General features: G+C 38.5%; 2 protein-coding genes and 1 long non-coding RNA gene across 4 annotated transcripts; 1 reads left to right on the top strand and 2 right to left on the bottom strand.

Moving 5' to 3' along the window:
- Positions 1–12,567: 12,567 nt before the first annotated feature.
- CPB1 (carboxypeptidase B1) lies at positions 12,568–33,378 on the bottom strand. Its single transcript, XM_074834552.1, has 11 exons — positions 33,308–33,378; positions 33,126–33,201; positions 31,348–31,472; positions 28,854–28,953; positions 27,296–27,397; positions 25,839–25,940; positions 23,444–23,554; positions 23,255–23,345; positions 22,340–22,542; positions 13,957–14,041; positions 12,568–12,755 (listed from the first exon to the last, which is right to left on the bottom strand). Exons 1-11 carry the CDS (start codon positions 33,376–33,378, stop codon positions 12,568–12,570), a joined length of 1,254 nt encoding a protein of 417 aa, XP_074690653.1.
- On the top strand, positions 32,930–41,306 carry LOC141927372 (uncharacterized). The gene is made up of 3 exons (XR_012624374.1): positions 32,930–33,235; positions 36,800–36,882; positions 41,209–41,306. It is a non-coding gene; the product is annotated as an uncharacterized LOC141927372 (long non-coding RNA).
- A 14,672-nt stretch (positions 41,307–55,978) lies between these two features.
- On the bottom strand, positions 55,979–85,697 carry AGTR1 (angiotensin II receptor type 1). 2 transcript variants are annotated; one of them, XM_074833869.1, is made up of 4 exons: positions 85,502–85,697; positions 80,647–80,764; positions 66,204–66,355; positions 55,979–64,725 (listed from the first exon to the last, which is right to left on the bottom strand). In XM_074833869.1, exon 4 carries the CDS (start codon positions 64,671–64,673, stop codon positions 63,594–63,596), a length of 1,080 nt encoding a protein of 359 aa, XP_074689970.1. In that variant the 5' UTR covers positions 64,674–64,725; positions 66,204–66,355; positions 80,647–80,764; positions 85,502–85,697; the 3' UTR covers positions 55,979–63,593. The 2 variants fall into 2 exon arrangements, with proteins under 2 accessions (XP_074689970.1, XP_074689969.1); XM_074833868.1 differs by lacking the exon at positions 66,204–66,355 and having other exon boundaries at positions 85,502–85,694.
- Positions 85,698–130,485: the final 44,788 nt, after the last annotated feature.

Here is a 130,485-nt window from a genome sequence, read left to right as displayed (position 1 = left end):
TCCCTGTTACCAGTGTACCCCTGCAGGCTGATTTCAACGTGGTCTTTATATTAGTCAGGTTACTTGCTACCCTGTGCAGCAGCAAAGCTCCTGCTCAGGTTGGTGCCAGTGCAGCCACCAGTGGTGGTGATGGAATGGTTCTTTCTACACAGATGATTCTGAAAGACAAAATGATTAAAGTATTTAAGCTAATATCCAGCACCTCATTATCCATATCTTGTCAGATTAGGCTTCTTGTGAAGGTAAAAGTGGGTGAAGAACTCTACTGTAAAAATTGATGTGGTCCGTACGAAGGCTTTATCTAGAGTCACAGACAGTACTAGTCCAAGCAGTCCTCTGGGACTGAACATCTTATAAACTGTTGTCTGAGTTTCTGAAGCACAAGCGGTACCTTGTGTTACAGCATATAAATGAAGAAGAGTTAGAGTGGGCATTTTTCTTTGCAGCCTCTGGGACTTCTGCTCCTAGCTGAGTGTATTTGGTACTTTCAGGTAAGTATAGGGCCTTATACGACTACAGGTGAAGTACCAAAAAATTGCTGAAGACTGCAGGGAGAAGCGTCCTGGGCTTCAAAACGTCTTGGTGTGTTTGGGAAGTAATGGCATAATTTATTAATTGTCTGCTTTCATATGTCTCCTGCCTGTTCCTACCGAAATAAGCTTTTGCACAAGGGATTGGATATACTCAGAGCTGCGCCGTAGTAATGCACACAACTCCTCTGCTCTCCCTTTTGGGATAACTAGATGGTGTAAGTGTTTCTCCTGGCTTGGGGGAGGAGGCCTCCCTGCCCTTGTCTAGCTAAGACCAGTGTAGAGCCCCAGCTTGTGACTGGCAGGTGTTGTCTCCATTACTGCTTCATCTCTTTCTGTCCCATGTAGGCAGAGGAAGGCTAGTCAGAGTTGGCTGTGTTGTATCCCAGGATTTCGGTAATGGTGCAAACTGAAAAACAGGCCTTGCTCATTTCTCAAAAGTGTGCTCTCTCCAGGCTGGATGAGAAGCTGGAAGAGTAAAGAAAAGGGAGGTTTTTTTGCGTGACCATCCACTTAATTTTTAAGAATGAATTTATGATTTGTATGCAGAATTAAAAGGCTGCTAGCATAAAGCTCCTTTGAGGCTCATTTTCAGACCTTAAACTGATTGAACTATGGAAATTAAGAGGGCTTACTACTTTCTTCCACCTGCAGACAGCCGTCAGCACTGCAGAAGGAGACACCATAGAAGTTTAGGTTAAGCAAGTTGGTCATGATCTTGTCTATTCCAGAGCCTTGCACAGCCCTCAAGGGATATGTACACATGAAGTTAGGACTGTGCACTTCAGGCATCAGTTTCCCAGTATAGTGTCCCGTTATAGACGTGACTAGTCATGATCAATTCTAGAAAACAGAATTTGAGAGAAAAATAGATCACTAAAGTCTTTCATTATCACCTGTGTATATAATTTACTCTAAGCTTGGCCCAGAGAGGTCTTCTGCAGGTCCTACTTTCTTAATGCTTCACAGTTACATTTTATTTTCTATAGCACATGGTGGATCAGGATTGAGGAGTCTTCTGTGTTCCATTCTGGGCACATGATCTAGGTCTGGAGAATCCATAAAAATATAGTAGTTGTATGTCAAGACCATGTAACTTCATCCAATGTCTGCACCACAAAGGTAGAAAGGGTATATTGTGTCCCTGGCAGTTGACAACAGGGTTACATGAAGGAAAAAGTTCACTGACCTTCAGAAACTGCTTTCTGAAAGCAGGAGAAATCCATTCTTGTGTCAGGGTTCCACAGTTTATGAAGACTGCCTTCCTGTCTCTCTGCTTCCCAACCTGCTTTCAAAGACAAAGATGTACTTTATTTACTTCAGTGAGGTAATATTCTCCAAGATTATTTTAGCTTCAACTTGAAAGTTATTTGAGTGTCTATTAAGGTTCCTTACAGGAAAAAAAACCCCACAAACATAAATAGGTAGCCAAACTCTTTGCAACACTTACTACTTGATATGTTTAGATCTGACACAAATAATCTTTCCCTTTAGCAGACCCATGAAATTTGAGTTTTAAACAGTTCAGGAGCAGCACAAGTAAAATGCCAGATGGCTCCCTCTAGTGACTGCAAAATTAGCATGCTTTCATATTCTGACAGCGAAGGGGATTGCTGAAAGCTGTTTTGTGCAGCATTGTTGCATGTTGTACTGTCTCAAGATTTTTCTTTGGTTTCTGTTGTAAAAATGGACAATTTTCATCTGTAGACCATTTTTCAGAGTGAGAAGAATTTGTGGGTTTGTAGCCCATTGCTGTTTCTCTGTTTAGCAACAGCTTAGTTGTCTTTTATACTGAATGTTGTGATATGCTGTGTCTGGGGTGACTTCTTTCCCTACCCCCAGCAACCTCTTCGGATTTTGTCAGAAGCACACCTGTGATACTGAAGGAGGGCTTGGCTCTTAGATGCCCAATCCATGCTTCACAACCTCCCATTAATTATATTTTGTGTAACTTTGCCAGCAAATCCCCTGTGCCAAAAATCTGTTTTTCAATCTCTAACAGGTTATGAAATAAAGTTCTGTATTACACACAAAGTAAATGTATGCAGCTTGACAAGACAGTAGGCAGGGTCTGAAATGTCTAATTTTCTGTGGAGTTACAGTAGTCCTTTGGGCACTTTGCAGACTTGAATATCTATTGCTTCAGAGTATCTCTGTGGGAAAGTGCCCTTTTTTTATCTTACAGATTTTTGATCTGGGGCATAAGGGGGCTTATGCTGTGTGTGAGACAAGCCTGTGGTGGATGAGGAGTTGAGCCTCTCAGTCTCCTCAATGCTAGCACTGACTAGACTGTGCTAATGTATTTCATGACACAGTGACATGGGGGTGTAAGGAAGACACACAAGTGCGCTTCTCACTCATGGTTTGGGAAGATGAGCAGTACTTGCAGGATATACATTAGATCTTTTAAACCATTTTTACAAAGTAATAATATCTTAAGAAGAAAGTAGGGATCTAGTGGGATGAATCCTGTCCATGCAGGACTGCTGTTATTTGCTTCATATTAATACCTTCCATCTGTGCTTAAGTCTTCCACTAGTCTGATGGTACTGCTGTACCATTTTACAGCTAAGGAACAGTTGAGTGAAGACTATGTTTAAAACTTCCCTTTTTCATTTCCTTCCGAGGAGCACCTTCGCCTGAATTCCAGAGGGTGCTTCTCAATGGGAACAGGACTGCATGGAATGGCTTTTCGTGTGAATCCCTCAGCAGAATGGAGGGTCTTGGTTGTCCATTGCACCTTTGTGCTGTGGCTAAATTTGGCAGAAGCAGTAATCTAAGAGTGCATGACCTGAATGAAATGTAGATTTATTTCTCTTTTCACATTTGAAGGCCAAATATGAGTTACTACTGGTGTAGGATTTTATTGCTTTGAAGGTGCTACAGCAGACATTTGCTTTTGAAAACCCTTTCTTGACTGTTCAGTAAGAGCAGCAGTTCTGGTCGAATGTTCCTCCCAGGAGCTTTCTCTTTGTTCTCCAGTGCTCATCTCTGACTACGTAAAACCTGCTGTATTTTGTTCTGTTACCGCCAACAAAGTCTAGACAAAGCCAGTTGCTTCTGCCCTGACAGGAAAATCTACCACTCTTCCAGAAGCTGTATGAGGGGCTGAGCCAGGGTTTCAGACACCAAGTTGCATAGAGAGAAACTGAAATACCTTCCATCAAAAAATAGTGTGAATTAAGCATTATTCAGTTAATGACTGGGAAAATATCCTTCTTGAGTGCCTTGAGGATGAGTATGTTTTTGAAAATAAGACTGTATCTTAAGTAATGTTGTTGGCTTTAATTTTATTTAATTAGAACTACCTCTGATTTCCTCTTCAAGGTGGGCTATTTATTGATTCCTCTGGGACTGCTGTTTTTCAATTAGGACAGTATTGAATCACAATTTGTGCTATTTCAGCTATAATAAAAAGACATTTTTTCTCAGAACACATTTTGAAAACAAATGGGAAATAAAATTTGCTATTTTGATCTTTTCTCAGTTACAGGCAACATAAATATCAGCATAGATTAGCCTAAATGACTCAGCTTGTAATTAAGTTTCTGGACAATGAGGCTTTTCCCTTCTGTACCAGTCTGTCCCTGCAAGCCACAAGTTGAAAGGAGATTCTGATTTTCTAGTTAGAATAGGTAAGAATATATTAAGTATTAATAATACAGACATATTTAGATGTCTAGCTTACGTGCAGTTTGAATTGCTTCAAACTGAACTTGTTTTGGTTTTCTAACTTTATTACTTTAAATTAGTGGTCTTATTTTACACTTTGTGTTTTTAAATATTTTTATGGGGAATTTTTCTGACTTCAAAATGTTGCTACTCTGTTCAGCTTAATTTAAGTTGGTGCTTTTTGTTGTGTGTTTGGGTTTCTGTAATACCAGTTTTGCAACATCTCAAATTACTTTTTGTGAAAACAACCCCCGTGTCGGCTTGTCACACTGCCACAAGATGTCATGAGAAGCCGTGTCTCGCTTCAAGACGAGTGTGCTCTGTGAGTCCCCGCGATCGGCCAAGTCGAGTAGTTGTTCTGGAACGATGTGTTCTGAAAGCATCCCATTTCACCGTCCAGCTAGTGCAGGGTCTCAATTTCGTGAAGAAACTCTTTCATATTAGGATTTTGCTTGAAACAGAAGTGACTAATGACTGATTGAACTATCTTCAAATGTATCCTGAAGCAGCAGAGGTCAAAGCGCCTTAAGGCTGCTGAGATGTAGCATGCCTCCTGACACTAAGCACTGTGGAACTGAAAGGTTCTGTGTGTAGTAACCACGATTGCGCATGCTGGCAAAGGACTGGTTTGTAGTTTGGTTTTTGTAGCGTTTTTTTTTCCCTTCTGAATTTACTCTAGTAAGAGGAGAAATGTGTTTCCAGGAACTGGAAAGGACTTTTCCCCATTAAATCCAGGAATGTCCCAAAGTCTCTGCACTGTTGCTTCTGCTTTTAAATTCCCAGATGAATTTATTCTTTGAAATCTACATATTAGCTTGAAAAAGCCTTCAGGCAGCAATCTTGCAATGTTCCACCCTGCACAACTGTAAGGAGAAGGTATTTGGTGTTGTCTAAGCTCACCAGAGGGAAACTTGGCAGAGATCTGAGTTACTCAGATCTCACAAACACACCTTGACTCACGGTGGACTTTTTGATGAATTGTTTCATGGAGTGCAGTTCTATCAGGAGCTTAGTTTTATCTCCTGTTGAGTTCAGTGAGATCTGTGTGCATATCACTGAAGTACTGAATGTGCTTTAATGAACTTTATCTAACTTATTTCTCCATAAATTAAACATGTAACGTGCTAACATGGCATGAATTCTTAAAAGGTCATGTGGGAGCAGTATTGACTCCTGAGTTGTATCTCAAAGTGAGTCAGGAAAGCTGAGCAAAGCAGTGTCACAAAAAGTAACCACAGCTTTTTGGTAGGAGAGATTCCAAATCCCTCGTGGTAAGTGTCCAAAATCAGTTGCAGGACAGTATTTTTCTCAGAATCCAAGGCCATGAGGGCCAACAAATATTACTTGGTGTACAGAATTTGACAGAGAAAGACTTTGCTTCAGCAGAGCGCAGAAAGCTGGCAGGATGTGAAAAGTGAGGGAAGATTCCAGCTGATTTGTGCTAATCCAGTAATTCGGATGCTAGACACAAAATGGTCACCAAGGCAAAGTTAATAAAACATTGAAAGAGGCCCAGCAGCCTGAATAAATACATGGTGTTCATCAACAGTCCCCAGATACGATGTTGATTCTGTGTTTGATCATGTATTTTCCCCTAAAGATACTTAATTGAACTAAGACTGGTGTGAGACTGAGTTTGTTATGATTGATTCATTCCCTATTAGAAAACAAAATCACTTTGATGTATGTGAACAAGCAGTGCTCTTTCTTGTGTTCTGAATTGTCTTCCCAGTTGAGCCAAGTACTTCACAGGCTGGAGTACTCCATGAGCAGTGCACGCCTCAGCAGGCACAACACAGTTGTCGTCAATACAGAGATGAATAGAACTGATAACTAAATAATTTTAATCTCTTTCTAGGAAAGAATGAGCCAGGGCTCCATTTTCAGACAAATCTGAAGGTAATTAACTGTTCCCAGACCCAGAGCTGTCCTGAGAGGAGAGAAAACATATCATACAAAGCTGTATGCTTGAAGTACCAAAGCTTTAAGGTGCTCAGGCTTGTGATGGACTCTCAGCCTGTGGAGTTTGACGAGCAGCACAGGAGAGAGCATATTTTCACTGGATATTTGCAGAAGGATGTGTCTATCCCACCTGTTGAAGGACAATCAGTGTTCTATCTGGTAAAGGCTTTAGAGCACACAGACAGCTGTACTGTGACTGCCTTCTGTGTAGAGGGTTAGGGTGCTTTTCCCTGCATGTGTGGCACTATAATGAAGTTCATGATTTTCCTTTCTTAATGGTAATGGCCGGTGCCTACTCTGTTCAGGAAGAGAGTTTCATTACAACTGTTAAGTCCAGGAGAATTTAGTATGTTCTATGGGTGTATGGATACAAACACACAGAGTTTAGTCTGGGTTGAAGTTGATGTAAGGGTACTGGAATCTGTATTTCAGTTTTTGATATTTTAGGTTTTAATAAATTTGAAGTGAATAGTTTAGTGCACATAAAAAATGCAGAATTGCCTCTCAGTCATTACTTTTTCACTGTTAGCCAGAAGTTTATGCTGGGCTATGCAATTTAACCTTTTAGAAGGTTAGGCTAGGTTAAGAATCTTTAAAAATAGTTCATTATTTCTAAACATTTTTTATTGCTGAATATGTTGTTGCCACAACTGCTGTCAGTGACAGTATAACTTAAAGTAGAGACGTGAGGGACTGAAACTGCAAAGTGGTGACAAAAGCTAGAAATAAAGCACCATTTTCTATTCAGCCTTCCTTTTAAATGGAGGAAAGGTATTCCGCATTTATAAGGATTATATTGTTGCTTTTCAGATGTGATTCAAAGATACGTATCGAAAGAGGGATAGTATAAAACATCGTTGTGTCATTAGGAATTCTACTTCCACTGGAATAGGAAATGTTCTATTTATGATCCTTAAAGAAAGCCTTCAGGTCATGAACAGTGTTTCCACTTGTGGAGAAAAATGTAAGAATAGTTTTCTGAAAGTCTCTCTAAAATGAACGTTCCCTTTTGAACCCTTTATTCATACAATTTCTGAGCACATTTTAAAAAAATCATTGAAGAATTACTTGAAGCTATGTGAAAAATAACAAAAAACCCTCAGTGAAATGCCAATGTTTTTTGCAGTATTCACAGTTTAGATGTTGAGTGAAGTAACTGTTGATTTCAATAAGCCTGAACTCATTAGTTGAATACACCACAAGGAGGACCTGCTTTTCCTTTCATTTACTCCAGGGTGGATGAAGAGTGAATTCACAGAGCTTGGGGGCATTACTGTGCATAGACCTAGGAAGAGAATGGGTGAGCGGAGTATCTGCTGTCATATGCGAGGGATTTTTTTTAAGAGAAAAGGATCTCAGTTTTTGGATTTGAATGTACTATAAACCTGGACATTAGAATATTTCTGCTAAGTGTGTTGAACGCTTGAACTTCTAAAACTTTACATATGTGAGGTTATTATCTTTATACACACACATCCTATGAACACAGACATGAAAGTATCAGTGAAGAGCAGCCTTTTTGTATCTATTACTGTCTTTGCAGTTTCATAATCTGAGAATGTTGTACCTTTGCAATGGCAGGAAAGGGACCATGCTGATGAGTGATGATGATAGAACGTACATGTCAACAACAATGTCAATGCTGCATCACAGCGTATTTGTCTTTTGAGTTCTGTTTGTCAGTTTTAAAATTTACTAGCACCTCTTGATTTTTGTAGCAGGTTGATTAGATCATGGACTAACTCTGGTAGGAAGAGAGATGCTCTGAGCTGTATTGCTTCTGGACACGAACTGGTTGATCATTGTGCTGCTGAGCTGTACTCTGTGGCCTTGCTCTCTCGTGTCAGCAGCAGCACAGGGATCCACAGGGATGACAGCCATTACTCCTGAACTGTTTTCCTTTTTTCTTCATTACAGTCTTTACACTGGTTCTTATGGCCTAATGTATCAATGTATTAAAGAGAAACATGAATATTTGATTTTTCCCCATGAAGCCAGGAAATTGGGAGTTGATTTTATATTAAAGCAGTGTGATTCATACTTTCCTTGAAGAACTCCAGAATTAAGCACCTTAGGTCTCCTGTTAAATGCAGAAAGAAAACACTTCAGTGTTTGCCAAGAAACTGGTGTGCTTTGTTTAAAAATATTTGAAGAAAAAGTTTTAGATGTTTTGAAATATTCCCCTATTTCTTGGCTAAGCTGTATATATCAATTTATTGATAGCAAATTCCCTGTTTTCTGTGGTTTCAAAGGTCACTGCAAGTAGCCTAGCATCCTTCCTGTAAAGGGCAAGGATGCAATCCCCTCCTCGAAAGCAGCATTCGGCTGTTTCCTCTCCTCTTGTGGTAAAAGACTGCATGCAGCTGGAATGCAGCTGTTCTGAGTGCGGTGGGGAGCACAGAGGCAACCTGCTTCAATACACAGCCCACATCTGTCCTTGGAAAAATTCAAAGTGACAGGAAGCATGCGGAGGCCATATGTCAGCAAAGCAAGGTTCAAAACAGGCTGCACTGTAAGCATAGGTTTAATTTCTAGCACAGTTTTTGAGGCAGTTGAGTCTGGATCATTAAGAACAAAAGTTTCCTTCTCTGAATTACCACTATGTGTCAGCAGCTGCTTGAGAACTTTGAGCAAACTTGGAAATATCTTCCACAGAAGCACGTGTTTAACTCTCACACAACTGTCGGGACTTACTGTACTTCATTCATTTTTGTGTGTGAGTTACCTACTTTATGTGTTAAAAGAGTCAGGAATTTGTAAGTGCTGCCTTTGTCGGGCCTTTGCAGCTGTGATCTGTACTGAAGGGACATTTCCTCTGTGAGTTGTCTGGTATCTCCAGTATCACTCCTGTGAGACCTGGCACATGGACAGTACATTGTCTTTAAAACATTTCATCAGTTCTTAACCCCTTTTGAGTTTTGGAGAACTGAGATGAATTGACTGAATGTATTTAGCTAAACAATCGCTTAATATGGGAAAGATGGCAGCTTTTTGATATGATTCTTAATGGAGAAAACAGAATGCTCCTTTTCTATTTATCTAATTAAAAGAGCAGTATAAATCAAATAGGAAAAGCTGAAATTGTTTGTCTCAGTCCTTGGTTGACCTGCATCAGGCAGAGATTAATTTCACAGGATCACAGAGCAGCTGAGGTTGGATGGGACCACTCAAGACCATCCAGTTCAACCCGCTACTCAAAGCCAGGTCTCCTAAAGCAGGTTGCCCAGGGCTGTATCCAGCCAAGTTTTGAACCTCTCCAGGGATGGAGACTCCACAACATCTCTGAGCAACCTGTTCCAGTGTTTGGGCACCCGCACAGTAAAATAGTCTTTTCTTGTGTTCACGTGGAGTTTCATGTGCTTTAATTTGTGCTCATTACCTCTTGTCCTGTCTCTGGCCCTACTGAGAAAAGCCTGGCTCTGTCTTCTTTACACCCGCACAGCAGATATTTATACATGTAGGTAAGATCCCCCTGAGCCTTCGCTTCTCCAGGGTGAACAAGTCCCAGCTCTCTCAGACTCTCCTTGTATGACAGATGCTCCAGGCCCTCAATCATCTTTATGGCCCTTTCATTGAACTCACTCCAGTGTGTCCCTCTCTCTGGTACGGGGAAGCCCAGCACTGGGACCCAGCACTCCCGATTTGGCCTCCCCAGGGCTGAGTGGAGGGGAAGGAGCACCTGCCTGGACCCAGCAGCACTGCTCTGCCTAATGCAGCCCAGGACACCGCTGCCTTCCTTGCTGTGAGTGTGCATTGCCGCTATTTCTTTGATAGAGTCTTTCATTCTTGATAAAATTCCCAGGTATGTCAGGGCTGCAGAGTAACTCACCTGTTTTTTTCATGGCTTTTTTTTTTCATGAAAATTATTATGGTTAAAAATATATGCTGCAAAACTGCAGCGTAGGCTTATAGTGTTCACAGTAAAGACTCAGCTTAAACTGTGCAATTAAAGGAAAATCAAACCCACAGATTGTTTGTGAGGTGGATTTTATTTATATTTTAACTTGGGTAAAATATTTACTGTTCCTTTATGGATTTATTTGGCTTTAGAAAGCAAGAAAAAGATTCAGTTTGGACAACACTGGAAATTTTTCTTTAGAATTGTTGAAAAAGCTTACCTTTTACAAATGTACCTCCATCATCCAAATATGCTTTTATTTCTTTTCCTGTGTCTCTCCTGGTTCTCTAACTACTTCATAACTGAGGAATTGATTACCAACAATGGCAATGGTGTCTTTGAAAATATGTTATCAATCAGTTTTGCATGTGGATTTTCTATGTTTTTTGGAAGCGATGCTGAAATTTGAAGCATTGTGACTTGTTGCTGAACCTTTTCTTCATTTCTGTGTTTTCTTTCAGTGTCTCTGCCCTAACAGTTTATCTGCTAGCAGAATGTCCTTTCCTGCTTAAATTTCTCCCGTGTAGTCTTTATTTTATGTTCCAAGCGCATGAATGATATATCACATTTAATTGCTCTTCTCCTCTGCATCTATGTAATTTGACCAGAGGTGCTAGTGAGTGCCTTCTGTGGAGCAGGCACAGAAAAGCTGCGTATCACTGCCTTGTTGTGATTTGACTTTATGAATGTCAGAGCTACCAAATGTGTGCCGTATCCTGCCTTGGAGTCACAGTTTTAAGTTAACTGGGGTAACCCTAACACTGTTGGAGCTGCTGGGTGCTGTGACCTACCCCCCAACTGTATTTGTACCTATGTTTGGTTGCCTGCAGTGTACAAAGAATAATGAATGGTGCTGGGTGTCAACAATTCACCTTGCAGTAAGGCCTGTGATATCTTCCCAAATAATATAGTTATAGTCAGGACAGTCCCTGGGTGGTTGTTAATACTTAGTTAAAATTAGCCAAAATATTTTATATTCTGATTAATTTATTTTCCTGCCCTCTGTGACATGTTTGGCTCTGGCCGGTATGTTCTGCTTGCATCCTGTGCTATTTTTAGTAGTGTTGATTATCCTTCACCCCACTTCTGTTGCAAAACAGAATGACATGTCTTTTTACTGGTACGTGCTACTTTCACACATGGGTTCAGTTTCACCAGTGATCAAAACCAGATGGATCAGTCGTGTGTGAGGACTAGTTTAATCTGAGTGCTGCTGGGCTAATTGGAGTGGGCTAGTGGATGTGTTTCTTTCTTTTTCTTATACATGTAAATGAAAGTGTCATTTTAAATTGAACCTTGTCTTTCTGTTTTCCTCCACAGAGGAGGCAAAAAAGGAGAACACGTAGTTTTTGACAGGTCTGAATTTGGTGATTATCTTGGGAGAACCATTTGCTCTGTAAAGATGCATTTCATGGGCTGTTTTGACCTGCCAGAAATAGTGCTAATTCCAGGAGCATCAATGGACAGCGGAAGTCTCTGTTCAGAGCTTCCAGCAATGGCAGGGAGATCCGCCACGTTCTGTGTTGACATAAGGTTTTTCCCCATCTTTCTGCAGAGTGTGTCCCATATTAGTCAAGCTCTAAACAGTATTAATAAATGCCAAACACATTTTCTGCAGCTGCACAAGAAAGCTGCAGAGAGTGGCTATTTATCACTCCCACTCACTCTGACCCAATCAGACCCACATTACCTGTACAGAAAATTGATCAGGAGGGGATAATTCTTTACAGCTTCTCATAAAAAAAACCAGTTAATCATTTATCACCAGGCTTAGTCTTTATGGCTGTTTGCAAATCTTCTACTCATGACAGTAGGAACATGTGGGACACCAGGAAGTACCAGGACTCAGAATATTTTGAGAGATGCTACTGTAGTGAGTGTGAGAGCCTTAAATGCAGGGTAGTTTATAGCATGATTTGTATCAAGTCTTGGTCTTTAAAACTAATAGCAATTATAAGCTTCAGCACCGAGTTCAGATCGGATTAGCAGTGACCTCAGATCCAAAGTAGTTTTCAATGATGGGGCAGATCCAGGGTGGGTTTTGAGAAAATTCACAAGAGCATATCACAGCTCACATAATTTTAAAAGTATGTGATGTGAACTTTTCCTTGCTACTGTTGCCATTAGGGCAATGAATGGTTGGATGAAAGTGCATTTATGTGAATCATCTACCTGTTTTCATTCTGTTTAGTATTCAGGTTGTATAAGTTCTAATGCTCTGCCCGTCTGCTATTTGTAAAGATAATTTTAATCATTAAGGCATCCTTTACTTTAAATTGATTAAGCTTCTTGTGCTCTTTCTTTTTAGACCCTCCTAACTATATCAGTTGCCTTAATAAAATATATAATTTCTCCTGACAAACTTGTAGTTCTATTGACCTATGATGGACTAAGGATATGACTAAGAACATTAAGTAAAGAGAAATAAAAACCTATTGTTAGGAAAGAATAAAAAGGAAGACATCTTTGAATAAAGCCTTCTTTAATAGTTTTTAGAACTCCATTCTAATACAAGTGCTCAAGGACATAATTGGCAATATATTTAACAGCAAGTAAAGTCTCTTCACAGGTTGGCTTTATCTGAGATTCAGGGAGAATAAAACCATATCTACCAGTGTCTCGGAGCTCAAAAGTGAAAGAGTACTTGATGCCTTGATCGTAAGCCCAGTCGTCAGAGCCCCCTGCAGCAGGATCTGTTGATAAAGAAATAAGATAAAGCTTAACTGGAAAAGTGTGGCTACGCATTGAAATGTGATATAGTTTGGATTCAAGTCACGTAGCCAGAAATGCAGTAAAGACAGATAAAAAGGAATATTCAGTGAATTGACTGATTCCTGCTCATGAAAAAGCTTCTGTGATTTTAGGCCATTTGTGAGCTTCATTCCAGCTGATGTATGCAAGCAAATGTAAACAAGCTAAACTGCTCCCTCCTTGTCAAAATTGTGGGGAGACCATGGGAGGAATGTCTAAGGAACAGGAGAATGGCATGCTTGCATGGGGTTGTTTAGAAAGATTTGGTATCAGAAGCAAACACCCTCTCACTGGGTAGCTTTTTGACAGTCAGTCAGATCTGAAAGAACCACAGATCTGGAATATCAGCTCCATCTTTTTCTTCTGGACAAATGGTAGCCTCCCTTTCCAGCACTTTGACACAATGAAGGAAGCCTCCAGAATTGCTAAGCATCTCCAAAACATTTTTAAAAGCAAAATCTCCATAAATATGCTAAAAATTGGGAGAAGCTATTTTTAAAGGTTTTCTAAATTGTTTAAGGAACAAGAAATAGGGAAAAGAGATTAGTTTCCATATCTAAGTAAATTAAGAGATCTTAAATATAAGAGACATTAGTGTTCTGGAAATCTACATTTGGCAACCTCAGCTCAGCTTTTGACACTGCAAAGGCCATATCCTGACAGCTGAGTTCCCAAGAAGGTTGGAAGAATGGAATTGTAATTAGTACGTTTCTCAGACTGTAATGCAAAGTGAAAGAAATAATTATCTGTTTTGCTAGAGTGATTGAAGCCATTCTTTAGGATTCACATCATCTTTTCACTTTCACTTGGAGATACTTGCAATGCAGAAAATCTCAGGTTGAGATTTTTTATGCTTAAATCTAAGTGGTGTATGATTTAGGAATTCATGCTATGCACATGAATTCTTAAAAACTTTATCACATCACTTTACCTTCCAGGGGGTCAACACACTCCCTGAGATCCTTAAGGAATATAACATCCCATATTTTAGAAATTACAGATTTCATATATACCTCTGAGTATATGCATGTGAGGAAAAAAGGGGACTACTTAGAAAGAGGAACAAGAATCACTAGAAAACTGCATCTGGTAGTCTTAGTAGCACTTAATATAGATGGCTAGTATATTTAGGCCAGTACTTACAGATCGCTGTAGCTCCTGGGCCATATGTATATTTGGTATTATACAAACTGGCCAGCTCTTTGGATGCAGCACGAGCAATAGAATTCTGTAGGAAAAGAAGAGTGATAAATGCAGATTTTCTGAGTGAATCTAAGCAAATACATTGTTGAATAAACTGAAAAGCCATGCTTGAGAAGTTTTTATTTGAAAACTGTTGTTTACCTCTCAGAATGACTAGATGTCAGTAGCTGACAAGGCACAGCTTGTCCTGTTGTTGTGAAAAGAGCTTATCCGTAAAGAACTCATTCTCCTAGCTTTAATGGAGTAGAGTCCATTATTGCTCTACTGTGTACTGCTCCACTGATGTACAGCCTGCTGTATAGTCCAGTATAGTTTGGATGGGTAAGGGGACAATAGGTAACAGGATTTTCTATACTTAGAAGAAACTTCTACAAGATTAAAACTAAATAAGGAATCTTATTTAGATATAAGAGAATCATAGAGAATAGTAATAACTTGGTACAGTAAATTGCAAACATCAATGGCCTTTCTTTTCCTTCTACTCATGCAGCTATAAATTTAGAGTAGAGTCATCTTAGTGCAGTTGAACACAGATACAAGTGGAAGCAGACTAAGGTCTTATAAATATTAACAGCCAGAAAAGGCATAAATTACCCTGGAACCATATGTAGTCTCATTAATTTCAATTCATTTCCTGTGCACGGAGGGACTCATTCAACTCCCACTGATTTCAGTGAGGGTTGGATCAGGCCCATCAATAGTAATATGAAGCTTTGTATGTTTGCATTAAGGAAAATTACAGACTTTTCTTTGGAACGTGTGGCTTTTCCAGTTCTTCATTATACAGCATGTTGGTAATAAAACATGAAAACTATTACTAACAGATGATAAATGTGAATGATTTTTGAGAGCAGATGTTCAGTGTAAGAATAAGCAATGGGTTGCCATATCTTTATAGCTTGCAGCTGAATGGCTTACTATTCCAGGAATTTCCTCAAGCCCCTTTCTCTGTAGGTTATACTCTGGCTTACTTCCCAGTGGAGGATATATTGTAAAATATTCTCTGTTCATCCTTGTGCTTCAAGTGTTCCTGTGAATTACTTGAAAAGGCGTGTTGGACTATGTGTTTAGAAAATCTTAGTTAAGTGAGAGAGCTTTCTCAGCTTCTACAAAACAGCATCAAAATATGTTTGCATTAGCACTGGCAGCCTCCTTTATTGCAGAATTGCAAGTGTTTCCCCATTCCCAAATGTTGGATTTTGAACATTCTAGAATTATGGGAGTTTGCTGTAGGAATTTGTGGTCATTTATCATGTTAAGAATATTTAAACAAGGCTAAACAAAGAGTATTTGAAGCTTGTCCTTCCACCTGTGGGCCATACCTGAATATGGGGGGTTTGGTTTCTGGCTTCTCTATTGTCGAAACACAAGCAATTGTAGGAAGAATGTTGTTGCTTTGCGTTTCACAGTCTTGGATTCAGAGCAATTGGAGTAGCTGAGCTCTCTCCAGTGTTGGGGTTTTTTTTGTTTGGTTGGATTTTTTTAATCCCTTAACAAGCTGTTTTTTCTAAAATCCATAATAATTTTTAACACCTGTTGAGGGAATTTTAGAGGTTGGAGACTAATATCTGCTAGTGATACCATGTTTTCTTCAGTCATCTTTTTTTATAATATATACATTTAATCAGCAGCTGAGACTGAGTCAAATCTTCTCCCAATAGTGAATGAATTTTTAAATGTAAACTGATTCTTTCTCTTTTCAAATATATGCAAAGTGGAAATTAAATTTGGAAAGATGGTCTGGTACTATGGATGGACCTGTTGGTTACTAGTATCTGCCCTCTCTTTAGTAAACTGCATGGTAAGGACAATAGAACAGCAGAGCTGCTCTTTGGGAAGAATAGGACATTCCTTTCACTCAGCTGCCGAATGATGGCTTTAAATCATACCAGAACAGATACCAGAAAAAGTATGTCAGGAAATCTTTTTACCTGAGGGATTTTTTATTATTGGCCAGGAAGCTGTAAAAACAGAGATTTGTAGAAAGAGCAGTTGAGACTTCCAGCTGTTAAGAGCCTGGAATCCAAATAAATAATTTCCTCAAGCTCTCCAGTTTGGAGATCAAGGTGGTATTTTAAATGACCCTCTCTAAGTGAAAAAGATGACTGAGCATTTATGACTTCATCATGAAATGAAACTTTATCAGTAGTTTTGATATCTGATTTTTTTCCTTTAAGTGACTCTCTACCATTTGCTTTCCTAATAGATTTGTAGTCCAAAACCTGAAGGTAAGAAAATAAATTTCAACTTTACAGGAACTAAAGTCACCTCTTAATAATTATAATATAACATAAACCAGCAGGAATAATAAATATTAAGTATAAATACAAAATATTTATAGTTATTATAAATACTCACCAAAATGTGAGTATAAATACAAAACATGAGAAAAATTTTTTTCTTTTTTTTCCTAAATAGGACAATTACTCAAAACGATCCATAAAAGGAAATAACATGGAGATTTATGCAGAGGTATATAAATAATGCCCAACATTTTCCAAAAGAGAAGGTGATATTTAGCTTCTGAAAAGTGATTTGGAATTGCAAACCTGTATGCTATTTGGAGTACAGCTGCAAGGAGAAACATTGATATCTTTTTGACCTTTGGGGATACTCTGCTGTTGAGTGATCTTCTAGATCTCATACAACTGGCTTAACTGAATTGTTGTGGTTTGTTTGGAGTTTGTTTGTTTGTTTGTGGTTTTTTTTTTACTGTAAGAATCCCTCTCTTGCAAGGAAAATTTTGCTGAGAGTTATAGTAGCAGAGAAACAACTGGCGCCCTGAAGTCCTGGAAATAACTGCAAATTAATACCTTCTAACTGGGAGCAGAAATGGCTTTTCAGCTTCTGACTTGCAGCTGACCTCGCAGAGCTGGTCATTTCAGCAGAAGGTAGTATTCCCTGTGCTGATGACCCACCTGTGTTTACACAGCAATTACTAACATTTTGCTTGATCTTGTGTACAGAGTGCATGGGCCAGTGAGACAGCAGAGTTGTGTTCTTAGTTGTCATTACCTTACATAATTCACAACCTTTAAACCTAGTTTTTCACTTATTAGCTTTTAAGGAAAGATATGTTATTGGCCTCTCTCCCTCACCACATCTGGAGTTTTGAACTAAAGATAAATGATCAGTCTAAGCACCTTCTGTGTGTTAATAGGTAATTTTTCTGGGAGCATCTCCCTCATTTTACTCTCATGTCATCAGGCTAGATTTGCCAGCAAATTGCGGCTGTTTAGAAACACTTCAGGGACGCTGATTATGCAGCTGCTGAATGTGGACAACTCCCTTTGCCCTCACAGTCTGACAGTGATCTGGAGAAGCCTTTTCACTGATTGACTGGACCTCTTGCTCTCTTCCCTCACTGGGCTGCAAACTGATTTGCCCGAGGCTGAAAACTGTATTTTCACTTCACCTCGTTCTCATGTGCTGTTTAAGCAACCCTCAACTTCCTTTGTAATGAAAGTCTGAAAATGTGGTATTTGCAAAGTTAGCTTTAGCCAAGTGTAGCTAAACTTCTGAGGCTTCCTATTTTGCCAATAAAAACAGACTCCCCTCAAAACAGTCCTGACTGACGTGTAATTTAGTTTACTATTCTGTTGTTCCTCATAGTTAAACATGTCCCCCAAGAGTACAGGGAATCCGGCCAAGTGGAGGACTTTAGTATGATGCTGCTTTTTTCTTTGCAAGCCTGTTTCTCTGTGACAGTCTCACAGAGTGTTTAAAAAATCAGTCCCAGGTGAGAGGGTTTCCAGTGTGACTGAGTTAAGGTGAATGTGCCCTACACCTGTTGGAGACTCTTGTCTTGCAGCCAGATTTCATACATGAGCTTCATCTGGAAGATGCTGCTACTAAAACCATCCTTTTCACAGTTGTGAGACTGTCAGTACAGAGCAGTTCTGTTGTGGGACATCTGTTGTGGCAAACTCGGTGGGGGAGCTGTGAAGCCAATTCCAAGTATTGCTCTTCTGCCCACTTTCCTGTTCATTGTGCTTCCCAGTTGACTTTAACAATATTTTCTTGTAACAAGTAGTACAATCACAGGAGTTTGCAACAGCAGAGATACAACAACAGCATAGGTTGCAACTCCTCATTGGTATGTCTGAGTCTGTTAGATGATAGGACCTCTGCTGTTCAAAAATTCTTACGGGTCTTCATATATCTTAAATGCATTTAGAAAATCAGGAGTGAGAAGACTGTTTCCAGGCATCACGTTAAATAATCAAACTGATGTTCACAAAGTCATGCAGTATATTTGAAATTCACTCTTCTTGCAGGCTGCACAGACTCTGGTCATATCTCCACTTTCTACTATACCCTATTTTAAGCACTCAAGAGGAAATGAATTGCTAGACCAACCCAATATGGAAGGTGAATTTTGGTGAGCTGAAACACTAACCAACGTGGCCAGTATGCATTCAAGTAATACAAACTGAAATCCTGTGCTTAGAAAATTATCTTGGGTTGTAAATTAGTATAATATTCTGCAGCCTGCCAAACTGTAATAATACACATATATTAATCTGACAATGAGTATGAGCTGGCTGCAGACATGTATTTGGCGCTGAGTTTGTTGTTTAACTGAGAGATGGAATTGAACCTGGAAAGGAAAGAAGGGCACAATGCACATTCTTCTGCTCTATCAAATCATAGTTCAGAGCCAATTCAAATACAAACAAGAACTGATAAAGCTAGACTTGTCTGCTGAAAATGAGGAAAGCGTAGGGTGACTTAATAGGAAGCTAAGGCCAAAATATGAACTGATTAAAAAATATGGGCTGAACTGTTTATGAAAAGTGTGATTAAATACAGAGCTCTTCATTGCAAGAGGACAAAAATGTGAATAGTAAAATAAAGATGAAAAGAATCTTTTTGGGGTGTGGAGACGTACTGGTCTTGCCAAGCATGTTTTTTAATTGTGAAAAGCTAATGCTTCTGTTCTCTGTAGGAGATGCATTCAAGTGTGTATTCTGTGTGCAGGGTAACACTCCAGGGTATAGTAAAGAATGAGTCAAGAGGATTATGAAGCAGGCAAAATGTGATTACCCAAAAGGAGCGCATATTTCTTTCAGGGTGTCATCACAAGACCATTGTGTAACTTCTGAGAAATTCCTGACCTAGATTTTCCTGTCTTGGGTGTTTTTATTTTTGTTGTTCAAGTATTGTTTGGATAACAGTGAAAGTTCTGTGCAACACCCCAGGAGGTAGAGGTGGGGGGACAAAACAACAATCCTGAATAAAGAGAGAAAAGTTTTGGGGAAATCCTTGTGAGCTTGAGATCCTCAAAGATCCTCTTGCATCTAAGGAGAAGACTGGGAAGTTGTGGGAAGGAAGGGACATACGTGACTTCCATCATGTTTTACACCCCAGGGCCAGGGGTGGCTGAGGGATAGTTCTAATACCCAGCTCAGAGTAAGTTACAGTAACTTTGAGGTTGTTCTGATTTGCTATAGCAATGCGGTGGAGCATGAAGGATGTCTGGGAATCTCAGAGTGCCCTGTTCTACCTGAGAAACCAAAACCAGAACACTTTTATGCCTTCTGGTAATTTCTCGAAGATGTAAACAGAAAAAGATTTTTGAGCCCCGAGGACATGCTGTTCAGTACGCTTGCAGGAGAGGAAGGTACAAGCATTCTCTAGATCTTTCTCTTCTGCAGACTAAGTGTCTTCAATCTCAAATTACTCAATTTTGGTGCCCTTTTATATCTCAGACACTAGAATGCAGCATAAGCCCCATGGTATTATGCTACCTTTAATTACGTACAGTGGAACAAAATGTTGTTAATGATAAGCAGACATGTGAGGTTTTGTTTAAGCACATGTCCAGTTGCTCACTGAACGAGATAAGAAAGTGCAACTATATTTCCTTTAATTTATTAGATCTGTCAGAGTAAAAATAACATCTAAGATAAGATAATGGCACTATAAATTTTGCTTCTTCATTTGCAAAATGATTTATGATCCTTTTATTTGCCCAAACAATTTCTATTAAAAGTTGAGATTCTCATTCTTCAGCATTTCTCTAAATTCTAAATCTAGACAGAACTTTTAGACATGAAACACAATTGGCATACAAAATAATACCTCTTTTTGTAGCTGTCTCATTTCAAGCAAGTACAATTGTTGATTGAAAATCTTAAATTTTCTTTAGTCACAGCTTAAATGAATGTGTTTTAGTTATTTGAAGTAACCTGAAAAGCTGCACTTTCGAACCTGACCCAGAGCCTGTTGAAGTCAGTCTTTCTATTTAATTCACTGATATTGGAGTGAATTAGGCCCTTTCTGTTTAATTATCCCGACTGCAGGCAATGTTGATTGGGTGATACTCTGATCTCATTCTCCAAAAGAAGGATTTTTGGCAAGAAGTCTTCCCTTGTTAAAATCAGATACTGCACAAGTTGAACACCTCTGGGATCCTGCTGTCTTTTTGTTGGGATCACCAATAGAGGAAATATTTTCCCTTAATTAAGACGTTAAAAACACTCATAAGGTCACCTTGTCATGGTGGTGAGATTTGTGATTGCTTTGTAGTGGAAAATAATGGAACTCCCTCTGGGATCAGTGTGCCCGATTTAAAATATAGGATAAAGTGATGTTGGAAAGACTAACTTACAAAATGAAATCAAATGGCTGAAGAGACATATATAGCCTGCATTCCTGAGCTATTTATTTTTTATGCTTAATGGTAATAGCGGAATTGTCCTCTGTGGCAGGAAAGGAGAGTTTTTAGTGATAAAAATTGTAGGGGTGATTCATTAAATTTTATTGTGTATTCGAATAAAACATTGCTAATATAAAATTTGAATTTAATGAATTGGAGAACCTAGAAAAGCACAGAGGTTCTTTCTTATTGTTAAGGATTGTTCTAATAATGAGCTGTCAATGTAAACTTTTTACATTTAATGCTGTGAGAAACATCTTGTACTTTTAGTTATGTTTCATCACATTTGCTCTTGATTCAAAAAATTGGGCAGAATGTCGTGCAAACTTTTAACACGTGGGAACTTTGTGATCTTGACAACAAAGCAGCTTCAAGGGGTTTATGTTGTTTTAGTACTTTAGACTAAACTGCAGTGTGTGAAATGTGAAGCTTTTGTAAAAACTTAAGACAATAAATTACTACAGTTCCCTTGAATAATTACAATTAAAAATTTCTGGAATATAAATTAAGAAAACAAAATCTTCGTCTTAATTTCATCCTCACTTTTAAGCTGTAAAAAATGTAGCAAGAAACCACACTGTTGGCCCCAGTTTGTATTTGTGTCTCAGAATCATGACATCTGTTTGGGAGCATTCATAAATCTGTCAAACGTGCGCAGCAGAGCAACACACAGTGTTGTTGCCTTGGACTTTTGGCAGCATCCAGGAAAGAGGGGTAATCAAGATTTGTTTGTTTTGTTTTGCTATGTTGTTTTCCCTGCCAACAGCTTCTAATTGCTAATATGCCAGAGAACTGAAGTAATTTTATTATTCATGATTGTTGATTTTTGGCCTTATAAAATGTTTGCAACTTCTATACACATTTAATAGTTTTAACCCCTCTCTCTGTTTTTAAGTATAAAATATATATATATACTCCAGACTGATGTTATCTTACTTAAATGGCACTAGGGTGTGACCTTTCTCTAGGATGAATAGAAGAGACATTGTCCTTTAAAACACCACATTCATCCTGTCTTCCAAATAAAAGGTGTGTTTGAATCCAGGCCTGTTTAGAAAGGCCTCAGCACTGAAACTTTTTACCAGTTTTGTATCTAACTGGTTTTAATTATACTTCTGACAAAAACTGCCTCGCTGTCCTGAACCTGTATCAATGTGAGTTTCACCATTTTACTTCAGTGAGAACTAAGGTTCAGTAGGAAGTGGTGGACAGAGATCCTTGTCTGCTGTTGATGATACCAGTTCAGTCATTTCTTAGTTATTACAATCTACCAAGCTGTTAGCTTGACTTACAGGGCATAATGTTTCTATGTAATGTGTTAAAGCTACATACACAGCAACCTCTTGAGTCGGGAAGAAGCAGTGCTGCACAGCACAGTGGATTTCTGTATACCATGACTGGAAGACAAACCTGACCTTGTGACAAATTCATTGTGTATGTGGAAATTAAATAAGGCTCTTAAGTTTACCCTGTGCTTGAACTATCTTGATGCCATCATGGTTTCCCTTGTTCTTGCTATGAAAGACTGAAGTATTTTCAAAAACTGGCAGTACAGATTCTTTCCAGATGTTAAAGAAACTGCTTGAAGTTAAATGGACCTAAATAGCAAGTGATGATTTTTACTTATTCTTTTCATTATGTTAAAATGACAAAGAGACTTACCAGTTCCTCGTAATTCAGGGGTAATTTGTAAGTATATGAGTAAGGAAACAGTAGCAGCTGGGAATAGGAGTGAACCGTCAAGTATGCCTTGACTGTAGAAAGATGTTCACGAATAAAATCAGCCAAAGCCTTGGTCTCCCTTTCAGACTCAGGTGCAGAGCCACAGTAAGTAGGATCACAGGGTTTTTTTGAGGCCCCAATAGCTGTGAAGAAAGGTGAATTTAATGAAAAAAGTTGGTAGTTAGGAGAGTTATGTTACACAACTTTTGTAGATAAGCCTTGGAAATCCTACTGACACACATGCCATATCAGAGGACAGAATATTTCGTTGCATAGTTAAGACACTGGGCAACATGACATAGCATTAAATAAATGTGCCCTGTACAGTGTGCATAGTGGAAGAACAGGAGTATTGATGTAAATCCCTATATTATGTAGTGATTTCAGATATTGGTTTGCTTCAGTACTTAACAGTCCTCTCCTTGCATATCTCCCCCATTTCTAGGATGCTTCCAGGAAACAGCCAAGTGAAAACCACTCAAAAGAGACCTCTCTCCACTGAGTGAAACCAACCAAAAGAAAACTCATTCTGTTTCTGTTCTGAACTCACAGAATTTTGTGTATATATATGTATGGGTCTGTGTACACATGCGTGTAAGTGTATATATATTCACGTGTGCATGTGTATATATACATTCACAGAAGTAGCCATACTGATGACGTTAGAAACCAAAGTCTGGTTTTTGCCCAAAACTGCTCCAAAAATTGAACACAAGCTACTCCACAATGCTGCACCAATGGTCTTCACTCAAGCTTGAGCTGGACCAACCATCAGGTAGGAAAAATCCATAATTAAGTATCTTGGCTACTGCACCTCTGTATGATCGCTTGCAGCTGTTGTTAGGAGACACTTACTGCACCAGCCAGCATTAAAATTCCTGTTGGGATCTGTACCAATACAACTGCTACCAGCATTTTTAGAGCGTGTCTTTCTCCACATGCGGTCCTGAAATAGAATGGTGAAGCATAGATCAAAACTAAGGGAAAGTTCTAACAGTGGGCTTTTCCAGCAATACTCTTCTTGAGAAGGAAGAATGTACTTACATTTGTCCAAGTGTAAACATAACCATCAATATTAAGAACAGGCAAAACATAAAAGTCCAATCTGTTGAGAAGTGTGGTCATGACACTATCTTTTCCATAGGTCTCAACAGCCTAGTTGGACAAAAAGAGAAAAAGCTGATGATGCCTTCATAGATTTGTATCTCCTGTGTGTATTTAAAGGCCTGGGTCTGGATCAGGAATTAATGAATGTTATGGGCAAAGTCATCCACGTCACTCCACCATGTGAGATGGCAGCTCTGTGGTATTACATATACTTAGAGGATTTACACTGACTCAAATGACGCTGCTGTTAGAAAGCCATCGCATTCTGGTACATATATTATATGGTAAGCAACATTGATTTTGAACAGGATAATAAATCACTGGAAAGAGATTTCCATCTATTAGCTTCTTGTTTACAGGTAGAGAAAAGTTCCTGTCCATATATTCTCCCTACATCCTGTCATCTTAAAGGTTTGGGTTTAATTTATGTGAGGAGAAAAAATCATTGTTCCCATTTTTTATATCTGTTGTGCAGAGAAATTTCATTGATAACCAAAATTGTAGAGAATGTTTCCAAAGAACATCCTTACACATTTCCTGCCATAATGCTGTGGGTGCACATATTCATAGCAAGGCAGATCTTTCCCTGCACTTTTCCAGACTCACATTGAATAATAATCATAAGAACTCCTGCCATAAACCTGTATATCCTGATTGTTCATGGCCTGGCACTTTGTATGCCTGTTCACAGATTTATATCTGTGTCGAGGGAGCATGTTTTATGGAAGTATGTTGCACCCATGTTTCCTTTACTCTACACAGACATAAAGGACAACACAGGGAGCAATGCAAGGGAGAAGGGCACCTTTTGTCCTGTAATTAGCAAGTGGGAAGGTTGGATGTAGAATCTAGAAAAGCTGTTTCAGATCACTGGAACATACTTTTTCCTGTTTTGGTTTTTTTGTGCTTGTCTGGGGGTTTTTTGGAGATACATGTAACAATCTACTTTGCTCATGGTTTTTCTAGTTTTCTTTTATGTCTAGAAGCCATCCCATGTGAACTGCTGATGATGCTCAGAGGACTGTGCTTTTAAAGCACTTCTGCCTATCCACACTTGGATCCACTGAGCAGAGCCACTGCTGGTGTCAGGTATACCCATGAATTAAGTGACCAGACAGTGAAAATGACAGCTGTAGTGACGTGAATTGCTAAGAGAAAAATGGTAGCACATACTGTCTGCAGCCTTATTAGGAGATAATGAAATCACATTCCCATTGACTCCGCTGAGATGTCACATTCAATTTCCACTGCTCCCTACACAAAACCGCATGGCTGTCTGATAAGACTGAGATTATACTTGCCACCAATGCCTCCGCCAGCATGGCTCACTCACGTACTTTGGCTTTCCTTTACTTGGGTTTTAAATCCCAGCTGCTCCTTCTGGGTTTGCTTGTTTTTAATCACCAAGAAGGAATTCTTACAAAATTTGAGATTCAGTCAGTGAGTTATTCTGCTAAGCTGACTGATCTCCCTCCAGCTGAGGGGGAATATACCTCTTTTCCATAGAGAAGACTGTGCAGCATTTGATAACTCCCACCTGCTTTCTCTTGGTGGTGAGGAGAAGGAAAAGACAAAGGAGATAAAATTCTTTAATTCAAGGCCTAAAGTATCCCAGCCTGCAGTGAAGCTAATTTCACCTATGCAGGTGAAATTCTATTCTTTCCTGAATATAGTTTCATGTTTTAGAAACCATTCTGTATAACTTAAAGTGGCAGCTCAAAGGGGTGTATATGCTTTTCCCTCTTCCTGAATGGAGTTTAGAGAGCTTCATCTATCGTCTTCCTCCTCTCTCAGGTACATTTCCTCAGTGCACTCTCTGCTTAGCTGAGGGTAGGTTTCCACCTCTCTGTTGCCTTACTGAGTAAAACTGGTTGCAGAGAATACAGCACCTGATGGTGTAGGAAGTTCTGATGTGCACTCAGATGCCTTTTGATGTGCGCTTGAATTGTCTTATTCCCTACTCCTTATGACTATGTAAAGAAAATGACTATGCTTATAGTGTTACTAGACCTGTTTGCTTGTCTCTCACCTTACTCTTACTACAGGTGCAAAAAGGAATTTATAGACTGTGTAAGTAACTCTTGTAGTTGTCAGTACCTCTTATACATGCTTTTAGGTAGTCTTAAGCTGCTGAAAGATTACAGGCCCAACCATTAAGATCTGCTTTAAGTAGTTACACCCTAACGATCTGAGGTGAGAGAAGAGATGTGCGGACAGGTATTTGGAGGTAAAAAGACAATCTGCAGTGGCCTCAGCTCTTGCTGCTCATTTAAGATTTTCTTAAACATAGTTGCATTTTGTAAAATATTTTTTTGTCATTAAGCTTACTGACTTCTTTCACAAACCACTGGCAGAAAGCCGGGGAAATCCACTCTCTTGCATGGAAACCACAATCCATAAAGATGGCCTTCTTATTTGGACCACTTTTTCCCATCTAGGAAAACAAAACAAGAAAAAACCTAAGTCTTGAACAAAATAATTTGTATGCAGAACAAGTCAGTCAGCTTGCTGACCTAAAAAATCAAACTTTATACAAATATAGCATCCCTTAATTAAATGGAAATCTGTGGAGTGCTCTCAGCTGTAGCTGACCATGATATTCAAGCTAAAACAATAGACTCTTAATAATTTCATTTTTATTAATGTAGATAAGCTTCCCCCCCAATTATTTGGTTGTTCTGCACTGTTGATTTATTTCCTGTAGTGTCTCTAAGAGTTGATCTTGTTTGCTTGAATGATATGTTGTTGTAAATGCTTATGCAATTTTGGGCAAGTAATCTTTATCCTTTCACCTTTATTCAAGTCATTGTATCTTATTTATTCATAAGAGTTACACCAAAAAATTTGTCATGGTTTAACCCCAGCTGGCAACTAAACACCACACAGCTGCTCACTCACTCTGACCCCAGCAGGATGGGGGGAAGAGGGTTGGAAGGGTAAAAGTAAGAAAACTCATGGGTTGAAATTAAAATGATTTAATAATTGAAATAAAACATAATAATAAAATAATAATTTTTAAAATTGTAATGGAAAGGAAAATAACAGAGAGAAATAAAGCCCAAGAAAGACAAGGGATGCAAATGAAAATGATTGCCCAGCCTGTCCCTGAGCAGCAGCCCTCTGGCCCACCTTCCCCCTAGTTCATTGCTGAGCATGATGCCACATGGTCTGGGATATCCCTGGGGTCAGTTGGGGTCAGCTGTCCTGGCTGTGCCCCCTCCCAGCTTCTTGTGCACCCCCAGCCTCCTCCCTGGTGGGGTGGGGTGAGGAGCAGAAAAGGCCTTGACTCTGTGTAAGCCCTGCTCAGCAATAACTAAAATATCCCTGAATTATCAACACAGTTTCCAGCACAAATCCAAAACACATCCCCATACTACCTACTATGAAGAAAATTAACTCTACCCCAGCCAAAACCAGAAAAAAATCATATATGATGAAGATACAAACAAATTTGTTGCCTATTTCTAGAGAGACTGACATTTATAAATCCTTTTAGAGTAAATGGGTTTACAAACAACAGATGGAGAGACCATAAAGGTAGATAATCATTCAGATAGCTCTCAGGAGTGTGGTTGAATTTATATGTCTGAACTTCTAATAATTCGTTATGCCCCTTTTTAAAAAAATAAAACCTTAAAAGTTGTAAAAATCATAGTAGTAGTGAACAAAATATATTAGATTTTCTGCAAAATGTATGTTACTATCTTAGCATCATTGGTGTTTTAATAGACAACATAATCTTGTGGAGGTTAACAGAGAAGTCTGGCACAAAGAAAGCAAAGCACTTACTTTGAGAAGGTACATTGGCCGTCCTTCGTATGTTTTCCCGATTACACTGCGAGAGACAAGGTCTGGGTTCTGAGCAGCAATATTAGCAGTCCAAGCAGCTATCTGTTTGAAAGGAGGTTAAATTTACTGATGTCTTTGTTCCTCAGGTCCAGACTAATTAATTCACAGACTTAAAGCCAGAAAGTCCTTCTGAGCATTTAACTTGACCTAATATTTAATACAGTTTGTAGATTTCCAAGAATTATTTCCTACTTGTACTAGAGCTATATGCCTGAATTAAGATTTTCTAGTATGAATTTATCTAAACCTGTCATTAGATTATGGCTGGTGGATTACAAAACCCTTTGAATGCTGACCCTAAATAGTTATGACCTTGTTACCCCTTAAATTCTCTTAACAAAAGAAAACTGGTTTTCTTGTTCAGCTAAGTAGATTGAATGCCTTGAATTTTCTACTTGCTGTAATGTTTTTCAGTTTCATGGCTCTTTTATTCATCATCATTCTTGAATTACCGATGGAAGTGTGGAACAGGGATTTGTAGGAACAGTCCACCAACGCCAGATACAAAAGAAAGAATATCTCCTTCATTCTATTTATTATTTAAGGGAAGTAACAACAGCCTTTATTATCTTAATATTGGAGGAGATTCCATTTGTTACAGGTGCCTTCAGAAGCTCACAAAAAAGTTGTCACATCCACATAAAAAAGCATTTCATGCCCAAAGAGCTATCTATGAAATAAGAAAAAGTCAGGAAACAGCAGAGAGATCTAGATAAACTGGCAAGGAAATACTAGAAATAATAGTTGACATTATGGATGTTGGTGGTTTTTTTGCATGCCAATAACCTTTGCAGAGGGAGAGGAGCTTTTGTTCATATTTTTAATAGCCTTGTAAAAGGAAACCTTTTTTTTTCAGGAGAATTCTGGTGGAAGAAAATTTATTAGTTGTGTATATGTTCTATAGATACTACCTGGAGAGGAAATAATTTTCTTGTTTGAAACTGTAACAGGTACTTAGTGGGCAATGATTGGCACAAAAAGGAAGGAAAACATGAAAGGGAGATTGTCATACTTTTAAGTATAAGAACTGTGATGCAATGGATGATAAGGAGCCACTGCAAAGACATGAAGAGTGATGTGGTCAAGACTACATGTCAGGAAAAATGACTGTGAAAAAAGGAGGGAGGAGGGGAGAGTTTATGGTGGAAGATGAAGAGCTAGAACTGGAGCAGGGAATCAAGTTTTTAGCAGAGGAGATGGGAGAAGGAGTGAAAAGGAAAGAGCAAATTAGTAGTGAAGCACGTCAGCCTGGTCATTGGACTTCTGCCAGAGCGTCTTTGCAGCACTGGGAGCAGTAGAGGAAATAGGTGTAGGGGGATGGGTTATACAGTTTAACTCAGTAATGAGCAATAAAGGAGAAGAGGAAGGAGACTTTGAAGAAGGAGTTTATCATATTAATGGATGGAACAGAGCAGGAAAAGAGGAGAAGGCTGGAAGCCCTTTTGACTATGGAGACTAAGGTACTGAGCTGATAAAGTGGTAAACTTCTAGACTTTACCGTTTCCCAGTTGTTGTACTTTTCATAGCTGTGTGTGGCAATACGAGCTTTGCTGTCAAACTGGGCGTCCAGTGCAGCCTGCAGGTTGTCAATCAGGACTCTGCAATAAGGCACCGTGAAAAGCGTAAAGAGAAACATACAATTTGCTAGCAGAAAAGTAAGCATCAGGTAGACATTTCAGGGTCTTCCTGAAATTAAGGCCACATGGATTGTGAAGTGAAATGTGGGGGGGTTGATTTATGCATTTGAAAATAAGATATATTAGGTTCAAGTTTCAACCTACTTCTTGCTTCAACCTTGCCACCAGAATGATCAGGGAGCAATAGGTTTCTCCTAATTAGCACCTACCTGCTTATTCCCACACTAACAAACCTCCAGGGTGGCAACAGTTTGGTTTAGGAAGAATGGCAATGCTGAGACAGAGCGTGTGTAGAAAATGAGTTCTGGGCTGACCTCATGTTGCCAGATTGCCTCTGCCTCAATAGGAAAAGGGCCCTGTCTTGAACTTATGGCACTGGAGGAGAGTTAGACTGCAGCAACCCAGAGATGTTTGCCTGATGAAATTCTCTGTCAAACCAAGCTTCCAAAGCTTAGGTGTGGTTTGACATCCCTACTGCAGGTGACATTATCCATCCTCCAAGCTACTTTACTGCATGTTAGGTGGGCTATTAAAGTAGAACACATAATGACAAGAAATCCCCAGCATCCTGTCTGAATTGGTTGGATCTCTCCTGTTCATCTTTCCCTGGGTCTGACACAAAGGCACAGCTCATCATCAAGCATACTCTTAAGGACCTTTTGCTTATATTTTAACTTTGGCTATCCAAAAATGAGTCCTGTTGTTTTTCAAGTGCTTGTCTTAACATTCTTACAAATCTTACTCGTCCAGGATATGTCCTTGATAATTTGTGATTGGGATAGAAGAGCAGAAGGCCAGTTTGTGAGGCACCACCAGCCTTCAGAACAAACAGTGCAAATAACTACATTGACATGATGTCATGGCACTGCAGCTGCACTTCAAAAGAATTGTAACAGCTTGGATTGTCACAAGGACGCTCTGCTCAAGTTTTTCAGGGACGCCTTCCAGACATTATGGCCTTTGTTGCAATCAAAAGATTTGTGCATGGACCTGAGGGAGTTCATGAGTATTATAGGAAAAACTAACACATGTAGAGTAACTCCTCCTTTGCCAAAGAGGAAATTCCACTGGAAATGGATTCCCGTGCTGTGGCATTATTGAAAACAATTTATTCTAGAGTGTTTTTATATTCTGTTCCCCCAGTGGCAACCAAATCAGACATGGTTAACATGAGGCCAGGAAGTTTAGGAATGCATTATCCTTGGATTTAGCAGATCATAAAAGTTATGTTTCATGAGAACTGTGTGGTGTCCAGTGAAGGAGTTTGGTCTGGTGGAAACAACAGTGGGGCTGAGAGACAAAAACTCTCCACTCAGCCAAATGAAGTCATGAGAATTTGATCAATACTGACTTTCAGTGTCTGAGTACATGATGTTGACAGAATATTCATTACACATCAAAGAAGCCTGATAATCAAACTGGGCTGAGCCAATTTGCAGTGCTCAGGTGGAGCTAAAGGAGAAACAAAGACAGACAACTCCACTCCAGACCAAAGTCAACTTCTCATCCTCAGTTAAGGCTTGCATAGTGACTGGCACATATGAAGTATAAGCAGGTGCCTGATCCTGCTCTTTTCTCCTTACTCTCCCATTAGTACTACTCACTACAACGCTTCTGTTCTCAGGGGTGTGTAATGTGGCAGTGTGGTTTATTCCTTCCACTTATGCTGCAGTTGTATTCAGTCATGGAAACTCAGGGCCTTTTTAATTCTGGGTAATATGCTTACAAAATACTTAAGCCCATTAAGAGGTCTCTCTTTAGAGAAATCCTTGCCATGGATCTGCTGTGTGACTTGAGTAAGACCAAGGCTGTCTTGGAAATCTGTTCTCCCCATTGCCTTGGTCCTTCACCTGGCAACTGTCTTCTCTTTGTCACCAGCTGGGTCTCTTTGCCCCTCTAGCTATTGTTCTGCAGTTTAGAGAACTCAGTGGGGAGCCCCTCCTGGTGGCCCTTGGGGCACACCATTTTCTGGCTTCAGTTCCCTGATACTATCATGCAAACCCCTCTGGTGTACCTTCTGTTTTTAACTAGATCTTTGCTGTGTTTTGCCTTTAGTGGGAAATCTTTATTGTCCCCTCCATACTCCAGCCTTGTGTACTGCAGTGAGCTTTCACCTCAGGGAAATTTCTGGTAGTAATCTTTGCTTCCTGTTTCTTACCTCTATGAACATTTCACCTCACCCCTTTAACGCAGAGCAGCTACAGTCCATTTGAACTGCAAAGAAAGTAGAGGCATCCACAGGAGGGATGGAGTTTGTGACAGGAAGATCAGTTGACCAATATGAAAAGATCAAACACATTTTCCCCAGTATTTAATCTCCTTCTGTTCAAAATACAGTAGTGAGAACAAGCTTACCTATACTCCACTCCACTTTCTTTCAAAAGATCTTCAACCTCAAAAGACTTGTCAGCTTCAACTCGAAAATCCACTTGCATTTTTGGCCTTACCAGTGTGGCAGAGTCTGGCTGCCAAAAGTCAACCTGAAAGAAGGCCAAATGAATACATAAAAAAAATACATACATACATATGGCTGTGATTTTTAGGTGGGTGTATGTGTGATGGTGATGTTGACTGTGATTAATATACTGAATTTCATTCCTATCTTATTACACTGACCTGACCTTGCTTGGCAGAAGTATCAACCTAAATTTTAACTGGAAATTGATTAAGAAGATTTTGTTAGGCCCTGCAGTTTATGTGGCAGAATTCTGGAGATGGCAGTGACAGTTTCACAAAGGCCAAGTATTCTACAGCATCTGAGTGCATACAGACTTGTGAATATAACTGTCTTTACAACTTCTTTCATTTTTTGTACAGGTTTCGTTAGAGGTTTTTGCCTATAAGCGTTACACAGAAAATGGACTCAGTAGCAGAGGGACACTACATGAATAGTTTACATAAATCAGCTGGGAAAGACTGTTGGCTCTATGAGTGCTTTTGAGACTCAGTTCACTGAAGTTGATACAAGGAACCTGTGCCTTCAAAAGATGTTTAGTTCAGGGTGGACAAATGACAGTGCTATTACTATTTCACAAATTTTTGCTGAAGTCAGCTTCCAGACCTCTGGATTTAGCGACCTGTTAAAGGCCAATGAAAGCAAAGCTGGTTTGCCAACCTGATGCCTTTTCAGACTTTCATCTCTTGAATGTAAAGGAAATTGAGACTGATGGGCATATTCATGAACTATGTGTCTTCAAGAGAGATGACTATTCCAGGATATACTACATCATCAGTCCTGACTGATTGCTTTGTATAACATTGGTAATTCAGGGATCTTTTTTTTTGCTGAAAAGAAAAAAAAAAAAAGCAAACAATCCCTTTATACTACACACTTAAAAGCAAGCATGGTATATTAATTTTCTTAATATTGGCAGCACCTTTCCAATAGTATATTCTTCTACAGAATACTGTTCCAGCATGCCATACTAGCCTATTGATGATAGTTCTCCACATCTGTACTTTGTTAAAAATACCATCCTTTCATCCTACAGATAATGGTGTCTTTTTCATGAACAGCTATTTTACAACATCAAAGCTGAAGGGAAATATTGAAAACACATTTGCTGTCTTTATTGTTTCTCCTCATGTCATTGTGTCATCATATATCTACATCAAGGTCAGTAAGAAATATGCAGCTTGGTTGGAAAGGAAGCTTTAAAGGAAAGTCAGAGAAGAAAAGATGACATGAGAGACTAGAGGCCAAAGAAAAGTTCAATTTGGTGGGAGTATGGATTTTTAGATTATTTATGTGAGCAAAATGTTTTGCCTATAATGGTAAAAGTTATGGTAGTTGGGATTTTTGTGTTTTATCTAATACATTCTTGAAAGCACCCAACACTGAATACAGCATTTCAGATTAACTTATTCTATTAATAAATTCTGATGGACACTTTGATATTCAGCCTGGGTTTATCAGACTTTCTTGGAAGGTATTGGAATGTATTTGTATAAGCTCTAGCTTCATCACCTTGTCCTGTTCCTTCTGAAGAAACACTCCAGCTGACTTGAATGGAATCAAGATTAGGTCTTTAATTCAGTAGCATGATTTTTTTTTTTAAAGATATATGTTAGTTGAACAAAAGGAGAAATATTCCTTTCAAATGCAAATATATCCCCTTCCCCAAGTTCTTTACCTGCATGTTGCTGGCAAGGAAGCTGATGATTTCCACCTGCTCATCATTCTGTGGAATCACACGAAATACCTTCTGCCTGAAAGGGGAGAAAAGGATTGGATTTGAAACAGGTAAGTCAATTGAAAGGCTTTTGCTCATGCAGAAGAAATTGTGCAAATATAAAACTCAGTGTTGGTTCTTACCCATCAAAGGCAAGATCCTGCAGGTGAGCAGAAACAGCTGCAGCACCTATGAGAACCAAGAGAGCCCACATTTTTTTTAAAGAAAAAAACCAGGTCTTCAGTTCTGTGCTGCTTTTATAACCTGTTTTGTCCTGCTTTTTATCAATTAATTATACATCAGAACAACCCACTGATCAACTGATAGATTATTCCCTTGGCCTTGTTTTATTTGCATACTATTTATAATGTGTGTTCTACTCCACACCTGTGAAAACAGCTGAAAGTCTCAAGGGGGGCTGCCTAAAGAATCTTGCTACTTGAGCTGGATAAACTCTTGATATGAAAAATAGAATTTAATTTATGTTCTTTTCTTTATGTGAATTTTGATTAATTTTTTTCCCAATCATTTGGTTGCTGGATTACAAACTTTATAATACTTTACTGTTACTTATGTAATGGTAGATGTCTATCGGATGTTGTGCAGTGTGACTGGTCTTAATCACACAGCATTGTCCCTCTTCCTGAAGAATAGGGGGCTGACTCTGACAAAGGAAGAGGAAACACAGTTAGGATGTACCAATTACCTTTTTTTTTTCCCAACAGAGAAGAAAAGTACTGAACTTGTTCTTTGCTCAGTCATTTCACTGAAACTTGTGAGTAAATCAGGTGTCTGCAGAACTGAGAGTGTGGAAATTTCTAGTCACAGTAGAGTGTTACATATACTCCACATGATCCATTCATTGATTCTTGCATGATTTAATCATATAAGGATCAGAGGTAAATATCTTTTAAGTTAAGCACTACTGTGGGCATTACATGTAGGCCAAGAAGATCAAATGAAATGTAGTCATACAAAAGCATTTTTAGTTTTACCTTTCATGATGTGCCTAAACTATCTGAGAAACAATAGTGTGTTTGCGTCACTGCACTTGCATCTGTTTAGTTTTCATTAACGAGTACTTGGCATTCAATGTAACGTTAATTGTCTATTGATGCTCTGTCCTGAGGTGACCACTGTTTTTGACAGAGAGCCTCTAAATGAATCAGTGTATAAACACATAAAGAAGGGAATTTATGATCTCAGTTCTGTCTTCTGTTATGCCTAAGTGACCAGACAAATTAAAGGGGTTCAGACACAGATAATCTTGAAGATATTCTTTGACTCCATGCCTGGTATTTTGTAGATATCTACATATATGTGTATCATATAATATGTGAAAATTTATTAGAAAATTAATATATATTAATCTCAGATTAAAATACATAGTTACAGTTTCAAAGTGCAGAAATTTGAATTGCCAATGACCATTTTAAGAATGAATGTGGCATCAGACTCTTCACCTAATTTTTTATGAGGTTTTCTGGAGTCAACTCAGTAAAGCTACAGCAGCCTTATATAAAGAATACCTAGAAATATATTTTAAAATCAGTGTACTGAAGATGCAGCAGTTTATGCTTAACAATATTACCCATGATGAATATGTTCCTAAAAGGACACTCCAAAACTGCACTGAGATTATTCATCCAAAACTGTCTTTGCCAAATCATAGGGTTTTTTGAACTCTCTTTACAATTAATAACCTAACTTGTAGCACTGCAGGCTCTTGCCCAGCAATAATCTTACTTAGAGTCATGTCTCCTAAGAAGGATGACAGCAGGAGTTCTTCTGACTGAGTGCCAAAACAATACTGCAAAGTCTTCAAAAGTTTTAATTTTACGATGATGAGATCCATGGTATCAGATAAAATGGTGTGATCCCATGAACGTTGCTAAGACAATAATGTGGAGATGATCAAGCCCAGATCTTGCAATGAATAAATGATCACAAGAAGTAATCAAACAAATTGCAGATGTCATCATTCTCTGTTGAGCACTGAGAAGCATCTTGGAAATAGAAGACTGACAGATTTCAATGCCTGAGTTTACTTTTAAGAAATTCTTTACTTTTTCATGCAGTTGGAGATGATGGGAGGTTTTTTGTAGTATGATTTTTTTTTCCTCCAAACAATAACCGATGCAGCATTACTGCCATCAACTACTGAGCTGGCAAGTATTACTGAATACTGTAATTTCTAATGTCTGTCTTTGCTGTTTCCATCCCAGACTAGGTCAGAAAAAAACAATGACCTGGAATCTTACTTAAGTGATTTATTTTGCATCTCAGGATTGATGTCTGTTTGTCAGATTAGTTCATAACATAGCTCTAAACATTGCCTTGTTTTTCTAACTGAATAATATAAATGTTTAATATTTGTATGATAAAGGGGCAGCATAAGGATAAATAAAATAGCAAATTAAATTTGGTTAAGCCATCTGTTCTTTTTAGCATCTGATTACAAGCCAACAGCACATCAGTTGGCCATGGCTGAGTAAACCTTGGCCTTTCCTACTTAACACTGAGTGCAGAGGCTAGTATTACCTATATCTTTGGAAAGATTCAGAAGGAAGATTTAATTTTTTTAATCAAGAAGGTAACAAAACCAGCTGAATCCCCCAAGGAGAGTGTGTAGTAATTTCCTTCAGGACATGTATTTTGCCTTAAGATTAGCACAGCTGAAAAAAAACCTGTCAGCTATTGCAATTATGTTGCAGTTGTTTGCTTTTTTGATGGTTAAAAATAAAGCCTTCTGTGATGATGTCACTCACAAATAGTATTCTCTCTGTTTAGTGACATGAGCTGTAAGAAGTTTTGATGCTAATAATTGGCTATATTTCAGCTGAAATTCATTTTTGTAGTAATTTCTTATTTCAGTTTTAGGAATAGAAATACTCTGGTACTCCACTTTGTAAAGCTTATGAAGGCTAACTGCAGACTGATAAAAGGAAAAAATACACACCAGTTTTAGCATTTCAGAAGCATCCTTTATCCTATGGAGCCTTTCATCCCATTTGCTATCAAACCAAGTCCAAAAGTCTGAGGACAAATACTGTCTCTTTTTCTAGGAGTTTCAGTAGATACAGATTTTCTGCATCAGATAGTTTGTTGAGCTATATTTAAAAAAGTCTACTAGCCTTTCATTACAAAATATTGTCAGTTCTTATAATCTTTGATTAACAAATTTATATGTTTAATATTGTTTGATATTTATTGTGTTCCAAAAGATCAGTGAAAAACTCCTCAATGCTCAAATCTTAACGCTGCTTAGCAAAATCCTAACATGTACCACAGACCAGCCACATGTGTTTGAATTATGGGGACCCTCTTATCATCATTTATTTTTTAAGGTAATATGTGCTAACCTTAGTTTTGAAAAGTAATACTGTTGAATATATTCTGAAGACCTTTGAGAGTACTTTGAAGAGATCAGGATCAGCAGAATTGGCTATCCAGCATGTGCTCCAAGCTTTCTTGGTACTTTCTCTGTATTTATATATTAATAATATTGCAACTTTTAATTCATCAAAGGTTTTTTCAACTTTAGTGCTCTGGGACATGGTCATATCCTTCTGTTTTGGTAGCTATGTGTAGGTATCTTCTTTTTATTTATTTATTTAATTTTTTCACATTTGCAGATGCTACTTAACATGTTACCAGGAACTGGATAAGGAGAGAAAAGAATGGGAGTGATGATATCTAGGGTATGGAGCAAAAAAAGGTATTTCTCACAACTTTGGGATGTGTTTCTACTTCTGCTATTGACTCATTAGGTGAGAAATAAGTCCATGGGACCTGATGAGATGCATCCACGGGTCCTGAGGGAACTGGCATTGAAGTGGCTAAGCCGCTATCCATCATATTTGAGAAGTCGTGGCAGCCTGGTGAAGTTACTGCTGACTAGAAAAGGGGAAATATAGCCCGCATTTTTAAAAAGGGAAAAATAGAGGACCCAAGGAAGTACAGGCCAGTAAGTTTCACCTCTGTGCCCGGCAAGATCATGGAGCGGATCCTCCTAGGGCACATGGAAAATAGGGAGGTGACTGGTGACAGCCAACATGGCTTCACTGAGGGCAAATTGTGACTGACAAGTCTGGTGGCCTTCTACAATGGGGTTACTGCATTGGTGGATAAGAGAAGAGCAACTGATGTCATCTACCTGGACTTGTGAAAGCATCTGACACTGTCCCACACAACATCCTTGTCCCTAAATTGGAGAGACATGGATTTGATGGGTGAACCACTCGGTGGATAAGGAATTGGCTGGACAGTCACACTCAAAGAGTTGTGGTCAATGACTCAATGTCCAAGTGCAGAGCAGTGACGAATGACATTTCTCAGGGGTTGGTGTTGGGACTGGTGCTGTTTAACATGCTTGGGAACATGGACAGTGGGATCGAGTGCACCCTCAGCAAGTTCGACAACGACACCAAGCTGTGTGGTGCAGTCGACACGCTGGAGGGAAGGGATGGGCCATCCAGAGGGACCTGGACAGGCTGGAGAGGTGGGACGTGCAAACCTCATGAAGTTCAACAAGGCCAAGTGCAAGGTCCTGCACATGGGTCGGGGCAATCCCAAGCACAAATCTAGGCTGGGTGATGAGTGGATTGAGAGCAGCCCTGGGGGGAAGGACTTGGCGGTGTTGGTGGGTGGAAAACTGGCTATGAGCCAGCAATGTGCGCTCACAGCCCAGAAGGCCAACCGTGTCCTGGGCTGCATCAAGAGAAGTGTGGCAGGTCGAGGGAGGGGATTGTCCCCTTCTACTCCACTCTTGAGAGAACCCCCCTGCAGTGCTGTGTCCAGGTCTGGGGCCCCCAACATCAGAAGGACATAGACCTGCTCGAGCGGGTCCAGTGGAGGCCATGAAGATGATCAGGGGGCTGGAGCATCTCTCTTATGAGGACAGGCTGAGAGAGTTGGGGTTGTTCAGCCTGGAGAAGAGAAAGCTCCAGGGAGACCTTATAGCGGCCTTCCAGTACTTAAAGGAAAAACAGGAAAGCTGGGGAGGGACTCTTGATCACAGAGAGTAGGGATAGGACAAAGTTTAATGGTTTTAAACTGCAAGAGGGTGGATTTAGATTAGATGTAAGGAAGGAATTCTTCACTATGGGGGTGGTGAGACACTGGAACAGGTTGCCCAGAGAAGCTGTGGCTGCCCCCTCCCTGGCAGTGTTCAAGGCCAGGTTGGACGGGGCTTTGAGCAACCTGGTCTAGTGGAAGGTGTCTCTGCCCATGGCAGGGGGGTTGGAACTAGATGATCTTTAAGATCCCTTCCAACCCAAACCATTCCATGATTCTGTGAAACAGCAAAACCTGTAACTGTTCTTTTGTAGGGTTGGTGGATTCTTGCCAAGGTATCTCCTGTGAAATAGGTATCATACTTTTACCATTTACCTCTAGTAGTTGGTATTAAGACTGAATGTATTGCAGCTTCATTATATGATCAATGCACAGATTGGTTAGTATTTAGAAAGTATTTTATATCCCTAAGTAGAAGTTGTTGTATATACCATATAAATTCTGATTCTTATTTGCTTGAAAAAAGTGTGAAATATAGTAAAATAGAAGCAGTGAATAAAGGTATTGGCAGTGCCAGAATTTCCAGAAACCAAGCACTGAGAATCTGTTTAGTGTGAAACAGAAAAAAGATAGGAAGCAATGAGAAGGACTGACCTCACACGCATTACAGACATCTTCTTCTTAATTTGTTTGTCCTTGGGATGGGCTTTCTGTCACGTACAAGAGTGTGGCGGGTTCTCATACTCAGGCCTATACCCTGGCATCTGTAAGGCTGGCAGAGTCATGGCAGGACTCAGCAACAGCTCAAAGATACAAAAAAGCGTAAGTTTCTTCCCTGTACAATTTTTAAGGCACTGAGATCAGCATGTGGTATGTAGTGAGAGATCACGCCTACAGTGAAAAGTTCATAATCTAAAAAAGTAGACCAGTAACTAGACACTCAGTGCTCTTAATAGAAAACAGTTGAAACTTTCAACTCTCATCTTCTTGCAGCATCTGATAGGTGTAGGACTTTCTCTTCTGGTGTAAATCAGCACAGCATTTACACCTATATAATGTTTCCAGCAATGCCAGAACCAGATGCTGCTGAGGCGGTGCTAGAATTATTCTGGAACAAGATACAGGAGTATCTGGCCACTGTTGAGGCCCCTCCAGGATATCTAATAGGGGTTGTTAGCACATTGTCTTTCTCAGTATTCCCCTAGTTCCCATTCTGGACTCTGCAGGGGCTGAAGGTAAACTGGGCTGTCAGTGTGCAATCATCCACCTCCAGTTTTAACAGAAGGATTTTAGACAGACAGGTGAATTTTCATTTCATCCAGCTAAATATGATCCAGATAGTGATGCTATATTGGAGTTAACACAGCACAGCAGGATCACCATGAGTGGGAGTAAAGACAGATGGTAGATAACAGGAGAGTCCAGGATGCATTAAAAAAAAAACAGCAAGAAAGGTTCAAGGAAGAAAGTGGACTAAGCAGCTTGATTCTACACTTAGGCCTAAATGAAATGTCTTTTTACAGATTGCTGGGTAATTTACTGTTCTGTTTTGCTTTTTGTATGTGTTGGCCTTCATGGATGATGTAAATCATGAACATTATTCTCCTGTATAGCTTGTTTTTCATCTGTAGACTTGATAAAGTTTGAAGCTTAGTGCTTGGATAGTTACCTTCAACTCTGAATGATTTTGAAAGCTGATGCCCTTTGCTCAGAGGCAGGTTGTACCAACTGCTGTTATACCTGGGCAAAGGTCAGGGATTTCTACCATTTCAGAAAAGCAACACCATTTAGAAATGAATAAACTTTCTCAGTTCACATTTATTGAAGTAATCCAAATTCACAAGCTGCAGAAGAAAGTAGAACTCCAATATGATCAAGTAGAACTTCAGCTAATTCTCTGGCTTCCTCCCCAAGAAAACATATATATTAAAACATCATTAAAATTAGTTACTTTCTTACTTTCTACCAAAATTTGAAGTTAGATTTCATGTGTCATATTGTAAAAAGAAAAAAACAACCAAAAATCATGTAAAAACCAACAAACCAAAAAGTCCAAATAGATTAATTGGATATCCTGCACATCAATGTATTCATAGACTCATGGTTCTTAGCTGATCAGAAGTATTCCTAAAACTTTTCCTGAAGCTATTAATTGGACTAATAATCTGTACTTGGACAGCATTATTAAAACACACTAATTGCAAAGACCATAGTGAGAGCTCACTCATTATAAGAGTATGGGGTAGCAAATTAAGCTGAATGAATTAATCTTGGCACTCTTTGTTCCTCTGTGAACATGTAAGTAAACCAAGTTCAAACTGAGTGGAGAATCTGTCTGATTTAAGTGAGTGTATTAGCTATTAGTGAGACATCACAGGTCAAAAATAGCAAGAAATCAAATTCATGAGGTGTGTAGAACCAGGTCCGACTGAGGTATGGATTTTTGCCTAGGTGAAAAGTTCCTTTTAGTCAACGACTACAGAGAAAACTGGACTCCTCAAGAAATTAATAATTTGCTATTTTTCAGTAAGCAGTAGGCTTCATGGAACAAATTAAAACATACAGAGTGCAAACAATTTCCTAATGTAGCCATAGTCTAATCTCACTTTCATGAATTTATCTGGAAATTAATTCAGTTGGACACATCTCTGTTAAACTTGTATGAAAAGGACGTTGACGCAAAAAAGAAGCAAACTGTAGAACATAAAATGCCACCATTCTTGGGAAGTATTTTCTTCTGGAAACATGGAAATGTTTAGGCATTAGAGATAAGATAGCTGCTTTAAATTCAGTGTCCAAATTCTGCTGTATTACACCCATGTAAGTCTGGATCTTTAAATTCAACCATTTTGCTTTTTTGCTTGTTAGAGCATGATCGAAACAAGACTATTTTTACCAACTTGATTGCAAAACTAGTTTGTAGTACAGGTATTTCAAAGACTGGGACCACACAGGTCCAGTTTTAGACAGAGGCTTTTTGCTACTAATTTATCTCTGCTTCTTACTTACATTTCTCTTCACTTCTCAGCTTCCAACCCTGAAATCAGATCTGCTGGGAAGGGGTGAAAGAGGAGTAGAGAGAGAGAACCCATGCTTTGATCCACTGCCTCCTGAAACATCACAGCTACCTGAAGTCCTTACATTTTCTGTGAATTATTTAAAACATTTTCTCAAAAAAGATATATTTTGATGTGGAAATGTTTCTGTAGTGCGTCATGGAAATGGTAGAAAAGGTAATCCAAGGCCCTATGTTGTATTCTGCAGCCAGTATGTCACACCTGTGATGTTGTGTCACTTAGGACTCCAGCCATGCAGTGCAGCAGCTCAGCTTGTGGTTTGCTGCAAATGTCATCAGAAGATAGAAAAAAAATTAAAATATATTAAAATATGGAATATAAAATCTATTTTACATATATAGATACTATTTTTTTCTATAAAAATCCATAATACTCCTACCTTGAGATGTTTCACAGTGAAAGGTGAAGGTCCTTCCCTGCTGTGGTTAGTTGGTTTTTACTACTATGCGGCAGAGTGCTTGTAGAAAGGTTGGGGAATTTTTCCTCTTCTTTTGCTGCCTAAGATTTTCCTGCCTAAGCAAAGCTGCCTCTTGGTTTGTTCATTATATTGCTCACATTTGACTTTGCTTTCTCAGTGGAAGGCTTCCAACAGAATACATGAAGTTTAGGATTTTGCTTGTTTCTAATTCATACATAGTCTTTAATTAAATATTTTGCTTTTTTTATGCTGCCTTTGTCCCACCCTATTTTCTGAATTAGGTAAATTGCTGGAACTTCTCACGTGTTTGAAGAAACTGGTAATTTTTATTCACTCCAGGAAAGTAAGAACAGCTCCTGATGTTCAATACCTCCCTCTCACTGAATAACAAACTTCTGGAGCTTGAACTGCGAGGTTTTGTCAGGGCTAAATAACAGAAATTAAATCCAGTAAGGTTATCCCAATACCCCTGAGGTGCAGAAACTTTCCTCTTTCCCTGTGGCCATTTTAAGGTTTTTAGATTGATGCTTCAGCATGTGCTAATGGAAATCCCTGTTCTTCATGAGTGATCCATGTGGAGCAAGGCAATGGGGTGTACATTATATGAGAGGCAGACTATTCTTACATTTAGTAAGCATGAAAAGTATCCTTGAAAGGTTTATGCAATCCCAGAATAAATCTTCCAAATTATGCTAAATGTAGAGGTATTTAAGATTAAAGGGGAGGTAATTTTTTTTTATTACTTGCTTTACTGGTAGTTAACATTTGATTTAAACTTGAAAGTGCCGAGTTGAATTTATTAGAGAGATTCATCATACTTTTAGTAAATAACACATGAAAATAATTTATTAATGGAACATATAATATTTGTATTTTAATTTTAAAAGTTATTTTACTTACTTATGTTTAACATTTATAGTTCCTGTGATATATAGGCAAGGGCTGTTATATACTCAGTGGCAGTGTAATTTGTAGGCGAGGGGTTTGACTAACAGCACTGCTGAAAGAATACCTAGGCCCAATGGAAAAAAATCTGCTTCTCCTTATCCTACTGCTGTTCTCTGATTTTCATTCTGAATGAAAAATCTGATAAGGATTCATCGGTCCTGCAGTGCAGAACTCCATGATATTTTGTAGAGTAGTGGATTTATGGACTTTCTACGACTTTTTACAAGTGGAAAGCCCTCAGATGTCTTCAAGGTGAGTTGCTGTTCATACTTTTATCCTGGTAGTGTTTACAGGGGTCTGATGGGATGGTGACATTTCCAAACCCATGTAAATCCTCTGCACTAATAAATGGAGCATGGAGCAGTGTTGCCTGGTATTTCAGGCTCCTGAGCTCTTGAGGCCATGTGGCACAGGCAAAGCAATGCAGATTTGTTAGCTTAAGTCCTAATGCAAGCTTGCTGCAGGTTTTTCTGCAGATTCAGGGTAACTGTTTACATGGCTGCTGAAACAGATATATTAAAGGTTGCTGTAATAAGCTCTACATTTCCATTGTATGGTCTGGCAGAACTGAGACAATTACTCTGATTTAGAGCTTTCCTATCAGTAAAATGAGGATATCTGAGCTGAAAAAAATGCTTTTGTGAAACCCAACATTTTATGTAAGATTTGGCATCAAGGTATCAGCAGGTTCATGAAAAGCAATGGTTCAAATTGGGTGGCAAAGCAGTTCAGTCAACATGCTGAACAGAAAAGTTAGAAACAGTCTTTAAAAACTGGAGCTGCTGAGTTCCACCTGGATTTTCTTTATCCCCTGACTGATTGGATGTAAAACAGATAAGAAATTTTGAAGGCATGATAAGAAGTGGGAAGCCAGGTTGAGAATAAGAGGTGATAGAGAGACTGGATTAGAAAAGTCTCATCCTGTCTCCATTGCACAATCAGCTGACTTTCAATTCACTAGTGGATGCAGTTCTGTCTAAAGAAATGCGGTTGTCATTAGTAAAGGTTTTATATTTGCGTGCTCAGATACCCTGCAAGGTGTGTGTGCTCACGTTTACTTACTGTATGACTAAGTATTATTTAAATAAATACTCCCTTAAGCTCCCAGAATAGAGTAAAAGCAGGAAAAAAATGTAATTTACAGACCTCCAGGATGTTCAATGTACAGAAAAATTTGGTCTTATATCTATTTCCCTTGATATTGCAGATTAATGAATGCATCAAAATCAGCAGTTGCGTAATGCAGTTTGTCAGGGGAACAGGATCTTTGTGCTTCAAAACCGGGTTTGCTTCTTGCTTTCTCAGGCATCACACTGTGTTATCCTGTTGACAAACATATAAAGTGCCACCTTAGGTCTGTTTAGCCTGGTGGTCCCACTACTCCTGTTGAAAAACTGTTTCTAATCATCACTCTTCTGATGGTTGGAAACTGCCTTTTAATTTATAACTTTAATTTGTTCATGATATGCTGATACTCAATTATTCATGTACCAGCAGTATCCCTTAGCTTTAGAAGAGCTTCATTTTCCTTTCTGTGATGTATTTATGAGGAATAGTCCTATCTCATCTCAGAATTTATTTTGCTAGACTAAACAAACCAAAGCATTTGCTGGATTAAACCAACTGTTTTTGGAAGAGAAGCGTGCACTCCATGCCTCACTGTCTTCCTGTTTCATCATGGCTTCGATGATCTAGATGAGGGGATCGAGTGCACCCTCAGTAAGTTTGCAGATGACACCAAGTTGGTGGGAGTGTTGATCTGCTCGAGGGTAGGGAGGCTCTGCAGAGAGACCTGGACAGGCTGGAGCGATGGGCTGAGGCCAACTGCATGAGTTTCAATAAGGCCAAATGCCGGGTGCTGCACTTGGGCCACAACAACCCCCAGCAGCGCTACGGGCTTGGGGAGGAGTGGCTGGAGAGCTGCCAGTGAGAGAGGGACCTGGGGGTGTTGATTGACAGCTGGCTGAACAGGAGCCAGCAGTGTGCCCAGGTGGCCAAGAAAGCCAATGGCATCCTGGCCTGTATCAGAAATAGTGTGGCCAGCAGGGACAGGGAAGTGATCTTACCCCTGTACTCGGCACTGGTGAGGCCGCACCTCGATTACTGTGTCCAGTTTTGGGCCCTTCACTACAAAAAGGACATTGAATGACTCGAGCGTGTCCAGAGAAGGGCAATGGAGCTGGTGAAGGGTCGGGAGCACATGTCGTATGAGGAGCGGCTGAGGGAACTGGGGTTGTTCAGTCTGGAGAAGAGGAGGCTGAGGGGAGACCTCATCGCCCTCTACAACTACCTGAAAGGAGGTTGCAGAGAGCTGGGGATGAGCCTCTTTAACCAAGTAATAAGCGATAGGACAAGAGGTAATGGCCTCAAGTTGTGCCAGGGAAAGTTTAGACTGGATATTAGGAAGCATTTCTTTACAGAACGGGTTGTTAGGCGTTGGAATGGGCTGCCCAGGGAGATGGTGGAGTCCCCATCCCTGGAGGTGTTTAAGAGTTGGGTTGACATAGAGCTTAGGGATATGGCGTAGTTGAGAACTGTCAGTGTTAGGTTAACGGTTGGACTAGATGATCTTCAAGGTCCTTTCCAACCTAGATGATTCTGTGATTCTGTCTTGCTCTGTGTTTCAGTCTCAACTTTCCTTCTAACTGTGGCTAACCAAACTAGCATTTCAAAGCAGGAACCACTAGATACTTTGCTTAATACTATCAGTGCTTTCCTAACTTCTGACAGCACTTCATGTCACACATTGTAGCATTGCAATGGCTTTCCCATGATGGCATTGCATCAGAAGCATATGATCAGCTTGGTTTTGACCACAACTGAAACAAGTATGTTTCTGCAGAGCAGCAGCATCTTGATCAGCTGGTAGAGAACATGCAGGGCTGAGTGTTTTAGTCAATCTTGTACTTTAATCTTTTCTCTAGTTAACTGACACTTTGCATAGCTCATGACTTCAAAATGCCACTGATCACTTTATAACTTCCATTTTAAAATCACATGGACACACAAAGGAAATTTCCCATAAATGTTGGGTTTAGGCTTGAGAATTTAAATGCAAAAACATCAAAACATTCAAAATTATCAGTACCAAGTGAGATCAGTGAGCCTGCAGTACCTCCTTTATCAAATACCTATTTACAGGCATGTATGTATTTCTTTTTGAATGTGAAAAATATATGGTACTTGTGGGCTTGTTTGTTTGTGGGTCTGGTTATTTTTTTTTCAGATTTACATTCTCAGCCTCAAAGTTCATGAAACAAAAGTAACTAGTTTGACTTACTGGAAATAATTCAGGATCAAGTTAAGAGTTTTATGCAGAACAAAAGATGAGAGAATGCTCTTTTCATCAGCTTTCTCCTTCATTACATTCTAAGATGTGATCCAAAATAGTTAAAACTATGACCTTTCAACTGTTGTATTTCACTAATTTCTGATGGCATTAGTGGTGGGTGGGTGGGAAGTGGATCACTTTGCTACAAGGAAGATTTGTCACATTTTACAGGATGCTACTTGGAAGAAAAAACATTTCTTTTAAACCATTTCTAGCACTTATTCTTTGAAGCTCATTCTTGTCCCTTCAGAACTGCTAAAGAAGGGAAATAATCTGCTTGCCCATTCTTCTCACACACCTAGTGGGTAAGCAAATCCTCGTTTAGTCATTGCACTCCAGATGCACAGGAATGTGTGGTGGAGCTGTTCACTTAAATGGCTGATTTACTGGTGCTTCTTCTCTGGGACCAAAGAACCACAGAAAATACTGGGAAGACAGATTGGAAGTCAGAGGCATCCCAGACCTACTAACAGCGGCACAATGAAAATTGGAGACCTTGAATGACAATAAAACAACTGTGTTGGTAGAAACTCAACTGATGGAGCTCTCATGTGGAACATACTGTGTCTACAACGTTACAGGTCATTTCCTTTGCCTTTCTCTATAAACATGTTTTCCAAGTTGGTCCAGCTGCTTCAAGCACAGTCTATTGAAAGCATATTAATATGACAGATAACTAGCAGCTGTTGTTGGAAAAATGACAAAGCGAAGGGTAGATGTTGCTTTGGCGGATGAACTTGTGCTTTCAGGCAAAACGTCTTCCTTGATATTTTGCTTCTCTATGAGTTTTTCAGTGCAAAGGCTGGGCCAGTGACAGTAAGAGGTCACATTCTTTCCAGCTATAGCTCTAGTAAATGTAGCCATGCCTTATAAGAAACAGATATGCTGATGGACTCATTGTTCAAGGCACTGAATGACAGAGAAAAGGTGTTCTTAATCTCTCTGCAATTGCTCTCTCTGTTAAAGAAAATACTGTCGTCTGTTAACCCTGCCTCTTATTTATTCCTGTCCATAGAAGTATTTCTGTATTGAAGATTTGGTGATTAGTGTATGTAGCAATACACATGCTCCTGATGAAAGTCTGTGTTCTAGAGGTGACCTAATCCATTTAACACGTCCTACCTCCTATCTCTTCAATTCAGACTTTGTTTTAAAATTGATTTTTTTCCCCCAAATACAGTTTGGTTAAAACATGAGAAAACAACACTTTTCATGACTAAAAGAAATACCATTTTCCTTTCTAACTGTGGGGTTTTTTTGTTTCTTGACTAACACACTGCATGTTTGGCCTGAGAAGGAGAGAAAAACACCACAATCCATTTAACTGGCAACATTACATTCTTATTTTGTATTTAAATCTATCAAGACACATACTGCTTTAAGTTTATTGCTGTTATGATCCTACAGGTTTCACACAATTCACATTGCCTGTAGCTGTCAAATACCATACAGCTGCCTTAATAAGAGCATAAACATACACGTACTATGATCTACTTTACTGCTTCAAAGTTTAAAATGCACTCTGAGAGATTTTCACGGGATTTTAAAAACCAGTTATTGAGAGTAGTAATTATAAAAGTAGTAATTTTTTCACTGATGCTGTTTTTCTATAATTGAGAGTTAGACGGTGAGAGCATTATGTTTCTTTATAATTTTTTCCCCCACAGTGTAATCTACAAGGATTTTTGATTTATACAATTTTACTTTTATAATTCATTCTGCCCTGAGGAACTGCAGTCAGGCAGAAGACTAGGAGACTGAAGGAATGTAGACAAACTATGGAACCCTATATAAGCAACCTGACAAGCACAAAGCATTAAAATAATAAATAAAAATCTGCATTTCAAATAGACTTGCATCAGGAGTTCTTAAACTTGGGTTAGGCCACATGGTTAGAGAATGATTGCCTTGTGTAGTCTTTTCTGCTGACCTTCATTCCTTTCATAATTTTCTAGCATTACAGCAGCAATTACTTACATGGAAAAAGGGTTTAATGTATGTTATACTTCTTTTAATGCAGTTTAGCATCTGGAAACTCAGATGGAAGAGTCTGCTTCCTAGGGACTACATTTCAAGAAGTGCTGACTTAGGCCACAATCCCATGCAGTCACAAGGATGCAACTGTATAGAGGTCTTGGCAGATCATTACAGGGGGCTATAAAATGTTACAAGTTTATTTTTTTAAGTTGCATTAATACTATTTCAGGTACTTATTTGCTTTTGTTTCCAGTTGTTCCAAATTGCACATTAATAAAATAGCTGTTTAAGGTTTATGCACTTTTCGGAAAAATGTAATCATGTTGTTATGAAGTAGTCCAGTGCTGAGAAAAAAGAAAATTCATTTGTTTAAAAAGAAAAATTGAAGTTCTCTAAATAACAGAAGTGAAACCTTTTATTTACTTTTTTTGACTCAGGTCTTCTGAAGTCTTGTTTCAATATCATTCAGAACTAAATTCTTTCAGGTTGTTGTTTTTAACTCTTGTATGGATCCTAAAAAGAGTAATTTCAGATTTGTTTGTCAGCTAGACGAAGTTTTTAAGGCTGGAGGAGAGAAGGGGAGTTGTATTTTACATGTAGGGTCAAATAACTCATAGATTTTGTAAACTAAGAACATTCATAATTGCAAATCTGCAAGGTTTGAAGAATTTTATACTTTTTGCAGGTCTCCAGCATCAGTGTTTCCAAGGTTTCACAAGCTCTGCAGGGAAAATGATGAACCTTGTAAAGTATGTGTGTTCACAATACAAACGGTTCGTCATAAATATAAGTCACTGTGACTCATGCCTCTTTCAGAATGTACAGGTAACAGCATAAAGCAGAGTCTCTCCTGCCATCTTTGAACTGTATATCCTGCTATCATGTAAGCTGTTTGGTGGGAGAGACTGCAAGTTCTGAAAGAGTCAAAGGTAGTTCAAGATTATTGATCTTAATGATTTCCTGTGAAACAGCACCTATTAGAGAAATACCATCCTGAGGGACAAGAAGCCAAAAAACATCTCAAATTGTGCTGAAGCTCTGCCAAGGAGTTTTCAAATTGTTCCAAGCTTATCACAGGCTGTATTTGTCTGCTATAAATTAATGTTGTCAGTATCATGAACTGTGACCTTAGCACAAGGCCAGCACTGTTTCTAATGAACGGCAGTGAGTTTGCCTGCTGTTATGAACTGCAGCAAGAATTGAGAAATTTGAAGCTTATGTCTAATAAGTTAATTATTCCATCAGTTTGCCCTCTGCCTCAGACGTAGCCCCTAAACCAATAGAAAGTTTCTCACAAATTGGCTAGTCCATTGCTTTGACCCAAAGCTGGATAACTGTCATTCCTGATAGCTGTCCAAACTACCTGTTCTTAAATTTTCCAGTGCTACAGATGCCAAAATTTCCCCTCACAGGTGTTGCCAAAAGACATGATAACATTTTGAAAAAAGCTGTTTATAAATGGATAAAATTGGTTGAACTTTGAAACATGGAAACCAAGTCTGGTCTCTAGTCTAACAAGCCAAGAAGAAAGGGCAAATGAGTATAGCCACAAGTTCAGGGCTATAAATACCCCATCTGACCTGCCTGCTAAGGTGTTTTGTCACTAGCCCAAACCACACTGTGCTGCACATTTCTTCCCTGCCTGTTTTTTTAATGCTCGTCAGGTGGACTGTCTAGGTTTCAGAGAAACCTTTGGTTTATCTTAAATCACCTTAAATCTCTGACTAAATTCAGACTTGCCCCCAGGTGAGACTAGGTCTTAAAAAGCAGCTAGACACTGAAACATGACGGAAATTATTTTGACAATCCCAACTGAAGCAATCCCTCGTTATGAATACTGAAGTGTGATTTATGTAGGATGCAACACTAGTTTTAGGTAAGCTTGTGTGGAAAACTTTTATATCCTAGTCTCTGCTACAGCCAGCTCTCAGCCCCAGAGACCACTACCAGATTAATTTCAAATCCCTCAGCTTTTTTCTTTCAGAATTGGCCTGGTGAGGGGCACCAGGGTCAGACACAGCCAGGCAGGGTGTGGAGCCAGGAACAAGGCAAGGACAGGCTAGGCTGGGGCAGGACTGGAGATCAGTGTCCTTCAGTGTCACTGGGGCTGGGAGAGACAGCCCCAGGCTGGGCTGAAATGGCATCCTGGGCTACAGATAGGGTGGAGAGGTCTCAGGTGGTGCTCATCAGGGTCCTTAAGGCCTTTAAGTGCCCTTGGGGCCCTGAGGTTGCTCTCCTGAGAGCCAGGCTACAGCCTGGTGGGTGTCCTGAGCCAGACCCCTGTTGGGAGCTGTGGGGAAGTGAAGTGCCCAGGCTGCCTTGCTCCTCTGTGGTGGGGCGCCCCTGTTTGGGCTGGGGTCTCTGTGAGCCCTGTGCTGGATGGAAAACAAACTCTTTGTGTTGGGGAGAGCAAGAGACTTGTGTAATTGTCTTCCCCTTCAGCTGTGGGCTTGTGCCAGGCTGCAGGGCTAATGCCACAGCCTCACCCTCCGCTCTGCCCAACAGTGAGAGGACAGCGCTGCTTTCTGGGGTAAGCTGATGGTTTGGTAGGCGTTGACATGACAGAATTACAAAGAGTTCCTTGCCCTTTGTGCTAGCTGATAAATGAAGTGAACAGACAGTCTTGTTTCATGTTTTTTTGGTCAGTGTACTGATAAAAGGCAAACGTGCTATCTGTGAGCTGTGTCCGATGTAGGGAACATGAGCTCTGCCAGCAGTCAAGTTACACTGTGGTCGGGTTCATCCGTGCATCTGCAAGAATTTGTGGCGAGGATTATGCTTGTTGGGTCAGGAAAGAAAGTATGTGGCCAAATCCTGATCTCAATTGCACGTGTGCAGCTCCCAAGGCAGTAGGGCTGCATCCTGGCTCAGCACATGGCCTAATGAGGTCTTGCATGATTGCAAATACTGTGGATGGCACACTGGAGAGCGAGCAAACAACTGTTCCTTGTTTTGCTGTGCTCTCTGCACTGCAGCATCTGTTTTGCTTCATCATTTTTTAAAAGAAAACCACAAATATTTTTCACTAGGGAGCTGATAAATAACAGTGCTTACATTTTTTAAAAGTTTTAGGGGGATAAAAGTGATTCTTCTGGTGTATAAATTCCTTATGTTTGGATTTGAGCATTAATTCACAGATTGTCTCTTATTATTTTGTTCCCAGCTCAGGAAATCCTGTGGGGTATTCTCCCTCAGGAAATCACATGGGCTAATGTCTTAGCTTGATTTATTTTTATTTGTATATCTAACTTTGCACAAAATTGTCTTTCACAGCAGCATTTTTTTATGGAGATTTGTATTTCTTGGAAAATTCAGCAAACTGGGGAGTATTTAACAACTTGTCAACAAAACTTTAAAAAATTTATTGTGACTTTGTGGATGCACTTGATACTGGTTTGATGGGTGTGATGTAGTAAACTAAGCAGCTATTTTAAAGGGCTATGGTCAAAAGATTATGTTTTTCCAGTCTTAAAACAGCTGCCTGAGAGGAAATGTATTCTAGTAAGTGGCATACTACATGTATAAACAGAAGCAAGGTTAGCCTGAGCCTAGTCTTAGTACTTCTCGAATACTTTGTATTTCTGTAGTACTTTCTGTCCTTGCTTCTAAATGAGTGTTTCATGTGGTAGATGACAATTCTTTTAGAGAAGTAGTTTTAGGCCTTCTGTCTTTCCTATTCTTGAGATGACAGAAAAGGTTAAAAAATTATTATCTATCAAAAGGGATATTTAAACTGTGGTGTGGTCTATGTAAAGAGAAATCTTCAAAGGTTCAAGTTATGACTTCAAAGTGATGACTGTGTAGGTCCTGAGGTAAGCTCAGATACTTCTGTAGTAAGAAATTATTTTTTAAAATATATATATAGTTTTCTAATGGCTCGAATACATGCTGTCTTGTTTCTGAGTTTATGTCAGCTTACTGTATTGTTGTCTATCCAGCATCATGAATATACAAATGACTTTACAGAGCAAATGGATGTGCTTGTCTTGTCTGTGTAATATTTCATTTCAAGATTAGACATAACAAGGAGGTCAACAACAAAGGGCAAACAGGGTACACATGTGAACTGGAAGAGGACAGAGCAATTGCAGAGCTCTGCTCTGGTGCAGCTCTCTCCCCTGCTCTCACTTGGAAGAGCAGATCAGGAAAACCCTGCTTCTTCTAGAAAACGGTGGCATAAGCACAGGAAGGTGATCACCTCTTCTTCTGGACAGAGAAAGTGGCCTGCAGAACTTATCTGTTTGACAGATGTATCTGGTTGGTTGGTTGGGATGGGAACTGCTGCATTTTTACCCTGCTTTATGTTTACTTGCTGATGGTGGGCTCTGAAGGGGTGTTTGAAGTAAGCTGTCTAAAGTTTTGAGCAATTTTCTGAAATGATAGTGTTAGCATTAGACCTTTCAAAGTTTACTGAAATAATGTGATTCTAATAATATCAGAGAATAACATGACACAGGGCCTTGTTTAGCGAACAACAGAAAAGGGTTATACCTAAATAAGGAGAAGAGTAGATTAATTGGAAGAGGCATGTGAAGTCGAGAACAAAAACAGACCATGAGATCTGTTCTTGTTCTAAAAACAATTGGAATAAATACACCCTCTCCACACACACACACACCCCCCACCCCGAAAAGAAACAAACAAAACCCAACAGATTTCCTCCCCCCTCCATTTCACTGATGATTTCTCAGTATTGCTTTTCTGCATTAAGCAGTTAAGGCAGTATTGCAATCTAGTTGCTGCAGGGATATCTTCTGATTTTTGAATAGGTCGGTGACTGGAAAAGGATGTGATCCCTGTGATGAGGGTCTGAAGCATGGTCCCTGCTATGAAAGATTGTGAAAGTTCTCTGTTCTGTGCAAGCCTTGTTGTATAACCTTTAAAACGAAAAAACTTTTTACATTCCATGACTGAGTAGAAATAATTTTTAGCTACTACGAGAAAGGTGTATCTTTGTTTATATCATGGTACAAATGTTGTTGACGTGCCTGAGAGGCTTTCTGTAGACTCGACTTCATTACAATACTGATTTTTCTTTTTATAAAATTTATTTTTCTGTCAATATTTGAGTGAATTTATTAAAATTGTTTCACAACTCTTTTCCTCCAATAATTCCTTCACTATAATTGGATTGTATATTTTCCATTGTTGTGCAGTATAATGTAAATACTAGGTACTGAAGTGCATATTATTACTTTAAAAACTCAGATTGGGTGACAAGAATTAATGACAATTATAAATTATTACATAAGTCTCCTACAGTGGGAGCTCCAGTGAAATGCTGGTATTGGATAGTTAGCTGGCACTAATCTGTGTGTTCAGTTTTGGATAGTCCAAAGAAGATTTGATGTTTCCTTTCCTGAAATAAATGAAACCAGCTATGGAACTGTCAGAAAATAACAGTAGTTCTTCAGGACTAATCATTACCAGCCTTTGTCATGGGGTTGTAATTGTTTCATGAATTCTGCTTCAATCAGGGAAAAATATGCTTAAGTGCCTATAAAAGTTTTTATGCTGCTATGATTTCCTCCTGCCTCATCTTCCTCCTCCCAATTTATGGCTTTATTCCACTGTCTCTGTTACTAAGCAACACTGTACATGGTTTTAATGCAAATGGCTTCAAACTCTCTGATAGTGAGGCAGAATAACATCAGGTTAATTTCCTGATTAATATATACTACAAAGAAGTGCTGTGCACTACGGAAACCAAAGAAGATGGCTAGGAAGCTGCCTCATAGCATAAAGAAATAAAGTTGGGGTGGTTTTTTTATTTTCTAGATTGTCTTGTCTGTATTTAAAACAACCTTTCCAAGCAGAGGGATCAAATGCTTCATTCTGTCATTTTGACTTGATCTTCTCTGTGTTGAGCCGCCCAGCTGATTGCACAGTGTATGTGCCATGATGATGCAAGTAGTTTTCTTATGGTTGCATGCTATATTTTCATCTCTATACAAGAGGAGATAAAATGATTGTTCAGATGCTATTTTTGCTCCATTTCTAAGATTAATGGTAGCATGTGAGACTTTTCAGAACTGAGTGATGTCTTTTCATTCAAGCCAATAGTAAAATCCAGCTGACATCCGTGTGAACAAGATTCAACCAGTGTTCGTGCTTGATTGTTCTTTTGCATGCCACAGTATCACTCCCCATATTCTTAAAGCTCTTCAATACTGTGCACTGCAGGTGACTGCGTATTTTTCTCTTTTTTCCCGTAATCTTAAAAATTCAAAGTCTCATTTAACAGGCTAGCAATTATAATCTTGCCCATACAGCAATACACGGAAATAAAACAAATTTCAGTGCTGCACTAGAAATCTGAGGGTCTTAGACTGCAGTTTGCTCACAGGAACAACTGCGACAGGTTTATGGCCAGTGTTTGCAGAACTGCTTTGGCTTTACTTCTCTAATCAGTGGCAAAGCTTGCTGTTACAAGGTGGAATTTGAAAGTCGAAACGTAGAATATCAAAGGGTCTAAATTATACTTAAATGCATGTTTGCAACTTTGATTCCTGTAGCGCCTGAAGATTTATACCTTTCAAACAGCCAGAAGTAATATTTAGCCTCCAGTCAACTTCTGCATTTTAGATAGTCTCTTAGTTTGAAATCTACCCATTTTCAATGTAATGCAAGTAATAGTGTCTAACACAGCTCGAGGAACCACATCTGCATTGACCTGTCTCCAAACACTTCTTGTTCTGTGTATTTTTTAATTTTTTCCCTGTTTGAAAAAAAATATCTCCTGTTACTTAGAAGCCCTCTGAAGGAGAAATACTGAAATGACTGCCAGCAAAATCCTGTCAAATGCACAGTCAGCAGAATGAATAGTAGACCAGAAATCTAGTTTAAATTTAAAAATAATATTAAAATTATGATTCAAAACTTGTGCATAAAAATGTTTGTTTTCAAATTTCTTAGAGACCTCCTGAGAGAATTGCACTGTGCTTTTGCACATTTTGCACGAATTTAAAGCATATAGAGAAATTCTTAGATTCCTTTTGTTTTCTGTGAAAACACACATGTAAAAACACAGTTAGAGAGCACATCCTTAGTACTGCCCATGTGTTTTTCTCCACTGTTATAGTGAACTTAACAGCTATGCATGAAATACTCTCTGTGGGTTAGAAGAACATACAGTAGATAAAACAAAAGTTAAATGTAGACATGGTTAATTTAATACAAGGCTTTGACAAATAAAAACATGCCATAGTGTATTTTAGTGCGTATTTGTAGCACGCTGGAGTGCAGCAGTGGCACATATATATAATATGGGCTGGATGGCAGTCAGTATTATATATTATCAGTAAATGCAATATTGTAGGCATTGCAGGTATTTCATTGTAGGTGAAACTTAGGAATGTCCCTATCCACAGTATTTTTTTGGGGATGTCGTTGCCTCCATGGCTGTATCAGGCTAGAGGAGTAAACTTTATTTGCAGTAAGTAAAACTGGATTCTGTTAATGTTTGCTGAGCACACTAATAGTCTGTGCAAGTTTGAATGTTGGAGGCAATGATCTGCCTGTAGCTGGAAGTTATAGAGCTTTGCAGTGTCAATCAGCTGCTGCTGTGACATAGGCAGATCATCAATCAAATGATATTGCAGGAGAGATAAATGCATGTTCTGTCACGGAATAACCTTGTCAAAATATTTGAATTAACTTGGCAGAAAATTTAGCCTTTAAACAGCTCCAAGATAAGCAGTGAAGTGTAAGGAAAATTTTATCTTGCATATAAAGTTTGCAGTTGTCTTTTGGGCTGGAGGCAAGAGGTCAAAATTGGAATATGCCTTTAGGGTTTTTTTAAATGTACTGTATACTTTTCTAGTATCTTGCCAGTATTGTGATTCAATTACACATTTAAATCCAATGTGTACTTGTGGGTCACGGTTATGACTGTTAATATTTCAGCACTGATCTGTCAAGCTCTCGAAACATATTTGATATGCACATTAGCAGCAAGTCTCACAAGAAAACTGAAGTTAGATGCTTAAAGAGATCATAGGAAAAATAATTGTAGGAGCATATCCTTTGGTAGAATATTATCTAGACTTGAGCAGTAAGTACAATGTATTTTTCCAATAAACATTTGAAGTTTTCTTTAATTAACAGGATATTGAATCACAAACCTTGTTGATTAAAACAAAATTATGTGCAACTTCAGAATTTCTGGGATATGAGCTGTACAGATAATGTACATTTTCATTTAGAATCCAGTGTTCTCGTCAGACTCTGTTTTGTTCTGCTACCTGTATTGGGAGTTAAAGCTAAAAACGCAGTTACTTGTACATTTGTTGAGAAACAAAACTTGGAAGAAACAATCTAACCATATGGTGTGAAGACTAAGTTAAACCAACACTTACTTAAATTTATTTTGGATTGTTTTTCAGTATTTCAAAATATAATCAGTCTGATGTAGATGTTTCTGGGAAAAAGGCTTCCTTTTTCTGCACAGTTATGTTAGACAGAAACCTGTCTAAAATGTGATACATTTTTCTGAAGGAGCAGTGCATATCTACTGTCTACTCTCATGTAAAAATTGTAGATGACGGTATATAGCTATCACAGATAAGCAGAGAAATTCAAGAATACCAGAAATATAATTTTGCTGGATTTAACATGTATACACTGCACTGTATAGTACAGTCTAGTATATAATGTAAAGTATGCCTTTCTGGATGTTTCTTTACAAATCTAGCTAGAGTAATCATAGCACAAAACCCAGGTTCAACGTAACAATTCTCTAGTAGGTGAAATTGCATCTCATGTACATTTATTTATGACCTGTCTTTGAAAGGTATCCTGCAAATCATACACATTCCCTTACTTTACAGGTGCCCCACAGAAAGAGGGCTTTGGGTCTGGAAAATTGTATCATGCTTGGAGGATTTTTTACAGTGCAAAACTGAATCCTTATAAAAGCTTAAAAAAGCTACTTAAACGAATAGAAACTTGTGAAACCAAACTTATTTTAGATCTTTTACTCTTTCATAGCTGTTCAGCAAAATTAAATATACATAGCACTACAATAATATATACTATATTTTTGTGAAACTGTTTTATTTTGGTTTGGTTTCTGGCTTGGGTTTTCTTGAGTGTATTTGTATATTGTGTGATAAACAAAGCATGAGGAGGAGTTCAGGCTGGGTAGGCAAAGCTCATGTAAGTCTATATGCAGTACACTCTCTTCCCTTCCTGTGCATATAATTATCTGATGGGTTTCTAATGCATAATTTAACTTTTTTTTTTTCTGAAAGACAATAGTGGCAAATCAGCTGCTAATATGTTATACACATCTATTGACTAAAATATTTCTGGTTATTCATTCAATTTCATAAAAATGGCTGAGTTTACATTTGCTTGAGAATATTAGTTGGAGATGCTTGAAAGTCTTTGTGTGTGTGTACGTGTGGGGTTGTTCCTCACTCATAAGATAAAACCTTTCAGTATTTTCTATGCTTTTTTGCTCATTTTCAATGAGAGAGAAGCTTTTTGGCTTCCTTTGGTTTTAAAAAAAAAAATCAGATTTTTTTTTTTTTAACAGCAGGGTGAAATTTCTTCAGAGTTTTGTATTTGTTCAGCAACAGTCTGTGCTTTCCACCCTATTTTAACAATATTTTACTCTCTGATTAGGCTGTAAAGCTCCAAGGGATTGTATATGTCTCTGTGCATGTATTTCTCCTCCTGCACCAGGAGATAAGCTGTAAGAATTTCATAGGACCAACCTTTAACTGTTTTTTACTTTTTTCCAGTGTGACACTATAAAACAGAGTATGAAGTGGGGTTTACTAGGGATATGCAAGATTAAATTCAATTTTATTTTGATACAAGTTCAAAATGAAAATGTATGATCCATTCTTCTGTTCTTTGGAGAAAAAAAAAGCAGCAATCCCTCTTATGTTGGAATCTGATCCTGTTTCCACTGAAGCCACCTTACAATGTAGCACTGTTTAGAAACACTAAAGCTTATTCTAAATAAGTGGATATATTTACATTGAATACTCAGCTACAGACAGCCTGAATCTGGCTTTTCAGGGCCATTATTCATAATGTAGTGTGATCCTGTATTTGACACAATATTCTGGGTAAATCTGTCCCTGTAATTTAATTTAGCTTCTAATATGTTAAGCCTAAATTCTGCTTTAAAAATCTAACCTGTATATAGGAAAATTAGCAATTTGTTAAGTATTCACTCCAAAGAAATTTTATTAGCTTAGCTGGTTCTGGGAAACATAAGTGAATTACTGAACTGCTGCTCTATGTGTGATTTTTGGAACTACCTGGCTAGCCGGGTATGCACTATGAATTGCAGACACAGCCTGTTCATCTCAAGAGTTTAGGGGGATCTGGATTAGATTTTGGATTAAAAGGAATGAGGAATGATGGTATAAAATATGACAGCATTAAATAGAAGTATTTTGGTAAGGATGATATTGCCTAAGATATAAAGCTATAGATATACTGATAATAGTGTTGTACTTACAATACTACAGAAACATATCTATTTGCTTTAGGTGGATTAATACAGCAACGGAGATGGCTTTCACAAAAACATCTATTGACAACATGTATGTTTTTAGTAATACTTCAGACAATAAAAGTTCTTATATAATAGTGAACTTCTACAGTATTGAACTATCTCTATTGAAATAGAAAACATTAACATCCACCAATTCACAAATTATGACTGCACAAAAATATTTAAAACAAAGTATCTAGTTCTTGTTACTTAATTTACCAAATACTTTTAAAGCTGCAGGTCTTGGCACTAGTCCACCAAGAAGATTGCACAATGCTGTTCTCCAGTGTGATCTGTACCTATTTCTTGCGTGTCTAGCCACATCTGCTGAACTCACCAGTGACAATGAGCTTGACAGCTCTGCCACTGACATTGAGGATTTGTTAGTTCAGCCTTGGTAGTGAGGTCACTGTTGAGATGGACTCGATGATTGATAGAACAGCCTCATCACTTTGTGCACAAGCTGGTAGGATGATGGTCTGGCCAAGCCTGTAATGTGATGTAGAAGAGTAGAGCTGGAGACGCTGACCTTGTGAGCGGGGTAAGAATGGTTTGATATGTTCCAAACCGAGCAGGACGTTATTAAGAAACTTAAAAAGAGCCTCTCAAAACTTCCTGGAAGATTCTACTACTTTACTGAAAGATTTATTCTTAGGTTCTTAATTTTTTTAATCTGTTGCAAAAATAAAGTTAGTATTTACATTTAACACTAAATATTTCCAAAATTAGCAAGTCCCTGTTTTAGGCTTTCTTCTGCCTGTCCCCTCCCAAGTATTTGTTTCTCCTTTCCATGGCAAACTTCTCCGTGGGAATAGCTGCACTTTGGTATACTTAAAAAGGAGGTCAATAAGATAAATCATTGCTGAAGCTATGCAAGCAAAACTCAGCCAAACCCGGGAATTTTCCTACATCCTCTGCTGCTGTCACAGTTTGCAGTAGATGATGAAAACCATCACCTAAATAGTAATTCTTGTAAAGTAAAGGACTTTTGCCTCATACTTACTCTGCAGCCTCTTGATTAACAATGTAAACATGAGGAAATTGTTAAGCTGAGAAGCTGAATCAATCCTTGCTGTATCTGTAAAGGTTTTGTTGGAATTTGGGCTAACCAGTGCAGATTATATAGTATGGTTTAGGATAGGCATATAATGAGCAAGCAAGTAGAGAGTAGAGCATGAGTCATAAAGTACTATTGCACAATAAATAAAAATAAATATTATGCATGTGTGTGTCAAACATAATTTGATTTAGTAATTATTCTGCCAGCAGAAAGAAACTATTCATTCAAACAAGTCAACGGAATATAATTGTGACAGAAGAGGAGTTGATGTCTGTATTTAGGGCTATATGCTGCCCCCCCTCACACCAGGAGAGCGCAGGGACAGTTTGTCAAGTATTTTACTTCAGTCATCCTGAGAATGAAAAGCACTCTGGATACTCCTTCTAAAAATAACAAGCACTCTGGATACTCCTTCTGAAAATAACATCATACTACTCCATCTTAATTAACTTCATGTTGTTTAAAATAGTGGTAGTTTGTTCTTGAACATATATAGCTAGTTCTTATTTTGATATTAAATTAAGAGGGCTCAACCCAAAGTTCCCCAAAGATGACAAAGTCATAGAGTCAAATCTTACTCCCTCCTCTTCTGTTGGCAAGGAGTAGGTTCTTGTACCAAAGGACAGTCTGGCCATCTCCTCCCTGCCCCTCAGTACGGACCATACAGCTGGAGGTCCACAACAAAGGCCAGATCCTGCGCTCTGTCACACTGCTGCTCTGCGTGTCCCATGCACAGCTCTCCCAGCACAGCATTTCTAGCAAACAGGTGGGCAGGGAAGCATAAGGCTTAGCAACATGCTTCACAGCACCCGCATCGGTTGCAGCTAGATGCATGGTGGAAGTGGTGTGGGTGTGCTGAGGGAAACGGGGACTCTTTGGTTAGCTGTCAGTCTGGGGCTCTGGGGATGCCTGAAACTGCAGGATGTGGCTCTACACAGTAACTCTGCTCCAAAAGCACTCTGCTGCTGCCCAGTTAGAGGTGCTGGAGAGTTTTATCTCTGGATACTTTTCAGTATCTTGATTTGCCCTTTTTTGTTGTTGTTAAGGAAACACTAAACTAGGATCCACTATATTTGGAAGCTGATGACCATTCTTCTACCCCTTAGCAGAACAAAAATTTCCCAGCATTATTTAACAGCAGCTTTGCCCTCCACTTTCTTTGCCTGTCAATTCAAGGTCAGTCTTGCCTTCAAAGCACACCAGCTGCAATCCCTTCCTACCTTTCCTGCAGCAACCCAGCCGAATGTGCATGCTCGTGCTTTTTCCCATGACGCAGGTAGGCACAGGTGGCACCAGCAGCCTAGAATACAGAGTCTCTTAAAAACGCAGGATCTGGCATGAAATGATCCAAATCACTAACCAATGGCTTCTCTTCTGTTTTCTGGTGTAATACAGTAATTTTTATTGTTCAAAGTCACTACTAATTCTGCTTCTTTTTCTTCTTGGTGATAAATGAGTCTTTTCAGCTAAATAGTTATAAATTGTGCAAATATGCTTTGATTTTTATTTTTATACATATATATATATATATATTTCTTCTTTGGGATGGCTCTTGTAGTAATGCAATCAATGTTTTGCAAATGAGACACCTATTGTGGTTGTTGGGGACACTGGATTTCGGTGACCAATGGGATCAGCAGGTGATGAGGAATTGCTTGCTTAGCCCCTGTCAAGGAAGTTAACTGCCTCCCAGATAGACAAGTTTGTATTTAATTTCTACAGGAGTTTTGCCACAGGTAAGGATCTCCAGATCCATCAGGAGGCAGGGAAATACTGCTGTCTCTTCCTATAACAACTTCTGAAATGAAAAACAAATTTGTGGCTGCATCCAGCAGGTGGCAAGCACAGCACACTGAATTATGTCTGAGACAGAGCTGCTTCTGCCAGGGGAAGCTCCCAATGCTGCTCAGCATGTGCACATGTGTACATGAACAAAATATCATACAGCAAAATGGCAAGCTCTGTCAGTCATTTGTCAATTTACTGAGTGCTGAGGCAGTGGTACTGTTCTGGATGCTATTTAAAATGCATGTGATTATTGCCATATTCATTTTTAATGAATGGCTGTCTTGCATGTAAGGATAGATATAAGCTAAATATAAAGCATTCTATATAATAATTTAACTGTGTCTTTAAATGACACATTCAGGTTTCAAATTTTGAGATACTAGCTTGCAATTAAATGAACTTAAACCTTTAAAGAAAGAGCATTTTTTTTTTTTTAACATACAACTTTAGAAGTTTTAGTGACTCCTGACAGTGCCTTGTGACACATATAAGTAGAGATTGTTCCCATTTTTGCAGCTGGAAGAACAAGGGCAAAACTGAAGAAACTTGCCTTAAAATAAGTAAATAAGAGCAGGAAGAGGCACAAGACTTCCAGACCTGGTTGTAGTCCCGTTTTTTCTTAAAAGGTATTGAACTACATAAATAACTTCTTTTTTTGTTGTGATTTGAAGTAATTTCCTAAAGTAAAAAAATAGTTTAAAATATTGGTGTATATGCAAGAGACTGATAATCAGAAAATATGGATAATCCAACCACTTTCTACCTGAGACAAAGCTGCATTAGATGTATAATTTTGAAGATTATAAATATTGCAAATTCTCAAGGGTCACTGTAATTGTCTACACAATATATGTACAGTTTTGGAATTTTCTTAAGTTTTGTTATGCTGAAAAGTATTTATGAACTCATTTATCTTTGAAGATAGTAAATGAGTGTGAATCAAGAATACATATTTTCTGGAGTTCATTATTTCAGGTAAAAAGGACATCTGAGGATATCATTAGTTGAAACTTCCTACAGTGCTTATTGCCTTTCCCCCCTCACTTGTATGAAGAGTTTGAGCCAGACTTTTGTTCTGATTTATGCTAATATAAATTTGATCCATACACATAAAATGGTTCTACAGGGAGCAAATACTCTAGGCTTAGTTTTGTATAGATGGAGAGAAATTTCATAAAAACCAAGACTAAAGTTTGGTCCTGGATGTTCTGTGATGTAACTGAAAACATTATTAGTTAAACTGTAATATAAGCATTGTCACATTTTTGCTTATCAGAATGTGAATTTATTAAATGTCCAAGAATTTGAAAAATTGAGTAGATCTGATTAGTTGGTAAATTCTCTCATTGAGTGGTTATTATACAAAAATAGTTTGAAGCATTCTCATCATCTCTGTCCAAGGACTCACATTTTCAAACACAGAATTTTAGTCTCACAGAGTATGGAGTCAACCCCCTCAAAAAGTAATGTTCTTACAAGTCAGTGTGGCTATCATGAGGAAAGGTTGAGTGAACCCCATTTTTGTGTGTGTATATGTATAGTTAATTTTTTTTAAACTACTATAAAAATACCCACTGGGATATAAATGTACATTTATGAAGCAATGTTTGAAATTTATGAGTAGGAATATAAATCTAAAAATATATTTATTCTATATTTAATAAATAAATCTGCATTTTATTGCATATATTATTATGAAAAAATTGCCATTTCAAAAATGAAAAATAGTAGCATAAATCAGAATGGGACCAATTTAAAGGACCTTAAATTTCCATTTAAGTTTAAAATTGGGCCTCTATATATAGCATATATTTGAAAATATATTATAAATATGGTGATATGACATTTATGTCATTAAAAAAACCCCAACAAAACAAGCAGTGTAGTTCCATCAGCTCCTTGAACAAAATTTGGAATAGCTCATGTATGTGCAAAACAGGTCCTTCATAATTCATGTAATTTATACAAGCTTTTCCTTTAAAAAGACCTCTGAACTTTGGAGTTTTCTCTACCCTTCCTTTGTAGTTCTGAGTAAATGGCAGGATGCTGACAGAAACTCTGACATGCCTGTCCATCATTTATGTTCCTTTCAGTAAAGAAAAACAAAATGAAAACCAAGCAGTCCTCTTGACAATGCAAAATAAAAGGCCACAGCTAAATCTTTACAGTATGATTTCTCTGAGGTGATCTAATGTTTCTGTAATGAGCAGTAAGCTGTGATGTTCAGGACTGCAGATGAATTTTGTCATTCTTGCTGCTTCGTTCACAAGGTTGTTCAAAAAAAGTATATTGCAAAATGCATCACTCAGTGTCGAAAGACCCAGCAGTCTTTTTAGTGTGCAAGCGTATATTTTCTGATGGCCGATATGAGAGGGAGCTCATTTTTGTTGTTAGGCTTGGATGTGCACTGACATTTGGTGGAATGTATTTTATTAGCTGAAGGAAGTATTTTTTAAAGTTTTTTCCAAAAAAAACATAAAAAAAGGGATTCAAACAGTTGTTAAAGTAAGCGATGCAAATGGTGAAGGGCATAGCCGTATCCACAATATCAGTGATTTTGCAGTCTGTTATTACATGTAATTGAATTAATACATCCAGAAAAGTGAACACCTGATGAGGAATCCAGGAAAAGAAGAAGAAAAATACTATTGCCACAATCATCTTAAAAATATCATCGTTTCTAGTCTTATTTTTTTGAATTTGATATGCCTTCTTCAGGGTCTTCCAAATTAAGGTGTAGCTTGTTAATATAATCAGAAAAGGAATTAAAAAGCCCAGCAGATTTTTGGATAAACCTAACCCAACCCGGAGCGTTGTGTTGTTGTTGTCATACCGAAAACCACACACTGTCATGTTCAAGTTCTCAGCAAAGAATATATTACGGTGAATGATAACAGGCAAACTGGCCACACCAGCGAGAAGCCAGATGACAATGCAAGTTATCCTGGCAACAAACATGGTACGTCGAATTCGGGACTTCACTGGATGTACTATGGCCAAGTACCGGTCAATACTGAGGCATGTGAGGAGGAACACACTGGCGTACAGGTTGAAACTTATCCCAGCTGATGCTAACTTACATAGACAGTTGCCAAAAGGCCACTGGTACTCCATGGCTGTGTAGGCTGCCCAGAGTGGCAGAGTTATTAAAAAACACAAGTCAGCCAGTGCCAGGTTTAGAAGAAAGATGCTGGCCACTGTTTTTAATTTCATGTAGCAGTAAATGACAATAACAACCAGGCTGTTCCCAAAAATGCCTATGATAAAGATGATGCTGTAAACAGTTGGAACCATAATGTAGATGTAACTGTGCCTTCCTGAAACGGGACAGTCGACATGGATTCTTTTAACTGTTTCTTCAGTAGAGTAATTTGGAATCATCTTGATCTCTTCAGCTGTAACCTAGTTTCAGGAGAAAAGATGAAGTTCACACCTAGGAGGAGAAAAGAGGAAGAAAATGTTATTCAAGACAGGGATTTAATTTTTAAAAAGTTTAAATATCAAGTTTTTGTGTCTAACACAATGTGTCAATGTCTTTGTATTTAAAAATAAGCCATTTTCAAGTGTTTTCTCATCCAATTTATATTGTAATATAGACTTTGTTTGCAGAATAAAACAGAGGTAAGAATGTTACGAGTTGGCTGAATATTGTTAGATTCTTTTTTAACATAAATGAAATCTAACAAATGTCTTTCCAATTAACAAGGTTCCAAATTAAAACAAGACTGTCTAGTGAACATGTGTCATAAAAATAATAATAGATTCAAAATAGCAGATAACTATAAATTCAGGAGAGTCTTTAGGCTATTTTCTTTCAATAAATAGGGGATATATCTAATGAGCAAAATTATTCAGGTATCTCAGAAACTACACTTATGCACTCTGAAGACTAGTTAATTCTGTAAATTCAAAGTGTAATGCATTAAGAAAAGAAGTGAATTCAGGTACTCATTTTGATCTCTGTGAATCACTAGAATTGTTCTTCTATAAAGCTTAATTCTTTCACAGAGAAAGATGAAGACACTCACACAATCTAGTGTTCTGTTGTACCATAAATACCTTAAATATTAAGAAGTTACCTAGCTCCCCATCTGGCTTGGAAATATGGTATTTAACAACTAATGAGGAAAAAAATAAATCTGTGAAAAACTGGACATGGGCTGATTTGTTGCACATTAATAACTGTAGAAAGAGTTTAAGAAAGATGCAAGGGGGAATGACAATTCATATTACCTTTTCAGTTACTGACAAAATTTATGTATCCAAGAGTTGAAGTTGTAGTTTTAGCATATGAAAAATATTTCTGGACTGTATTAAGTGTATGGCAATGGTATGAAATCTCCTGTGCAGGGCACCTGTTTGGTTTGCCAGGGCTTGTGGGCTCTGCAAGAAGGATTTCCTTATTAAGACTTACGACTTTAGGAAGCAGGTAATATGCTATAAATGACTCTGATATTAATCTTTTCCAGAGCCTACAAATAGACAGTCTACCCTCAAAAACAGTGGATATTTTAAAAAAATAAAATAAAAAATCAATACTTATTGCAGAGTAGTGTTTATTGCTGTGTGCAGGACCCTGGCAGCTGTCAGCCAAACCCAACTTGTGCTGCCTCAAACACAGATTAAGTGAAATATATTTGCTTTTAAAAAAAAAAAAAAACAAAACCAAACAACCCAACAAACAAAACCCTTATAAATGTAAGTCACTTCTATATAGTTAAATATGCACACCCTAAGACCCTGAGCAGTACAGATGCATTCAGAAAGAAAAGATGCCTGTCATTATAGAAATACAGGCTATGTTGCTATGGAGGTGGTTGCTCATTATTTGCGTTGTTCAGCACTGACGTTCCTGTTAAGTGCAGAACGCTATCTGTTAAGTGTTTGACATGCTCTTGTTGGGAGACAAACCTTATTCCAAATGGATCGTCTTTTTAATAGGGAAGTGAGGCATCAATATCTCTTGGCAAAGCCCACGCAGGAAGTCTGAAGTGGAGTCAGGAACCGAATCCAGAATATGGGTTGCAGGCAGCATCTTGTAAGCAAGGGCACCCTTCAGCTCTCTATTTATTAGATTTTAAAAGACTCAATATTTCTCTAACTTAGCTCATGTTCTATAATATGTTTGCATTAATAAGATCATTCATTTCCATAAAGGTAGCAGGGCAATTTCAAGATTTAGGTTCTTGGTAATTCTATCAAGTTTGGAATAGCTAGTTAAATGCAACTAATAAACCCTTTGTCAAGATGTACAAAGCGACACCTCTTGGGTTTCTCCAATTCATTCTGTGAATTGATCCTGTTGCCTCAGTTGGTAGAGATGCCTCAAAATGACATCAGATATTTTTTGCCATGTTTAAGAACTTACAAAGTCAAGCAAATACAGCTTGACACAAAGAAATGTACGCCACCCTGATCACATGGCACTGTAATACATCCTGAGCAAAACTTTCTTGCTTTCTAACTGTGCCAAATCTAGAATACATGGTGTTTGGCTCTGTAGAAGGTCATACTATCCATAGGACAGGGAAAACCACAATAAAAAGATTTCAAGATAAATCCTCTTATCTCATCCCTTGGTTGTGAAAGTGCCCAAGGAGATTTGACAATAACTGATAGGTTCTGCAACATCAAGGTCTAGCAGTATTTGCCCTGTCCCAGCTACATGCTGGTGCTGTATGGTCTATTCATTGCCATAGCCTTTGCCCACTTATACACCCACTGAGATTAGCCCAGAACTTAGCAGTAAGAAACTGTAGGGAAGTCTCTACTAAAAAAAATCAACACTGCAAGTCAGACTTGCAGTAAAGAAGATCAGGGCCGAGTTAAGGCTGAGAAAGACCTTTCTCCATGACTATCTTAATCAATCACTGGTACTATTTGGCAAATGCATCCTGCTCTGTGTGTACTAACTAGCAGATTCAGTGACTAAGAGAAATGTAGCTGAGGGCGAATATTCCCCCTCTGATGGGATTGTTTCTGTGCAGTGGTAGATGCCAAGGCACCTTTCTCACAGTCACTTCTTCCACCCCTTCAGTGTAGTGTGCTTCATTGTTCAACTTCCAATTTCCCTTTTCTACTCACATGGTGGCCTCCACCTTTTCATGCCAGCAGCAGCTTTACTTGATGTAATTAATAGCATATGTACTTTCAAGAAAGTGTAATAATGATTATATTACATTTTCAGAAATGTGTTAAAATAAAAAATAATTGAGTTGGGAAACTTGTGTCTGGTGCTCTAAGATACTGAATTCCCTGAGCTTATTTTGGAGTGCTTGGGAAATTAAAAACGCAGAACAATTCCCATGAAGAATTAGGAATTTGGTAAAGAAATAGTATGATATTTCAATTTATCTGTGTAGGACTGTAACCATTCTGGAATTAAAGGTTTTGGTGTAACAGTGAAGTCAGTGGAACTGTGCAAAGGATGTGTTTGGTATGTTACCAGTTTTACATTATACTAAGGATATCAATAAATAATCTATTTCAGTAAATGAAAAGGGAGCAGAAATACATAATGTGGTTGCATTTGGGTAAATAGATGTGGATTGCCGTATCTATAACTGAAAACAGTTCGAATGTTGCTGTGAGAGTGAACCTTGTAACAGCCTTACAGCTGAAGCACAGTGAGGAAGGCACTGCTCATTCCAAACAGAATTTTTAAATTTCCTGGAAATTTTAAAGTTACAGACCTAGCCTCGGGTAGATCTGCTGCCTTGATGACATCTGTCACTATAGAGCATTAGGAAAAACTTCAACACAGGAGAAGAAAGTAATTTATTTTGGAAGACATGGGCCCATAGCCATGCTGAGTGGTAAGACAGGGCAGCCGTGGTGGTATGATCTCCTTACAGGCAACGATTTCTTTGCTGTACCCCTGTCATTTTTGCTATTATTCTCACTTGCCACAGTTCACCTGCTTGTCGCAGGATCATGGTTATATATATTCTGTGCAAAGCAGATACTTCTACATGGGAAGTACTGCAGATTGTTTAAAAACATTACAGAAATAGATGGCTGGTACAGCTTTTATGCTGCCGGAATTCACCAAAGCAGGTTAAACCACTGGCCAGTTAAATGCAAGTATTGAAACTGTGCATATCGATAATTTCTTTTAAAGCATCTCAAATGACCTGTGTTAACATAATGATAATTGGATCATTTTAAGGCTGATACACAAGGAGCTTTCTCTAAGAGGATTGAATTGATGCGCCTGTGAATGGTGCGGCAACATCAATCTCAAAGCAAATTATCTGGTGAGCAGCAAACCCCTGTTGTATGTTACCGTCCTGTTTGACCTTTTATCTTTTTTAATTACAATGATTATAATAAGTCACTGATAATGAAATGCTTCAGACTGCTCTATCAACTATTATTTACCACTCCATTCATTGCTTCTGTTGGCTGAACATGCATCCTAATTAAACTGCCTGTGGAAACAACAAGGAATGCTGAGCCCATGCAAGGTAAACAGCACTTTGCCTACTGAAAGATAAGACAGCACTGACTGTGGCTTTCTGTGAGAACTTCATCAGCTATAAATAGGTAAGCAGGTGTCACAAGTCAGACTTTAGACAAAAATGTGGTTTTGATATTTGCTTTGACAAAGACTAAATGAACTCAGGCTTACCAACCCTGCTACAGTTTAGCTACCTCACCATTAGGTAATGTGATGGGTTTTTTTCCTTCTGATGGTAGGTGGATTATTTGCTTTTCTTACTAATGAGAAGATATTTCCATGTTTAAGAGGATGATGCATTCTATTTTTATATAAAATTATTGCACAGGGAGGACAGAGGCTGAAAAACGTCAGCTATATTGGAGCTATATTCAATATATTAGCTATGTTTATTTCTTTCTGGTGGCATAAGCTTTCTTCCTTTATCTCAAGAGTTTAGTCCCCCCCCTTTCCTAATTTATTCTTTCTTCTCTTCTTAATTGCTGAGAAACTAATGACACTTTCCACATGCTTTATTTCACAGGTTTTTTTTTTTCCCTATCCAGCAGAACAACCCTCTTTATCTTCATTGCTTTAATGAATATAATTTCTTCTACTTCAGCATCTTCTTTACTTTTCTGGAGTTCCTGAGCTGTGAAGCCACTGTGAAACCATAAATTTACCTTTCTCCTAGTTCTTATTTCTGCTTCTCCTTCTAACAGTCTGTACTCCCCAATCAGGGATTTCGTAAGTATTTTTAGTCCAGAGTTGATAGGTGAATTGTGGAGGGTGAGAGAAATGCAAACACTTGGGACAAATAAAGGCACGCAATTCTGTGGCCTTGAGGTGTGCAGAGGCCTCCTGTCATCACTGCCACTATCTTCCACAGAGGTCAGTGTCTGACTTCATCGTAAATGACAATAAATCAAAATATTACTGAAATGGAACTGCAATAGGCAGTACAGGACCAGAACACTGCACATCAGTTCATGAGCACCAGAAATCAAGCTTCAGAAGATCTGTATTAGTAACTGTCAAGCTGGCTGTTGCTTTTGCAATTTTGGATCAGGAGGTGGTCTGAAGTGAGAACAGAGTTTGCAGGACCTTGTACTGGCCTGTGCTTTTTCATTGAATAGCTGTCCTCCTGGTCAGTCTTTCATGAAGTAACTGCCAGTCTGTTGAAATTGCTGTTAATTTTGTGGTGTTTGCTTTTTTTATTTTAAAATATTTATCTTTTTAATTCTCTAACCTATACGTGGATCGTTTTTGCCTTCCCCTTGCAAGAGTTGAAGCTGCTCTGCTTCATTTATGCTAGCTCTATATAGCTGGAAAATAAACTGACTGTGATCTTTCTAGGATCTGGTTCTTCTATAACATCAAAACTCTAAATTGCTTATTACTTATTTTGTGCTAGCAGAGGAACAGTTATTGCTACCTTGTAAATGCAAACTGTTTATGTATTCTGACCTTCTCTGTCAGAACTTCTCTGTATTTATTTCCTCCAGCATACTTCAAAAGGAGTATGTCCTTCCATATGATAGCTTCATAGTTTATTCTGAAAAGAATGAACATCTCTCTTCTGTTTGTTTTCATAGACTACTCTCATTAATTTTCCCTTCACCTCCGAAGTATCTTTCAATTGTATTCAGTTTCAGTCATAAAATTTATGTGAGAAAAGGACAGATGAAAGGACTTTTTTCTCTGAGAAAAATCAATGCTTGTGGAATGACTGAACAGTGGAACTGGGGGTGTGTGTGATTTTGAATGATTGGGGGGGCGAGGAAAATGTAAAGGAAAAGGAAAGTAACACAGTTAAGCATAATGACGTTTAAATTACTTTGAGACCACTAGAGGTCTGTATTTCCTATTTTAAAATAAGAGAATAGCTTTATTTTACATTCAAGTGCCATCACTTTTCAAAATATCCCCTTCCTTCAAGATTATTTAAGATGCAAACAGAAGGCAAAATACCTATCACTGAACTTCTGCATTTATGTAAAGTATAATGTACCAGAGTGAACTATCTTAAGTTTATTTTAGTATCTACTAACTGATATCTAATTTCCTTTATTCTAGTACATACCTGGTTTTGCTAACCTTCAGTCCAATTCTTGCACTAGTAAGCCATGGAACAAAATCCTGGTATTTTTTTTTTTTCAAAGACATATGCATCTTAAACTCTCTAAAGTTTCTGAACAAAATTAAGATGACTAAAGGGAGACTAAAAGTATAGTTTACTTTAAAAATGCAGATAGAAAAATAGTGACACCTACTCACTAGACTAAAAGATTATTTTAAAACTAATTAGACATGTTATTAATCATACAACTCTTTTTCCAAATATCAGCCAAGGAGCATTCTTGAAAGTAATTCTAGGTTAACTTAATGCAAATATGTATTTTCCTTTTTGGAGGAAGATATTTACATTGTTGAAAATGCAGCTTCAAAAGTATTTTTAATCCTTTTTTTTTTAAAGGGATTTAAAGGATTTTTGGAAATTGAAAGGCAACATGAGCCTACACATGTTTTGTTATCCAAAAAATTTTTAGACCTCAAGTGCTGTATATAGCTCATGAATTGTAAACAAATTCACAATTTGAGAATGTAAGCATCTTTAACACTTTTTAGCCCCTCTCCCCCACCTCTTTTACTAATACACCTGGGTTTGTCATTATCCCTTTGGACAGTGTCAGTGCATGATGATGTTACTCATTTCAAATTATTTACCTAAATAGTTCTCTAATGCTAGTAAGGGCAAACAGCTTTCAATCCAGATAGAGAAGAAAGGTTGTTAAGTGTTATGGTGACATTTGTTTTACTGAAACTAGGAGATGAGCAAAGCAGAACAAAAAAAGTGGTATTAACTATATTGTCTTGTGACAGATAAGTAATCAGTGTCTTGTCCTATATTTATGTCAAATAGATTATACAGTATCAGTGTATTTCTATGCACTTAAGGGATGTTTGGGTACAAGCATATGATGTTTCTATCTTGAAGCTGCTAAAAATAGAAGCATTTAGAGAGAATAGAGGTAGTATCTAGAGATAGAAAACTAGCAAGCAGTTGGCTAGATTGAAAATGCAGAATAAAGAAAAGTAATCTTTGATTTGCACACTCAAGGACTTTGTGTTAGAAATGGATATGGCAAAAATTGGCATAAGTGAAAGGCCACCTCTAAAATGCTCATTTATGGGGCCGTGAAGTGATGAATAAAATCTTTCAAGTACTTTTTTTGGACATTAAATGCTTAATAATACTACAGTGTAGTGTGTGAAAAAAATTCTGCATGCTCTTTTTAACAGCCTACAAGTGTAAAAATGTCATAGTTATAATTCTAGCAGTTGCAGCAGCAGTGAAAGTTTGGACCATTTTTTCAATATACTCTCGAAGTACTTACAGAGTCCAGAAACATTGGAAATATTTCTTCATGCTACTTAGCTCTTTGGCCAAAGCTAACTCTACCAATTCCTTCCTCATATAATTTTTTTTTCCCAGAAGTTGGGAAATCCTGGTGTACATATTTCTATAAAATTTTACTTGCAGATGTTAGTGCCAAGGAATGATTGCACAACTTCACTAGTTTCTCAGTGTCACTAGAGCTTAGTGGTTTAGTGAATGCTAGCATAGCAGTGATTAAGGGTGTTTTTTGTACAAAAAATTGTTGACTGATTGATCCACAGAGCACTCATTATAGTTAGCCAAAAATCTTTCAGCTGAGAGTAAGTTTCAGTATTTTAGTTTATAGGTTTCATTTTTTAGATCCTGTAGGTTTAGGTTTGAAAGTACATGTTGTTTTCTAGGAGCTTTTCCTCTATACACACATAATTTTGTTTTCTCTGCTGTTAAGGGGAGGAAAAACATTCTTGGGTTCAATAAATGTAGAACTGGACTCCAAAACACCAAAGGATTAACCATTCTCAACATGGAGTGCATTTAATCTCTGGGGGAAGATCAGTGAGCTGGTGGTTTTAGAGATCACTGGTTGTGGCTTGACAGTGTACCCAATATTCCAGATATCTTACATTTTTCAACAACATTTTCTGGTCTCTTTCTTTCATGCTTATCCATCAGAGCAATCTGCTTTCCTTCTTTGCCCAAGGCTGCAGGAATGTGTTACAAACTCTCTGGTGTTTAATGTGTCTTAGGTATTAGATATGCTTTAAGAGATGTACATATAAAATTATACGCACAGCAGTAACTTAAAACTGAAAAAATAATTAAATAAAGTGAAATATATTTCTAGCTTAATACTTCTAGTTCAGTACTTCTGAAACTAAATATCAAAATGCTAAGCCTCAGAAAAGATGACATCTGAAAGGTGAATCTCCATGTGATATCCCCTTGTCCCAGTCACCTCAGTTGCTCTGTCTTGACAGGAATGAAGATCATCTTTTCCTTATCTAGGTTATTAAAGCTATAGATGAATTATTTTTTAAATATGAAAAATTAATTTTTATAGCAGGAGGCAGTTGCTCTTCTCATTTATACCACAGGGTAAAGAATTGTTTCTTTTTCTAAAAGAGGCTGAACACACTTAGACGTATTAAGACTTTGAAATGAGGGCATTAACTATCATCATCAATCCAGCACGGATTTTTGCACCTCTGTTCCAGCCATTAGCTTTACCAAAAAGGAAGGCTGGCACCCTCCTAGGAGATAAAAATGATCAATAATCAGCAGACTAACGTAAAGTCTGCTTATTAAGGACATGTCATCTCCTCATATTGCTAACAAAGCCATTTACTGCACATTAGATGCCAGGAAAGAAAAAATAAATCTATTTCTGATCAAGGTAGGACTAGAATTTCTAGGGTTTTCAGAACTAACATGAAAAGATTTTTGAAGGGTAACACAACATCAGGTACTATTTTATTATGAATATACAGCTTTCTGCACATTCATAACTTCAGATTTGATGCCTGGTTACATGGTGTCTTCAGGGTATTTGGAAGTACCCAAAAGAGTCAACAGTTAACAAAAATTAAGCCATCGAGTCCCAGAATGAATAAAAATGGGATTAGTTTGAGCTGTGAAAGGTTACATGCTGTACAGTTACTTTCTCTGAATGATAGTAAAGGAATGGATTAACACATTTCCTTTATTGCAGCTGGAATTGCCTATATAAAATATAGTGTGCCCCATGTGATCATTTTTAATAAAAGACAGAAATCAAATTCAGGTTTGTTAAGTGTGAGTGAAATCATTTGATGAATTTTAAGCTTTTATTCTTATAGCTTAGTTTCATGGAATAATAAGTTTTAAAGTATTCTTTTTTTAATTGCAAAGCAGTGCACATCCAACACAAAGGTAGCTTCTGGATACCTAACCGCACACCTAACATTTCTGTTGGCAGCATTATTTCCATATGGAATGAACCATAAACTCCTACTGTGAACTCCTCCAACCTGAGGAGTAAGGGAATTTATGTTAATTCTGGGCTCAATCCAGATCTGTCTATCAGCTTTATATTAAAAAGGCTGTGAAGAGGCAAGAGAGAAAAAAACCTTACTGAAATTAAAAGCGGTGCTGAAAGCCCTTTCTAACAGAACAGAGATCAGATACAACGTGTGAGGTATCTTACCTCCTTTCAGATCATATGTAAAATCACAATTTGACTTACTGGATATTTCATATATCTGTTAATCTGTCTTCAAGGTTATGCAGTCTTCACTAAAGCTTGTGGGTGCCTCCATAAGTATACAAAAATAGCAATAACAACAACTGTTCTTCCTTCCCAGCTTGTAGGAGAAATACTGTGTTATATTACTGTGATTTCAAGCACACAGAGCTTAATAAGGGGTTACAAGACATTTTCCATGCTGTTTTGACTATCATTGGTTTCTGGTCATTCTTATTTCTTGCTGGAGTGAATGTCTTTGTGCATCCAACACCGAAAGAGTTCTTAGTTTCACTATCCAGATCTTTTCAGTATTAGTCAATGGTTTCACCAGTAGAAGGTAGCTATCACCTCAAGAATGGCCTTTTGGAGGGAATAAAGGTTACTTCTACAAACTGCTATGAATGCAAGACAGAGCCTTTTTCTTCTACTGCTGTTCCAAGGAAGAGACAATGTTCTGAGCAGCACAGAGACACAGCCAGCAAATCAGTTTATTGCCTTGCTGGTTTTTAACAATATCTGAATTTATAAAGACAATAGTTTCAGCTCCGGATGCAACTTGGAGGTCCCAATTGTGCCAAGAATTGCTGAGGCCAGAACTGGCTCTGACAGGAAGAAACAGTTCTTGCACATAAAGATCCTTTATACAACTGAAGATCTTTAGTTTTTTATGCCCATTTTGAAATTCAAAACTATTGAAAAGGTGTCAATATGATTATCAAACTGAGATCATCTCCAGTGCTCAAGGAAAGGCAAATTTTCTGGGTTTCTCTTCTTATTGGCATGATCTCATTCCGTGATTCAACCAGCTGACTTGCCTGTACTTCAGCCACCTGCTCTTTCTCTAGTTTCACTGAGGCATCAAGAAACTTGCCCTGTAGCAATGCTGGGCCTAGTCTTTCGTTCCCACTGTGAGCTTTTTATCTTTACAACTTCTTGAAAACAGAGAAGTGTGGAGTCTACAAATATCAAAGATCCTGTAGCAGAAATTATGCATTTCTGTTATCTAAAATACCTGAAAGGATGATGCTTTAGAGTGCTGCTGTGAAAGGCACAGCCTTTTGTATGAAGGAATTTGCTTTTGCTTAGAAAAGTATGTAGTTACCACATGCTTTTACCATGTAGATTTTACAAAGCTCCTGAAACTCAGCCAAACTTTGGGAGACATACCCCCACTGGAGGGGATGATGCAACTCCTACTGTGGTCACTACAGACAAGGTCAGGCAAATGCTGGAAATCTCTCATGTAAATTGTTGCTCTTTTGGTGTTGTGTGAATAGTGGCTTTTCAAAGAAGCATGATATTAAAGGCATGAGCAATATGTAAGATGCAGGCAGAAGCATCTTGGAAGGGTAAAGGAAAGAAGGCTGGGCTTTGCTAAGGAGTCCAAACACAAAGGTTTCAATGAATCTGATGCACCAGTGTTGGTAGGAAAGGGTTAGTCCCTCTTTTGTTAAAACATACAATGGAAATTCACAGTATATGGAAATTATACAGCAGAAAGGAATAGGAGGTTAGTAATCTCAGGAGTGTTATATAAATCTTTCTTTTGGGAGCTGAATGAAATCTTTGCCTCTTTAGAGGTTATTTGCATTCTGGGATTTATCATTTGATGATCACAGTTATGGTGTAAGTAATGTTTTAGGACCTTGACAGTAACAGCTACTCACATAGACTATGGCTTGTAGAACTGAGCCCCAAAATACTCGTGTCTCATGGGGATTCCTTGCTCACAAACTCTTATTCTGTTACTGACTCCAGGACATGTGTATGTACTGACTCTTCCTCACAGTTTTTGCAGCATATAAAACTCTAACACATTGTTGTATTTTAATTTGAAGACTAAATTATTAGAAATGTGCATTACTTAACAGGGCTGTTGGCCAGAGCAATTTCTGCAACGTGGATTTCTCTCCTACAGGGTCGTGGTGCTACTCCCACAGGCAGCTGTGACAAGCAACAGGTACACAGTTCACTTCTCCTCTGGACTGCCCTGCCTCCCATGATGAAGACCCTCCACACTCTCAGCTTTTATTAATTGAGATGAGCCAATGACAAAGGTAAATGGTTATATCTTTTAGTTCATTACGAATAGCTGTACTGCAACACAATGTGTGTAAAATGAAACATTCTGTTGTGAAACATGGGCCTCTTCTGCTTTCTGGTCCAGGGAGAAAAAAATGTGGTAAAGGATAAAACACCTCTCAAATTCTGTTAAGAGTGTTAATATAACAAAATGACATGTGGCATTAAAGGATAGAAATAAGTATAATAATAGGAGAATTTAAAAAGCAGTATAGCCAGATAAGGACTGGCTATAAGAAGGGTATTACAGTCTACTCTGGGAAAGTCCAGATACTGAGTGAGGTCAGTAAGTATATGCTTACCAGCATCTGGGTAGAAACAGGTAAAATTTACAGAAGTTTAAATTCTTGGCTGTATTAGTGGTTGTTGATAATTTAGCAGAAAATGGGATTTCATGAATCTAAATTAGAAATTATAATATTCTAAAATGGTTAATCCATAAGTGACATGCCCACAGCAATATGCAATCCCTGTCAGAATCTTCTTTGTCACTGGCAGAGATCACAATAGAAAATGGAATGGAAAGGCCAAAGCTGCAATTGTTTTCTCATGAACCAAATCACCTACTTCCAGGAGAAAAGGATTTTTCTGAATCTAGGTGCAAATTCTTTGGCCTTTTTCTGGTTTACAGCTTTACTGTGAAAGACAACTCAATCAGTGGCATTACTAGTACAAAAGTACTGAAAGTGATGTTTTAATCAGGTTTCTGTTGCTTCCTCTAGGCAAAGATGTTTGTAGGAAGAAGGATATGGGACATAGCTAATAACTTTGTAGACAAAGATGGGACTTCCTTGTGGAATGTCAAGTTAGACCAAATAGACATTTCCTTGCTTTGTCCTGGTAGTTTAGTTTATTGAGAGACCATGGTGTCATTTGCCTACTCTCCCACAGTCATGTTACTCTTCTTCTGCTAAGCCCGAAGATTCAGAGGCAAAAATTAACATTATGTATGCAGCTTAAGCTCCTGAGCAACTTCCCATAGCTAAAAGTGAGATAATAACATGATGAGCAATGAACTCTGCAAGGTAACATTACTTCTACTTTTCTGGTACAAGGAACTGCTTTTCTGTACTTTCTTGTAAAGCAGTAAGAAAGGTGTATGTACATAGATTTGCTCCAAGCCGTGCAGCAAATCAGTAACATTTTGACATGTGTGGAAAAATTCTGATGTGTGTGAGGCCTTACATATACATTAATCCTCAAAAGGACATTTTCCTGCCATTAAGCTAAATCACCAGGGTGGAGCCATGATGCACTTAAAGAGTTCTACAGGCTTAATACACAGTCCCTTCTGTAGGATGTGCTTTTGATTTTTACTCACTCTCTCCCCACCTGGCAAAATAGAAGGCAAGTGTAAATTGATAACACAAGCTTTAGAAATGCATTCTGCAGAGCAATACAGTTATCTTTATCTGCCACAATGTCTAATTTGTCAGAAAGTGGGAGGGAAAATAAACACTTTAAAATTCCTTGCTTCTACTCCAGAAATGGAGAGACCTCTGTCAAATGGAGGTGTTCCACTCATCTAACTTCCATTGGAGTGTTGGCTGAGAGTAGGTCATGTTGAACATTGTTATCTAAAAAGACTTCCCCTCTCTAAAAACCTCTAACAAATCACATCCCTGTTTCTTACCTATCACCAATGTGGTTAAAGTGACTGACAGAAGCTTTTGCTTTGAGTAATGAAAACATTAACTGAAAAACAAGCACACGTGCAGATGCTGCGTGTCTATGTGGACACAGACATGTCAGTACCACTATCTGTCATGTTAACTAAACCAACTAATGTGGTAGTTTTATCACTACATTTCCAATACCATGGCTAGTGATTTCCACATAACTTCCCGCTAGTTAAAGTGTTATGGCCCTGGGGAAAGCAAACCTCCCATTGAACACTTTTTTTTCTTTTGACTTCAAGCTGAAAATTAGGGTTTGTCTTACTGGAGAAGGAAAAGCAAATGTATGTGGATTTCTGTGCAAGGAAATGGATGTTAGATTTCAACACCTTAATTCAGAGCAAGCTTTGTCTTCCACGTGTGATAATGCAGCAATGCATAATAGGATTTGGTTCACCGTGTCTGATTGAGACACTTGATTACTTTTATTTTATATAATTAATTTAGATATCCTTACAGCGGGAAAATACAACACAATGGCAATACGCCTCAGAAAATACTTTTCTTCCTTAAATGAGAATGTTAGGAACAGCCTGGAGGGAAAAGTTAAAAGATTAAAAGCAAAGGATCAGCATGGAGGCTTCTTAATTAATACCTCATTAGGGTCAGAAAAAGGGAACCAAAAGCAGAAAGGGAAGAAAACAGTATGAGTAACTGGTAAAGTACAAGAGTTTATTCAGACCAAAAAAAATCTTTTAAAATGGTAATGCAGCTAAGCCCAAGAGAAGTTAGTTACCATTGTAACTGTTAGTAAGTATAACATGGAAAACATAGAGGCCCAATCGTGCTTTCACTTGCACAAAACTCCTATTATGGGCAGATCATTACGAGGACTAGAAGAAGATCTGAGTAGCCAAATATAAAGACAAGCAATGTATCTGTGATTTTTGTACAAATGAACTGGACAAGTGAGGTGCTAAGGGATTAGTCAAAGAGAATGAAAGGTCAGATACCTTAATCTATGTCAGTGTGAAAGGTATTATCACCCATGGAAAAAACAAGATACTGTGGTCCTTAGCACTTTGTCTGGAAGGCAGCACACTTAATAGAACAATACCAAAATAGCTGTTCTGCCAAATTTGTACAGCTTGTTTCCTGGTTTTTTCGAAGTAAAATTTATTGCTCTATTTTGAAAATAAAATTCATTAGTGAACTCTCTTTACTGTCCTGGCTCTGAGATGTTACTTGTGGGTACTCAGGACCAGCAACAGAGGTAGCAAAGCAAAGACGGCTGTTACAGCCATAGTGCAAGCTAAGCTATGATGCTGTGAATCAGTGCATCCTCAACGAAGTGCCGTCTTGGTTCTCAAGCAAACATTAACTGCACAGATGCCTGGAAAGGGTAGCACTGTGCCCTCCAAAAGGTGCCACATGAGCTTTACTTTAGTGCTAGGAAAACTACCAACTGAGCTGAGCAAATGCTTGGATGTGTGGCTGTCCTGTACTGACATGACTTTTTTTTGATGGTATGTTTAAGAACATGGAACAGCATCATAAAATGTATTTGAAGGCAAGATACTTTTGAACCCTTTTCCTTTGAAGTGCTTTTTAGGAAGCCCATGAGTAAAGAAATATCTTTTACCTGAAATAAAGCCTTATTTGAGAAAAAGAAAAACTGTAATTATCTTATGGTAAGCTGCTAATAACAAAGCCAAGAGGAAGACAATAAAGATGGACATCTAACAGCAGAGCTAGAGTCCCACTTTGAAAACATATGTTGATTCCTGCCCCACGTTTTCCATTTCTGACTGTTGTACATTAAGTAATGTGAGGAGGGAGGAAATCCTGAGCAACTTGAGTGGTAGCAGACTAACTCTTGGGCTCAATGTACCTCATAGAGATTAAAAAAAAGGAAAATGGTATAAACTTTTAGGCTTGGGTAACATGAATGAGGGGAGAAAGGAGAAAAGATGAAAACTAATTGGAGTTTATAAAGAAAAACATGAAAAGGTAACAAGTCCTATAAACTTGGATTGGGAGGGGCATGCATGGTTCCTCAATAAACAAGTTCAGGCTGCATTTTTGTACATTGTGTGCTGCCTGCTTCAAGCAAATGTGCTGATGCTAAATCAGGGTTAGATGGAGGATAACTGCCAACAGAACATTTTTTAGGGAAGTCAACTAGTGCATTTTTCTCCCTTGCGTAAGCCCCCCAACATAAAAGTACAGCTGTTCAGTGGTTTTCTGGAATGTTTTACTATTTGCATGGGTCCCTCTGAGCTAGAAATGCTGAGGCACAGTACTCTCATTCAGTGTATCCCTCTCAATTTTCAGAAAACTGAGGGGACTCAGGAATGCTGTTTTATTTTCTATTTCTGTTTCTATACTTCATCTACCAATTATTAGATTCCACTAGCCAACAATCTATCAGTAACTGACAAACTTGTATGACCTAGAAGTAAAGAAAGGAATAGGTGAATTAGCTTAAATTAGGCATTTGGTTAAATCATTCTTTGTTTGCCTCAAACAGTGAAATACCATCTAAATATTGACCTTGCCCTAATTCAGTACTAGTTTCTTTAGATATTGCCAGTTACCTTTTGCTGTAGCCTGCTTTTTGTCTTGTCTTCAATCATGCCACTCACTGATGCATTGCCAATCTGATCTCACTTCCCTGCTGTGAGGTCGTCTTCAGTTATTACCCATTTTCTGTGCCTGTAAGAGAAATGCTACTCAACTACAATAAAAGGAGATAAACACCACAAATAGTAACCAAGCTTTCTAGCTAGCGTTGTTATATAGCCGATACCTGGACAGTTTTGCTATCAAACAAAAACCAAATGGAATGAAAATTGTAAAAGACACCTGACAACCCAAAATCTGTAGTTCTTTCAGATGGTGGTGCAGCAGAGAATACTAACAGCATGCCATTTGGAGCAGGATATTTTCCTACCCTTAGTTGCAATTCACTTGAAAGCTCAAAGCAATTTTAGTATAATCCATCATTTATCTGAAGGCCACAAATTATTAGACTAGCCATTCTATTTCATACGTGCTTTGTCTCAAACAATCCTAGCTCTTAAGACTTACAGTCAAAACAACCTCCTTTCACTAGTTTGTTACAGCTGAGGTAAGAAAAAAATCAAGTACAAGTATTACAACTCCCCTTGTTTGTCAGATTTGTTAAATTCCCTAAAATGTTCAAAAATTACACAGATTTTTCTAGGGTACAGCTGTCAAATTTTTTTTTTTTTACCAAATCATAAGTTTTAGAAGATGGCATAGAACATGGTATGAGTGCTCTGAGTACAATGACTGTTGGTGAAAGTGATCTTAAGAGACAAATTTGTTGGTGGAAAGGGAACTAAAAGAAATATTGTGGTTAGCAAAAGCTTACTGGCTTGCTTTTCACTGCAGGGTTTTTAGGACCAGAAGAGAAGACAGAAAATTACACTGTGATTAGTAACTTCTGTGCAATAAGAGCTGTATATAAGAAAACAGCTCCGCTGGAGCCTTTCTAATCTTCAGGCTGTGCAACCTTTGGGCCTCATGCATGAGGTCTACAGACCTTTAAACTCTAAGATAAATTATGTTGCCATCTACTTAAACTCTCCAATGTATTTGAACTCACCTTGCATATACATGCCAAAATTTTAACTTTGCATCAAATTTTAATTCCAGATAAGTAGCAGAGGTTCAATTCTCAGCAATAGCAACCTTTTAACTCCTGTTAGCATGGTGGAAACTAATCCTACAATAGTGAAAAGAATAAAATAAGTCTTCCCTCCACTTTCCCCTCTCTTCATAAGTGATTCCCATTTTTGATTTTGTTTTCAGAATTCCACAAAATTTCTAAAAACTTCTCTTTGTGATGCTTTGCAATTTTATCTTACCAGGGTGCTCAAATTCGATCCTAACAATGCAGACCCTGACTTCTTAAACATACCATAGTCTTGCTTAGGATGAACTGTCCAAAAATCAGAACTGCTATTCAAGAATACTGCAAAATTGTTAATTAATATCTGAGAGTAACTCATGGTAGAACACAACATCTGTGTCACTGCACTTCTGATGGAATTGTTGAACAACTGAGAGCATGAAGCACAAACATCAGCAGTAAACTAGATAAGGCTTGAAAACTGAAACAAGATTATCCAAAGACTAGAGATTTAGCAAAACATACAATAGCGCCTACAATACAAGTAGAGCACCATGGGTCTGCAATGGCCTGTCTACAGCTTGACCCAGTCCTCCCAGGTATAAGCTGTAAATCTTACCATGCTTACAACTCTGAAATGATTTTGAGACTATACTCCTCTTTCTGGAGAGAGATGATGGTTGCTGGGTTTCCAGCATTACTGTTATAAATAGGTGAGGGGTTTATTTTGCTTGGCCGTCCACTCCTGTTCCCTGACTTAACCATTTGGCCACTTTCTTTGGCATGTCTAATATACTGCCCAAGCAGATCTATTCAGACACTGATGAATCTTGATAACCCATTTCCCCAACTCAGCTTTAGGTGTAATATATCCAAATTAAATTTTAGTCTATTTCACCTCTTATTGAGGTGTCTCCTGGAAGATAACTATTAAATTCAGCTAAAAAAAGCATAACATTAGTGATGTAATGTGAGTCAGATGTTGTATTTGATTAAAATAATGCATAAATATACATGTTCTCTATCCAAGTCAAGACAGAACGTGACCTTTTATGAACTCACCAAGGCAGAAAAGGAGACTCAGAAACAATTGAATGCTTCTCACAGTGTGATGAGATGCCCTAAAATCTGGGTAGTAATAGCCACAGGAGAAATTATGACTACTCCTGGTCACACTAATAGCTTCTGGACCTCAAGAACGTCCAGAGAAACAGGAGATGTAGCAAGAAAATGAGAGTAATTTGTGACTGCTTAAAACATTTCAACTAATATTATGCTTTTGCATAAACAAGAGTTTAACAGTGTAATGAGAGTTTGTAGTTTATGAAATTTTAAGTTACCATATTAATTACTGCAGTAAGGCACTATAGGCAGTGCCAGAGAAAAGGACTACCTAAATGTATTCCTTTAACAAACACAGAGGATAAAATTACCCCAGTGCAGACAATACAGGAGTGTAGGAAAATGCAGCAAGTGCCTGTTATCTGAAATAAAATTTTTAAAAGGAATTAACTCTGACACATATCTCCATGTCTGCAAACACAGTCCATAGATTTCAACAGAATTATTATTCTAGAAAGTGTAAATAAATCATGTTTACGTTCCGCATCTGCCTCTGTTTTTATAGTGCTACAAATAGTAAAAAGAAATAAGATACATTTTCATATATTTAACAGAATTAAAGATAATATTATTCATTCAGCAGGTAACAAATACAAATCACACATCTTCTTGTTCTAAGTGGACCGTAAAAAGCAGGTTGTGGAGTTGGAATTGTGACGTTTTAAACTGAAAGCATTCTCCTCACTTCTGCAGTGCTGTGGATACTGGCATTTCAGGCTGGTATTTACTGCCTTTTAAACCAGTAACTTCTGGTTGCAATTTGCACATGCTGTCCAACTCAAGCAAGGTCCTGTTTCCAAACAGGATGCCTCACAAGAATGGAAATGCGTGCACTTCTGCTTTCCTCCAGTGTGAGAATTAACTCTGTTTCCAACTACTACCTTGACAAAAGTAATGGGAGAAGTAAACTAACTATATTCAAATTTAATGACAAATGTGACTTCTCTTAATCGTACAGAACCACTTTGCTTTCTCAGTTTAGCAACATAAACTAGTTGTAACTGATTTTTCTCCGCTGTGTAGTTCAAGCTGTAGACAGGGAAAGTGTACAGAAATACCTGGAAATATGGAGTGCTGGAAAGGCATATAGTTAAAATTCTTAGTACATGAGTGAAAGCTTAATTTGTAGACATTTCATCATATTTTTGAAAGATGCTGTAATTTAAAAGATTATGGTGGCAACAAACAAAATGGACTGCCATAGTCAGGAGTGTGAAACATTTGTCTGACACTAAAACAGAGCTAAAAGAGCCTTTCTACATCACCATGGTAATTACCTGCTTCAGGCCATACTCAATCCTCAATCCTCCTGTTCAGGCAAAAATCTAATCATGTTAGCAGTGTGCGTTCACGCAAGTGAAAAGAGAAGACAGCCCCCCTAAATGAAAATCCCTCTTTACCCTCATTCGTTGTGGGGGCTTGTGATTTTACTGAGCCCATTTACTAGCCTGTCCCACGCTATGCAACACAACACAATCAAAACAAGTTCTGCTACTTATGGAAGTGATGGAAATTTACAGTGAACTGTAGCACACTCTGGACAGAATCCTGCTGTCCCTTATTGCCATACATCTCTTAGTTCTAGTGGGTTTGCAGAAATATAGACATGGGCGTAACTGAATCCTGCAAAATTACTGTTTATACATACTGTGATCCAATTGACTTAGTTACCGATACGCCAGCTGACTTGCTCAGAAGAATATAGGGCTTGTGTGCCTGTAAATAACTGGTAACATTTTAAGTGTTTTAATGTATGGACAGTGGCACAGCAGGAACTGTGTTACAGGATTTCATCTGAACATGTGGAAGAACTCCAGTCCAGTTTAATTTTTAAGAGCCCAAGCTAAGTTTAGAAGCTGGCTCATGTTGGAAGAAAGGAGGGGCGGGGGGGTGGCATTTTAACTTTTACTAACTCAAATTTAATCTCTGGTTGCAGATCACTTCATTTTTTTTCCTGTAGAAAAGGGAAAAGTCTGGTTATGGAGAGTATACGCTACACAATTTTGATGAAACCAATACTACTTGCTAACTGGCAGAAGTTGTATTGCCTGTTAGACTGAAAAACAGAAGCGTTTGCACAAGTCTCAAAAATCATCAGCATTGCCTTTAGTGATTTTTGATTAATTTATATCATGAGCTTAGCACAATAATAAAAATTTCAAGTGCTCATCTGATCCTGACCAGAGATAAGAGGGCTGCCTCTTGTAGGCTGCTGGGAAGGGCCTTGATGGTGAGAAGGTGTTAGTGCTGCGAGTGCTGTGCCTTCTGTCAAGGGGCGCCTTGGCTTTATCTTCAAACTGCTGACAAGACTCGAGAGCTCACACACATGGCTCGGCTGTGAGTCTGCGGGACATTCAGCTGTCTCCGAAATAATCATGCAGTGTGGGTTTAGCAAGCGGGCCTCGAAGGTTAAGCGGGGAGCACAGGGCTTCTGTACCTGCATTTGTCCGCACCAAGACTTCCTCTGCCCACTAATCAAAGCATCGATTCAGCAGGAGGCTGTATCAGAACCCACAACCACTCTCCTTCCCCCGGGGGGCCAGGCAGCGTGTTGCCGGCGAGGTGCAGGCAAGAAACGGCGGCAAGCTGCCGACCGAGCCCCAGCGGCACCGCGCCGCGCCCGCGGAAGCCGCGCCCGCGGAAGCCGGGGCGGCCGGAGGGACGCGCCTTACCTGGCTCCGCGGAGGGCTGGCCGGCCTCGGAGCGGCCGCAGCCCGGCTGGGGCGGGTGGCTCAGCCCCGGTGGCGCTCGCCGCGCACCATGCCGGGCCGGGTTGGGCTGGGCTGGGCTTTACGCGCTCTCCCTTCCCGTCCGCACTGCTCCTCCCGATCCGCTGCGCGGCCCCTCGGTTTATAGCGAGGGGCGTTGCAGCCCAGCCCAGCTCGCCCGCTGTCTCTTCCCACCCATCTCCCGGGACAGACCCCTCTGACCCGTCGCCCGCCCACTTCCCCCCGCTTTCCTACACCCCCCCCCTCCTGGCACGGCCGGAGCTGGAGCCCCCCTGCCCGCGGCGGGTGCGGAAGCGGCCGGTCCGCACCGCTCCGCCGGCAGCGAGGGGAGCCCCGGGCTGGGGTGTCGGGCGGGACGGGTGACCCCGGGCTGGGGTGTCGGGCGGGACGGGTGACCCCCGGCGCTGGGCATCGCCGCGCAGAGCCAGCGCCCAGGGACTTGCAGTTACTTCGGAGGAGGGCGACCGCCAGCGCGGACGGGATGCGCGGGTAGTGCGAGGGGTGGACATGGGACGCCCGCTCTTTCCTTTTGCCTCCAGGTTTCTGAAGCAGGGGCTGCAAGCGGCGTACAAACATTTCCAGTCTCTCTAGGAATCCCCCGGGCCGCCTGTGAGCACACCTGCAATGTTCAGATCATCACTAGTGAAGTTGCAATATATGTAAAATTACCATAATAAATCTGTCAAACTTTATTCTCTGGGAGTAGAGGGGAGAAGGAAACAGATATGTTAAACCCCTTTGGAATACATGTCCTAGCAGGTATGCTCTCTATGTCACTGCTGGCTGACGTTTTAAAAAGGACTTTGTGTATGAGGGATTTTGTTTGTTTGTTTGTTTCTCCCTTGTTCTGGTAAACAGGACAGGGAACAAGTTTTCAGGCAGGATATCTGAGATTTTCATGCTCATCAAGAACTGAATTTCAGAAGTTCTGTTCTATTTTAGGGTCATCTAACCATAGTTAGGGACAGAGCTAACGCTTCCAATGGGAACTGCACAACTGCAGATTGCTTTCTAAACTTTTTATACACCTAGTGTGTTTCTGAAGGCCCTCTTAAGGAAGGCCCATGACCTAGGATGGTAATATCTTTCAGGGGTTGACAGTGTAACTTTATTGTGGCCAAAAGTAATTAGGATCTACTTAGTGATAGGAGAAGGCAAAGCAAGAGGAACCATTTGAATTATGCAGTAGTAACAACTTTAGCTGGAATAATAATTGCTTTTCAGCATCTGCACATGTATAATCAGTAAAGTCTTGTCTGGCTATAATTTGTTTTTGAAAGTCTGTTAGCTAAATCAGAGATTCAGATAGAAATGCAGAACTGAGGCACATTACATGAACTTAATTGTTCCAGGCTGTGTCCTGATGGGCCATGAGTGCGTTACATGGAGGCATTAATTCACCTGTGACATAATCTTTTGCTCTGATCTTATTTATGTCATGTCAAGAAAAATCATCTGCATTTTCACCAGAATGACAGTCAGGGATCGAAGCAGTCTCTGTTGGCAGCACACTACCCTCCTGCCACTTGGGGAGTTTGTAATTGGCTTCTTCCTTGAAGAGATCGTGCTGAGATATCTTCTAATGATGAACTGTGTGCATGTTCACAGATTTACCATGACAGGGACTGGAAGCCACTTGCCACTAAGTACTATTCAGGCCTCCACAGTCCCTCAAGCCAGCTACAGCAGTGTGCTCTTTTATTCCCATATATGTTGTTGGTTGTATTACATGGGGCTCTTGACATATGGGACACATTTACTCTGTCCAAACAATTATTTGTACATGTGTGACTGATTTCAAAACTCTACTGAGTATCAATGTATTTGGCAGTTATTGCACAATTCTGCCTCAGTCTGTTCTATGGTAAAACCTGCTGGATGGAGCTGATGGGGAGGAGACCTCCATAAAGTGATGCTTGCAGGGATTTGTCCTCTAGTGGTCTTTCAGTTCTCCTAGAGCTGAGCTGAAGGAACTGAAGCTAAATCCCAATGCCAGCATCGAACACCAGCTACTTAGAGTCACAAAATGCCTCTGGATGTGTGAATCACTGCCTGGGGTCAGTCGTTCCCTTTATTACCTTCCATGTCCCTTCTCTTCAGGAAATGGATGGGGAAAGTAGATGATAACTGTATTTTAAACCAGAATAAAATGAAAAAATAAACTTCTTTTTTAATTGGATTATTTTTTTAAAGATGCATATAAAATTGAATTTGGGTCTGCATCTCTCTGTTGAGTTCTGTCCATCTCTGGTTGATGTGCACAAGAGAGAAGATGTAATTTCATGTAATTTTGGGAAAATGTCCTCATTACAAGCAGTTTTGTGTCTGGAATCCCAGTAACTGAATTGTAACATGATAAGCTCTGAAACATGCACTCAATATAGAAATGTGATTTACAGGAACATCCAGTGAATAATAGACTTGATGACTAGAATTCTGTTTTCATTGAACTGCTGTAAATAAAGAGGCTTCTTCCCACCAGAATTGATTGAGGTGTCTGTAATGCAGAAAGTGCTTCAGGGAGCAGGTTTCATTCTACTGCTTGTGTTAGAGCAAACAGCTGTCATTAAAGAAGGTGACTGGACTGGGCAATTTGATTGTTATCAAATCAAATAGATAGCTCTTCTAATAGCAATGGTTATTAAAATCCCTAGTACTATATTGAGAATAAATTGTTTAAAACAAGTCTTCACTGGGACCTCAAAATCATATTGCCTTTAAAACCCTCTGATTTTTAGTAATAAATACATTTGGAATGATTCACATCTGAACCGTTTGGTTGTGGTTTTTTTCACATTTTCAAGATTTTTGTTCTGCAGGAATGAGAAGTAGAAAATTATTTTCTTTGTTGAAAGCTGATGTTCCATACATAAATCCCTGTGCTTCTGGGTGTCAGGAGCCAGGCTTGAGAAAAGCACCACAGGTTGCGAGATTTGTGGCATGCTGCTTCTGTTCGTTGTATTCTTTTGTATGTATTTCTGATGCATTTTCCCACTGTTGCTTCTTTCAGGAAATAGATTGGACTTTTGCACATAGAATGTAGCTGTGCATTTGCTTAGAAGAAAATGAGAAATTCAGAGGTAGGGCTTTGCCTGTACGGGAAGCCTGTACATGTCCTGGTAGCAAGCTGATTTGAGTATGCTGATGATTTGCCCAAAGATAAGAAAATTTACAAATGCTTTTTTAGGAACACTTCTTGTCAGAAGACTCTCCTTCTGCCACATGAGTATTTCAGTCATATCCTGTTTACATATCTAAACCTCTTCTGAGAAAAGGGACCAAGAATCGATCCTAAGTCAATGCATCTATTTAGAATTTTTCATCCTTTTTTGTCAATGAACTGTTTTCAGTGTGTTCCCTTCCTTCATGTCTACTACTGGAAAATGTTAAGGAAATAAAATTTTGAAAAAAAAGTTAAATATTGTAATTCTTACTGTTCTCCTCTTGGTCCCAAACTTGTTCAGCTGTAGGAATAATGTTAGTAGCTTGTCTTGTAGGAATAGGAATGTATGCTACTGTTGTCATCCATTCTCTATGTTAGACCATTGGAGACCGTAAGGTTTTGCTAAGGCTAGAAGACTCTACTAAGAGTAATATATATTTGTGTATGTGAGAGAAGGAGAGAGCAGGAGAGGGAGAAATGTCTTTTAGGACAAGCGAGGGAGGTCATTTGCAGACTTTTGAGCAGCAGTGGTGCTAATATCCACAAGGTCTGCCTCTCCAGAGCTATGGAAATTTACATTATTATTTTTTTTTTTTATGAGGTCCGTGAATAATTAAGATAGTTAATCTCTTCCCAGGAAGCTATATGCTTTAACTTCTAGTCTTCCTCAGCTTGTATGCTTTAATTGTATCCCTTGTAATCATTATAGCATACAGCAAAAGGGGAGGCTGGAAAATATGAAGACTTTAAGGAAGCCAGTGTTTCAAATCTCATCATTTTCTCAACACTTTAAAGTTTAACTGGTTTTATTTTGATAGATAAGTAGTAGATATTTTGTTTGACTTCTACTGTTAATTTAGGAAGCTGAACCAAATGAGGTGTGTGTGACATCCTCATTTTCTAAAGTTTACAAAATAGGGCAATTATGTACTTATTTTTATATCTAGATTGGGTTTTGCTAGATCATTAGTTTAACTACAACAACTACTACTTTGGGGGTTTGGACTGTTGAATTCGGTGCAGATATGTGTAATGGGCTTGGATGCAGGAGTTGCTGTGCAGGTGGCCAGCAAGAGCAGGCTGGCTGCCTTCTGGGTCCGGATTGCAGCGAGACTGTACGGGACCTGTGGGTATATAGTGAGTGCAGTGCATCCAGCCCCATGGGCAGCTGCTCTTACTAATGGGGAGGTACTATTAGATGGTTCTGTAGGCAGAGAAGGGATGGAGACCTAGAATCATCTTTATTCCTAGAGTAAATCCATGCTTGATGAAACTGTCAGGTCACCAGATTAACGCAGAACCCTGACCCTTCTCCCAGAGCTATTTTTGCGACAGACGGAGACTGGCTGCTCTGGTGCAAACTTTGTGTCCCCCCATAGGCTTTATTGGGGCTCCCAGGAGAGTGACAGAGCCATACCATTTTCTCATTGTCCTGGGAAGTGGAAGACAGAGAGAGGCAGAAGTCTCTACAGCAGCAGCAAGTACTGTGTACTGTGCTGCTGGGACGCAAGACCTGAGCCAGACGAGGCCAGGTGGTGACAAGGCACTGACAAGGCAGCGACCAGGGTCTGGGCTGGGCTCCCTGAACTGTGCTCCTGCTGCTCTCCAGTCCACAGGGTTGGGTAACCATAGTCATCTTCCAATAACTGGAAAGAAGAGTAATTTGGGAGGTATTTCCTCTTCTTTTAAAGACTTTCTTAAGGGTTCATGACATTAAGTTCATTGCTTGAAAAATCCTAGACAGCAATGTTGAAATACGTATTACTCAATGAGCACTAACTACACTCTTACCTCATTTCCATGGCTGCCCTCAGCTGGTGGAGCTGCAGTGGGTGCAGTGCACTCTCACCTTCAGGTGTGGGCACAGGCCAGGTGTGTGGGATGTGGAGAGAAAATGCAGGGAGGTTGGATTTGCTGCTTGTGGGCTACTCCATCTGTATAATCACAGGAGCTACTGCAGGACTGGCTGTTCCAAAAACCAGAAACCTGTCTTCCCGTGTGGGCAAAATATCTGTGTCCAAACTGGATGTAAACTAGACCCTGGTTTGCTGGACATATTGTTTAGTTTAACATTCAAGCAGAGAGGGATGAGGGGGTTTTTAACTGCATGATGTGTTTCCTTCCTGAGTATCCTTCCTTTATCTCCCTCATTTGTCTTTCTTGTTCATGTCAAAAATCTGGTGTTTGTTTAAATGAATGAAGAGCACTCTGGGTAAGGAAACTTTTATTCTGCTCATGCTATCTTTCACTTGTCTGGGGCAGGGAACACCAAGAAGAGCCATCTTTTGAGTGCCTCTAAGAAATGTTAGACTGGAGTAAAAGTATGCCATTTGTGAGGAGGCAGGTATTTGGGGTCCTTTTTTCATCAAATGCATTGCTATGCTTTTGGAAATCAGCCTTTTTCCCTCAGAGTTATAGGCTTTACTTCTTAATAGTGTTTCATCACAACCACATATATCATTTAGGTTGGTTTTGCCATTTAAATCTGGCCTGGGGATATTCACTCATTCTGCATGATTGTGGCCATATTGTTTCTGGGAACTGGCAGCAAAATGTTATATCTTAAATGTGTTTTCTAAAATGATACATGCCATTAAATAAAATGTTACAAAGATATGCCATTCAAAATAATATTTCTACAAAATTCAGCACAAGACACTGAACACGGAATGTAATTACGATCCAAAAGTCTGAAGCTTGGCTCCCGTTTCTGTCACTGACTGTTGTGTCTGTCTGAGATTCAGCTCTGATCTGCACACAGTGCCATGCTAGTGGCATCATTTATGTTTCAGGTGATAAAAGGCAGAATTTGAGCCAAGAAAGTATTCCTGTAAAAGGAATTATGTTTAAATTCCTTAGAGCTGGAAGCAGTGATGATGGTGGTGAAGTATATTTGGAGAGGCTTGTGATTTGTTCTCAATATGTGATGCTACGTGTGAACTGAATTTAGTTCTGTTATTGGGGGAACACACTGTAGCCCTTCATTTATGCTTCCTTTGAGTAAATTCATCTCATCTGAAGTTAACTTTATGTAAAAATTACATTCAGGATAGAACTGAGTTAAAATTTAAAAGGAGCATATTAAATACTGAAATAGAGAAATCTGAATTATAAAATCTGTGATTACTGTATACATGGTTCTTTTATTGTGCAGTAGAACAAGATGGTTGGCACACCTTCTGTTGACGTGTTCATGATTTAAGGCTCTTGTCGGTCAGAACTATCCCATTTAATTTCTAACTGATCATAAAATTATCAGTTTCTGGAAAAGGCTGTGGTTATGGTAAAGCAAGATGTTGTTTGCATTGCTTAATCATCTCTGAAAAATGGGTTTGGATTAATGTGTAATTAGTAATTTTTAAAATGTCTTTTCTCAAAACAACAAACAAGACTTCCCATTGTGGTAAACTTAAATACAGTATGTATTCATAAAAACACATTTATACTTTGGAACAAGAGGAGAAACAAAAATTGCTGTTTGAACTGGCCTCTGCTTCTTGTTGAACCTAATCATTGTGATTAAAATTTAATGGAGAATGTGCAGTGTTGCCAGTGATAATTACTATGTGAAAAATCTCTCTTCTCCAGCCTAACTGTGGAAAGACTTAGAAGTCAGTTTGTACTTCTGAAGTTCTGTAAATTTACCAAGAATTACAGCTATGAGACACTTAACATTATTTACCATGTTCTTCAAGCTAAACGTAAGCACGAAAAGATGGATTTTCCTCTCTGTGCAGGTGGTTTGGAGAAAACACTGTTTTCTTGTTAGAAGGGTGTTTTGCTGTTTCTGAAAAAGAGATGTAACCAATAGGAGAGTAAAAGACGGCATTTTTAACACAGAGGTATTAAGAAGCTGCATTTGCTTCCCTACCCAAAAACATCATTTTTTCCTTCCTCGTCAGAGCAGTTAAGAGTGAGGATAATAATTATTGTAGTTGTGGCTGAACACCCAATTGTTCCAGGCACATATTGGTCATCAACCTAACCCTGCTCAATTCTGTGGGATGAAAATGGACAGGGCAGAAACATTATTATCATCATTTCACAGGGGAATTAGGCCACTTAATCACTCAGTAACTTGCTGGAGATCCTCAGGAAGCTTATGGCAGAGTGAAAATTCAAACCCCCTACTGTCTCAACCCCAGAGCAGTGCTGTCTGCAAACCACTATGGTCTGAGAATCATCACTTTCTAATCAACTTATTATAAATAAGAGCAAACATTTCATAAAGTAAGATAAAAGGCAGCTAAATTCCAATACTCAACAGCTTGATAATGTTAAAAATAGGTGCAAGTTTCCAAGTATGGAGTGATGCCTGATCTACTGTAGAAGTTAACACTTCCTCTCAAGTCTGTCACTGCAATCAAAATCCAATCAAAGTACCCAGTATGGTACTGAAAAGGTGTGTATGAGCCACAGAACCAAACAGCTTGACTCTTCATTGTCTTACGTCACTACTTAGACCTATATATGGACTAAGTATAATGTCCTGGCAGAGGAAAGATGGAGACAATTAATACCCAGTGCAAACATGTGTAAATGGCTAGAAAATGGGAGCTACCATTTTGCAGGAATTCTCTACATTTCAAAATATGTGTTTGTCCTGAACTGGAACAAATAGTTGGCCTCTCTTGTGAAGGGAAAAGTTTGGAAAAGATTGGCCTAGAATGATTAGATTGATTCAACAGGTGACAGTATAAAATCCTATACATGTTGTGGTAAATGTAATACATAATAGTATGCTATGTTATTTAGGACAGTAGGAAAACTAAGGAATATTTTTACCTTTAAAAACACATCATTGCTTCATTGAAGGCACTTACCTGATCAGAATGATTCTATCATTGTCTGAAGATCACTAAAGAGAATTTATCTTGTTTCAGTGCATGTGAAATATTTGATTTGTTTAAATAGCATGTGACTGTAGCATAAATATAGGAACTTTGAATAACCACCTTGGATCAATAACATCTGGTTTGAAGGTCCTTTATACTTTCCTGACTCCTATGAATAGCTTAAGAAGTATCCTTGCTGTATCACCTTTTGCAATACAAAAGCCAACTTCTCAGTATGTTTTATTGGTGTTTACAAATTTATTTTTCCAAAACAGTGAATCTAGATCAGCTTGCAATTTTCAAACACTCCTCCACCAGTTTGTAGTGTTTGCATTGGAGCCAGAACTTTTGTTTTCCAAATTTCAAAGCATAAAATCCACCAGAGAGTCACAGATTGGCACATTCAGCATGCATTTTGAAGTCCCTCTATTGTAGAGTTGGAAGAGTACCTGGATGAACAGGCTGTGGCAGGAGCCTCCAGCTCCTGTACCTGCCCATGTGACAGGACCTCCACTGTCTTATCCATAAGGGCTCTGTGTTGCAGGGCTGTGACTAGTGAAAAGATGCTTCTGCTGTGGTTTTTCTCTCTGCCCCTCCGCTACATGTCACAGAGGATGGAGGGCCTAGAGAAACATTGTGGCACTGCTAAAAATCACGGGGGAGCACTGGTGGGGCAGAGGGAGGGGGGGAGAGGCTAATTAGTGGGGCTAACTACCTGCTTGGAGTAATTTTCTTTCATGGTTAATAAATGTCGAGAAGACCTAGTTATTTGTGCTAATTTTGATTGTCAATGATCCAAAGAATCGGGACATATCTCTGTACAATTACATATGATTTAAAAGTCTAATTTAGGTGGCTGCTTTCTTTATTTAAATCTTGGCCGGAGAATAGTGCCGTCCCTATTTGTAAACCATTACCTCAGTGCTCTCAGACAGCCTGGCCAGGCCAGGGTGTGTCTTTGACACTCCTGTTTCATAGCTTTCAGATGTTATCTCTTTTCACTGCACTTTTTGGGGGTTGGGTTGTTTATCCAGACATTGACTGTTTTTCAAAAAAGTAAAACTAGTTCCTAGGCAACCTTAATGAACGGTAAGAACACATTCATTTGTTCATCATTTAGATGACTTTAGCTTGTTTACTGGGATGTTTAGTTTATTGCAATGGGCTGGCTTAGCTTGTTAACAGTGAACCATGTAAATAGGAGGATGAGAACAACAAACCACCAGAGGATCACAGCATGGTTATCAGACTTTTTTTCTTTAAAGTGTTTTTATTGAATAGGTTTATATTGTTAAGTTTTTAACACCAAGGATTAGCAACATTTAGAACGTTTTGATCTTTAGAAAGTATGAATTACAGAAGGTGAATGACAGTTTCCTAAAGCCTCTCTTAGTGTACCTACAAAGAAACATAAAAATGTAAAGACATGTGAACATATCTATATATAATTACCTATATTCTCTGTACACTTACATAAGCATATGTGTGGGAGTGTCAGCTCTGCACAGCTGTGGGAGATTCAATATGTTAAGAGTCAAATCATGTGTTACTGGTAAATGATTAAGAGGCAAGTCGGCATTGGCCTGTCAGCCCTGCACAGCTGTAGGAGATTCAATACTTAAGAGCCAAATTGAGATCAGCTGATCAGCTCAGTCAGAGATCTCAGTTTGGGGAGCTTGGTGAAGGTGGAGAGCTCTGCTCAGGAGAACTCTGTTTGGTGAGCCAGGCAGGAGCTCTGTTCTGTGCTGGTTTGGAGAAGCATCAGCTCTGCTTTGCACCGGCCCGGAGAAGCAACAAGGCTTGGAGAAGCAGGCCATGGAAGAAAGATAAGTCAGCTCTGAGAAAGCATGGAACTGTTTTTGGGAGAAAGGGTTGATGACTGTCTAGTAGCTGATTTGCTAACTATGAAGTAAGAGCTAAGGTAGCGAGAGCATAGTAAGAGCATAAGTACGTACCATTGTAATAACAAAGGATTTTTCTTCTCCACTTCAACGGAGAGTCCGTACCTCAGTTGCCACACATATGTAAAAAAGTATGCCATGTGTTATAGTTGTCATTCAAAATTTTTTTCTCCAAAGTACAGATCTATGTTTTTGATGTGGTTGCCCTTTATAGCAGGCACTTGGAGTCCCGGGGTTAGGAGGACAGTTCTGGTCACAATGACCGATGTTCTTAATTTTCTCCTCTGAAACATGCATAAAGGGTCAGGATCTCTCCATGTTATGCAGTCAGCAATCAGATGTTGAAATCATCTAATGGGTGATGTCAAGATGTTGAAATGTTGCTAAAATCAAAATACTAACACAAAGACATATAAATCCTTTTAGAAATGTACTGGATGATATATATGTGCTTCCTACAGGTAATCAGGGACTGAGGCTGTATTTATGAACACATTTAATCAGTAAGGTCAATTTTTGAAAGAGTCTGGGAAATAGAATGTTTTCTGCCATTTCCAGTTTATATTCAGCCCAGAGCATGTTGTCCTGACCGATTTACAAGGATTTGGATACCTGTTTTCTGAAGGAAGAGCTGACACAGTCCAGCTGGAACAGTGTTGTACCACTGAAGGCATGTATTGTGCTTTGAACAGTTGATGTAAAACATGCTTACTACCTCCCTGTTATGGCACGTAACTCTAAAACACACGCACATACAAATCTTTGTGAATTGATACTACCCTATAAACCTCTGTTTGGAAGTGCCAGGTACATCTCTTTGTCCATATTTCAATAAACTACTTATAGGCATCAAGATTCTGCATGTTTTTTGAGAGCTATTACTTCTTTTGCAGAATTTGGGTTTTTAGCTTTGAGCACAGGGTTATAAGCACAAGAGATTTATTTCAACATTTGGGCACATTGACTGGAAACAATGTCTGTTCTGGTTTAATCACATTAAGCCAAAAAAAAGAGAGTCCATACAGGAAGGTGTAGCTATGTGATATAATAACTCTTTATCAACTCACAGAATCAGCAAAATTCTTGGTAATTTGCCTTGTATCTGAGCAACATGAATTTGGCACAGTATACTTTGTTCTGGTTTTTCTTTAGAGCCAAAACATGCCATTCTTTCTCTCACAGAACTGTATTTTGTTTTCTAGTCTTCCTATTTATGTCTATTGGCCTGTTCAAGCAAAAAGCTAGCTGTAATTTGGAGTGAAGTGGAAGAACCTCATACTAGGAAGATAGGCTTTTACTTACCTAGAAGCTACAGTTGTAGCGTACTCTCCAGAATTGCATGTGGAGAAGCTGGCAGAACAAGAGCTATCTGACAGGTCTAACTTTCACTTCAAGTTTTGACACAAGAATCCAGAATCTAAGAAAGTCACAGAGATGAGAGGAGGAGTATTTGTTGCTTCACCAAAGAGTATGTGTACAATGGGTTTCAAACTATGAAAATATTGGGCCAGACTGTGTCAGCTGTGTTGCAATTTAGGGCGTGAGTCTGCTTCTCTATACCAGACTACCAATAGCACCCAAGGAGAGATTTTCATAGCTGGGAAAAGAAACTTGCCACACTGCTCTTGTGTTCTTTATGCTGTGTCTGAAGCACGGATGAAACAGGAACGGTCAGTGCTGGTTGTAGGTTGCTTCAGAAGCTGGAGTCTCATAGAGGTCAGCCTCTGGACGTTAGGACGACATTGCTCTTGGGCAGGCTGCTCTGAGGCAAAGCGGGATCTGGCTGTGGCAGATTTTTCTTCCTCAAACTTTCATCCATAGGCATCTTGATAGGAGGCCTTCTGCAACCAGCTTATTACTCTGTCTTTTGTAAAGGATATTCCACCTTTTAGCAGTGATCACATCCCACCTCTTGTTGCCTTTTCCTTTCCTCTTCTATTAACTGTGTTTGTGTGCTTTTTCTTCCTCATGATTTTGCTGCCTTAGCACCTCTGACCGTTTCTTCACTGAGGGAGGTCTTAGAGGATTTGTCTGCCTCTGCACATTGTTTTGGTATCTCTCCTGCTTGTGTGCTGTGAAGAAAGTAAAAGCATAGGGTTGGTTTGTTTGTTTTTAAAAGCTAATTCAAAAGAGCATTAGCATTGTAGAAAAGCCTGCAATAATCAGGAAATGAAAGAGAAGGAAGAACATTATTTCACAAGCAGATATTTTACCTGCCTCTATGCACTCTCAATTAAACCTCATGGTTTTCTTTTATTTTTATAGTACTCCAGTATCTTAAAGAAGCATTAAGGTCCATGACTCTAACACAAGTGTTTGAAGTACTCATCATTTCCTGCTTTAAGTGATATGTGTCCATAGATTGTTTGTAGTGGGGAAACTCATAGTAAAAACAAGAGTTCAGCTAAGTGCAGTAGGATGTTGGTAATAGGAACTCATAGTAAGAGTTTAGGACACCTTTTTACTCATGGAGACAGAACAGACAGTCCTGATTAGGAGGCTCTGCAAATCAAAAATTATTATTACTTTTTTCCTCTCTGGCCATTTTTCTACATTACTTGAAATTTCACCAGTGCTTACAATAGTCTATCCCCACTATCTCAAAGATTTATTTTGAGCCTTTCTTGGGAGACTTTTGTTAAAATAGCTGGTGCTTGCAAATGCATTTGAATGACATTGAATATTTTCTGATCTGTAATTTGGTTTTTGTTTGGTTTTGGTTGGTTTGTTTGATTTTGTTGTTATTTCTTGGTTTTGGTTTTTTTTGGTGGGGTTTTGTGTTACATTCCTGTATCACCTAAAATATGACTTAGAAGAAACCAAACTGCTTTGAGGGAAGCTCTTAATTCTGTTTAGGTTAAGTCAAATTGAGATTTAATTTGCCTTACTGTGAAAATCATAAGTCAGAATTGAAGTGCTGCTGCAGGCAAAACTGAATTTAGTAGAACACAACTGGCAGAAACAAATAACAACAGGATTTTATTTAAAATGTTATTTTATTTAAAAAGTGGTGAAGTTGGTCAAGAATAAAATATAAATGGAAAAAAAACTCATCAGAAAACCAAAATATTTCTAGAAAGAATATCTGCCTGCTCAGCACCCAAATTCTACCAATGTGTAATTCTCGTGTCTTTAAATGCAAAGGTTTATGAACATGAATACTCTATGTTCCTTTTTCTTATGGCATGACTCTATGGAAACAAGGTGTGAACCACTACCTGATGTATTTCATTGCTGTTCTCTGTTGTCTCTGGGATGACTGTAGTTACTGACTGGAGCTCACCGATTTTTTTGTTTGTTTTTGTCCATTTTACATGCTGCTTTATGGAGAATGTGGGAGGTTCCTGTAGTATTTTTTTTTTAATGTGCCTCAGTTTTACCAGTTTTCTGGCAACTATTTGGATTAGAGATACAGCATGCTAGAGCTACATGTTAACTCAATGGAGTAAGAATGAACAAGGAACTGAGCTCAATTATCACATACAAAAGGAAATTCACATGACAGCTTTTGTGTGAAGCTTTTCACAAGCTGAAAAAATGCTTACAAATCCAGAGGAATAAACCAGTTCTGCTCAAATGGAAGGACACAAAGATGGCAACCAGAGAACAAAAATATTTGAAATGCATAAAAGGTTACAGGAAGGGTTTGGAAGATGATAGCTAGAAGGAATCAACATGATGCACCTGGAGAGGACAGGATCACTCTTCCAACCCCATGACTATGTAAGCAGAAAAAGAAAAGCTAACAGTTTCGAAGAGTCATGTGTATGACTTCTCCTATGTTTGAATCTGACTGCTGAAACTGTCATCTGGGAGAGATGAATGCTCAAATTCTGTCATTAGTTAGCAGGGACTGGAGCATACATGAGATATGGTGAGCCCTGTCACACCATGGGAAGAGTCCCAGCTGGTGGAATGGCTGGATGTGATGGCTTTGTTGTGAAAGAGATAAAACAGTGTGTTCTGAATGCTTAAAATGTAGCAGAGCAAATTGGTTCATGTTATTTTGTGGAAGAAGGAATGGAAATGATAGGACCTGAAGGAAGTAGCTGATGTAGCTGTGAAATGATGGGAGAGGGGGCTAAGCTGCAATAAGCTCACCAGAGTACATTCACATGCATCGCTTTAGGAGAAAATAGATGGAAAAGAAAACAAGAGAGGAACTTGGTGAGGGCCTATTCTGATAGTGAAAATAAGAGGAAGTAGAAATTAGTCATAACTAGGATTCATTAAAGAGAGTAACTGTAGTCAGCTGCAGAAAAATGGAAGGACCTCTTCAGGGTTAAATTCTCCAACTCATGAGGGGCTTGAATGGACTTGAACTCCAGCTGGATGATGAGGAGCTACAGCTGTAAAATTTGGGTGACAGGGAGAATGTTTGGAATGAAATATAAGCATTGTTGCTAATAGTAGTGTCACTATTCCTTCAACGGCTGTACTATTCTGCTTCCTAAAATTTATCAGCAATTTTGAAAGGTTCAGGAGTTGCCTCCTCCTGTTTGTAAGCCTCTCACCTGTTTAGAGCTTGTTTTTCTCTTTGTGGTAATGGCGGTCATCCACATTCACGTAGGCATGAGAGCATGAACTGCAGTATTCAGCTAGTCTTCTATATGTCTGGATCCCTTACATAGGCTACAAACAGATTCTAAAGTAGACCAAAGTTAACCCATTAAACTTGTTTCTTAGCAAGTCTGCTCTAAAATGATTACTGGAAAGTCCTGAACAAGTCAGGGTTTGATCAGCAGAATCCAAAACATTCACGTTTTGAGGCTTGCCATAAGCCAGACACTACTGCAATCAGTCCCTTCCTTTCGTTTTGGACAAATCTAAACATGCTTGTTTTGCTGACTAAAATTTACACAGTCAAGTTTATCTTCCTTGTATTCTCTCACATTGATAAGTGTCATATATTCACCAGTGCTTTGCTTTCTTCCTCTCCCTGTTTCCCCTCACGTACACATGGAATGAAATATGTCCTCCGAAGGTCGTCACAGACTGTTGTCTTTTTCTACTTTACAAAAAGTTTAAAACGTCTGTTAGTGAATTAAAATGCTGCAGTTCTGATGTACACAAACTTGTCGAGGTTGGTTTTGCATCCCTAGATTACATGATTATGATACTAGTCCTGAAACTTTACCTTTGTGAGGTTTCCCTTTTTAATTTTGTAGATGATGACTTGGTAGCTGCAGGCTCAAAACAGCCAAGGTGAATTTTTTGTCACTGTCTGGGGCTCAGAGGTTTTACCCAAAGTCTGCTGACCTTAACAGAAAGGTTTTCTTTAGAACCTTTCTTTAGATCATATAAATCTTTGTGTCCTGAAAGCCATATCTGTAACATAAACAACTAAGATGGATACAGCAATGGCTCACAGATAGAAATCGTGTAAACTAATGTGGAAAGAGATGTTAACAGTGTGATTAGTGTGGTCTGTGTTATCAGCCATTATTTCAGCGATGGTAAGTAGCAGGTTAAATTCTCGGTGGAATTTTCCTTTCTTCTTTCAGGCAGTGCTTGCAGCATGCTCATCCCCTCGCTAAAGGGAATGTTTCAGTGAATACATGTTACAGTTCTTAGCAACAAACCGTGATTCTTTTTGTGAAATTTTATGCCATATAATGTTTCTATTAAAAGGTAATAGTGGAAAGAAATTGGTAGAAGACTCCCCCCTCTCCCCTCCACCTTCTTCCTGAAGAAATTCATGAGCAGTAATAACTGTTTTCCTGCTCTTACTTTGTCTGTATCTAAGATATTGGAGTACTTTACAGATGTTAATTAGGCTTTACAACAGATCTGACAGTAGGAAAAAATTGTTCTGTTTACTTCTAAAACATAGCAAGTTCTAAGTGGAAAATGATAGCTGTTTTAAAGCTAATTGTGATGGTGTGAAATAATCTGAGGGAGGAAATTGCACGTATTGTGACAACCAAAATTTTGGAGAAAATTAGGGAAGAAAAGTAATTGATTAATTGATTGGAAAAAATTGCTTGGGGCCTGGTGTTAACAAACCTAAATTTCAGAGAAAGTACAATGAGTTTCATAGTGACTATATGCAGAACTGCCCTTCAAAAATTTTCATCTTACCAGCAACAATTTTTATATGTTAACAAATTGTTTTATAAATTGACTCTGAGATGTAATTATAAATATCGTATCTGGCACCAGCAACCTAATGTTGCCTTGTAGCACTTTCAAAAGCAAACAACTACCACATTCAAAAACAGGAGCAAGATTAATCTGTACTGTTCCTACAAAGTCAAATGATTATAAATGCTCTGTTGGCTTAAGGCAAAATCCTTATTTTCTATCATTGTGCAGTGTGCTAGTGCTGACCAAAATGTGCAGGAGCAGAGGGTGTTCTGTGAGGGTGGGGGTTAAATGTTATACATTTCACACTTTAATGCTAATCCTAAAAGAAGCAATCATTGCACTGTCTGCTTCCACCTCAGCATCTGTTCGCTCTCTTAGGGGCCTCAGATAAGGTGGTGAGAGTATGAAAACGTGCATTAGCTCACACCTCCCGTGTGATAGTAAACATGTAGTAAGTACATGGTGAACTTCCCCAACTGGGCCCCCAGTTCACTTATAGCCTAGTCTACAGTCTGCCATCAATGGAGGGACTGGTTTTAATTTCTGTAAACTGTGGGCCAGGTCTCCAGTGTTTAAAAACAGTATTTGCACATTTTTTTTCTTTCATTTTTAATACAGTGAGACAGATTAAAATTTTATGATTATCTTCCTTGCAAATTAAATTTTGTTTCCAAAAGGTCCTAATCCTAGCTGGAAGTGTTCTGGAATAACAATATTGAATGAATGTTAATGGTACTTAAAATCCATGTAATTAATATACTTAAAGACTTCAAATGATAGATATTGTCCATAAAGTCTGAAATTGTGGGAGGATTATATACACTTTAGTCCGTGTTTAACTGTGTATATTTTAATAAGATTTTAAATTTCTAGCTTGTGTTTTTATTTCAAACAACAATAACAAAACAATTATGTACAAAAGGGATTTATAAACTTAAAAAAACCCCACATAAAATTCACAATGTGCACTAATGCTTATTATCCTAATTACAATGGTCCCTTCTGAGGTATGCTTTGGTGTAAAATAATTAATTTTGATGCCTGCAGCTTAAGATGTGTAACTTGCTTCCGCCAATTGTCTTATTGTAGAGCCCACAAGGGTGCAAACTGATGCTTAAGTATATTTTGTTATTCTAATCAGCCTTTTCGTATCTTTAGAAGCCCTGTCTGCCTTTGAGAGATCAGATCATACAGTGGTATTCAAGGTTAATATGGATGTTCCCTGTTAAAAAGAAATGTAAGAGTTCCCCAAAGGACATAGGAATATAGAATTGGATTTATTTTTGCATAAAATTGGCTAGTAGATGTTTGTATTTTCAACTGTGTAACTATCTTCCTTCCCCAAATCAGAGTTAGCGTGTTACGTTTGGCTAACTTTTGCACAATTGCTGTAACAGGTTTTGAAGTTGATCTTGGAAAGGCATTATCAATTTGAAAAGGGCTTCAAGGCACTCACAGTGATTGTGATTGATGGGTATGGCAGATGATTAAAAATACTTGAATATTGGAAACAGCTTTGAAATAATGACAGCCCACCTGGGGTTGATGAGGTGCTGTGAGGGCTGTTAGCTTCTGCCTGCCCCACTGGTGAAAAATGCCTAACACTGGAGGTGGAGGCTTAAGTCGGAAGAGGTGGTACAACCTAGTTAGGTAGGTTTCTTTTTCCTAGTGTGGTAATTTGTTTGGTTTTAGTGTCTTTTGGCTCATTAGTAAACTGGGAGGTTATAAAAGTGACTGGTTACCGTTCCAATGTCGAGCGCCTTGCAAACTGGTCGGGCTGGATGTTGCCAAAGGAGCTAGATCACGTAGTACCTGATGATTTGCTGAGAACACTGAAATTAAAGCAGCTGGCAGAAATGTTGGTCTTGATTAACTGCTATGTATTTGTTTTTAAGTCTGCTTTACAGTTGTTCTTACCTGCAGCCAGAAATCTCTCAGTGGCTGCCTGTTGTCTCAAGACCTTTAAAACTGTAGGGAAAGGGCTCCGCCCTTCCTCAGTAAGGCAGCGGTCCACTGGGATTAGCCTTGCTTTAGGGAGCTCACACTTAGCTCAAGGCTGGTAAGTAAGAGAAAAAACATTGTCTAACACTGGCAGGGAGAGCAGGAAAACAAGAGAGGCAGAAATAAAATGAAAGATAATGTAGTCATTTATAAATATGGGTCTGAAGGAGATGATGGTGGGCACATACATATATTTCTTAAATGCTGTTTCTACCAGGGAACAGTATATTGTTTGTAGGCTTTTCTATTAGTGAGGAAATAAGAATTGTGATTTTTATTTTTGATAATTTGGCTCATCTGTGAAGATGAGATGCCATCCTTAATTAGTCTTTGTCTGAGAGTAGCTAGAGAATTTAGGTTCTCTTTTTCTCAGAATACATACTTTCTCTTACACCTTTATACACCATGAAACTTCGACTGAATAAGATCTAGGTATCTGTGATCCCATATACTTACTCAGCTATTTTACCCTTATTTTTATTTATTGTCCTTTTCATTTACTTTGTAAGCTTTCTTAGAAGGTGCAATGTTATTAGAAAACCCTAGTTTCCTTTACCTAGACCAGCAAAATTCTAAGTCCATGTAAAATGAATGATGTGTAAAAAGTTCAGGTTATTATTAAAAGCCTCTCAGGAGGAAAAGTTACAGAAACCAAATAAGAGTTTAAAGGAAGGAGCTTTGTTTCTAACTTTGATGTCAGATTTGGGTAAGTCTTCTGGCTCTTTGGAAATGTTTGTTTCTTTTGTATACTTTGGGGGTTAGGAGCTATGTGGTAGAATAGCTAATGTTCTGTTTAAGGACCTCACCCCATTGATGCTTCCTGGAGTAGGCAGTGTTGATTCTACAGAAAGAGGAGTTAACTTTGACTTGAAATGAGGCAATTAATTTCTTTTGTTACACACTTATTTGCACCCATGAAAAGATGTAAAGTGCAATTTCTTTTCTTGTATTCTAAGGTAAAATTTGAAGGTTTCTATCTAAAAATTCCAACTTGTTAGCAGTGCTAGACAAGAGTCAGCCATCTGAAAGACCATCAACCCTTGGAGCCTTCATGTGGCTAATAGAGAAATTATGCTCTTTTCTCAACACTACTAAATGTTAATAGAGAAATGCTATTGAAATGTCAGTTAAAGCTTATTTTTCATGGCTTAGTGTAAAGTCTGTATTCTGTTAATGACTTTAGATGAACAATAAGGGACTGAAGTTACTGACTTTGACTATTCCTCCTAAAATTAAAGTTTCAGATTAGATAATGCAAAAAGACCCCTTCAATTACACTAATAGAGAAATGTCACTTGTCTAACATCTTCAAGTTCTTTCTCTGTTGTTGGCACACAGTTGACTTTGGGTGAGCAGCTTTTTATCTAACCTTGCTCATCAGTGAGGACTATAAAAACTGAGAACAGGACTGCAGATGCTGATATGGCTATCTCTTCCAACGCATGTCCACAAATGGCCTGTGAAGAAAATGAAGCACAAAGGCACTTCTATTGTCTCTTTTTGTTATAACTGTGAAATTAAGTGAGCCAGACATGGTATCATGAAGGAGAGACAGGATGGTTTTCTATTTAAATTACTGGAGTGGTGAAAGCCCAAAACCAATAACTACTTCGTCCTTTTTGTAAAATCTGAAGTGTTGCAAATGTTGGGGTGTTTAATAAATATCTTGTCCCAGGTTGCCTTGTGACCAGTTATTGGTGAACTTCATATCCTATCTCAGTATCAACAAAATCTCATTTGTTTTGATTAATGTTTTGAAGAAATACATTTGAGGCAGGTTGGAGTACAGTCTTGCCATGTCTTGTTTTGTACGTGAAGAAATTGTTAAAGGTGGCAAAGTGCACATCTGTTTATTTTACAGTAATTGATAAGAAAATTCCTCATCAGTGTCTGTCTTGCTTCTGACCTCCTGCATATTTCTGTTTGCTAATTAAAATGAGGTTTTATTATGGTGTCTATTGCATAATAAGTAGCAGATTCCTCTTATTCACAACTGTTTCGTCAAAACCTATGTTGCCATTATTTTTTTTACTGTGTTAATGTATGCAGTGGTCATAGCCACAGTATCAGAGACATACTTGCCAAGGAGGTCAGTGGCAGCACCAGCAAGAATCAAAGGCCAAATAAGAGATTCAGTGGGACTGGTTTCATTTTGAGAAATAGTAGCAAATTCAAAGGGAGTAATACTGATAAATGAGAGCTTGACTGAAGAAATGCATTAACAGTATTCTGTTCTTCAGCCTCAGAAAATTAGTACTCAACCTCAGTAACTGAATGAGTGTGATTCTCTACAGTGAATTCTGTCTCCTGTGACAAATGTGGATTTGGATGTACTGTAAAACTGAATCACATCTGTGAAAAGTGGCATGTTACAGACTATTGCTAAATCTTCTGATTCTGAGTCCTGATGGGATGATGAAATCAGTGGTAGGCAAAAGTACTTCTCTCTCATGGAATGAATTTTTGGAAGATGCACCTTTTACAATGTTCTCCTGAAAATCTGTTCCACATATGGAATTGCTCAATATTCACTTGCACAGAGAACATCTTGTCAATTTATGAAAGCTATTTTGTGTTAATATGTTAGTCTACCACGCATGGGTGTTAACTTTGGATACATACATATGTATTTGTTTAATCCTGTCCTTTTAGTATATGCTGTGATGAATCATTCTTATGTCATGATTTATCTTTTTTGATGAAAGTTTTGCTGCAAATTAAAGACAAAAGTGTTTTTAAAATATAGGGCTCAGTACCTTGTGTTGGCAAACAGCGATGTGTTGCATTGTAAACTGTGAAGCCTTCACTCCAGGTCACCTGAGTTCTTCCCCTCCTTGAAGTTACTTCCAGTGTTTCATTTAAGCTCCCTCCCTCTTGCTGGACTCCCTTCTGCTCTCCAGCTGCAGTTTATGTTGGATGACTCCTTTGGTTATCTATCTGTTCTAGCTTGTCTCATTAACATATGTCTTCACACTTAACCACAGTCTTCCTCCTTCAGTAGCAGTGCAGTCTCATCCTGGACACTGGGCTGCCAGCAGACCTTTAACTTGTCTGGTTTAAAAATAAACAAAGTAAAACCTGTCCATTTTGAGTCCTGGCTTTGCCTGAGCTAACATGGCCTAGACAGCTTTACATGCCTTGTAGTTCAAGGCAGAATTTGCCGTTCAGCTGATCATCAAGGTGGCTGCAGACAGTGTTCAGGCTTGGTTTCTGACAGGGCTGTGTAACACAGATGGAAGCAGACCTCTGTTCCCACTTCAGATGTCTCTGGCTTTGGCCCTTTCATCAGCTTTACTCAAGGAATTATATTGTCTTTTCTTATATCTAGGAATTGTAGAAATATACATTAAAGAGAATTTATCTACATGCCATTACTCCTTTTGTGATGCTTTGGTGCTGTTTTTCTATCTGCTTCCTAATATTTCTATTTGCATGGAGAAATACTGTTGTATCTGTAGGCGAGCACTGTGTGATGTTTATTGTCCTATATGGAGAAGATCCTGATCTGAAACGTGCTTGATTTCCTTTGGCCATGCTTGCTTTTAGGAATTGGCTTTCAGAAAATCACAATGTGTTATATGAGTTTCTAGCAGAATAACAGGTGCCTGCCTGACCAAATCTTGCCACATCCTGTGTGCTAAATAATCTTTTAGCTGTTTTTATTAGCCTATGCACATTTTGCGACATTGAAGGGCAGCTGCCCTGAAGTATATATGGTCTGAATATGACACTTAATGCATATATAAGTAGTGTTGATAAATACTAATTTTACTAGATATTAGCATATAATTATAATATAAATATTAGCATTAAAATATGACATTTGGCTCCAAAGTGAATCACGTTGTATTCTGGGCAAATTGTTCATAAGATTATATCTGCTTTAAAAAAAGAAGTTTTAAAAAAACCTTCATAAAACAATTAGCCTTTCAGTATTCTCTGAATCTGTCCTTCTTCCCATGCACGCCCTCAAGAGTGTGTACAGGAGACAGCTCACTTCTGTTGTCACTAATATCTGCTTCTTTCTTTAAAATCCATTTAGACCCCTGAAATACAAAGGTTGACTGGCAGGTGATTATTATGGAGAAATTGCTAGTGAAGTATAAAGCAGAAGATTTCTAGGTAAAGAATAGCATGTCCAAATTTTCAAAGTATGATTCTTATCAACTATTCTGATTTCTAAGAGAAGGCAGAAATTACTGAATACTATCTAGACTTATAGTATCCCAAATTTACTTTTATCAGACCAAAACACTGACAAGGTATCAACAACCATCATGTTGTGTCCTGAAAACTGTTCTCAGAAAGTAAAAAGAGAAGGGAGCACAGCTCTAAGAAAAACAAGAATTACTTTTAGCTTTGCCTAGTTAAATGAAGAGTTGTTTTTTCTGCACATTTTACAGAGGTTCTGTTACTATTGAAGAGTGTGTTACATTTCTATTCTTAGAATAATACTGGTTTTTAATTGATTGTTGATATGAGTGTGGACTATGGGACTGGTCTGTGTGTAATCAAATACTGACTTTGCAGGAAATTCAGCATGTGTGTATGGCTAATAACGACAATCTTTTGGCAATGCTGATCCTTCAGAAACTTTCAGGTCATTTATCTGGTGATAAATGTGCATTGGTCTGTATCTGTTCTTTGTTTCCTGTGCTTGCAATGGAAGTAATACCTTGTGAGCCTGCAAATACCCTCCCTTAAGTTACACAGGACAAACAGCATTTTCTGTTTCTAACCAAAACCAGTTATTATTGATGCTTTCCTTCCAAGTGATGCAGTATGTTAAATTAAAGAACAGGTGATGATACAGAGCTGTAATCAACTGCTCCCTACTTCAGGAGTCACGTAGCTCCCCAATGATTTTCTTAGGCAATGCAAATCAGATGCATTTTGGTGAGCCTAGCATCTTGCGCTCCATCTCTGGCACCCTGTGTGTCGTTTCTCTCCTCACAAGAGAAGGGACTCCATGGCACCTGAGGTAAGTAGTCCTTGAGGAAGAGGCACTGCCCCTTCACTGAGCAGTTCCAGTGATGCTGCACACTGAGAGAAGGTCCATTTGAAGGCTCATACCTGAGCTGAGCAAGGCAGCGCACCCCCTGTTGTGTATCAGGACGCATCCTTCTTGTGCGATGACCTGGGCAGCTGTGCCTACCCTGTTGCCTGAGGTGTTGGTTCCCACACAACAGGAATAAATGCAAAGTCTGCCTGGAGGAGAGCATGGTTTCTCCTGAGGGAGCTTAGTTACTTCTGTGGATGAATAGATCTTTACAGCATTTGTAATTTTTGTGAACTGGATAGTTTTCTGAAAGAGCTCACCAGAGAATCTAGGAAAAAAGCTATTTTGATACTTGCTCCCCTTCTATGTTGGATGTGTCTTTTGGGTTTTCTGGCAGTTTTATATGGATGTCTTGTTCTCTCATGCTCCACTAGAAGCTCTCAGTGGTTTCTCTGATGTAGTCATCCCTACTTTGTTGCATTGCCCTGTTCCCCTGTCAGCAATGACAGCAGCTTCTAGCTGATAAAAGAAAAAAGCTCTATTTTTAAATTTCTTATTTACTCACTGAAGTAGAATTAAATACGCTGTTACTCTAAAGGAGACTAGAGTAGGGCCTTAGACCTACGCTTTAGTACCTAACAACAGCAAGGCATAATATATTATTACATCAGCTCTAACCATTAACCAAGCCACTCTGGCAGTGATACAGCAAATCAATACTGCTTTCCCACCTGGGCAGGGAAATCACTGTTGCTTGTTGGAATGCCTGCTCCCTGGTTTCCTGTAACCCAGAGTGATGCATCTTGTGCAGCAAGATGTCTGTCCTGGGGCTCCCTGGAACTATGACGCATCTTTTGTGCTCATCTAGATATGAGTCTTGTTACCTCTGAGGATAGTATGTTGTCATTACTGTCATATACACACATTGTACTGCCAAACAGCTGTTAGGAATGTGAGATTCATGTTCTGCTACATTTATTTTGCACTTCACACGTTTGTTCTCGCCTCCAAAGTACTACATGGTGCTGCGTCTAATCATATTTTCATTTGCAGGGAAAGGATATTTGCAGAGCAACTCACAGAGTGAATGATTTACATTAGTAATAAAATAACTTGGTATATTTGAGAAGGCTGATAAACTGGCTTTATGCTATATTAACAGACTAAATCCTAAATTACTAAAGATTCATACCTTGTGTCAATGTTGCAAAAAGCTACTAATGAAAAAGTTTAGGTGCATTGTGTGTATTTTTTCTTATACACACACGTGTATATATATAAAAAAGCCTTCTTGTTATATACACCTTCCATATGTATACACACATACACTTCTAATGCAACCTGACAGCTACTGTTTGTATAAACAGCTACTATTTATATAAATGAAATTAAAAATAAAAAAAGCTCATAAATATAATTGGGAAGGGCCTGTTTGCTTTCAATTGCAAAGCATCATAAATACCAGTGACTGGAGTCCATTCTACTGCATGCTGTGCTAGGATCTGATTTGTCTGATTTATTTAATGAATTGCTAAATAATTCAATTCTGAAATACAGGAGATACTGTACCAGTAACATTTCAGAAAGTGAAAGATTTTGAATATATTTTAATACAATAGTATTCAACATTCTGCAAAATGGGTCCCAAACAGCAAAACCTGATGGTAATTGGACATTATTTAGGGATATAACTCTAGACGTTTTTATTGTGTAATCTATCTTCATGTGTGGGAACAGCTCCATTGGTAAATAAGGATTTAACTTCATTTAACACCCATAAAATTGCTGATTGCTTTGAAGTTTAGCAAAATTAATTCATTTCCAGTATGGTAAAGGAGGAGATTGTGTTTTGGTCCATTTTTTATTACAAATGACTCAAAGAGCAGCTTCCTATTAATCAGAGTTGGACAGCAAAAGGAAAGTGCTGGAGAGAGACCAAGAGATATCTGAAATGGATCGAAGTACCTTTCTTCTAAAATTCTTTGAAAACTCTCAATATTGAGTGTCATCTGTGCCTCTGCTCTGTGCTTCAGCATGGTGGGTGTGAGAGAGCAGGCTTACTGTCTTAAGAGAACGGCAGATTTGAGTAATCCTTCCTTAGGGAGTAAAACCCCCCCTGCAGCTCTGCAGGCTCCTTTCACTAGCAGAATGGCTCTACCTTTCTGGCTGCATAGGTGCCACAGAGATGGAGCTATAACATGCTGCCAAATTCAACAAACAGTCGGTCACGTTATTTGTGCTTTATTTATTGCTTCTGGGGAGCTATATCATGGGATCTGTATTTGACCCTGCTTGGTCTTAGTTGTGCTGTGTATGGACTGCTGCCCAGGCTAACTTTAGTGGTGCAGCAGAAGTGTGGCCAAAGTCAGGACTTAGTACCTATAGGTAGCTTAAATGCTCACTGTGTAAGCAGCTGTGGAGCTGGTGCTAGTGTGGTTTTTTTAACACAACTCCATGAAGTTTGCAAAAGGAACTGTAGTTTTCCCAACACGAGCCAAATAGAGTATGATAATAGTAATAGATGGCTTGTCCTGCCCTCTCGGGACTAATGACACCATGTCACTCCTGAAATTTCAGAGGAAAGAAATGACTGATTTTTACGCTAAGTCTTCTAGATATAACAAACCTAATTTATTCCTTCAACTACAAGACCTAGCTGCTTACTACATGAAAGGAATGGCTGTATTTTATTTAAATTCCTAGTTTACCAATCTGAATCAAAAAAACCCAATTTATCACTCTGAACAAAATTCTCATTTTTAACCAGAACAACCCCTTGGATTTTCCTTTATCTATTTTTACCATTCAGTTATGAGATATTTCTTAATGTGTCTGTGTTAAGATAACACTGCCTTGAGTTCACTAACTCTTGGGGCACATAGAGAGGTACTCTACAAAACTGTGTTGAGTGGCCAAAATGTAGCAGATAAGCTCTGGTGTAAGCAATTCAGATAATGCATCATGGAGGGAACATGCCTGTGTGATCTTGGACTTGGAGCTGGCGGTTAAAACTCAGGAAAGAGGGCTTTGAGCTATCATTTACAGTTCCCTGAAATCATCGTGTCAGTGTACAGTGGTCAAAAAAGTCCACAAAATGTTGGGCATCCTCAGGAAGGTTATTGAGAGGGCGGCAGAGTTCATTGCCTATATCTGTTAGGATGCTAAAGAGAATAGGCAGAGATGTGTCCTCTGGCATTTCTAATTGAGGTAAGCTGCAGATACTGGGCAAGGCAGAGGAGCTGCAGAGAGTGTGCTTATGTGCTCTTCCCAATAGTTTCTCTTAGTGCTGCCATGTGCAGTATGTTTGTGCAGTAAAATGTATGCCTGGTCCAGTCCCTCACGTAATCAGTTTAAATCTTACTTTTATCTTGAGTGGACAAATTGGAACAGTCCCTCAGCTGTTGGGTAGAATAATTTTGGTGCCATTTTGTCCATATTTGAAGATAAGAGTTCATACAAACAAACATACATATGTACAAAAAAGGTTAATATGTCACCTCTTAGTGTATTTCCCACAGTAAACCGGAAACATATCCTTAACCGGAGATGCCTTTTATATTTATGAAAAATGGTTAGCCACTTTTCTGTATCATCATTAACATTCCCCTTGGATAAAATCCAGTGATGAACAACTTCCTGATGGAAGAGGTCATGGCTTTTCCCTGTCCCATAAGTATTAAATGTCAGTAATATGTTTGAGACTAGTGATGCAGATAAAAATTTAGAGCCATGGAGCCAGTGACATTAAAAGAATAATGTAAGTTGTCTGCCAAGACTGCTTTTTAAAAGAGGTACAAAGCATATTTACTATTAGGAACGGGGTAAAAAATTAAAATTCTTTTAATTTCTTGTTGTACCTACAGTACCCTAAGCATGGTACAGCTTCTACCCGTGTATGGGAATTAGTGAAATTCTGTGTTTATGCTGTTTAACTGTGCAGAACAGTGGCATATCAGACACAAGATATTGAGGGTGAAAGAAAACCTTTAGGCATGCAATCTTCCTTGTTATTTGAAAGCTGCAGAAATTTAGCCAATTTATAGACCTTATGAATGGCCCGTACTAATGGGGATACTTCAGTCCTTCCCAGCTACCAGCAGGATGGAATCCACACTGTGGCTGGTGATGCCCTGCAGCCAGCGTGTATGCATGAAGGGCCACCTTGTGCCTATAATGTGTTAATAGCATCACAGAATAGTTAATCCTCTCCAAATTCTACACTCTTGTTTCCAGTAATATTGAGTTGCGAAGTGGCTGGACATCTTAATTTGGATAAGGAAGTCATTTTTTGCTGTATAGTAAAGCAAAATACTTCCCTCCCCCCTCCCCCCGCATCCAAAGAGTGCCTTTTCTGATCTTTTTCTTGGTTGTTGTCAGGGTCCCAAAATAATATCTAACTTTGATTCATCAAAAGAGAGATGTTAATTTGTACGCTGAAGACAGCCTGATAGGAACTTTTTCTTGCATTATTAGTGGAAACATAGTCATTGTTTATTTATGAGCTTAAACTAAAAACTTTTCTTCTATTTCTAAATGAAACCTTTGACCTTTATTAAAGCCTTTGAAGGAAAGACTTTGGTCTCAGAAAACGCTGTAAAGTTAAAGTGATGCTTTTTCTTTGACAATCAATCAGACTTGTGTGGTCATTTCCCCTTGGCGTCAGAGCTAAACTGTTATGAGATTTAAGTTTAAATGTGTGAAAAATGAAGAAACGAGTGGATGATTCAGGACTCTTGTTATCTCTTTGGGGCAGGAGAAAAATAGCTTTCAAGAAAACTATCTGGATCAATTACTAAATTCAGTAAGGGAAATGAGATTTTATTTCAGAAAGTGTCTAAATTCAATTCAGAAGCCAATATTTTAAGGCTTTCTTCTCTATCCCACAACACAATAAAGCTGGTGCTTCCAGGGAAAACAATTTATCTCCTGAATAGATATATGGGGTAAATTATTCTTATTTTATGTGATTAGTACCAGATGTTGCATTTAGGAGAAATATAAATATGCCCTACTAATTGTATGTTTCAAACATGCCTATTATTATCAAACATCCCCAAACTAAACTGGGCCAGGGAGCTATGTGAAGAGCACTGACTTGGGATTTCTGCCACTGATTTCAATAGGAACAAGAATTTGGTCCAGTTGACTGTAAGTACCAAATGAATTATTACAGAGCTGGAGATGTAGGCTGTTCTTGAGTGTTTTGGAGTACAGACCAAGAGCTGGATGTTAGTTTTCTGTTACTTTTTCTGGATGGTTGCAACATTGCCGTCTTTTGGTGTGCTCCTGTGTGCTGCAGTTTTCTGTAATGGTTGCCTGTCTGAAATGGAAAAATCGGGCAAGGTGTTAGTCACAACTATGTCTTGAATTTTGAGAGAATCTTTTTCATAATCTTTTTTTTTAAAGAAGGAAGATATATTTTAGTGAACTTCTATATTAGAGGCCCCATGCTTTGGAGCAGGAGCATGAGCTTTCTGCATGAAAACTGGCTTTAGTCACTTTTTGCACATGCTGTTTTGTGGAAAAAAGAAAAAACACCTTCTCCTTTCCTAATTCCTCATGTCTGACACCTTGCATTTGTGTGTCAGGTCTGAAGGCAGGGAATGTGTGGTCTGAAGCTTCATGAGGCGAGCAGGGAGGCCGTGGGTGTTGCAGCTATCAGTCAGCAGTGCGAGTGGTGGGGATTTCTGTGTAGATGTGCAAATTCCAAGTCTTGTATCTGCAAATTTTGCATTCTCTGTTTTGTGATCCATGAACTGGTTTTCTCCTACTTATGCAGACATCTGCAAGCCAATGATGATGATAAATTTTGTTAGTTGATGGATAATCTGGAAAAAAATCATCATGAAAAGCTGTTGCTAACAAACATGTTGAAAGAATGGGTCCAAACACTTTTATCTGTTCTTTGTCCTGGTTTTATAAAGCCAGCCTAATAAATGTCAGGAAGCAGAGAGGCAGTTAGGTGTTTTAGCTTCACTTCTTCCCCTCTTTCTGGGAATATACTCAGTAATAAAACTTCTCAAATGCTTGGTTCTGTAAATGTTACACTGGCCAAAATTCATGTTACCAAAAGAAAGCCCTAGCTGTACTCTTATTCCAAAGGTGAAGTGTTTTACATATGTAAAATTTATATACCAGCCCTGGAAAGATAAGATGTATGCAGAGTGCTGGAAGGTGCACTGTATTCTGCAGTCCCACAGTATAGTTATCTGTACTCAATAGCATTCAGCCAGCTGTCTCAGAGACCTTTTAAGGGGTGTTTGCGTGTGCTAAGGTAGTTTCCACAGAAGCTTTAAACAGAGCTTAAGTGTGGAGAGGCCTTTGAACATACATGTCTGATTTTCTCAGTACTGAATCATTAGAGCTACTTGCCATGATACATATATATATAGTCATCTGCCTTTTTACTAAACTCTTCTAAACCAAAAACAATGTAGAAATAGTATCAAAGGATATATTCAGCCTTTTATGAAACAGTTCTTCCTTCGCATGTAGTCCTTGTTGCTGTGCAATAAAATCAAGTAGTAAATTCTAAAATCCATAATGTCAACTGAAATGTTTTAAAGATGAAATTGCATCTGTTATTCTCAGGCTTTGTGCTTTACAGTCTTGTGTTACCAACCTAAATCTGTTTGTGGAGGTTTTGCTTTTAGTGACAGATCTATTATATAATCTAAGAGGTATCCATTGAAGTGTTGTAGGAGTTAATTAGGTAACAGAAAAAAAAAAATATTCAGCATATGGTAACTTTATGGATACCCTCCACTCCCTCTTCCATTTCAGAACAGCCTGATTTGCAAACTGATGGAGTAATGCACAATAATCCTAAAAGGGTCTTCAAATGGAGTTCTTGTGAAGTAGTGTTGCACGGTTGTAATCCTGGTGTGTCCAGCCAGCTCTCCCACTGAGCATGGAAGTAGGAGAACGTTTGGCACTGAATTGCTTAGGCCTCTCCACGTGCTTCTTCCAGAAGTTTTTGAAGTTATTTTGACTAGGATCCTTTGTCTGTGAAACAACATCTCATTTCTATAGTGGAGTTGGAACACTTGGAGGGAGGGACATAAATATTAAAAAAAATAAATAGGAAAGCAACCAACAGAAACAGCTCAGGAAGAGAATGCCTGACAGGTTTTTTGTATTGCAAGTTTAGCTTAACATAGTTAAATATACTGAAGTATGTAAAGGGGACAGAAAGATTTCATTCTTCGTACACTGTTGACATCTTTCCAAACCCATATTCCATTGACCTGGACAACTTTGAAATAATGTGTTTTCCTTCTTGGCACAAGAGATCTTTTACTCTTAGTTACTTAGAAAAGCCATTCCTTGTGAGCTATGTTCTCTGAATAAGTGTAGGCAGTATTTCTTTTTTATAAGTTAATGGTGGCTTTGTGCGATCAGTGATATTTTTTCAGATAAACATTTTTGTGTGCTTTTTTTCTCTCCAGGCAATTTCTACAGATTTTATGTCATTTAGACGATCTGTTTTCATGGAAAAGGGCATGCCCACCCAGGAATATCCTGGGCCAGTAATTAGGACAGTCTTGATCCATAGAATGAGACTCAGCTTGAAGCTTGAGTTCAAAATAAGAGTGAGGTGCAAATCCTCTCTCAGTTGCATGGTAACACTTGATTTAGTGCTTGCAAAGGCATTGTTATCATCTAAGGCATCATGTCCAAAACGAAATCCATTTGTTAATGCAGTGAAATGTTGGGCAATGAGCTAATGAACTGTTTTGACAAATGATATTTTAAAAAATTATTGTTGGATGAAATTTACCAAACTAGAACCAAATTAATGATATTATTTCAGTTCCTATGAAAACATGGTTTTGGTTTTTTGGGTTTGTTTTTGTGTGTGCCCAGCTTTAGTGTTATAATTTGCTATCAATGAGCGGTTTCTATGGAGTGTGTTTGGTATAAACACAATATCTGTTCTTTTCTGTGTATATTAGGGCATTTTAGTGCCAACATCCACCTCAGCTATGTATGAGAGCTAAATCTGGCTTCCTTTGAAGTAATGGAAAGGCTCCCCTGATTACTTCAAAAACTGGAAAAACCTAAAGAGTTAATCACTTCGTTCCTTACTTGAATTCAGTCAGAATGCTTTACTGTTCCTGACCTCCTATTTTTTTAAAACAAACTTTAGTGAAATTAATTAAACTTTGCTTCTTATACTGAAAAACATAACTCTCCTTACTAGTAAGGGCAAGTGCCTTCTGGTTACTTTAGAAGTAAAAAAATTAGGAGAATATGATGTCTATGCCGATGCTGTCAACTTCTGTCATTTAGCAAACATACAAATTTCTTTTACACTAATTACTGGGAGTCATTCTCTTTTTTTTTTTAGAGGGAGTGTCCTAATTTCTGCCTCTTTCAGAGGATATGCTCCCATTGAGCTCCACAGTATGTTTTGCCAATTTCAGTCTGTTCCAATCCTCATATTGGTTTAAATCAGGATGCATTTCATCAGATGCAATGATGTGAAAGGATAGGTGGACTCTCAGGTACACCACTTTAATATTAAATACTAAATACACCAAACTTTTAGTCTATGAAAGGCAAAAATTATATTTTTGTTCCTATGTATGTTTAGAATAATGGGGACTTAATAGACCAGGTGCTGCTCCCTGCCCCCCACCCCCCTAAAATGTTAGTTAGAATGAAAAGATAAATATCAATTCATGAGGGGAAAAATGTGATAAGGAAAAAAGTATCAGCATTGACAGCAGTCTTGCTGGTTCCTGGCAACATGGAAATACGAAGGGTGGCAGGCAGGTATGCCCATGTAGATGCTGAGCTCTGTATATATACCTGGTCAGTTTTCTGCCTAGATTTCACGAAGTTATTCTTGTGACACTTTGTAATGTAATACCCATTTCCAAGGTTGTAAGAGGCTTATATGAATTGCATAAATACTTTAAAGGAGAAGAAATTATGTTTACCACCAGTCATCCTGCCCTTTATCAACATGAACAATAAAAATCTACAATGTTTGGGTGTTTTTTCCTTTGTGGATTCCCCTCTGCATTTAAGTAGTTTCTGAGTAATAAAACTAATGAAGCTTGGCTTTCCTACGTTATCACAGATGGTACCACATTTCTCCTGCCTACGGACAGGAGGAAACACCAGAGCTGTGCATATGAAGACTGACCTGCCGATGTTCTCTCAAGCTCGTTGGTTCTCTTGATTGCTTGGAAAGTCTGGAAAGCCCTGACTCTTGGCTGCCGCACATGAAATAAGTGGCTTTAGGGACAGCATGGGCTTGCACGATGCCTCTGGGCATTTGCTGTAGAACCTGCTTGTCTGAGACCTACAATCCTCTGTCACATTTGGTTGGAGTTGGGCAGCGTGTTCTGAACCTAGTAAGAGGTACTGACATGATCATGTAGGAATAGTTTCCTTGGAAGACTGCTCAGAAGAGTGTTTTTTTTCCATGTTTGGCTGCCAAGTTCATCTTCATGGTGGCCTTCATATCCTTTATGGTCTGCCTGTCTTCATTAGAGCATCCTTCTCACTTTCTGGCTTTCAGTTCATGTCTGTTTTAAGTGAAACTGCCATGGAGAAATACACTTGGGGTGTAAGTGCAATAAGGAGCATGGAAGGGCAAGCAAAAAGACAAAGTGCCTCTTTGCTGCTGTGATGCACATATTTTCTATTAACAGTTTGATTGAGAATTTTAGCGGCCTGATAACTAAAGTCTTAATACCTAGTTCTTGTAGTGGCTTGTTACATGAACATTCATTTTTTGCCTTTTGGCTGCCCCATCTGTAAACAGAACCTTGTGATAACTTTCCTAAAAGTTTTTGAAAAGTTCATTAAGCTCTGCAAACAAGAAATAGGTGTGGAGGTATTGCAAGGTATCTGGTCACTCTCCAAGTGAGAGGAATTGCAGACAGAAATACACCTACGGTGAATCCAGCATAGCTTTGGGAGTTTTGTATTTTCAGCCCTGTATCTGTGTATTTTTACACTTTCACAACAGTTTTATGTTTGTCTAATGTATTGTTTATCCTAGTTTTATTTAAATAGCAGTCCTGATCTACATCTAATTATGATATTTTTTTAACACACGTGACTGGCAAATGTCTCGTATGGAGATCTGATATACCCCGTGACTGGAGCTGAGGACTTAGTCTTAATAATTTGATTTTCTATGCTTTGAATAACTAACTTGTTCCCCTTTGTGTATTTGTTTTATGGTGAAGTTTGAACAGACAAAAAATAGTATGTTGTTCCTTGTATAATGCCAGTGAATTTTAGAGAAACTGAGGTGGAGCAACAGTGCCAGAAATAAAAGTAGAGCATGGATTTTTCAATTTCCAGTGGTGTACCTGCTAAGCCACTTGACAATCATACCATTGGTTGAACTGGTAGAGCCGAAACGAAAACAGGCTATAATATTCAATGGCACCTCATTCTTCAGTTACAACACAAGCTATAAAACCCGAGCAAAAAATTTCTCCCACTAGCTCAATTTATATTAATGAAAAGAATAAAAATCCAGAAAAAAACCCAACCAAACCCTTATGCACAATTTGTAGTCAAAAAATAGTAAGCTCTGAATCTGCTCCATTTTTACCATTTTGAAATATTTTTCTATTAATGGAACTTCTTTGTTTTGAAAGTGCTTTTTTTTTGCCTTCCCAGGAGATTCCTTTTAATGTGGGAAAATTGGAAAAAAATCCTTTAAATGAACTACATGATAATTTCAAAGGAGTCTTGTCAAGATCATCAAAATAAATGGGGATTTACAATTTAGATTTATTATACAGTTGTGGAGGGGGAAACCATCTGTTATCTGGTTTAAACATAAACACAGCAAGCACTTCTAAATACAGGATATATAAGCAGTTCTCAGTATGCTAAATATTGTTGTGGTTTAGTGCATATACCCAGCATAAGACAATTGTATAGAAAAATCAAAGAACACTGTAAAAATAAATTATAATCTGTAACAAATAGAATGTTCTCTTTTCCTGCACTGCTGTTTGTTCATGGATGATGTCTGGCTCAAATTGGTTCTCTACTCATTTGGCTAGTATTAGTATTTCCTCTGTGCAATCAGAATAAGAAAAAAATACAAAAAAAGCAAATATGAGACTAACATATAGTTAGTATGGCTGAGTCAAATAGAAATATCTTTCATTGTAAACTCCAAAGCCCTAGTTGAACTTCAAGCTGCTTTGGATCTGGTCTTAATGAAAACCTTGAGGTTCCAAAGAGGAAAGAATCTTCCATAAAAACAGATATTTATATGGGAAAACCATGACTTGGCTAATAAAAAAAAAGGTTGCAAGTCAAGAAAGCTGTATAGAGAAGCTGCAATGTAGGTAATAAGCAATAAGGATTTACAGGTGCAGGTGTATGGAAACATCTTTAGTACCAGCTTATTTCAAAGTAGGTAAAACTTTTATAAATAAGAAGCTTCATCTGATAGCCACTTGTCAGAGACAAATATTGTAGCAGAATCAGATGGAAATTAAAATAGGGAGCAGAATAAGAGATTTATAAGATTTAAATAAAAAAAAAAGAAAAGCTAGAGACTATATTAGTATCTCAATAGTAAATACTCACATTAAAGATTGTACAGGTATGTTCATGTTTGGATCCATGAATACCTTTTGAGGGGGAACAACGCTATTGTTCCTTTGTGTCTGTGGAGGCCATGTGACATTTGAATACTTAGTTGTCATGCATTCAATATTGAAAGTTTAAGCCTGCTGGGAGCTGTAAATTCTACATGGAAGAAAGTTCCTGTATATGATAAAATTGTTCCAACACCCTCATTTCTAATGTTGATGCCCTAAAAGAAAACATTCTCTTCTTGTGTCTCATTTTCTTGACCTTTTAATTTACATTTCATATTTCTAGCCTCTAGTGCATGTAGGCAACTCAAGTTCCTCCATAGTGCTGGAGACCTACTTCAAGCATATTTGTTTTCACAGAGGAAATTGAATTTTTTGAATAACATCAGATTGAGGAGTTGGAACCAGAAGAATGGCATTGCCGATGTTTCTAGGTTTCCATCTGAGAAAGACTTGGAAGCTGGGAAGATGTCTAGCTATGTTATTGCTTTGATTAAAGTCGTGACATGACATATGCTTTATATACAGTTGAATGAATATAGCTTTGGAACAGGGCTGGGACACTGCATTTTGTTTCTAGATCTGCTCCTGACCAGCTGTGAAATGTGGGTAAATATTTTAATTTTTTCTTGTCTTGATTTCTCTACCTGCAGAAAGAGTATTGTCATGATTTTTGCATAAAAGAAACATTCTAGATCAGAAGGTAGAATTCTTATTAGTGTTAGTGTCATCAGTCAATCTTGTGTAATTCTTTCTATAAAGATAAAAATATCAGATGGTGCTGAAGCAATGCAAGTTCTATTATTCATGATGTGCCACTTGTCTGCACATTTGGATACTAAAATCTAAAGGATGTAAATAGGCATACACAGACCACTAACTCCTGTTCTGGATTCTTATGGTGAGAATGGAGGCAAGAGGGTGTTTATTTGTTCTGTTCAGGATTTAATAAAATAACAGGCAGTTTACTTCATAGTCAGAGGCTGACCACATCAATGTGTAGTGTCCTGCCAAAACCCACTCCAAACTGTTGTGAATGAAATCACAGTTTTTAATTTCATTTGTACTCTTGAAAGTAGCTGGGAACATTACAGTAGCCAAGTGGTAAACTCTGGATAAAGTAAGAAATCGGACAGCTTCCAGTTGTTCCAATTTCTGTTTAGTAAGTACTAATAATATAAGGCAGCCCACAGTTGAGCTCTTGAAATATCTTGTGCAGCACTTTTTTTGTTGTTTCAGATGCAGTTAACAGTAGAAATGTTCTTGTTTACTTATCTCTAGTACAGTTCACTTGGTTCACTTCCAAATGCAGATGCAGAATTGTGGTCACTGCACTAATGAACTCCATATTTAAGCCATTTTGGAAATTGTAGATGTCGGTGAACTCTGACATAAAGTATAGAAAGATATGCTTCTGTATAAATATGGCTTGGTAAAATGCAATGTCTTGTCCTTTATGTGGGATAAAATAATATTTTCCAGTTTTGTACCTTACATTCTATGGAAAGTGGTCACTAAAATTACTTATATGCACCCATAACTCCTTAAGGTTCTCTAGTAACAGTTTAAAAGTTAATATTTAGGATGCTACTTGTGCCATTAGGTGGTGCTTTCAAGCTTCTCTAGCATGAAGAGAGACGTGAAAGGAGCACGTTGCTTTGTGCAGGACGTGCTTTTGCAGTGTTGTGGAGGGTGCAATAATGAAGCCCAGCTGTGTCAGTAACAGGATACAACTGAGGGGTTGTGGGAGAAAGAGGCGGCTGAGGCTGAGATTCTGCTTGTGAAAAATTTGATGAAGTCATGTGCGGTGTGTGTGCTCTAAGTCTAGAAGATGATTCTGAGCCAAAGAAGGTTAATACTGTTTTGTATTAGCTGAAAATCTGGCTGTTTGCATGCTGACTTTGGATGCACACTAATGTCTTGAGCTTTCTCACTTTGCTGTTGCTTGCCTGCTTTGGTATGCTGCCATATTTGTTTAGAATGAGATTAAGCTCTTTTCCACAAAACATCCACAACTCTTATTAGAAGGAAGGATTTTGGAGGTGTGTACAGTCTTCAGTGAATGCTTAGGAGTATCCTGGGGTCCCAGTTTTACTGGGATCAGTCTTAATCAGGCCAGTTCCTGGCTCCTGGGAAGCTCTATGTTCATGAGGAAAAGGAATAAAAAGTTGAATCTGAGCCTGTCAGGGCAATTGGATGGTGAATATTATTTACCTGGGTTGCTTTCCAGGTAGTGATACTTGGGCACTGATGAGAAGTGTAGATACTTTACACATGTTGCATATGATGTACTTAACTCTTCATCATTGTATTAAAGGGTGGGCTGGGGACTGGGGAAGTAGTATTGGTTCTTGGGTGATCCAGACATGAGTAGGAAGATGTCTTTGAGCTCCTTGCTAAGGTGGTGTCCTGCTCAGTAGGTCTTCTGAGGTACATACTCAAGAACTATTTTCTTGATTACTGCACCTATGATACACAAATGATATGTGGCCTCAGCAAACTGCTGAGCCCCCTCTGCTCCCTGCCTACACCATGTAATGAAGTAGGGGACCAAAGCCTGTGTTTGTCTTACCTTTTGTAGTGATATGACAGAGAATGAGTCCAGTGCTGAAAATGTTCTTGGGGCTCATCTTAATCAGTGGTAAAAATGTAGCCATCAGGATCTAAGTAAAAATGTCTGTGGGCAGAATAATCTGTAACTGTCCATTTTGGGGATTATGGCTGTTCTGGAGAAATGTTTGAAATCACTGTCAGAGTCAGTATGTTTGCGTTGTTGAATTACAGCTGTGGTCCTATACGGCAGGTCCAATAGCTCTATAAAAAAGGTAACATCATTATGTTACCTTTTTTGTACCTATATCTCATACTTGCCAGTCTATGATTGGAGTTACTTTACAGTAACTCTGTGGCTAAAATTTACTATTAATTTATTCCTTGTTCTGCTGTTCACCTTTACATGTTTTCGTTTTTATCAAAGTTTCAAATTTCAATATAGCTGATACCCCCATTAACCAGCTGCTCCTTGTTTTCAGAAAGCTTGTGGTGGCAAATTCCCACAATATTATAATGACCAACAACCACATGTAACATCCATTGTAATACACTGTCATGAGTTTCTTTCCTTACAGAAGCCTGTGCTTTTGCACCTTTTATTTTCTTTTTCAGTTTCCACAAAAAACTAATTCAATTGTGTTTATTCTAATGGCTCTGTTGTGCTACTGATGCTATTTTTCTTTTCATGACAAGATCTGACTTATTTGGTTAATACTACAGAATAAACCCATCTTATTTTTAAAACTAAGTTTAAATAAGATTGGTATTCATTTGTCCTGGGTTATTTTTAATCTAATTCCCAACGTTCTATTTCTGCAGATCAGTTCTTGAACTGTTTTTCTGGTATTTGAGGCTGGGATCCCAGGAACTATACAAGAAATAATTTAACTTACTGTGCTTTCTTATTAAGTGCTTAAACTTTTTGTCACATTTTTGCACCAGTATTTATATTGAAATAGTACTGCAATAATTTCTCCAAGATTGAAATCCTTTTCTGCAAGGTACTCTAAACATGTAGTAGGAAAAACATACTGTGGGACTCCTCAGAAATACACCATATTGCAGGATTTGAGCCTACAGAGACCAGCCAAAGAACAGGAGGAATAAAGTATTGCTTCAATATTATAGATGAGGAAATGAAACACAGAGAGAATAAGTGATGAGTGTAAGAATACACAAAAGGCCTAAAAATCTGTTATGTATTTTCATCATGAGTTGGTAGGATTTTTTATTTAATGTGTATCTTAAATTTTAATGAAATTTTATTTTTAGTGAAAGTCTGCTGTTGGTGTACAGTATTTTAGAAAGTTGGATAACAGGAGCTTAGCAACAGCTTGCCACTATATTTTAAAATAGTGAAACAGTGGTGTTTGGAGTTGTGGGAAGTTATTAATAGCAAGAGTAACTTAAAAAATAATTTTAAAAGGTCTTTAAAAGAGAAGATGAGCATAAGCTTTGCTTGGGTAGGGGAAGTGAACATGTTTCCTAGTGATGGGAGAGCTCAGGTAGATTTGGAAGAAAGATGTGAGAAAGCAAACAGTAAACCCCAGTCATTCCTGAGCAGGAATGGATTCCCAAGGAAAGGCTCTGTAGAAGAAGCAGCAGCCCAGAATTTTTTAGTCATTCGTAATCTCTGGGTTTTTTGTTCACAACCTTTTTTCTAGAAATTCTGTGCCAAGCTTTTTTTTCTGTGTGCAAACCTGTTTGGATATACTTATGCTGTATCTTCTGAAGAGTTAATCTTTAACAAGTGATGTACATCTGTAGTGAGAATTTGCAAAGAGGCAGCTCTCATGGGGGTTGGTGATAGACATTGTAATTTTGGGTTCCAGCTGCCCGATGAGGATGTGATGGACTAAGCTTGACTTAATAAACTGTTCCTAGAGATCCAAAGATTCATGGATAGAACCTAGGCTCTGACCAGGCTCCTAGTGTTTACAAATGCTGGATTTTTTTAGTAGTTGGATCCCTGAAAAATCAGTCTGTTAAGTATATGAAAACTGGGGTGCTCTATCAGGCGCTATTACAGCAAAAAGTGCTATAACTCTCTGAGCATGGGAAACTGAGTTTAGAAATTGATGGAAGAGTTGAGATTTCCTGGATTCCTTGTGCTGTGACCTTCTGTGGTTTTCTTCTACTACTGCTAAAACCAGAAACTTTAAACCTGTTACCAAAACCTTGCTTTATTTAACACAGTCTGTTGGTCTTTAAAGCTGAAAATACACGAAAGACCTCAGACAATCTGTTTCAGAATTTGCTACTTGGACATCTCTTGCTTCTAGTAGCCATACCTACTGCAGAGTGGGCCTCTCAGATACGTACAGCATTTGATCTAAAAGTATTTGGAAACAAAGGAGAGAGAGAATTCCAAAATTCTCACTCCATGTGGCTAATATTATATGCACTCAGGAAATGGAATCACCTACCATTGTGTTAGCTTTATGCTGAAGGTGCAGTGCAAACATTTTCATGCATACAGGTGGAGATTGGGATGAATCTTGCTGAACTTTAAATGTGTAAGGTGTGAATACTGGAAAAGAATGGTGGATGATTAAAGGAATAGTGAACCTGTGGACCAAAGTACTAGTCTCACAAATATTAATTAAAAAATGGTTTTGAGTTAGGTATTCTAATAAATAAAAACCAGCTAGGAAATAACTTAGAAATAAAGTTTATTCTGGGAAATGTAAACGTTGGGGATGTCAGTTTGGTTTGGGATTTTTTGTGGGGGTGTTTGAAAGAAGCTTGAGTTAAATATATGCAGACTGCTACTTTATAGGAGATAAACATTTGTAGAAATGTTTGGGTTTTTTTCGAAGAGAATTCCTAAATGAATAATAGAAATACAAAGTTACTCTCTGGATTTTATGTTGATAGATGTTTGAAGATATAACGAAGAGTTTACAAATAGAGATACCCATAGTAATGATTCACAGAGAACACTTTTCAGACATACTGATGTCTAAAGGAGGTACCTTTAAGGAGGGATGAATTTGAAATACAACATGGTTTTGTTTTAGATAAAGATTTTTCAAGGAGGATTGCATTAACTCCATACTGTAGCAGCTTTCCTCTGGAGCTCTTTGGGTTTCTGCTCAACTTAATGGATATTAAATATTCTTGCAAGTTCTGCTTCCATAGTTATGTCTGCTCTTTTCCTTAAAAGTCTCACTGCAACTGGGATCTACATCTATTTGTGCACAAGGGAAAAGAGAAAATTCATCTCCCATGGGTTGAACAAGAGAGTTAATAGTTTCAATACAGGAGTTTACAGAGAAATTTTAAATACTTTACTATTCTCTAGAGTCTTTGCAGTTTAAATCTAACACTGGGAAACTATTAGTTAGGGACTGGGAGAAATAATGGCAAACTACTAGTTATGGTAAGTGGTAGAAAATGTACACAGCACATAAGGAACTGTTTAAAATATGTCAACAAAGAACAGTTATGAACAAAATTATCTGGATGGAGATTACTACTTATTTCCTCAAGGACTATCTTGGAGAGAATTACTTTTGTGTTTTTTATTAATGACTTTGGCATAAGCAATTGGATTATGTTGATGAAATCTATTGATGACAAAAATTTGGGAAGGACCATAAAGACAGTTATTTTAGATTATAAAGGAAAGAACTGGGCAGCCTTGGAGACCAAAGTAATAGAAAAATCAATAAAACAAACCCCAGGGCTGGGCACCTGGGAATCAAAACATCTCTTCTGGAGGCTCACAGCTGGAAGTAGTCACAGAGGAGGAAGATCTGGGTGCATGATTGCATACTCTTCCTACACAGGAAGAGTATTGAGCCATCAGTGTGACATGGCCGTGGAAAAATGAAACGTGTATCCAATGAAGTGCTCCCAAAGGGTGAGTACTGATACTCATGTTCAGGCACTTGAGAGACCTTTCTGGGTATGTTGTGAGTTATTCTACTTACTCATGATCAAAAGATGTGGATCCAAACTGGAATGTCCACTCAGGATCATCAGAGGAATGGAGAACTCCCTGTACAAGATAAGATGAAAAAACATGACTTATTCAGTGTCAAAAATGAAAAGGTGAAGAGGCTATTGTGGCTGTTTATATCAGGGAAAAGAGCTTTTTTTTGCACTTAACCTAATATTGTCCAAATGATACCAAATAGCTGTGTGTAAAGTTATAACTAGTATATTTAAAAAACCAAACTAACTGCTTCCAATTACAACAACATGAAAGTTTTGGAATTGCCTAGTTACTTCAGTACTTTTTTGATTTGTTTTTAAAAACAGAAGGAGAAATTGAAGCATGTTTGTCACTGTTATATGTAATCTCTTTCCCTTCAGATAGTCCATGGCAGAAAGTTGTATTTTTGAGACAAGAGAGTAATGAATTTCTAGGTCTAATCCCAAATTCACAGTAGTCTGTAGACAGTGGGTCAATGCTTTTGAAGCAGCAGTTGCTTGAACACTTCTTGTAGGTCAAGGCTGAATCTCCAGATTGGTTGCCCAAGACTAACTCATTTACCTGATCCTTAACAGCACAGTATAAAATGGTTTGGGGAGGGAAAAATAACTTATTCAGCCATACTGAAATAAATGTTTAAAAGTATTCAGGTAAATACTTCATCCTGATAGATACAGTTTCAGTTTTTGATCTCTCAGAAGTTCCTCACCTCAACTGTTTCACTCCTTTTATGTGATCACCAGACTAATTGCAGATTCTCTGATCTAGCTGCCTCTGTGGACTCAGCTGCTATTTTGAAATGCGGTATTACTGTGGTTATGATTTTCTTTTTAGGCCTCAGTAGTATATGTGGATAAACTAATGACTTAATTCAGTATGATTTGACAAAAACAATTCCCCCTTCAGAACATTCCAGTTGTGGTCAGCTCTCCTGATGTTTTTGGCACATTACCATTCAGGTCTGAGTGACTGCGAGACTAGGGTCTGAGGCAGAAAGGAAAACAAAATGCTAATTCAGACTTAAAAACAGAGTGTTTTCTGCCTTTCACTTTCCATGAATTCACTGCTGACCTTCACTAGCTTATGAAATTCAAACCACTTTCAAAATCCAGAGGGAGGAATGCACAGTGCTCTGTGCATCATGTTACACCTGTCATTCACAGGATCTTTACGCAGACCTCCTATATGAAGAATTTTCTTTAATAAAAGAATGTGACAGAATGTATATGTAGAATTTTAAAATTAGTTTTTAACCACAAAACTAATCAACAGAGTACAGAACACATTTTGAGGATTGTTTACTTTTTCCTTTGACACATTAAGATCACTTTCTGTTTGGGAAACCATACAGTGAAAGTCCCAAAGCAATACCGCTTGATTTATCTTGCAGGTATAGTTCAGGAAGGATCTGCAGTCCAACAAGTATGTGACAAGAAAATGAATTTGGAAAAAAAAAAAACCCCACCAATTACTTTTGCACTTTATTTAGGTGCATGCAAATGTCAGAAAGAGCTGACACTCAGTATATACATTACACGCCCAGCTCTATTTTTAGTCAAGAGTCAGAGCTGGTCCTGCCTGGACCTGGCAGTTCTAGGCAGCCTGTGTATTTCAAACATGAGTCTTGGAGTTCGAAATTACTGCACCCAGCTCAGAGATGCACCTCTGTCTGTCCTTTCCCAGCCTCTCCCATGAGCAAACAATCCCTTCCAAACTGTGTAGCTGTAATAGTGGTATGTGTTTTAAATTCTTGGGAATCTCACTGTTGGGATGATGCTTATGCCTTTTAGTTGAATAGGAGTCTTACTGGCTTTGAAAGACTTTGGACTGGAGCTGTAAAGTTAAAGTTGTCACATGAACAACTGTGTTCATTATGTCATTAAGGTATTTAATTTGATGGTTTCATTTTTCCTATGATCACTTCTCTTTTAACTGCAGACAGACAAGACAGCAGGCTTCTCTTTGTCAAGTGAGGATTTCTAAATTTGGTGCTGGAGGTTACATAGACTAAAAAATTTAGTTAAACTTACAGGTAAGATGATGTCCAGTTCTGTTGTCCGTGCTATGGGCAATAGTGTCTGGCTAGCAAAAGGGCAATGATAACAGCTTAAATAACTGCAGCTGACAAGGTGTTATTCTGTGCACATCAGAAGTATCTTTACCAATATCAAATGGATTTTATAACCATTAAAACCTGCACAGGAAGTTCAGCCTCAAAATCAACATTATGTTCTGTATCTGGTACCACAGTGCTGGTCCCTACACGGATCAGTGATGCATTGCAAACTAACATGAAAAGGTGGTTATATTCTGATTCTTAGATTTCAGATATGACCCTTGATAGGCTTTTCAGTTTACTCATCTTTGGCATTAGTCTGAGCCCAGATTTCTATGTAATTTGATCAGGATTAATCTTTAACATATGTGCCATTCTTCTTTTCCCATAGTTAAAATAACAGATGTAAGCCCTGTTTCTTTTCTATGAAGCTTTATTTTACTATATTGTTGGAAACTACAAATGTAATGAAGATTTAATTTTTATAGTAGTGGATATGGGGCCAGAATAATTATGACTTAATTACCATTTACAATTAGGTTGATCTTTCTGAAATTAGAAAACAATATATAGTTGTTTGCTGTGCATATCAACATATGAATAGAGCATGCTGTATACTGAGCACATGGAACTTTTGTCTCCCTACAGAAGGCATGCAAAGCAGAAACACAATCTCCTGCTTTTTCACTGTCTGAAAAAAAAATAGTTCTGTCTGTCTGCCATACTATTTCCTCTTAGATGCACCTCATCTTTGTTGGATGATACACTAATGAGAAAGCAGAGCTGACTCTGCCCTTTCCATATCCATTTTCATCCACTCTGTGCCCAGTTGAGTGGTACAGAAAAGAAGGTGAATTATTATACAGAATTTCATAGCTTGTTTTGAAGAAGTACCAAAACAACCCACGGGGATTGTCTTTCATAGGTCCCCAATACTGCCAAGTTAGTGCTGTGTGCCTGAGAAGTGCGATAAATTACAACAGTAGGCAGATACTTCTCCTCAAGATGAAACACTTGTAGGGAAAGTTCAGTCTGAAGTTTGTTTAAAATCGAGGAGGGTCTTGTTATCAATGTACTTTTTGTACTTGTTAAGACATACATTTGTCTTACAACTTAGTAGCATGTATGTTGTTGACTCTTGAGGGTTAATCGCTTTGCATATAATAGATTTGTTTTGCTAAGACTGGATCTCCAGCTGGTCTGAATTATCACAGCCCCGTTGCTCTTAAGTTCTTCCCACTTCAATGAAATGTTGAGTATTTCCCTGTTCCTAGCTTCTTTATCTTCTTTTTGGTGGCTTCACCTTTGGGGGGGGGAGAGGGAAATCTGTATTGCCGCAAGGATTAAATTACTTCATCTTTTTTTTGTAAATATACAGTATAACAAGTTGTAATGTCACTGAGTGGAGTATTTCTGGCTTGTATTTGCCTTTATCTCATTATAATGATGCCAGAGGTCCAGTGTAAATATCCTTCTGTTCTGTCCAGCAACCCATACTTTAATAAAGTGTAGTCAGAAAATAGTAACTCTGTAAAACAGCCTGTCAGGGAGAAATAATAGGGCTGTTAGGTATTTGGCAAAACTCCATTGTATACTGCTGAGATACAATATTCCAGTTTTGCAGGACGTTTGTCAAATCACTTGGTTGCTGTAATGTGCTGGGAAGATCTTCCTATCATCAGATAGCACCTGGCAGAAGACTGTGAACAGCCAACTCTTTGCAATTTAATAAGCAAACCTGGAGCAGTAATCCCATCAGGAAGGGCATGTAGTATAGCTCTGATTACCATATTTGCAACCAGTG

Source organism: Strix aluco, chromosome 9 (assembly GCF_031877795.1).
Source record: "Strix aluco isolate bStrAlu1 chromosome 9, bStrAlu1.hap1, whole genome shotgun sequence".
Classification (NCBI taxonomy): Eukaryota; Metazoa; Chordata; class Aves; order Strigiformes; family Strigidae; genus Strix; species Strix aluco.
Note: the sequence above shows the minus strand (reverse complement) of the source record. Positions and strands in the feature narration are given on the sequence as shown.

What these genes read in the sequence shown, in the direction of transcription:
- CPB1 (XM_074834552.1), bottom strand. Translation starts at nt 33,378, where the DNA reads ATGTGGGCTCTCTTGGTTCTCATAGGTGCTGCAGCTGTTTCTGCTCAC. An exon ending in GGCCAATGTACCTTCTCAAA is followed by an intron (nt 25,941 to 27,295) that starts GTAAGTGCTTTG and finishes TTGTTTTCCTAG; the next exon opens with ATGGGAAAAAGTGGTCCAAA. An exon ending in TTTTAATGCTGGCTGGTGCA is followed by an intron (nt 22,543 to 23,254) that starts GTAAGTGTCTCC and finishes CTTTCTTCACAG; the next exon opens with CTATTGGGGCCTCAAAAAAA.
- AGTR1 (XM_074833869.1), bottom strand. Translation starts at nt 64,673, where the DNA reads ATGATTCCAAATTACTCTACTGAAGAAACAGTTAAAAGAATCCATGTC.